This window comes from Procambarus clarkii, chromosome 17 (genome assembly GCF_040958095.1).
Source record: "Procambarus clarkii isolate CNS0578487 chromosome 17, FALCON_Pclarkii_2.0, whole genome shotgun sequence".
Taxonomy (NCBI): domain Eukaryota; kingdom Metazoa; phylum Arthropoda; class Malacostraca; order Decapoda; family Cambaridae; genus Procambarus; species Procambarus clarkii.
The window spans coordinates 44,452,585-44,596,763 of record NC_091166.1 but is presented as its reverse complement, the minus strand read 5'-3'; the positions used below and the strand labels follow the sequence as shown (position 1 = coordinate 44,596,763).

The following is a 144,179-nucleotide window of genomic DNA, read 5'->3' as shown; positions in this document are numbered from 1 at the left end:
AAAGGGACATAACTTTAAGAGGACGGGTTGCCCCAACACCTATGACCAAGTATTTCACCTCACGAATGCAAGTCATATTTACATAAATTATAAATCAGTATATATTTGTATTTTTTTGCTCCATAATACATGAATCATTGACGCATATAAAATTATAATTACCGCGGTATCCCAACGTTTTATCAGTACGCATAATAATGCCGCTACATTAATGTTTAAAGTAATAAGGATTGCTGATGTGCGTGTAATTTAAAGTTGTTATATCTGCTCATAACCGCTCATATAAATATTATTTAATGTAATGCTACAAAATCATTACAGGTCCATTGACCTCCCGGGGATAGAGCAGTGGGTCTGAACCAGTGTGGTATATATATATATATAATATATATATATATGTCGTACCTAGTAGCCAGAACGCACTTCTCAGCCTACTATGCAAGGACCGATTTGCCTAATAAGCCAAGTTTTCATGAATTAATTGTTTTTCGACCACCTAACCTACCTAACCTAACCTAACCTATAAAGATAGGTTAGGTTAGGTTAGGTAAGGTTGGTTAGGTTTGGTCATATATCTACGTTAATTTTAACTCCAATAAAAAAAAATAACCTCATACATAATGAAATTGGTAGCTTTATCATTTCATAAGAAAAAAATTAGAGAAAATATATTAATTCATGAAAACTTGGCTTATTAGGCAAATCGGGCCTTGCATAGTAGGCTGAGAAGTGCGTTCTGGCTACTAGGTACGACATATATATATATATATATATATATATATATATATATATATATATATATATATATATATTATATATATATATAATACATATATATATATATATATATATATATATATATATATATATATATATATATATATATATATAATATATGCGAACAAGCCTGAATGGTCCCCAGGACTATATGCGACTGAAAACTCACACCCCAAAAGTGACTCGAACCCATACTGCCAGGAGCAACGCAACTGGTATCTACAGGACGCCTTAATCCGCTTGACTATCACAACCGGACATAAGGAAGTGATGGCCGAAGCTATTTGAACCACATCCCCGCCGGCACTCGGATGGTAATCTTGGGCATAGCATTTTATTAAATCACCTCATTCTTTGGGGCACACGTGAGGAACATAAATGCGAACAAGCCTGAATGGTCCCCAGGAGTATATGCGACTGAAAACTCACACCCCAGAAGCGGTTCGAACCCATACTGCCAGGAGCAATGCAACTGGTATCTACAGGACACCTTAATCCTGTAGATTACCAAGATTACCATCCGAGTGCCGGTTGGGAAGTGGTTCAAATAGCTTCGGCTATCACTTCCTTATGTCCGGTCATGATGGTCAAGCGGATTAAGGCGTCCTGTAGATACCAGTTGCGTTGCTCCTGGCAGTATGGGTTCGAGTCACTTTTGGGGTGTGAGTTTTCAGTCGCATATAGTCCTGGGGACCATTCAGGCTTGTTCGCATTTATATATATATATATATATATATATATATATATATATATATATATATATATATATATGCCATGCGTTGCTGTGGCTCATCAACGCATGTGCGTTGATGAGCCACAGCAACCATCCCCTGTCCCTTTGTCCTCCTCACCATCCCCCACTCCAGCATCCCCTCGTCCTCCCAACCATTCCCCTCTCCAACGTTCCCTCGTCCTCTCCAACATCCCCCACTCCCCTGTCTCCTTGCCCTCCCCACCATTCTCCATTCCCCTGTCCCCTCGTCCCCACCATCCCCAACTCCCCCATTCCCCTGTCCTCCCCACCATTACCATTCCTCTGTCCCCCAGTCCTTCCCATCATCCTCCAATCCCGTCCCCTCGCCCTCCCCACCATTCCCCACTCCCTCATCCTATGTGGGAAAATCTGACTCATTAATCAAAATAATCATACATTCCATAACTGAGAAGGACCGCCCCTTTTTGTGAAAAAGGTGAAAACTGAAAAGAGCAAATATATTGAAATTAAATCTACAAACTAGTAGTTATGGATCTTAAGGATTAATAATATAATATGAAAACATTAACAAGACTGTGTATTGTAATTAAGAGTCAAACTAAGGCGCTAAGAAACATCTACGTCACTAGCACTATAATCCGGTGCTGGCTCTCATCAGAATAAATCATAGATATAAAATTATATTATTGCACAATGAAATATATGTCCAAGAACATCATTACGCCATTTGAGATATATGAAGAATATCTGTAAATATTAAATGGCTATAAAAGGTTATTAAATGAAAATGATCTCATTTGGAAGACCAATAATGCACTAATGGTTAGTACTACTAATAACAATTAAGACAGCTTAGCTGTATGGAGGAGATAGAGGCACGCATCAATGCTTCACTAGGCTTGTCGAGCCATGCGGTCCTGAGTCACGCGTGGTGGGAAAAGCTTATCTTCCCTTGTGTTGCTCTGACACAAGCTGAAATTATAATGGATTTGTAAAGACTGCCTACCTCGAGATTAATTTTCATCTATCTCTAAATATATAAGAGAGGGTAGTCCAGAATGAGACTTACTTTTTATTAAGAGGAGGCCTATGACAGAACAAGAAGCAAGTTTACACGTTTGTCAAATATAGAGATCTCAAAAAGTACAAAATTATGCAACTTAACCAGATGGTGCTCGCGAAACGACCGTTTGGCCGATGCTGGAGTCACTTCAGTACCCAGACACTCACTGCTGTATGAATGTCCTCTGTATGGTCCGTTAAATTACGTAAACTCCATGCACCACTTGGTCAGTAAGAAGGTCACTCTCGATCTCCGTGGATAAGGCGCTCATTTCCTCCCTCTTCCCAGTCTCACTCACGCATCTGGTAAAAATGGAGAATTATTTTCCTAATGATTACTCTGTTTTGTAAGACAATAAGGCTGGGTTTGATAATATAATGAGGTGATGTTATATATATCCTCGTCATATAATAATTATTATGAACAGAGTTCATAAAGACGAGAAGTGGAGGTAGAATTTCATTCCTCCATGTTAACTCTGGGATAACAGAGATTACTGTTATTTTGTGATTTCCAGCTAATAATGCAAATTGATTTGATCACTGGTTTATATAGTATCAGTCAATAATTCTTAGCAAGAAATACTGACACGTAGTGAGAATAGAAATTAATTCTCTGGAATGTCAATGTTACCCAATTTCTCTGCTAATTTGCTGGACACAACCGCCACATAGTAGGAAATATTTGGCGAAGTATTGCGTAGTAGGAAAAGCGTTATTAAGGTTAATCTACAAGTTAGTAATATTAGTAAAGTACTATGGTTAATACAAGAATCATTTATCAGAGTATTAAAATGAAAAAAAAGTGTTGGATATTTCCAAAATCCGATGCCTTCCCAAATGATCTGATGTTCAAATCAGAAAATGGGAACCTCAAATGATCTGATGTTCCCATCATTGAAATATAAGAAAAACAGTTAAAAATAAGAATTGAAAAAGAATGAAAAAAAAATTATACTCATGAAATGAACGGTATGGTAAACAACACAGCTCAGTTCCTATGCAATGTCACACAAAATAATTAAATCAAAATGAAAATAAATCGAAATCTACGAAAATCCAATTTATCAATGCAATCGGAAACATTGAAATGGAATCGTAACATATTTAGTATAGCATGTGTTGCTATTTCGTGCAACAGATAACACTGTTTTTGCAAGACAAGCATGTTTTTACCTGTCACAGATGAGGCATCTATATAGTAGGTATATAAAAATATGTGCGTATTCGAATAAAGCGTCGTGTCAAAATTTCAAGGCAATCGGCAAAGAACTTTCAGAGAATACAGCGTGTGTTGCTCTTACGTCCAACAGATGGGGCTGTAAAAAAAATAGTTTTTTCCTGTCACAGATGAGGCATGTATATAGTAGGTATATAAAAACACGCGCCTATTCAAATGCAACGTTGTGTCAAAATCTCAAAGCAATCGGTAAATAGGCTTCGAAGATTTCCCTCACATGAAAAACACATATTTAAAAAAAAATGTTTTTTTTTTCCCATCACAGACATGACATCTATATAGTATATATATATAAACCCGCTCGGATGTGAATGAAACGTTGTGTGAAAATTTCAAAGCATTCGGTAAAGAACTTTCGGAGATTAGCGATTTTGAACAAACGAAAATTTGCATTTATATATATATATATATATATATATATATATATATATATATATATATATATATATATATATATATATATATATATAAAGAGAGAGAGAGAGAGAGAGAGAGAGAGAGAGAGTGACAGATACTGTAGTGACAGGTGCTGGTGCTGGTGGTGACAGGTGCTGGTAGTGACAGGTGCTGGTAGTGACAGGTGCTGGTAGTGACAGGTGCTGGTAGTGACAGGTGCTGGTAGTGACAGGTGCTGGTAGTGACAGGTGCTGGTAGTGACAGGTGCTGGTAGTGACAGGTGCTGGTAGTGACAGGTGCTGGTAGTGACAGGTGCTGGTAGTGACAGGTGCTGGTGGTGACAGGTGCTGGTAGTGACAGGTGCTGGTGGTGACAGGTGCTGGTAGTGACAGGTGCTGGTAGTGACAGGTGCTGGTAGTGACAGGTGCTGGTAGTGACAGGTGCTGGTAGTGACAGATACTGTAGTGACAGGTGCTGGTAGTGACAGGTGCTGGTAGTGACAGGTGCTGGTAGTGACAGGTGCTGGTAGTGACAGGTGCTGGTGGTGACAGGTGCTGGTAGTGACAGGTGCTGGTGGTGACAGGTGCTGGTAGTGACAGGTGCTGGTAGTGACAGGTGCTGGTAGTGACAGGTGCTGGTGGTGACAGGTGCTGGTAGTGACAGGTGCTGGTAGTGACAGGTGCTGGTAGTGACAGGTGCTGGTAGTGACAGGTGCTGGTAGTGACAGCGGCTGGCAGTGCTCGTCTAAGTCAGTTACCGCGCCATAAACACCATTATAGCTTGTGTTGCACACGTTGCAACACTCACTTTTGTACAAAGAGCAGCGGTGTATTAAGTTACCTTTGATGTCCGGGTTGTCTCTTTTTGCTGTGATGCACTACGACATTCATGTTTAAATTCTTCAGTATGTAAACAGGAGTCACAACACCTGCACCTATACGCGGCCCTGGAGACCTCAGTGGTCAAGTCCTCTGGATTAGCATCAGTCAGTTCAGTGGGACGAGTGGTTGGGCTTCAGTTGGACGAGTGGTTGGGCTTCAGTTGAACGAGTGGTTGGGCTTCAGTTGGACGAGTGGTTGGGCTTCAGTTGGACGAGTGGTTGGGCTTAACTGGGACGAGTGGTTGGGCTTCAGTTGGACGAGTGGTTGGGCTTAAGTGGGACGAGTGGTTGGGCTTCAGTTGGACGAGTGGTTGGGCTTCAGTTGGACGAGTGGTTGGGCATCAGTTGGACGAGTGGTTGGGCTTCAGTGGGACGAGTGGTTGGGCTTCAGTGAGACGAGTGGTTGGGCTTCAGTGGGACGAGTGGTTGGGCTTCAGTGGGACGAGTGGTTGGGCTTTAGTGGGACGAGTGGTTGGGCTTCAGTGAGACGAGTGGTTGGGCTTCAGTGGGACGAGTGGTTGGGCTTCAGTTGGACGAGTGGTTGGGCTTCAGTTGGACGAGTGGTTGGGCTTCAGTGGGACGAGTGGTTGGGCTTTAGTGGGACGAGTGGTTGGGCTTCAGTGGGACGAGTGGTTGGGCTTCAGTGAGACGAGTGGTTGGGCTTTAGTGGGACGAGTGGTTGGGCTTCAGTGGGACGAGTGGTTGGGCTTCAGTTGGACGAGTGGTTGGGCTTTAGTGGGACGAGTGGTTGGGCTTCAGTGGGACGAGTGGTTGGGCTTCAGTGGGACGAGTGGTTGGGCTTCAGTTAGACGAGTGGTTGGGCTTCAGTTGGACGAGTGGTTGGGCTTCAGTTGGACGAGTGGTTGGGCTTCAGTGGGACGAGTGGTTGGGCTTCAGTTGGACGAGTGGTTGGGCTTCAGTTGGACGAGTGGTTGGGCTTCAGTTGGACGAGTGGTTGGGCTTCAGTGGGACGAGTGGTTAGGCTTCAGTTGGACGAGTGGTTGGGCTTCAGTTGAACGAGTGGTTGGGCTTCAGTTGGACGAGTGGTTGGGCTTCAGTTGGACGAGTGGTTGGGCTTCAGTGGGACGAGTGGTTAGGCTTCAGTTGGACGAGTGGTTGGGCTTCAGTGGGACGAGTGGTTGGGCTTTAGTGGGACGAGTGGTTGGGCTTCAGTGGGACGAGTGGTTGGGCTTCAGTGAGACGAGTGGTTGGGCTTCAGTGGGACGAGTGGTTGGGCTTCAGTGGGACGAGTAGTTGGGCGAGTGGTTGGGCTTCAGTGAGACGAGTGGTTGGGCTTCAGTGAGACGAGTGGTTGGGCTTCAGTGGGACGAGTAGTTGGGCTTCAGTGGACGAGTGGTGGAGCTTCGTAACTATCCCTAAATCGCCGAAAGCGGTTTCATGTGAGTCAGGGAGGATTAATCATGTTTCTTTACAGTGAGGCGAACTCCCATTAAGGGCAGTTTTATGCGCATCTCCTGATTTGCTGTGAGATTTTTGTTGCTGAAGCTCTTAGTGGAGATTACCTTGGGCCTTGATAAATTATATTATTAAATTTTCCATAATTGTTATTCCTGAGAGAGAGAGAGAGAGAGAGAGAGAGAGAGAGAGAGAGAGAGAGAGAGAGAGAGAGAGAGAGAGAGAGAGAATATGACATCCAAGAGACAGAAGACATCATCAGTCTCCCTAAAATGACACACATGTATATCTCAATGAATGTCAGTGGCAGCTGCCTGGCATGGGCCTCCACACCAACAACAGTTCTCTCTATCCATATTGTCTCGTGAATCCCCTGCATAACAGTGGAACTGCCTCTTCCCCTCACCGTCTATGTCATCACACTGGAAGTCCGCCTCAATGACAGTCAAGATGAGTCGTTTGACCTGCCACACGCTTCACTACCCTGTACCACCCAGTGCCTGGCACGGCTCGGCGGGAAGCAGAGTGCCTCTGCAAACCAGAAGTTAGTCTCCTCTACCAAGCAGTTTAACGCCTCTAACTAGCAGTTATACAGCCTCTACCCCAGCTGTTGTGTAGCCGCAAACAAGCAGTTAATGCCAGTCGCTTGTTACCGCTCACGTTGACACAGTCTGTTCTGGGAGGGCTTGGCTTGGGTCTAAAAATAACCACTCGACATGGTCCTGTATTTTCTCATAGACCATGTAGCTCTTGCTCTATTATAAAACCCTTAAATGTCTCCATTACATATATGCTATATTCCATTTTTGGTGCCCCATTGCTTATGGAACTCTGCAGAAACCCGTAATTATTGCCTTGGACGATGCTGTATACAATTTCATGGGTTCAAAATTGGTTATGAGGTATAACTAAACTATGCCAAAGACCAGTGGCGACAATTTATAACAAACAAGTAAATAACAATTTAACTTTCAAGCCCTTGTCCCACAAAGCTTTCTGTAATATTTAATTTGAAATTCTGCTGCGAAATTATCCTCGTGCTGTTATGTTCAATATTAATTTCGTAGTTATTAAATTGCTCAGATGTTTGGCCCATAAACACGTGCTTAAAAATCTTGTGTGTCGTTAATTAAAAATTATGCCACCAGAGCGCAAGGAATGTCCTTTTTACTCTAAACTGGGGTCAACAGATGGCAGCAGGAGTAACAGTAAACTGGGGTCAACAGATGGCAGCAGGAGTAACAGTAAACTGGGGTCAACAGATGGCAGCAGGAGTAACAGTTGTCGGAAAATCCGACACTATTTAATATCATACAGATAATAGCTGTATTGTATAAACAAGTTACCCATAGAAAACGTAACTTGTAGTGGAATTACCGTCTAAAGAAAACGGGATATCATCACCACATACCATTATAAATTGACCAGCTATTCTGCTGGGAATTATTCTTAAATACATTAGTCTTTGGACTTTACCATCATAAAAACATCTTATATAAATTAACTTAATTATCAATATTAAAGTAGAGTAAATGTGACCCTTCTATCACGTTCTGAAATCTGGACAATGTAAGCCAGGCGTCAGAGTGGAGGAAGGAGGGCAGCCATTGTTGTTTATATTGAGACCAGAGGCTCACACGGGAGCAAATTCGGCTCCTGTTAAATTTACTTGGACGTAGTGTTATGGAAACCAAAGGTGTACCATTGTCAACACGCTGTCTACAAATTCAAGTTAAGTGTCTATCCGAAACCCGTTTATCATTCATTTATGGCCATTAATGTCAGGATATAGGGTGGTCCGGTTAGATCACGTGGAAGCCTCAAACTAAAGGTAATTAAGCCAGGTCTTTATTGTTCCATGTACTGTATAGTGGTTTCTCTGATATAGCTTGTCATATATAGGATTCTGGCTTTACAGCTAGCGTACTTTTGACAGGTCAAGACGAGGAGGAAGATTTTGTGCACCAGTTACTGGGTGATGAAGCTACCTCAAAGAGGATAATTTGGTGTCTACACCCTAGTTATACCTGGTGGACTAACCTGCTGTACTATAAGATAAGGAACCTTTTCAATGTATGTAGTCTTTTCCTGTAGTTTGATTGGCTGCATATATTAATTTAATAAACCCCCCTAATGTGTAGAGGATCGATTTGTGAGATTATGAGATTATTGCAGAAATACAGTCCACTTATCATTATACAAATTGCTATCGAAGTATATAAATTAACGTAAATATAAATTCATATAAATTAAATAAATATAAATCTCACAGGTCGGTTCCCACAACAGTAAACTGGGGTCAACAGATGGCAGCAGGAGTAACAGTAAACTGGGGTCAACAGATGGCAGCAGGAGTAACAATAAACTGGGGTCAACAGATGGCAGCAGGAGTAACAATAAACTGGGGTCAACAGATGGCAGCAGGAGTAACAATAAACTGGGGTCAACAGATGGCAGCAGGAGTAACAATAAACTGGGGTCAACAGATGGCAGCAGGAGTAACAATAAACTGGGGTCAACAGATGGCAGCAGGAGTAACAATAAACTGGGGTCAACAGATGGCAGCAGGAGTAACAATAAACTGGGGTCAACAGATGGCAGCAGGAGTAACAATAAACTGGGGTCAACAGATGGCTGGAAATGACAGTGTCTCCAATATATTGATAGCAATGTTCCAACAGTGGAGCCTGCCATGGTGGCTGGTGTGGGACACCGGTAGGCAGCCTCGGGGCTCTTAGGGGCTTCAGTTGTATCACCGGTTGCATTGTTTTTGTTTCGTGTTGTGGTCTAGGGCGCTAGCTTGGGAGCACCCAGTAAGTGGGTCCAAATCCTCCTCAGGCTCCTACTGATTTTTTTCTATACATGTGTATATATATAATATATATATGTATATATATATATATATATATATATATATATATATATATATATATATATATATATATATATATATATATATATGCAAACAAGCCTGAATGGTCCCCAGGACTATATGCAACTGAAAACTCACACCCCAGAAGTGACTCGAACCCATACTGCCAGAAGCAACGCAACTGGTATGTACAGGATGCCTTAATCTGATTGACCATCACGACCGGACAATAAGGAGGTGATAGCCGAAGCTATTTGAACCCCCCCCCCCCGCCGGCATCCGGATGGTAATCTTAGGCATATTAATCTTATTAAAGGTTAACAATGAGTATTATTAACCCAACTTTAATAATGAGTATTATTTACAGACTTTTGGAATGGCAATGGGGAATCCTTTATCGCCATTGCTTTCAAACTTGTACATGGAATTCTTCGAAAAGAAATTTGTTTCAAAAATAGCTCCTGGAATCATTCCATGGTTTAGATATGTCGAAGATATTTTGTGTATATGGCCTTCAGATGTAAACACAGACGAATTTGTAGCCAAATTTAATGACCAAGTCACCTCTATAAAATTTACTATGGAGACTGAAATTGATAAATGTTTGCCATTCCTAGATGTACTTATTCATAGGGAAGATTCTTCACTAAAGTTTAGTGTCTACAGAAAACCTACGAATAATTTATCTTATGTTCATTATTTTTCAGGGCATAGATACAATGTGAAAAAGTCAAATTTTTCTTCAATGTATCTAAGAGCTCTTCGAGTCGTGTGTCCAGAATTCTTAGACGAAGAGTTTAAGAATATTGATTCGATTGGTCTCAAGTTTTGTTACCCACTGAGTTTTTTGGAAGTTTGCCGAGGCAAAGCACGTCGTACATGTTATAATAATATATGCAGTGAAAGAATTCGCCCAAAGAATGTGTTATGTTTACCATATTTCTCTGGGTTTGAGAATATTGTCAAGGCCTTGAAACTTTTTAATATACATGTATTGTTTAGCTACGAAAATACTGTTGGTAAGCTATTAGTTAGGAACAGCCCTCGTAGTGATAATTGTGTCATTTATAAAATACCTTGTAAAGACTGTAATAAGTTCTATGTTGGGCAAACATCTAAAGATTTGAAATGTAGAATTTCGCAACATAAATACTTTGCAAGACATGGCCAATTGTCTAATGCTTTGTTTGTTCATCTGTCAGAAGATGCTCACCAAATTGACTGGGAGATGACTTCTTCAATAACCAATTGTAAATCACTTATAACAGAAACATAATTGAATCTGCTTTGATACAGATTACAAAAGAAAGTAATTTGAACATTAGCATTGGTTTATAACTTAGATCCATTTTTAATAGATCAATTAAAGGGCGATTTAAGTAGGATCATTGGAACACATTTGTCTCACTAATTCATTGTAAATATTTACTAATTACTATTTATTATATATATATATATATATATATATATATATATATATATATATATATATATATATATATATATATATATATATATATATATATATATATATAAACCCATCACTAACAAACACACACACTTTATACATATTCAACCCAAGTAAATGTAAGGTAATGAAACTAGGGAGTGGAAACAGGAGGCCAGACACGGGATACCGAATGGGAAACGAAGTCCATCATGAAACGGACAGAGAGAAAGATCTGGGAGTTGATATTACGCCAAACCTGTCTCCTGAAGTCCACATCAGAAGAATAACATCGGGGGCGTATGCGAGGCTGGCTAACATCAGAATAGCCTTCAGAAACCTGTGTAAGGAATCTTTCAGAACCTTGTATACCACATATGTAAGACCAATCCTGGAGTATGCGCCCCCAGCATGGAGCCCGTACGTTGTCAAGCACAACACGAAGCTGGAAAAAGTTCAGAGGTATGCCACTAGGCTAGTCCCAGAACTAAGAGGCATGAGTTACGAGGAAAAACTGAGGGAACTGCACCTCACGTCGCTGGAAGACAGAAGAACTCGGGGAGACATGATCACCACATACAGGATTCTCAGGGGAATTGACAGGGTAGACAAGGATGGATTATTTAACATGGGTGGTACACGCACAAAGGGACACATGTGGAAGCTGAGTATCCAAATGGGCCACAGAGACGTTAGAAAGAACTTTGTCAGTGTCAGAGTAGTTAGTAAATGGAATACATTAGGCAGTGATGTGGTGGAGGCTGACTCCATACAGTTTCAAATGTAAATATGATAGAGCCCAGTAGGCTCAGGAATCTGTACATCAGTTGACGGCTGAGAGGCGGGACCAAAGAGCCAAAGGTCAACCCCCGCAAGCACAACTATGTGAGTATTGGAAATACACCATTAACACACACACACCCATCTTTAAAATATTTTCAGTCATGATATATCTTTAAAAAATCATTAGATAACAACATAGATAAAAAAAAATTCTACAAGTGTGAGAGAAGAATAATGTGGGAAGCTGGTAACTTTAGTGAGGTGAGGAGGTAAACTTAATAAAGCTGGGTTTACTAATTACTAACCTGGCGATAATGTCTTACAAGTTTATAAGATTATATATAGTTTAACGAGTTTGATCCCCTCCAACTTCCTGACCCTTTCTCTCTGTTCTTTTTTTTTTTTTAACTAGGACTAGGGTTCATTAGGGCTGTCGAGTGATGTACCTAGTGAAACTGCAAGCATGAGCTGTTATCCTACCTTAGCTCATCTGAAGCTTGCTCCAAGCGACTCATTTATTTCATGAGCCTATAATATGCATTATTGGGAATAAACTTGTTCGTTATGTAACAGTCATATAAGGATCAGTCTGAGTCTGTAGCCAACTGTGTGCCAGAGCCTTCATGTGATCGCTTGACCTGATCTTTCGTGTATCAACCTGTTGAGCGAACAAGTTCCAGACGCGCTCGTCTGCCTAGGAATGAATGATCGCTGATAGAGTGATGTTTTTGAGAAAGGCACTTCCAGCATGAGACTGTTGAAGGTTTATAGCCTAGTGCTATGGATGGCAACTATTGGTTGTCCACGGAGTTGGGCCAGGTGCGGAACTTTGAGAATGTTGGCCTTGTAAGACCACCAACGCCCCGACGGTGATGCAGGCTCTGATGTTCAGACCGTTACCACCAGACTTGGTCAAGACTAGAGATGAACCTCTCTCTTTCTCTCTCTTTCTCTCTCTCTCTCTCTCTCTCTCTCTCTCTCTCTCTCTCTCTCTCTCTCTCTCTCTCTCTCTCTCTCTCTCTCTCTCTCTCTCTCTCTCTCTCTCTGCTTTTAACATGCAATCGAATTATTCGAACATATTTCGGCAGGTGCAACATGTCGAGCAAGATTAAGAAAGAGAAGGGGAAGGGGATATGATGAGGAACTGATAGGAAAGGGGCCACACTAGCGAGGAGGGAAGATTTTGGAAACTGTTGTAAACCCAGTGACGGAAAATTCCAGCGGTGACTCTGAAACCCTGTGTCTGGCCTCCTGTTTCCACTGCCTAGTTTCATTACTTTGCATTTACTCGGGTTGAACTTCATCAGCCATTTGTTGGACCATTCACACAGTCTGTCTAGGTCATCTTGTAGCCTCTTACTATCATCCTCTGTTTTAATCCTCCTCATAATTTTTGCATCATCAGTAAACATTGAGAGAAACGAGTCTATACCCTCTGGGAGATCATTTACATATATCAGAAACAGTATAGGTCCAAGGACTGACCCCTGCGGGACTCCACTTGTGACGTCTCGCCAGTCAGAAACCTTACCCCCTCACACTGACTCGTTGTCTCCTCTCCTGTTGCTTAGGTACTCCTTTATCCAATGGAGTACCTTCCCTTTCACTCTAGCCTGCATCTCCAGCTTTTTCACTAGCCTCTTGTGGTGTACTGTATCAAAGGCTTTCTGGCAATCCAAAAATATGCAGTTTGCCCATCCTTCTCTTTCTTGCCTGATTTTTGTTGCCTGGTCATAGAATTCAAGTAAACCTGTGAGGCAGGACTTGCTATCCCTGTACCCATGTTGATGCTGTTACAAAGTTCTTTCGTTCCAGGTGCTCCACTAGCTTTTTTCGCACAATCTTCTCCATCAGCTTGCATGGTATGCAAGTTAGGGACTCTGGCCTGTAGTTCAGTGCCTCCTGTCTATCCCCTTTCTTGTATATCGGGACTACGTTAGCTGCTTTCCAAATTTCTGGCAGTTCCCCTGTTGCCAGTGATTTGTTATACACTATGGAGTGTGGCAGGCGCAGTTCTTCTGCTCCTTCCTTTAGTATCCAAGGGGAGATTCCATCTGGGCCTATAGCTTTCGTCACATCCAACTCTAGTAAACACTTCCTTACTTCCCTGCTGTAATCTCAAACTCTTCCAGTGGTTCCTGGGTTAGCTATTCCCTCTCTTGTCTGTGGAATTTCTCCTTCCTCTAAGTTGAAGACCTCCTGGAATTTCTTATTTAGTTCCTCACACACTTCCTTGTCATTTGTAGTGAATCCTTCCGCCCCTATCCTTAATCTCATAACCTGTTCCTTTACTGTTGTTTTTCTCCTGATGTGACTATGCAGCAGTTTAGGCTGAGTCTTTGCCTTGCTTGCGATGTCATTTTCGTATTGTCTTTCTGCCTCTCTTCTCATCCTGACATATTCATTCCTGGCACTCTGGTATCTTTCTCTGCTCTCAAGTGTCCTTATTCCTATAGTTTCTCCATGCCCTTTTACTTTGCTGCTTAGCTAGCCTACATCTCTGATTAAACCATGGGTTTCTCATCTTCATTTCACTGTTTTCCTTTTGGACTGGGACAAACTTGTTTGCTGCTTCCTTGCACTTCTGCGTGATGTAGTCCATCATGTCTTGGGCCGTCTTTCCCCTGAGCTCTGTTTCCCATGCTATATCTGTTAGGAATTTTCTTCTCTCCTCATAGTTTCCCTTTCGGAATGCCAACCTTTTGTTTTCAGTATCCCTCCTCGAGTTCAATAACCCTTTCTCAATCAGGTACTCAAACACCAGGACACTGTGGTCGATCATTCCTACTGGGGCCGGGCCTCAAAACCAAGAGTGTGTGTGTGTGTGTGTGTGTGTGTGTGTGTGTGTGTGTGTGTGTGTGTGTGTGTGTGTGTAAGTGAGTAAGAGAGAGCGAGAGAGAGAGAGAGAGAGAGAGAGAGAGAGAGAGAGAGAGAGAGAGAGAGAGAGAGAGAGAGAGAGAAACAGCCAATAGAGTGATTGTGAGAATGAGAATAAAAAAGAACAGACAAACAGATACTAAAGGAATCAGAAAGACAAGAAAAGAAAACGAACGGAGCAGAATGAAGCCAAAGAGCCACCCATGACAGTAGAAAAAACTTCCTTAATTGCAACTTGCAGCTTTGAGAGGCAAGTGTGCCAATATTGCCTCCCTCCGGCACGCGTTGACCCGTGCCTTAATTACCCTGCTCTCCGGACCACTGCCTCCTCTCGTTACCTGGCACGAGAGACCTTCATATAATGAAGGTCTCTCATATATTTATATATGAGAGACCTTCATATATTTTAACATCGACGTCGTACAGAGATGACTTGTTGGTCCTGAAGATGAGATCTGACTCAGTCTTGAGGCAGACGATGAGAGAGAGACATGATGGGGATCTGTACCCATGATGGGGCAGGCTATCTAAGAGACCAGTACCCATGATGGGGCAGGCTATCTAAGAGACCAGTACCCATGATGGGGCAGGCTATCCAGGAGACCAGTACCCATGATGGGGCAGGCTATCTAAGAGACCAGTACCCATGATGGGGCAGGCAATCTAAGAGACCAGTACCCATGATGGGGCAGGCTATCCAGGAGACCAGTACCCTTGATGGGGCAGGCTATCCAGGAGACCAGTACCCATGATGGGGCAGGCTATCTAGGAGACCTGTACCCATGATGGGGCAGGCTATCTAAGAGACCAGTACCCATGATGGGGCAGGCTATCTAAGAGACCAGTACCCATGATGGGGCAGGCTATCTAAGAGACCAGTACCCATGATGGGGCAGGCTATCTAAGAGACCAGTACCCATGATGGGGCAGGCTATCTAAGAGACCAGTACCCATGATGGGGCAGGCTATCTAAGAGACCAGTACCCATGATGGGGCAGGTTATCCAGGAGACCAGTACCCATGATGGGGCAGGCTATCCAGGAGACCAGTACCCATGATGGGGCAGGCTATCCAGGGGACCAGTACCCATGATGGGGCAGGCTATCTAAGAGACCAGTACCCATGATGGGGCAGGCTATCTAAGAGACCAGTACCCATGATGGGGCAGGCTATCCAGGAGACCTGTACCCATGATTGGGCAGGCTATCTAAGAGACCAGTATCCATGAAGGGGCAGGCTATCCAGGAGACCAGTACCCATGATGGGGCAGGCTATCCAGGGGACCAGTGCTCATGATGGGGCAGGCTATCCAGGGGACCAGTGCCCATGATGGGGCATGCTATCCAGGGGACCAGTACCCATGATGGGGCAGGCTATCCAGATGACCAGTACCCATGATAGGCAGGCTATCTAAGAGAGCAGTACCCATGATGGGCAGGCTATCCAGATGACCAGTACCCATGATGGGGCAGGCTATCCAGGAGACCAGTACCCATGATGGGGCAGGCTATCCAGGGGACCAGTGCCCATGATGGGGCAGGCTATCCAGGAGACCAGTACCCATAATGGGGCAGGCTATCCAGGGGACCAGTGCCCATAATGGGGCAGGCTATCCAGGAGAGCAGTGCCCATAATGGGGCAGGCTATCCAGGAGAGCAGTGCCCATAATGGGGTAGGCTATCCAGGAGAGCAGTGCCCATAATGGGGCAGGCTATCCAGGAGAGCAGTGCCCATAATGGGGCAGGCTATCCAGGAGAGCAGTGCCCATAATGGGGCAGGCTATCCAGGAGAGCAGTGCCCATAATGGGGCAGGCTATCCAGGAGAGCAGTGCCCATAATGGGGCAGGCTATCCAGGAGAGCAGTACCCACGATGGACCCAGCTTGTACCGAGCCTAACATGAAGCACAGGTATATACGCTCTCCTGGCTGGCCTGCCTTCATAATTATTTAACATAATTCTGTACTAGGTGGAGAATCTTGAGAGATGACTCGGCACTTGTTCTCGCCCGTTCTGATTGGACATATCAGCATATCAGAGCCTATAACACATGCGAGATGTTGGCGTGCTGATTGTTATGTACAGAGGCAACGTTCTCAGGGATCTCCATTTGGTCCAAGTTCGTGAACAATCAGAAACGTTTGCTATAACAACAGCAGGCGCCCTGCACTCAACGGCTCCATGCTGGCTCTGCCTCTCTCAAGCACTCCATCAGCGAGCGTTGATTCCTGGACTGACTCGCATGTGGAACATGTTCACTCAACGTGGAGATGCTCGGGACTGAACTGTCCATATGAACGGTACACAGCTGCCTTCTCTTTCATCCTGTACATTAGTACTTGCCCGAAACGCATTGCGTAATAGTGGCTTTAGGCATTGTATATACTAGCTCTATCTATATATCAATCCATTAATGTAACATCACTTGTATGTATGTACCTTACCTGAATAAACATATTTATTTATTTATTTTATTTAGTGTTACTTTGTATTGTATTTTGCTTATTTCTAATGGATACAAACACTTAGAGAACGAAATAAACGAGAGGGCAGTTATCTGGGAAGAGTGGTACGCTATTACGACTATATAACACTGGGAAGGGATAAGGATTTGGGATGGAACGGGGGAAAGGAATGGTACCCAACCATTTGCACGGTCGGGGATTGAACGCCGACCTACATGAAGCGAGACCGTCGCGCTACCGTCCAGTTCAAGTGGTTGGTACTGATAAATGGCAGGAGACAAGATGCTAAGAAGGAAAAGGAAAATAATAAGCAAGAATATTAAAAGAAAGACCGAAGTGGACAGAAACAAAGTTGGTTAACAAAATTAACAAAGTTGGACGGTAACATAATACAGATTGTGGGGAGGTAACGTGAAGGAGAGTCGACCCGTCCTCAGACCAAGTCTATTCCATCCAGCGGTCGACCCCAAAGACACATCCATCAATTTTAACATGCTGTTCATTCACAATAGGAATTTTCTCAAATATAAAATAATAATTTTTATTTGCATATTGGGGATATTTAGACATAGGTTAGGTTAGGTGTTTAGGTTCTGTTGGCGATTATTTGTATTTGTAGTACGTGGGTGAAGCATTTACAGCGTTGTGGTTCGAACAAAAGTCGTCAGTGAAGCACTTGTTCCGGATATGTTCGAACGTCAGCAGTTGTGAGTCGTGTGTAAACCGTTTTCATTCATAAACAGGGGTTTGGCGGGTGGATGGAATGGACATGGGGCTTTGTTTATGAGGACCGGTTGCGAGAGGACGCTGGGATGGCTGGCAGGCAGCCGGTAAAACATAAAACACGTCAACAGGAAGAAACAAAGGAAATAGGTAGAGACGCAAGAACGTAGAGAGGAAAGAACACTAAAGAACACAATTTTGATTTGTAAGGTTCTTCTTTCATTAACATATTTAATTACATAGTTCAGTTTATAAAGGTGGGTGAAGGGTAGGGAAGGTGGTGAAGGGTAGGGAAGGTGGTGAAGGGTAGGGAAGGTGGTGAAGGGTAGGGAAGGTGGTGAAGGGTAGGGAAGGTGGTGAAGGGCAGGGAAGGGGGTGAAGGGTAGGGAAGGTGGTGAAGGGTAGGGAAGGTGGTGAAGGGTAGGGAAGGTGGTGAAGGGTAGGGAAGGTGGTGAAGGGTAGGGAAGGTGGTGAAGGGTAGGGAAGGTGGTGAAGGGTAGGGAAGGTGGTGAAGGGCAGGGAAGGTGGTGAAGGGTAGGGAAGGTGGTGAAGGGTAGGGAAGGTGGTGAAGGGTAGGGAAGGTGGTGAAGGGTAGGGAAGGTGGTGAAGGGTAGGGAAGGTGGTGAAGGGTAGGGAAGGTGGTGAAGGGTAGGGAAGGTGGTGAAGGGTAGGGAAGGTGGTGAAGGGTAGGGAAGGTGGTGAAGGGTAGGGAAGGTGGTGAAGGGTAGGGAAGGTGGTGAAGGGTAGGGAAGGTGGTGAAGGGCAGGGAAGGTGGTGAAGGGTAGGGAAGGTGGTGAAGGGTAGGGAAGGTGGTGAAGGGCAGGGAAGGTGGTGAAGGGTAGGGAAGGTGGTGAAGGGTAGGGAAGGTGGTGAAGGGTAGGGAAGGTGGTGAAGGGTAGGGAAGGTGGTGAAGGGTAGGGAAGGTGGTGAAGGGCAGGGAAGGTGGTGAAGGGTAGGGAAGGTGGTGAAGGGTAGGGAAGGTGGTGAAGGGTAGGGAAGGTGGTGAAGGGTAGGGAAGGTGGTGAAGGGTAGGGAAGGTGGTGAAGGGTAGGGAAGGTGGTGAAGGGCAGGGAAGGTGGTGAAGGGTAGGGAAGGTGATGAAGGGTAGGGAAGGTGGTGAAGGGTAGGGAAGGTGGTGAAGGGTAGGGAAGGTGGTGAAGGGTAGGGAAGGTGGTGAAGGGTAGGGAAGGTGGTGAAGGGTAGGGAAGGTGGTGAAGGGTAGGGAAGGTGGTGAAGGGTACGGAAGGTGGTGAAGGGTAGGGAAGGTGGTGAAGGGTAGGGAAGGTGGTGAAGGGTAGGGAAGGTGGTGAAGGGTAGGGAAGGTGGTGAAGGGTAGGGAAGGTGGTGAAGGGTAGGGAAGGTGGTGAAGGGTAGGGAAGGTGGTGAAGGGCAGGGAAGGTGGTGAAGGGTAGGGAAGGTGATGAAGGGTAGGGAAGGTGGTGAAGGGTAGGGAAGGTGGTGAAGGGTAGGGAAGGTGGTGAAGGGTAGGGAAGGTGGTGAAGGGTAGGGAAGGTGGTGAAGGGTAAGGAAGGTGGTGAAGGTTAGGGAAGGTGGTGAAGGGTAGGGTAGGTGGTGAAGGGTAGGGAAGGTGGTGAAGGGTAGGGAAGGTGGTGGAGGGCAGGGAAGGTGGTGAAGGGTAGGGAAGGTGGTGGAGGGTAGGGAAGGTGGTGAAGGGTAGGGAAGGTGGTGAAGGGTAGGGAAGGTGGTGGAGGGTAGGGAAGGTGGTGAAGGGTAGGGAAGGTGGTGAAGGGTAGGGAAGGTGGTGAAGGGTAGGGAAGGTGGTGAAGGTTAGGGAAGGTGGTGGAGGGTAGGGAAGGTGGTGAAGGGTAGGGAAGGTGGTGAAGGGTAGGGAAGGTGGTGGAGGGTAGGGAAGGTGGTGAAGGTTAGGGAAGGTGGTGAAGGGTAGGGAAGGTGGTGAAGGGTTGGGAAGGTGGTGAAGGGTAGGGAAGGTGGTGGAGGGTAGGGAAGGTGGTGGAGGGTAGGGAAGGTGGTGAAGGGTAGGGAAGGTGGTGAAGGGTAGGGAAGGTGGTGAAGGGTAGGGAAGGTGGTGAAGGGTAGGGAAGGTGGTGGAGGGTAGGGAAGGTGGTGAAGGGTAGGGAAGGTGGTGAAGGGTAGGGAAGGTGGTGAAGGGTAGGGAAGGTGGTGAAGGGTAGGGAAGGTTGTGAAGGGTAGGGAAGGTGGTGAAGGGTAGGGAAGGTAGTGAAGGGTAGGGAAGGTGGTGAAGGGTAGGGAAGGGGGTGAAGGGTAGGGAAGGTGGCGAAGGGTAGGGAAAGTGGTGAAGGGTAGGGAAGGTGGTGAAGGGTAGGGAAGGTGGTGAAGGGTAGGGAAGGTGGTGAAGGGTAGGGAAGGTGGTGAAGGGTAGGGAAGGTGGTGATGGGTAGGGAAGGTGGTGAAGGGTAGGGAAGGTGGTGAAGGGTAGGGAAGGTGGTGAAGGGTAGGGAAGGTGGTGAAGGGTAGGGAAGGTGGTGAAGGGTAGGGAAGGTGGTGAAGGGTAGGGAAGGTGGTGAAGGGTAGGGAAGGTGGTGAAGGGTAGGGAAGGTAGTGAAGGGTAGGGAAGGCGGTGAAGGGTAGGGAAGGTGGTGAAGGGTAGGGAAGGTGGTGATGGGTAGGGAAGGTGGTGAAGGGTAGGGAAGGTGGTGAAGGGTAGGGAAGGTGGTGAAGGGTAGGGAAGGTGGTGAAGGGTAGGGAAGGAGGTGAAGGGTAGGGAAGGTGGTGAAGGGTAGGGAAGGTGGTGAAGGGTAGGGAAGGTGGTGAAGGGTAGGGAAGGTGATGAAGGGTAGGGAAGGTGGTGAAGGGTAGGGAAGGTGGTGAAGGGTAGGGAAGGTGGTGAAGGGCAGGGAAGGGGGTGAAGGGTAGGGAAGGTGGTGAAGGGTAGGGAAGGTGGTGAAGGGTAGGGAAGGTGGTGAAGGGTAGGGAAGGTGGTGAAGGGTAGGGAAGGTGGTGAAGGGTAGGGAAGGTGGTGAAGGGTAGGGAAGGTGGTGAAGGGCAGGGAAGGTGGTGAAGGGTAGGGAAGGTGGTGAAGGGTAGGGAAGGTGGTGAAGGGTAGGGAAGGTGGTGAAGGGTAGGGAAGGTGGTGAAGGGTAGGGAAGGTGGTGAAGGGTAGGGAAGGTGGTGAAGGGTAGGGAAGGTGGTGAAGGGTAGGGAAGGTGGTGAAGGGTAGGGAAGGTGGTGAAGGGTAGGGAAGGTGGTGAAGGGTAGGGAAGGTGGTGAAGGGTAGGGAAGGTGGTGAAGGGTAGGGAAGGTGGTGAAGGGCAGGGAAGGTGGTGAAGGGTAGGGAAGGTGGTGAAGGGTAGGGAAGGTGGTGAAGGGCAGGGAAGGTGGTGAAGGGTAGGGAAGGTGGTGAAGGGTAGGGAAGGTGGTGAAGGGTAGGGAAGGTGGTGAAGGGTAGGGAAGGTGGTGAAGGGTAGGGAAGGTGGTGAAGGGCAGGGAAGGTGGTGAAGGGTAGGGAAGGTGGTGAAGGGTAGGGAAGGTGGTGAAGGGTAGGGAAGGTGGTGAAGGGTAGGGAAGGTGGTAAAGGGTAGGGAAGGTGGTGAAGGGTAGGGAAGGTGGTGAAGGGCAGGGAAGGTGGTGAAGGGTAGGGAAGGTGATGAAGGGTAGGGAAGGTGGTGAAGGGTAGGGAAGGTGGTGAAGGGTAGGGAAGGTGGTGAAGGGTAGGGAAGGTGGTGAAGGGTAGGGAAGGTGGTGAAGGGTACGGAAGGTGGTGAAGGGTACGGAAGGTGGTGAAGGGTAGGGAAGGTGGTGAAGGGTAGGGAAGGTGGTGAAGGGTAGGGAAGGTGGTGAAGGGTAGGGAAGGTGGTGAAGGGTAGGGAAGGTGGTGAAGGGTAGGGAAGGTGGTGAAGGGTAGGGAAGGTGGTGAAGGGCAGGGAAGGTGGTGAAGGGTAGGGAAGGTGATGAAGGGTAGGGAAGGTGGTGAAGGGTAGGGAAGGTGGTGAAGGGTAGGGAAGGTGGTGAAGGGTAGGGAAGGTGGTGAAGGGTAGGGAAGGTGGTGAAGGGTAAGGAAGGTGGTGAAGGTTAGGGAAGGTGGTGAAGGGTAGGGTAGGTGGTGAAGGGTAGGGAAGGTGGTGAAGGGTAGGGAAGGTGGTGGAGGGCAGGGAAGGTGGTGAAGGGTAGGGAAGGTGGTGGAGGGTAGGGAAGGTGGTGAAGGGTAGGGAAGGTGGTGAAGGGTAGGGAAGGTGGTGAAGGGTAGGGAAGGTAGTGAAGGGTAGGGAAGGCGGTGAAGGGTAGGGAAGGTGGTGAAGGGTAGGGAAGGTGGTGATGGGTAGGGAAGGTGGTGAAGGGTAGGGAAGGTGGTGAAGGGTAGGGAAGGTGGTGAAGGGTAGGGAAGGTGGTGAAGGGTAGGGAAGGAGGTGAAGGGTAGGGAAGGTGGTGAAGGGTAGGGAAGGTGGTGAAGGGTAGGGAAGGTGGTGAAGGGTAGGGAAGGTGATGAAGGGTAGGGAAGGTGGTGAAGGGTAGGGAAGGTGGTGAAGGGTAGGGAAGGTGGTGAAGGGCAGGGAAGGGGGTGAAGGGTAGGGAAGGTGGTGAAGGGTAGGGAAGGTGGTGAAGGGTAGGGAAGGTGGTGAAGGGTAGGGAAGGTGGTGAAGGGTAGGGAAGGTGGTGAAGGGTAGGGAAGGTGGTGAAGGGTAGGGAAGGTGGTGAAGGGCAGGGAAGGTGGTGAAGGGTAGGGAAGGTGGTGAAGGGTAGGGAAGGTGGTGAAGGGTAGGGAAGGTGGTGAAGGGTAGGGAAGGTGGTGAAGGGTAGGGAAGGTGGTGAAGGGTAGGGAAGGTGGTGAAGGGTAGGGAAGGTGGTGAAGGGTAGGGAAGGTGGTGAAGGGTAGGGAAGGTGGTGAAGGGTAGGGAAGGTGGTGAAGGGTAGGGAAGGTGGTGAAGGGTAGGGAAGGTGGTGAAGGGTAGGGAAGGTGGTGAAGGGCAGGGAAGGTGGTGAAGGGTAGGGAAGGTGGTGAAGGGTAGGGAAGGTGGTGAAGGGCAGGGAAGGTGGTGAAGGGTAGGGAAGGTGGTGAAGGGTAGGGAAGGTGGTGAAGGGTAGGGAAGGTGGTGAAGGGTAGGGAAGGTGGTGAAGGGTAGGGAAGGTGGTGAAGGGCAGGGAAGGTGGTGAAGGGTAGGGAAGGTGGTGAAGGGTAGGGAAGGTGGTGAAGGGTAGGGAAGGTGGTGAAGGGTAGGGAAGGTGGTAAAGGGTAGGGAAGGTGGTGAAGGGTAGGGAAGGTGGTGAAGGGCAGGGAAGGTGGTGAAGGGTAGGGAAGGTGATGAAGGGTAGGGAAGGTGGTGAAGGGTAGGGAAGGTGGTGAAGGGTAGGGAAGGTGGTGAAGGGTAGGGAAGGTGGTGAAGGGTAGGGAAGGTGGTGAAGGGTACGGAAGGTGGTGAAGGGTACGGAAGGTGGTGAAGGGTAGGGAAGGTGGTGAAGGGTAGGGAAGGTGGTGAAGGGTAGGGAAGGTGGTGAAGGGTAGGGAAGGTGGTGAAGGGTAGGGAAGGTGGTGAAGGGTAGGGAAGGTGGTGAAGGGTAGGGAAGGTGGTGAAGGGCAGGGAAGGTGGTGAAGGGTAGGGAAGGTGATGAAGGGTAGGGAAGGTGGTGAAGGGTAGGGAAGGTGGTGAAGGGTAGGGAAGGTGGTGAAGGGTAGGGAAGGTGGTGAAGGGTAGGGAAGGTGGTGAAGGGTAAGGAAGGTGGTGAAGGTTAGGGAAGGTGGTGAAGGGTAGGGTAGGTGGTGAAGGGTAGGGAAGGTGGTGAAGGGTAGGGAAGGTGGTGGAGGGCAGGGAAGGTGGTGAAGGGTAGGGAAGGTGGTGGAGGGTAGGGAAGGTGGTGAAGGGTAGGGAAGGTGGTGAAGGGTAGGGAAGGTGGTGGAGGGTAGGGAAGGTGGTGAAGGGTAGGGAAGGTGGTGAAGGGTAGGGAAGGTGGTGAAGGGTAGGGAAGGTGGTGAAGGTTAGGGAAGGTGGTGGAGGGTAGGGAAGGTGGTGAAGGGTAGGGAAGGTGGTGAAGGGTAGGGAAGGTGGTGGAGGGTAGGGAAGGTGGTGAAGGTTAGGGAAGGTGGTGAAGGGTAGGGAAGGTGGTGAAGGGTAGGGAAGGTGGTGAAGGGTAGGGAAGGTGGTGGAGGGTAGGGAAGGTGGTGGAGGGTAGGGAAGGTGGTGAAGGGTAGGGAAGGTGGTGAAGGGTAGGGAAGGTGGTGAAGGGTAGGGAAGGTGGTGAAGGGTAGGGAAGGTGGTGGAGGGTAGGGAAGGTGGTGAAGGGTAGGGAAGGTGGTGAAGGGTAGGGAAGGTGGTGAAGGGTAGGGAAGGTGGTGAAGGGTAGGGAAGGTTGTGAAGGGTAGGGAAGGTGGTGAAGGGTAGGGAAGGTAGGGAAGGTAGTGAAGGGTAGGGAAGGTGGTGAAGGGTAGGGAAGGGGGTGAAGGGTAGGGAAGGTGGCGAAGGGTAGGGAAAGTGGTGAAGGGTAGGGAAGGTGGTGAAGGGTAGGGAAGGTGGTGAAGGGTAGGGAAGGTGGTGAAGGGTAGGGAAGGTGGTGAAGGGTAGGGAAGGTGGTGATGGGTAGGGAAGGTGGTGAAGGGTAGGGAAGGTGGTGAAGGGTAGGGAAGGTGGTGAAGGGTAGGGAAGGTGGTGAAGGGTAGGGAAGGTGGTGAAGGGTAGGGAAGGTGGTGAAGGGTAGGGAAGGTGGTGAAGGGTAGGGAAGGTGGTGAAGGGTAGGGAAGGTAGTGAAGGGTAGGGAAGGCGGTGAAGGGTAGGGAAGGTGGTGAAGGGTAGGGAAGGTGGTGATGGGTAGGGAAGGTGGTGAAGGGTAGGGAAGGTGGTGAAGGGTAGGGAAGGTGGTGAAGGGTAGGGAAGGTGGTGAAGGGTAGGGAAGGAGGTGAAGGGTAGGGAAGGTGGTGAAGGGTAGGGAAGGTGGTGAAGGGTAGGGAAGGTGGTGAAGGGTAGGGAAGGTGATGAAGGGTAGGGAAGGTGGTGAAGGGTAGGGAAGGTGGTGAAGGGTAGGGTAGGTGGTGAAGGGTAGGGAAGGTGGTGAAGGGTAGGGAAGGTGGTGAAGGGTAGGGAAGGTGGTGAAGGGTAGGGAAGGTGGTGAAGGGTAGGGAAGGTGGTGAAGGGTAGGGAAGGGGGTGAAGGGTAGGGAAGGTGGTGAAGGGTAGGGAAGGGGGTGAAGGGTAGGGAAGGGGGTGAAGGGTAGGGAAGGTGGTGAAGGGTAGGGAAGGGGGTGAAGGGTAGGGAAGGTGGTGAAGGGTAGGGAAGGGGGTGAAGGGTAGGGAAGGTGGTGAAGGGTAGGGAAGGGGGTGAAGGGTAGGGAAGGTGGTGAAGGGTAGGGAAGGGGGTGAAGGGTAGGGAAGGTGGGGAGGAGAGCGGGAGATACAGGAAAAGAGATCAGAGAAGTGATAAGGGTAAAGATAAACTCGGGCACAGCCAGGTGCCCCCACCCCCCCACCACCCTCTAGTCTATAACAGAATGTGTGTCCAGGGATGGAGGCCAGAGGCTTGGGGCTAGTCTCGCCCAGTTTTCACACATTAAGCATGTGAGGTGTGGGAGTGTTATTGGAAAGTTGATGTCGGCTCCAGTGCCAATCTAAACTCCCTCTCATCAAAGTTGTGCTACCATTAGAAATATTCAACAGTTTCAGTGCTTTGGTATATAATTATTTAGAGAGAGAGTTACGGTTATCTCCTGCATAGCAGTAGATTCTACCTGTTCCTTACCACCAACGTATCTGCATGTTCCAACATCAAGATTCAACATGAACAATATGTGCCACATGTATTGTCTATACATGCCTCTCCCCCCCCCTCCACCCTACCTTCCACCAGAGACATTCGAACAACCTGTCCTCTGAAAAAGAACGTCGCTTTTGGCCGTTTGCCCGTATGGCCGAATATGGACGTAATTTGAAAATGAAACAAAAATGAAAATAAATTTGGGATTTTTTTTTCAACAACAGTAAGTTAAGGGTCCTCTGATAGGTTAGGTGGGCAGGAAATTCTCATAAAGTTTCAAAACGGTATGAAAAACGTTAAAGAAAAGTTTCCTCTTTTAAGCTTGCCGAGTAAGCCGGACGACTCAAACAGAAAACGGAACAGCACGTCACTTTTGTGAGTCGATTTCATTTCAAATTACGTCCAAATTTGGCCATAGTGCGCATACGAGCGAAAAGTGACGTTATTTTTAGGAGGACGGGTTGGCGATTAGCCACTATCGCAATGGTAGTTATGGGAGAGGGGGGGGGGGGGGGGTAGAAATAACCTAAGCTACTATATCCCTTTGAGATGTATTTATTGCTTATCTCAATAAACATACTTGAACTTGAATCTCTCCGGCTTCTTTTCTACAGCTCCAGAATTCGCGCCAATATGATGTCATAGCCCGTATATAAAGGCTTGCCATCATCCAGCTCAGCAGATTACCCTTCTAGTACTCATTGCTTAAGCATCTATCCTTGCCCACGGGTGACGGTAGACGCACATAGCATTTTGTATAAAGGATTACCCTCACCTTTGTTATTAATTAACGTAAAATTCACATGTATAAATTATTCTTTTGATTGTGTTTAAGCCAAGTGGATAAGAGGATTTTGTTTTCATTATTTGTTACTTATCATTTTATGTAAATTAAATTAATTTTTTGTTATATTAAATGTTTAAAGTTTTTATTCTCTTTGTTTTTTGCCCGCAATTGATACACTGTAGAAGGACCCAAGCAGATTTATTTTATTTTGTTTTCTCTTTTTTTTATTAATGTGCGTTTGGCGCAACAGCCGCCAGAATAGTTGCTGCTCTATTCCAGATCACGCCACACAGTGCTTTGGTAGTTAATTATTTAGAGAGAGAAAGTGGAAGAGGGAGAGGAGAAGGGGGATGTTTGACGAGAGGAAGAGGAGAGAGGAGGGGGCGGAATGGTAGTGGAGACATGGGAGGTTGGGAAAGGTGAAGACGTGAGGAGAGGGGGGGGGGGGGTAGATGGGAATAGAGTGGTGATAGGGAAAGAGAGAGGGGAAGATTAGGGAGGAGGGGGAAGATTAGGAGGGAGGGGGAGATTTGGAGAGAGGAAGTTAGTGGGGAATAGGGAAGAGAAACCCAAGTGCAGACGGATACCCTAGAATATATTTACCTGAGGCCACCATCTCACTACTGGCCTCGACGAAGACAAGAGGCCAGTAATGGTGTCAGAGATCCCTCATTTGTCCTGATGATTTTATCCAGCTGGATCTCGAAGCAATGTTTTAGCAGTTATGACTTTAGCAGGTAGGCGGTTCTATGGGTTTAAAACCCTAATGATGAAAACGCATCTCCTGTTTTATGTCCTACATTTATAAAACCAGGATGTTATTGTAGAATGATTAAATTGTTGTTGACCGGGGATGGTCGAAGGTTACTTGATAGCGGGCAGGAATTGGAGAACCAAACGCCCACTGCTTTTCTTTGGTTTTATTTTAAAAATAGATGTCTTCTACACCGGGCCACGATCTAGCTAAGAGTGTGTGAGGGAGAGTGTGATCAGCTCCGTTGCCCAGGGCTGTCTCTGAAGGTCTGAAGGGCTGGAAGGTGCAGGGCTGAAGTGCGGCGACATACCAGGAAGTGGAACTCTGTATTCAGATCTGCTGACAAGGTTGTTGACACCTATTACTTGGTTTAGTGCCGGCAATAATCAGATGAGGGTATTAGGTCACCCCATGTGTGTGTCCAGGGCACGTCCACTGGCGCCCAACCGGCGTCCAACACATTGTGGCTATTGTGTGGCATTGTGGCCAACACATTATTGTATTAAGCTGAAGCTTGTATGCGTTGCGTCTAACCTTTTAAATAAATGGTCGGAATCAGTATCCTCCAAATTGTTCAGTAATTTAAAAGTTACGATGAGCTCAGCCCTGTCATGTTTAGTATGAAATGTTGTTAGTCCTGGGCATGGCTCTCAACATTCTTTGTACGGGAGTCTCAGATGACTGGCATGATTAAGAAGGATGATAAAGCTTTATGCATTTTCTGTTCTGACACAGTTGTTTGTAGAACTTCTTCTGTAAAGAGACATTTTGAAAATGTTCATAAGAACTTAAGCAATAAAACTGAGGAGGAACAAAAAGAATTAATTTCTCGTGAACTGAGCAAGACAAAAACACAAGCTGAAACTTTTATGAATTATATTTCAGGTAGGCCCAGTTCCAACTTAGTTGCTGCTAGTTTTGAAGTTTCAAAAGTTATTGCCCAACACGGAAAGCCTCTCTGTGATGGGGAGTATATTAAAGAAGCTTGGCTAGAATGTCCACCTTTTCTTTTTGACAACTTTTCAGAAAAGAAAAAGATTATTCAGCGCATTAAAGATTTGCCTGTGAGTAGGAAAACAGTTAAGGATAGGATACTTAAGTTGGAAAGAAATACAGCTGAACAATTGACAAAAGATTTGTCTTCATGCAAGTTTTTTCTATTTGTGTTGATGAAAGTACAGACATTACATCATCAGCTAGGCTAGCCATATATTCTAGATTTTGTAGGGGTGATGAAGTATGTGAAGAGATGGTTGCTCTTGCATCACTACCTGAGCGTACTACCGGGGCTGAAATATGTAAAACAGTTGTGAACGAATTCTCTACTCGGCAAAATGACATTTCAAAAGTAGTATCCGTCACAACAGATGGTGCCCCAAACATGACTGGTGAGAAGGCAGGATTTGTAAATCTGTTTGCAAAAAGTGTTGGTCATCCACTGATTGGCTTCCATTGCATCATACATGAGGAGGCTTTATGTGCAAAAGCTGGCCTAAAGCAACTGCAAGAAGTGATGCAAACAGTTACCAAGGTTGTTAATTACATTTGTGGTCGGCCTTTAAATAAAAGACAATTTCAAACTCTACTGGATGAGGGAGAATCTGTGTATAAAGGACTGAAAATGTACAACCATGTTCGTTGGCTTAGCAGAGGCTTGGTTCTGAAACGATTTATTGAATGCTTAGATGAGATAGATGAGATAAAGCTCTATTTGAACGACCAATAAGTGTCATACCAGGAATTGTCTGACATCGTGTGGGTTTGTAAACTGATGGTTTTTGCAGATTTTTTTGAACATTTAAATGAATTGAATATTAAGTTACAGGGCTCTGGTAAGACACTTGATGTTATGTTGGTTACATAAAAGCTTTTGAAATGAAGCTTAAAGTTTTTAAGAGGGATGTAGATAATGAGAGATTTAGATACTTTCCAAACCTAAAGAGGTACATCAGTGATCTAAAAGATGACAGAACAGACCACAAATGTCTTCAAAAGCTGTTTGTAAACATTATCGAGTCAACAGTTTGGCAGTTCTCTACAAGATTTGCCAAATTCAGAGAACTGGAAGACACAGTAAAGTTCATCAAGTTTCCAGACAGCATCAAACTGGATGAACTAAACTTGCAAATGTTTTCATGGATAGACATGGATGATTTAGAGATGCAATTGATTGAATTTCAGAGTAGCTCAATTTGGAAGCAGAAATTTGTTGACCTTAGAGTTGACTTGGAAAATATTGAAAGAGAGAGATTAGAGATGAAAGTAACAAAGAGAAATGTGGAAAACGAAGTATTAAGGACTTGGAATACTATTCCAGAAAATTATGTCTGTTTAAAAAACCTTGCAACAGCATTGCTAACCATGTTTTCGTCTACATATGCTTGCGAATCTTTGTTCTCAATTATGAACTTTGTTAAGTCTCGTAACAGGAGTAGCATGACAGATGAAACTAGCGCTGCATACATATCTCTCAATGTTACTAAATATAAATCCGATGTAAAATCTCTGTCATCAGTTATGCAGCAGCAGAAGTCTCACTGACAGTATATAAAAGGAGTCAACAAGTTTTTTATCTGTTGTATTCTATTAAAGTCACAAAAGCTTAAAGGCTGTTGAAATGTACTTCTGAAGGTTAAATAAAAAAAAAATCTGTTTTTTTTATACTATGTTTTACTGCACTGAGATAATTTATTATTTTTTCGTTTAAAAAGTTCTTAAGAGATACCAAATATGTTCTAAAAAAAATGGTTGGCACGTGGAAAAAAAGTTTGTGTCAGAGACTTGGCTGATTTTGGCGCGCACTCTCAACAAGGTTGCCCACCCCTGCTCTACACGCACTCTTGACAAGGTTGCCCACCCCTGCTCTACACGCACTCTTGAAAAGGTTGCCCACCCCTGCTCTACACGCACTCTTGAAAAGGTTGCCCACCCCTGCTCTACACGCACTCTTGAAAAGGTTGCCCACCCCTGCTCTACACGCACTCTTGAAAAGGTTGCCCACCCCTGCTCTACACGCACTCTTGAAAAGGTTGCCCACCCCTGCTCTACACGCACTCTTGAAAAGGTTGCCCACCCCTGCTCTACACGCACTCTTGAAAAGGTTGCCCACCCCTGCTCTACACGCACTCTTGAAAAGGTTGCCCACCCCTGCTCTACACGCACTCTTGAAAAGGTTGCCCACCCCTGCTCTACACGCACTCTTGAAAAGGTTGCCCACCCCTGCTCTACACGCACTCTTGAAAAGGTTGCCCACCCCTGCTCTACACGCACTCTTGAAAAGGTTGCCCACCCCTGCTCTACACGCACTCTTGAAAAGGTTGCCCACCCCTGCTCTACACGCACTCTTGAAAAGGTTGCCCACCCCTGCTCTACACGCACTCTTGAAAAGGTTGCCCACCCCTGCTCTACACGCACTCTTGAAAAGGTTGCCCACCCCTGCTCTACACGCACTCTTGAAAAGGTTGCCCACCCCTGCTCTACACGCACTCTTGAAAAGGTTGCCCACCCCTGCTCTACACGCACTCTTGAAAAGGTTGCCCACCCCTGCTCTACACGCACTCTTGAAAAGGTTGCCCACCCCTGCTCTACACGCACTCTTGAAAAGGTTGCCCACCCCTGCTCTACACGCACTCTTGAAAAGGTTGCCCACCCCTGCTCTACACGCACTCTTGAAAAGGTTGCCCACCCCTGCTCTACACGCACTCTTGAAAAGGTTGCCCACCCCTGCTCTACACGCACTCTTGAAAAGGTTGCCCACCCCTGCTCTACACGCACTCTTGAAAAAGTTGCCCACCCCTGCTCTACACGCACTCTTGAAAAGGTTGCCCACCCCTGCTCTACACGCACTCTTGAAAAGGTTGCCCACCCCTGCTCTACACGCACTCTTAAAAAGGTTGCCCACCCCTGCTCTAGCACGCACTCTTGAAAAGGTTGCCCACCCCTGCTCTACACGCACTCTCAACAAGGTTGCCCACCCCTGCTCTACACGCACTCTCAACAAGGTTGCCCACCCCTGCTCTACACGCACTCTTGAAAAGGTTGCCCACCCCTGCTCTACAGGGATCGTGCTGTTCCTCTGTGATCACCTCGTTACTCATCTTATCCCTTCAGCGGACGTGGCTTCCTCGTGAAATAGAGAAGGTTCTTGCATGTTCTGGCAGCTGGCTTAGACTCCTCGTCGACCATACATCTTCCACCTCCGGTCCTGCATCTGCCTTGGGTGATACAGCTAGGATGGGCGTGCTCCGATGACATTAGCAAGACAACGGCCCATCATAATTAAACGTTGACGTTTAGAACCAGCTCTGCAGATGACAGCAATACAGCGTACTGCCAACAATCTCATATGGGTGAGGCATCAACCAGGTGACTTAACATCGCCTTCTCCAGGACTGCTAGAGTAAGGTCCACTGGGCTGATAGGGAGGAGGAGGTTGTAGCGTATCCCTTCCTCTCTCCGGGGTCCAGACCATCTGGCACCCCTTACCTTACCTTGAGGTTACCTTGAGGTGCTTCCGGGGCTTAGCGTCCCCGCGGCCAGGTCGTCGACCAGGCCTCCTGGTTGCCGGCTGATCAACCAGGCTGTTGGACGCGGCTGCTCGCAGCCTGACGTATGAGTCACAGCCTGGTTGATCAGGTATCCTTTGGAGGTGCTTATCCAGTTCTCTCTTGAACACTGTGAGGGGTCGGCCAGGTATGCCCCTTATGTGTAGTACGTTCCCCTTATGTGTACGTTCCCTTGCCAGAAGGAACGGCATCAATACCGTTCCACTGTTCTCAGTTATTCACCGTGTGGCTGGCTGTGTGGGACAAGGAGGCTGGGTACAGTTAGACATGGGGGGTTGAAAGACATGACTACATGACTGGTGGAAGCATGGACCTCACCCTGGGGCTGGGAATGCACAGCTCCCAATCCCAGGGTGGTTAGGTACTCCTCCCAAAGTCCGAACACACAAGCATCTCTATTCATTGCCTTCTAAAAAAAATTAAACTAGTTCTAAAATAACTGAGCAAGACAGTAAGTTAGTTAGAGCCTGCCAGGTTTGCCCGTGACCTTGTCATCATAGAGTGACAAGATTTAACCTGACTACTAATGAGGGCTAACAGAAGGTCATCATCCTCCTGAACTGGGTACGGAATGGGAATTACTGAAGGTAATTCCAATTTCTCCCTGGCACTTTATGACTTGAGTTTGCTAATATGAATCGTTCTTTTTGTCTGGTCATGAAAGATGCCCTTAATTAAGTTGACCAGACCACACACTAGAAATTGAAGGGACGACGACGTTTCGGTCCGTCCTGGACCATTCTCAAGTCACAATCGACTTGAGAATGGTCCAGGACGGACCGAAACGTCGTCGTCCCTTCAATTTCTAGTGTGTGGTCTGGTCAACATACTTTAGCCACGTTATTGTGACTCATCGCCTGCATGCCCTTAATTACTAAATTGACCAGGCCTAATTTTCTAATAATCCTCTCCAAAGTTAACATTGTGCCTGTTAAGCAAGCCTGATGCAAAATTACATGAATGGCCAGTGAATAGTAAGAGTGGCTGTGTATTAATAGACTGATGCACAACTGTGTTCAATGCAAACTGTACATATGGTGGCTAAATCCACTCACGTGGCTGGATTTTTTTCTGCCAGAATAGGAAACATGTCATATACTGTGCGGTTAGTTAGTTCCACCATGCCGTTCGCCCGAGGGTGGTATGTGGTGGTGAGCGTGGTGGGGGTTTCTAAGATCTTACATACTTCTTGAAAAATCTTTCCCACAAACTCTTGTCCTTAGTCAGACACTAAAACTTTAGGAGGTCCAAACACAGTTACGAATCTACTTATAAATGCGTCAGCTACTGTCTGAGGGTCTTTACGTTGAAGTGCTACCAGGGTGGTATACCTGGACAAATGGTCCACTAACATCAGCGCATACCTATTGCCTAAGTAACAACTGTGCAAATCAATTAAATCAGCACCAAACTGAATTGGTATATGTGGACGCCATCTGTGAACGCTGCATTCTCATTGTCCCTCTCTGCTACAGGTATAGCCTAATAAGCTGATTTTGCATCAAATGTGGCGATGTACTTGGCTATTCCAAAATTATCAAGAATATCTTGAATCAACCGCCAGGGATATATATCACCTGTCGTTATCTCATTTATTCTTCGATAATCCACACAGAACCTATAGCTACCGTCTGGTTTACGTACAAGTACCACCGGAGACAACCAAGGTGACGTATTTGGTTCAATCATATCTTGCCTTAGCATCTTTCCACATTCGTCCAAATAATAGGGACACGAAATTTAATCGGTTTGCCTGCTCCGGAAATCGCCACTGCCACATATAAACAGGAAGGTGGTCACCTGTTGGGATTGTATGTTCTGTTTGAGGCAACAGTCCTATCTCATCGTCTGTTGTTGCAAACAATTTTGGAAACTTCCTCAGTACCTCTCGTACATGTTTCCTCTCAGCTGGTGATGTGTTGTAAATCAAGGGCCACAATCAACTTATCGATATCGCCCTTTTCTGGAAGAACAAATAGAGACTCTGTATTACTCTGGAATGGTTTTGCTATCTCCTTATGTTACCTATATGTCTTTATTTACCTATATGTTAAGCCGCTACACTGCGCTGCGGGGGTCGCTGTCTCAGGTGACCCAGACTGTATTATTTTCCTTTCTTCAATGATCACACTCTGAGACAGTTTGTCACCCACTCTGGTGATACCCGGAATAAGTGCACCTTTTTCATGAACAAATGTTAAATGGTGAGGTATAAACAATTTATCCAATCTGCCGGCCAATTGAAGAGTGCTTCCTGGTTGACTATTCCTCCCCACAGCCACACTTATGAATTAAGGTCACCGCGGTGGACATGTCTGCTTGTGCATGACATGGAGTGAACAGGTTTTCTTGTCTCGGTTGTGAAGAGACTCGAACAAGAGCTTAGGAAGATTTGCATTATTTTGGTCTTTCTTTGAATGGGAACAGGAGGGGAGGTCTGTCAATTTTACAGGATAAGACACTGTGTCCAACTGAAACTTACAATGTCTTGCTCCCTTTTCTGCTGACAAGCTGTATGTAAGTCGAGCTAAGAATTTTTTTCGGATAACCCCCGAGGATAATAGTGATGTTTCATGCATAATTGGGGTTTCAAGCTCACTATAGGACTAGGCCCCACATAGTCAGGTTCGTAAAAAAGCCGCTGGCCAGTCGCATATGTCAGGGACCTCAACGTCCGATTTCGTTGGCGATCCGAAGCCCTCTACCGGCTCAAACTGAGCCGTAAACATATTGACTGTGGCGCCGGCCAACTCTGCCATACCCTCAGAGTCGCTGTTATTAATCAACCTATTATGACACAGCGGCCACTGTGCGATAATTGAGCCCAAAGCCACCATAGGCGTCCTTACACACACCACCATCTTATGGATTACCCAGGAAGTGATCAACACTGGTGCGATCCGGAGTATTCTCAACTCTACCGCTCTTCGCTTGTTAAACCGCCCCCCCCCCCCTCACAGAGATGTCGCCAGTGTTGTCCACGCTGTCCTCACCAGTGTTGTGGTATACTACTACTAATAATAGCAATAATAATAATAATAATAATAATAATAATTTTTATTTGCAATAAGGTACAATGGGTTGGTGAGATTACATTAAGACTGTTATTTTTACATTCATACAGTCACTAACACGCATAGCGTTTCAGGCAGGTCTTTAATTTAACATCAGGTAAGGTGAAAAGGTACATAGTAGCAAGGTTTTATATCAACAAATAACTACAATGTAAAGTAACAGGAGTGATTACACTGGTGAGGATATATGCCTTATATTAAGTACTAATATTGGGGAAGTGAGTAGTGCAAGATACTGTGTGAGTTTGAAGAACAAAGTAACTATGAGGATGAAATTAAGTAATTTTAAGTTTTATTTTTGAACAGGGGATGAGTTGGACTTTTTTTAATTCATCAGGAAGTGAGTTCCAAAGACACTATGGCCCTTTTATTTGCATGGAGTGTTTGCACAGATTTAGGCTGACTCTGGGGATATCAAAGATATATTTATTTCTTGTAAGGTGCTTATGCACCTATCAAGGAAAAGTATCAGATCACGATTCGCATTTAGGAACACGGTTTTGTACATGTAGATAGCACATGAGAATGTGTGGAGTGAGTGTATGTTTAGCATGTTAAGGAACAAACAGAAGGGCTGTGTGCTGTTGTCTGAAGACAGAGTTTGTGATAGTTCTGAGAGCAGATTTTTTGCTGAGTGATACGGTTTTGCTGAGTTTTTGATTGAGGTAATTTACAGGTGCTTTAACCCCAAGCGCAGATACCATGTAAGATAGGATAGATTAGTGCATAATATAATAAGAGGAGAGCTGAGTGGGTGAACATAATATCTGATTTTAGAAAGTATACCGACCGATTTTTGAAACTTTTTTTTGGCTGTGTTGTATGTGGGTGCTGAAGTTCAGTCTCATGTCTATGAGAAGGAACTTTCCCACATTTTAATTGGTAATGTTAACATTGTCTATCTGAAGTTGAATCTGATTTGATGATTTACTCCCAAATAGAATGTAGAAGGTCTTTTCTATAGTTAGTTTATTCAGGTAAAGTACATACATACAGGGTGTGAGACAAATATTGATGAATTTATAGATAGAGCTAGTACATAGTGTAAGTGTAAGTTAGATGGATGACATCCATAAGTTGACTTTTTTAATTCACTGTTGACACTATTTAGTGTGTGGAGGTTGGGGTCAGAATAGATGAAGGTAGCATCGTCACCAAACAGCATAGGTTTAAGAATATTAGAAACATTTGGCAAATCAATGATGTATATAAGAAATAGGAGAGGTCTCAAGATGCTGCCCTGAGACACTCCTACGATTAATGGTAGAGTGGGGGAGGTTATGTTATTGATGGCTACATATTGGTGTCTGTCACTGAGATAGGAACGAATATAGTCCAGAGCAAGGCCTCGGATACCATAGTGGTGAAGTTTAAGTAAGAGGTAGTTATGGTTTACAGTATCGGTTTACAGTATCAAAGGCCTTTCTCAGGTCAATGAAGAGGCCAATTGGGAACTCAATTTTATCACGGGCTGTGTAGATAATATTAAACAGACTAATAAACCATCATTGGTTTTATATCATGGTAGCACAAGAGGAGGACAGATGACACTATCAGACCTCAGTGGGAGTTGTTTAGCATGACAGGTTTGGATGCCTGCTGTAATGTATACACATGCCATGCTGGTGACAGACCTTGAGGCACTTAATAATAGTCTATACCAACCCAAGTGCTAGACGGGCACGAAGTGAAGGTAGAGGAGCGAGTACGGATGAGCAGGGCTTAGCGGGCGTGAGTCAGGCGGCGGCAATGGGCGTGTCAGCAGGACGGGGCGTGGCGGGCGTGTCAGCAGGACGGGGCGTGGTGGGCGTGAGTCAGGCGGCGGCAGGGGGCGTGTCAGCAGGACGGAGCGTGAGTCAGGCGGCGGCAGGGGGCGTGTCAGCTTGACGGGGCGTGGTGGGCGTGAGTCAGGCGGCGATAATGGGCGTGTCAGCGGGACGGGACGCATGACCCCGGGGCGGCTCACACTCTCCTCACTGTTCAACACATGTTAGTCAACATTAACAACTCGCTAACAACTCTACAACAATCAATACTGCACACACCGTAATGTAAACCTTTTTTTTTTCAAACTGCGGGTCCTGACCCAGTAGTGGGTTGCATAATAAATAAAACAGGGCGCGACAAACGGAACACATCCACAAAAATTGGGACCCACCCTGAGTTAAGTGTTAAGGGGCCTGACACCTGAGGGTTAAGGGGACTGACGGCTGAGTGGACAGCGCTCGGGATTCATACTCCTAAGGTTCTGGGGTTCAAGCCCCGGCGGATGCGGAAACAAATGGGCAGAGTTTCTATCACCCGATGCACCTCTTCACCTAGCAGTTGTTACTACCCTGGGTTCTTAATTGAAAACCAGAGGTCAAATTGAGTTCCAAATAATCTTGTGAAAAGGATAATTAATTAACAATAACGTTTATATTCAAGGCTTCTCATACCTGATGCATATTTGTCTCAGTCTTCCTTGCCAGACGTAAGATGAACCTTGTTACTCACAGATTATTCAGACTCTGGGCTTGTTGACTATTAAATATAATATTGAACTAGTTACCAGCTATTCTTAGAACTGTTAAAGTAACTAGTAATGAATGTCGGTGAAGACTTGTAATGTTTATGGCTATACGATCAGCTAGGTATCTTCCCGGCAGCAGCTTGAGAGAGCTCGGTGGCTGGGCTCTCCCTAGTCCTTCTCTGTGGCGGCTTGGTGGTGTATACATCTTCCCTTGTGGGCTCCGTTCTCCTCCTTTCCCTTACATTATTCTACATATATTATCTAAGATAAGTAATAATACTGTGTTACCGTGTTCTGGCAAAGGGTGTAGTTAAGTTCTTGTGTAGCCTAAGCTAGTGTTTATATCCCAAAGATTACTCTAGGGTGTTTTAGTGACACCACGTGTGCTCAAGTTTTACCAGGCTACCTAGAGCCTTTACTAGTGTCCTTCTCCAAGTAGTCTTTACCCAAGTTGCAATTGTAAACCTTGCATCCTGCCTATGTGGACCAAGGTGTTTAACGTAAGGTAGAGTGGTAAAGAGATTTATTGTATTAATGTATATGGGTGTTATTCGAGGGTTTAATAAATAAGTTAGATTTTGAGAAGTATCAATTCATCCTGTTGAAGTGGTGTAGATGATTAGCCACTAGACTGCAGACCTGTAATTTAGAACATAGAATCATTACTAGGAACCTAGTTCCTAGGGGGCTGGGCCTATCTATCCCACTATTTTAGATACATCTTGACTCTAGCTATTGGCCCTTCTCAGTACAACCACATACTCCCATAACAGCAGCAAATATAGGTACCTGGGAGTTAGACAGCTGCTACAGGCTACTTCCTGGGGATATGTAACAAAAAGGAGGCCTGGTTTAGGACCGGGCCGCGAGGACGCTAAGCCCCAAAATCACCTCAAGATAGGCATACAATAAATAAAAGTTTGAAAAACACTAGTGTAGACAACATTACAAACTGGAGACGGATAGTGTAATGATAATTTTTTTTTTACTGAAATTAAAATATAAACCTCCAATACATTATTTGTTGATTTTACAGTTATGGTTGTTACGACCCTGAATTCTTAAATGGCACCTTAATTGGCACTGCCAAAAATCAATGTTCTTAATGGCTCTGTTTACATACTAACAGGGACCATTCACTTTAAGTATTTGTAGTGATAGGTCCTGACTGTTTGGGATTATGTGTGGGGTTTTGATTAAATAAATTATAGAATATTAATTGATAGGTTGGGTTATGTAGGAGGGAGTTTTTCTAAGTATTATACTTACGTTTAACAAGTCCTTAAGTGCTCAACTTGGATGATGGTTCCACTTCCCTGCCAGATGTAGGAATAACCTTGTTGCTCACAGAGCTGGTATACTCTGTATTAATTGAATATTAGTATAATGTAAAGCTAGATGTTAGTTATACTTAGAATTGATTAGTATCAAGTAAGTGTTTGTAGGGAAGATTTTTGTATGTTACGGTACGATCAGTTCTATGTTCAGGCAGCGGCCACAGGGAGGGTGAAGTTTTCTGGTTTAGGTCTCGGCGCTGGCTGGTTGTGGTAGCGGAGTGGCGGTTTTTATCCTTTCCCTTCCTTCCTCCCTCCTCCTCTCTCCTTATCTTTTCAATACCAAGTTAAGTACCATTGTTTAGTATTACCGTGCCATATTGTGTTCTCAGGGCATTCGTTTATGTCCTCTAAGCTAGTGTTTTAAGCTCGAAGCCATACTTTGGGTGGCTTAGGGTCACCTCGTGTGTGTTTTAAGTGCTCTGTGAAAGCCGTGACCTGGACATATTCCATCTACAGAATATGGTCCAAGACCACAATAAGGGGCAGACCACCTTAGTCCCAGGATCACCATATACTGGGTGCATAAGGGCCAATATAGTCTTGTTTAAGCGAACCACAGCCAGGATAGCTGGCAGCCAACTATCTAAGCAGAGTCGTCATCTGAAGTACCACTTCTCCGAATGGTTTCTCACAAGAGGGTGGATGACCTGGCCGGAGCCCACGAGTAGGTATGGCGGCGGCCGGAGGGACCCCCATGCACACACATGAACACCCTTCCGCTCCGGGACCTTGCTAGGAGCTTCCGCTTTGAATAGTTTTATCCTTGTATGCTGCTGTCAAGTCACCAAACTTGCCGCTTAGGCACCTTGTTGTTTTGCCTTCAGCTTTAGTTCTATTTTAATGATATACTGTGCACCTCTTCCTTTGTGTGCTGTGTCTCACATAAGAAAAAACAAAATACAAAAGAATTTTCAATTTTGTATGTTATTATCATCTTAACTCTTGTGGGTTGTGATGAGATCTGCCATTTATGTGTATTTTAGTTTGTGTTTGATAGGAAATTAGGTATGTTTAGGGGTGCCTTCTCGCCATGCCCTGTGGCTGGGGAGGATTGGTGCCCTGAAGCTACATCAACACCCTATACCCCCCGAAGTGGCAAGGGGAGTTAGGGGACAACAATAAGAGTGGTGTTCTGCCCTTCAGGAAAATAAACCTTAACCCAAGAACTGCTGTTTGTAACCCTCGTCTCCTGCCTACGTGGATTCAGTGAAATAACGTAAGATCGAGATGTTAAGGTATTTAATGTACTTAGGGGGGGGGGGGGGGTATTAGGGTTAATAAATTATATAGAACTGGTATCCCTGGGGGCCGGGCCTTACCTAACCTCACTAATTGGAACTCCGTTACCTAAAGCATTGACTCAAGGAGCAGTTACTAAGCTACACATTTGTAACAGTGGTCATATTTAAATTTGTAAGCACAGACCTGTAGAGGTGACCGAGACGTAGTTTGTGGAGCGGAGGAGCCAGGTCCTGGGTGAGGCCCGGAGGAGTCATGTCCTTGGTGAGGCCCAGAGGAGCCAGGTCCTGGGTGAGGCCCAGAGGAGCCATGTCCTGGGTGAGGCCCAGAGGAGCCAGGTCCTTGGTGAGGCCCGGAGGAGCCAGGTCCTTGGTGAGGCTTAGAGGAGCCAGATCCTGGGTGAGGCCCAGAGGAGCCATGTCCTGGGTGAGGCCCAGAGGAGCCAGGTCCTGGGTGAGGCCCAGAGGAGCCAGGTCCTGGGTGAGGCTCAGAGGAGCCAGGTCCTTGGTGAGGCGCAGAGGAGCCAGGTCCTTGGTGAGGCCCGGAGGAGCCAGGTCCTTGGTGAGGCCCGGAGGAGCCAGGTCCTGGGTGAGGCGCAGAGGCGGCCTGGAGCCTCCAGGAGCCACGAGTCCCAGCTGAGATGTTTCCACCCGCACCTGCCGACACCACAACCTGCTCATCATACACCTGAATAAATATTGGGGGTTCAGCTCATGAGCCCATTATGTGCCTCTGTAACCTTTTCCCCATTACCTCCACAAGATGGGTACAGGGTCCACTACCTCCACAAGATGGGTATGGGGTCCACTACCTCCACAAGATGGGTACAGGGTCCACTACCTCCACAAGATGGGTACAGGGTCCACTGCCTCCACAAGATGGGTACAGGGTCCACTACCTCCACAAGATGGGTATGGGGTCCACTACCTCCACAAGATGGGTACAGGGTCCACTACCTCCACAAGATGGGTACAGGGTCCACTACCTCCACAAGATGGGTACAGGGTCCACTACCTCCACAAGATGGGTACAGGGTCCAGTACCTCCACAAGATGGGTATTGGGTCCACTACCTCCACAAGATGGGTACAGGGTCCACTACCTCCACAAGATGGGTACAGGGTCCAGTACCTCCACAAGATGGGTACAGGGTCCACTACCTCCACAAGATGGGTATTGGGTCCACTACCTCCACAAAATGGGTATGGGGTCCACTACCTCCACAAGATGGGTATGGGGTCCAATACCCTGTACCCGTAAGGCACTAAGGTGCTCGTACACCGGTGTTTCTAGTGGTGCAAGGCCGTGAAGCACCTCTAGCCCTCTAATCGTGAAATGCTGTCAAGAATAGTTGAATCTGGGAGATGTAGGGGAAGTTATACACGAGAGTTGTATAGGAAAAGGGTTTGCTTAATAGCGTAGGGTTCCCGGTAGTACATTTAGGATCATTCTCGATTCACAATCGAGAATTCCGGGTTCGAATCTAGGGCGAGACAGAAATGCTTGGGTGAATTTTGTATCACCTAATGCACCTGTTCACCAACCAGTAAATAGGTACTCAGGAGTCAGCTTGTGTGCGGGTTGCATCCTGGGCGGGGTCAGTAATTCGACCTTGAGAGGGAGGGTGATCGATAAAAAGCATAACGTGTATGAATACACTCTGGCTTCCTGTCCCCCGACACAATTATTATTAATATTAAAGTACACATGTCATTAATCACATTGTTTATGTCATTATATCATTAATTAATCGTTTATGCCAGTACATTATATGTTAATAATCACAATTCCTGTAAAAGATAACACAGTAACATAGGATAACAGTGGGTCACCAAGACTGTAATACGACAACAATGGGTCACCAAGACTGTAATACGACAACAATGGGTCACCAAGACTGTAATATGACAACAATCAGTCACCAAGACTGTAATATGACAACAATCAGTCACCAAGACAGTAATACGACAACAATGGGTCACCAAGACTGTAATACGACAACAATGGGTCACCAAGACTGTAATACGACAACAATGGGTCACCAAGACTGTAACACGACAACAATGGGTCACCAAGACTGTAACACGACAACAATGGGTCACCAAGACTGTAATACGACAACAATGGGTCACCAAGACTGTAATGCGACAACAATGGGTCACCAAGACTGTAACACGACAACAATGGGTCACCAAGACTGTAATACGACAACAATGGGTCACCAAGACTGTAATGCGACAACAATGGGTCACCAAGACTGTAATGCGACAACAATGGGTCACCAAGACTGTAATACGACAACAATGGGTCACCAAGACTGTAATGCGACAACAATGGGTCACCAAGACTGTAATGCGACAACAATGGGTCACCAAGACTGTAATACGACAACAATGGGTCACCAAGACTGTAATGCGACAACAATGGGTCACCAAGACTGTAACACAACAACAATGGGTCACCAAGACTGTAATACGACAACAATGGGTCACCAAGACTGTAATGCGACAACAATAGGTCACCAAGACTGTAACACGACAACAATGGGTCACCAAGACTGTAATACGACAACAATGGGTCACCAAGACTGTAATGCGACAACAATGGGTCACCAAGACTGTAATGCGACAACAATGGGTCACCAAGACTGTAATACGACAACAATGGGTCACCAAGACTGTAATGCGACAACAATGGGTCACCAAGACTGTAATACGACAACAATGGGTCACCAAGACTGTAATGCGACAACAATGGGTCACCAAGACTGTAATACGACAACAATGGGTCACCAAGACTGTAATGCGACAACAATGGGTCACCAAGACTGTAATACGACAACAATGGGTCACCAAGACTGTAACACGACAACAATGGGTCACCAAGACTGTAATACGACAACAATGGGTCACCAAGACTGTAATGCGACAACAATGGGTCACCAAGACTGTAATGCGACAACAATGGGTCACCAAGACTGTAATACGACAACAATGGGTCACCAAGACTGTAATGCGACAACAATGGGTCACCAAGACTGTAATACGACAACAATGGGTCACCAAGACTGTAACACGACAACAATGGGTCACCAAGACTGTAATGCGACAACAATGGGTCACCAAGACTGTAATACGACAACAATGGGTCACCAAGACTGTAATGCGACAACAATGGGTCACCAAGACTGTAACACGACAACAATGGGTCACCAAGACTGTAATAATCAATGTTATGCATTTAATTATTTTTGTCTATTTGTTGATAGAAGGGTGGGAGGAAATTATCAGAGGAAAAGGGCAAGCCAGGACGACTATATAGCACTGGGAAGGGGTCAGGATAAGGATTTGGGATGGGACGGGGGATAGGAATGGTGCCCAACCACTAGGACGGTCGGGGATTAAACGCCGACCTGCATGAAGTAAGACCGTCGCTTTACCGTACAGTCCAAGTTGATGCAGCTAGTCCACTGTCGACGTACTAATCATGTACAAATTCTACTGGAACATTATCTAACACAGTGCACAGTTACAAACCCATTAAGATTTCAACTTAAATTCAACAGAGCAGAACAAGTTGTAAAACACATATGGCAAAATCTTCCTGAAGCGACCATACGAGTCATAAATACTCATACTCCGCCCAAATAAAACAGAAACAAGCAACACTTAGTGAGCCAGCCAGAGGCTTAGGGCCCGCGCAGGAATATCCCTGCAAAAAAAGGTACAAATTAAATCTGTAACATCAATACTGAGTTACAAAGTCTCAGTTCAATATCATGACCAAACCACACACCAGAAAATGAAGAGACGGCGACGTTTCGGTCCGTCCTGAACCATTATCAAGTCGACTGTGATAATGGACGGACTGAAACGTCGCCGTCTCCCCATCTTCTGGTGTGGGGTTTGGTCAACATATCTTCAGCCACGTTATTGTGACTCATCGTCTGTTCCCTGATAAATAAACACTTAACGCTCAAGCAATATAACACTGAACACAATGGTCACAAACGAGCCTAAATGTGTGATCAGACAACGCAGGTGACTGGACGTTGCCACTCAGTGCTAACGGCATCACGTCACCTCGGCTGACAGACGTCCGACCGTCGCAGACGCCAGACGAAGTCTCACTCGAGCCAGACGATAGACACTAGGTAAGAAATATGGACATGATAGAAAAAACTGTTACAGTGATCATGGAACAGTTACAATAATCATAGAACAAGTACAGTGATCATGGAACAGTTACAGTGATCATGGAACAGTTACAGTGATCATGGAACAGTTACAGTGATCATGGAACAGTTACAGTGATCATGGAACAGTTACAGTGATCATGGAACAGTTACAATAATCATAGAACAAGTACAGTGATCATGGAACAGTTACAGTGATCATGGAACAGTTACAATAATCATAGAACAGGTACAGTGATCATGGAACAGTTACAATAATCATAGAACAAGTACAGTGATCATGGAACAGTTACAGTGATCATGGAACAGTTACAATAATCATAGAACAGGTACAGTGATCATGGAACAGTTACAATAATCATAGAACAGGTACAGTGATCATGGAACAGTTACAGTGATCATAGAACAGGTACAGTGTGGGCCGTCCATCAATCATGGGAACATGTTCACACCTGGGTAACCAGGCGATGACCTTCCCTTGACGCGCGTCAACTCACCACAGGCGTCGAGTCATATTGCCTCACCTGTGTCAGCGCCTCACGCCTCGTTGCCAGCACCACCCGTAACAGTGTCACGGCACCTCACTTGTAACGGTGTCAGCACCTCACCTGTATCGGCGTCAGAATATTACCCATAACAGCGTCAGCACTTTATACCTGTAGAAGCGTCAGTGTCTCACCTGTAACAGTGTCAGGACCAACCCGGCACACAGCAACATGTCAGGCTGTTGTCCTCAGCCCAGACGGGTGGCCGTGACTGGGGGCTCAGCACCAGGTCAGGTCACCAGGGAGCACCAGGGAGCACCAGGTCAAGTCACCAGGTCAGGTCACCAGGGAGCACCAGGTCAGGTCACCAGGGAGCACCAGGTCAAGTCACCAGGTCAGGTCACCAGGGAGCACCAGGTCAGGTCACCAGGGAGCACCAGGTCAGGTCACCAGGGAGCACCAGGTCAGGTCACCAGGAAGCACCAGGTCAGGTCACCAGGGAGCACCAGGTCAGGTCACCAGGAAGCACCAGGTCAGGTCACCAGGGAGCACCAGGTCAGGTCACCAGGAAGCACCAGGTCAGGTCACCAGGGAGCACACTGTTCACAACGCTACGGGCGCAAGGCCGGCATACTACTGGCCCTCACGCCGCTACTCTGTATGTACGCGGGAGCTGGCGAGGGCGTGTCACTGTACGCGGGTGTAGGTGGGCGGTGGTGGTGGGCTGTGTTGTGTGAGTTATGGGTGGTGGGCGGGGTATGGGTGGAGGTGGTGGGTGGGACACCCATTGAACAATATATTTACAGCCGGAAGTGAAGGCTACGAGTCAAGGTCCTCGTGGCAGCGACCCCTGACGGGCTGTACCACCTGGCGGGCTGTACCACCTGGGGGCTGTACCACCTGGCGGGCTGTACCACCTGGGAGCTGTACCACCTGGGAGCTGTACCACCTGGGAGCTGTACCACCTGGCGGGCTGTACCACCTGGCGGGCTGTACCACCTGGCGGGCTGTACCACCTGGCGGGCTGTACCACCTGACGGGCGGTACCACCTGGCGGGCTGTACCACCTGGCGGGCTGTACCACCTGGCGGGCTGTACCACCTGACGGGCGGTACCACCTGGCGGGTTGTACCACCTGACGGGCTGTACCACCTGGCGGGTTGTACCACCTGACGGGCGGTACCACCTGGCGGGCTGTACCACCTGGCGGGCTGTACCACCTGGCGGGCTGTACCACCTAACGGGCGGTACCACCTGGTAGCTGTACCACCTGGCGGGCTGTACCACCTGGGAGCTGTACCACCTGGGGGGCTGTACCACCTGGTAGCTGTACCACCTGGCGGGCTGTACCACCTGGCGGGCTGAACCACCTGGCGGGCGGTACCACCTGGGAGCTGTACCACCTGGCGGGCTGTACCACCTGGGAGCTGTACCACCTGGAGGGCTGTACCACCTGGCGGGCTGTACCACCTGGCGGGCTGTACCACCTGGCGGGCTGTACCACCTGGCGGGCTGTACCACCTGGCGGGCTGTACCACCTGGTAGCTGTTCCACCTGGCGGGCTGTACCACCTGGGAGGTGTACCACCTGGGGGGCTGTACCACCTGGGAGCTGTACCACCTGGCGGGCTGTACCACCTGGGGGGCTGTACCACCTGGCGGGCTGTACCACCTGGAGGGCTGTACCACCTGGGAGCTGTACCACCTGGCGGGCTGTACCACCTGGTAGCTGTACCACCTGGCGGGCTGTACCACCTGGCGGGCTGTACCACCTGGCGGGCTGTACCACCTGGCGGGCTGTACCACCTAGCGGGCTGTACCACCTGGCGGGCTGTACCACCTGGTAGCTGTACCACCTGGCGGGCTGTGCCACCTGGGAGGTGTACCACCTGGGGGGCTGTACCACCTGGCGGGCTGTACCACCTGGGAGCTGTACCACCTGGCGGGCTCTACCACCTGGGAGGTGTACCACCTGGGGGGCTGTACCACCTGGGGGGCTGTACCACCTGGGAGCAGTACCACCTGGCGGGCTGTACCACCTGGGAGCTGTACCACCTGGGGGGCTGTACCACCTGGGGGGCTGTACCACCTGGAGGGCTGTACCACCTGGGGGGCTGTACCACCTGGGAGCTGTACCACCTGGCGGGCTGTACCACCTGGGAGCTGTACCACCTGGGGGGCTGTACCACCTGGCGGGCTGTACCACCTGGGAGCTGTACCACCTGGCGGGCTGTACCCCCTGGGAGCTGTACCACCTGGGGGGCTGTACCACCTGGGGGGCTGTACCACCTGGGAGCTGTACCACCTGGTAGCTGTACCACCTGGAAGCTCGGAAATTTGACTCCAGAGCGTGAATTTTTATCCGAATTCTGACTCTCTGCACCTATTTTCAGTTTCAAATTACGACGTTTCATACCGAAAATATGCCAATTACTGAAAACGGCGATGGGTCATATTTTGCCCAAACCCTTCTGCAGTTTTCAAAATGTCGGAAATTTGACTCCTGAGCGTGATTTTTTTGCCCAAATTCTGACTCTCTGCACCTATTTTCAGTTTCAAATTACGAATTTTTATACCGAAAATATGCCAATTACTGAAAACTGCGATGGGTCATATTTTGCCCAAACCCCCCTGCAGTTTTCAAAATGTCTGAAATGTCGGAAATTTGACTCCTGAGCGTGATTTTTGAGCCGAATTCTGACTCTCTGCACCTATTTTCAGTTTCAAATTACGACGTTTCATACCGAAAATATGCCAATTACTGTAAACGGCGATGGGTCATATTTTGCCCAAACCCCCCTGCAGTTTTCAAAATGTCTGAAATGTCGGAAATTTGACTCCTGAACGTGATTTTTGAGCCGAATTCTGACTCTCTGCACCTATTTTCAGTTTCAAATTACGACTTTTTATACCGAAAATATGCCAATTACTGAAAACGGCGATGGGTCATATTTTGCCCAAACCCCCCTGCAGTTTTCAAAATGTCTGAAATGTCGGAAATTTGACTCCTGAGCGTGATTTTTGAGCCGAATTCTGACTCTCTGCACCTATTTTCAGTTTCAAATTACGACGTTTCATACCGAAAATATGCCAATTACTGAAAACGGCGATGGGTCATATTTTGCCCAAACCCCCCTGCAGTTTTCAAAATGTCTGAAATGTCGGAAATTTGACTCCTGAGCGTGATTTTTTATCCGAATTCTGACTCTCTGCACCTATTTTCAGTTTCAAATTACGACTTTTCATACCGAAAATATGCCAATTACTGAAAACGGCGATGGGTCATATTTTGCCCAACCCCCCTGCAGTTTTTAAAATGTCTGAAATGTCGGAAATTTGACTCCTGAGCGTGATTTTTGAACCGAATTCTGACTCTCTGCACCTATTTTCAGTTTCAAATTACGACGTTTCATACCGAAAATATGCCAATTACTGTAAACCGCGATGGGTCATATTTTGCCCAAACCTCCCTGCAGTTTTCAAAATGTCTGAAATGTCGGAAATTTGACTCCTGAGCGTGATTTTTTATCCGAATGCTGAGTCTCTGCACCTATTTTCAGTTTCAAATTACGACTTTTCATACCGAAAATATGCCAATTACTGAAAACGGCGATGGGTCATATTTTGCCCAAACCCCCCTGCTGTTTTCAAAATGTCTGAAATGTCGGAAATTTGACTCCTGAGCGTGATTTTTGAGCCGAATTCTGGCTCTCTGCACCTATTTTCAGTTTCAAATTACGACGTTTCATACCGAAAATATGCCAATTACTGTAAACGGCGATGGGTCATATTTTGCCCAAACCCCCGTGCAGTTTTCAAAATGTCTGAAATGTCGGAAATTTGACTCCTGAGTGGGATTTGTGAGCCGAATTCTGACTCTCTGCACCTATTTTCAGTTTCAAATTACGACGTTTCATACCGAAAATAGGCCAATTATTGAAAACAACGATGGGTCATATTTTGCCCAAACCCCCCTGCAGTTTTCAAAATGTCTGAAATATCGGAAATTTGACTCCTGAGCGTGATTTTTTATCCGAATTCTGGCTCTCTGCACCTATTTTCAGTTTCAAATTACGACTTTTTATACCGAAAATATGCCAATTACTGAAAACGGCGATGGGTCATATTTTGCCCAAACCCTTCTGCAGTTTTCAAAATGTCGGAAATTTGACTCCTGAGCGTGATTTTTTTGCCCAAATTCTGACTCTCTGCACCTATTTTCAGTTTCAAATTACGAATTTTTATACCGAAAATATGCCAATTACTGAAAACTGCGATGGGTCATATTTTGCCCAAACCCCCCTGCAGTTTTCAAAATGTCTGAAATGTCGGAAATTTGACTCCTGAGCGTGATTTTTGAGCCGAATTCTGACTCTCTGCACCTATTTTCAGTTTCAAATTACGACGTTTCATACCGAAAATATGCCAATTACTGTAAACGGCGATGGGTCATATTTTGCCCAAACCCCCCTGCAGTTTTCAAAATGTCTGAAATGTCGGAAATTTGACTCCTGAACGTGATTTTTGAGCCGAATTCTGACTCTCTGCACCTATTTTCAGTTTCAAATTACGACTTTTTATACCGAAAATATGCCAATTACTGAAAACGGCGATGGGTCATATTTTGCCCAAACCCCCCTGCAGTTTTCAAAATGTCTGAAATGTCGGAAATTTGACTCCTGAGCGTGATTTTTGAGCCGAATTCTGACTCTCTGCACCTATTTTCAGTTTCAAATTACGACGTTTCATACCGAAAATATGCCAATTACTGAAAACGGCGATGGGTCATATTTTGCCCAAACCCCCCTGCAGTTTTCAAAATGTCTGAAATGTCGGAAATTTGACTCCTGAGCGTGATTTTTTATCCGAATTCTGACTCTCTGCACCTATTTTCAGTTTCAAATTACGACTTTTCATACCGAAAATATGCCAATTACTGAAAACGGCGATGGGTCATATTTTGCCCAAACCCCCCTGCAGTTTTTAAAATGTCTGAAATGTCGGAAATTTGACTCCTGAGCGTGATTTTTGAACCGAATTCTGACTCTCTGCACCTATTTTCAGTTTCAAATTACGACGTTTCATACCGAAAATATGCCAATTACTGTAAACCGCGATGGGTCATATTTTGCCCAAACCTCCCTGCAGTTTTCAAAATGTCTGAAATGTCGGAAATTTGACTCCTGAACGTGATTTTTGAGCCGAATTCTGACTCTCTGCACCTATTTTCAGTTTCAAATTACGACTTTTCATACCGAAAATATGCCAATTACTGAAAACGGCGATGGGTCATATTTTGCCCAAACCCCCCTGCAGTTTTCAAAATGTCTGAAATGTCGGAAATTTGACTCCTGAGCGTGATTTTTGAGCCGAATTCTGACTCTCTGCACCTATTTTCAGTTTCAAATTACGACGTTTCATACCGAAAATATGCCAATTACTGAAAACGGCGATGGGTCATATTTTGCCTAAACCCCCCTGCAGTTTTCGAAATGTCTGAAATGTCGGAAATTTGACTCCTGAGCGTGATTTTTTATCCGAATTCTGACTCTCTGCACCTATTTTCAGTTTCAAATTACGACTTTTTATACCGAAAATATGCCTATTACTGAAAACGGCGATGGGTCATATTTTGCCCAAACCCCCCTGCAGTTTTCAAAATGTCTGAAATGTCGGAAATTTGACTCCTGAGCGTGATTTTTGAGCCCAATTCTGACTCTCTGCACCTATTTTCAGTTTCAAATTACGACTTTTTATACCGAAAATATGCCAATTACTGAAAACGGCGATGGGTCATATTTTGCCCAAACCCCCTTGCAGTTTTCAAAATGTCTGAAATGTCGGAAATTTGACTCCTGAGCGTGATTTTTGAGCCGAATTCAGACTCTCTGCACCTATTTTCAGTTTCAAATTACGACGTTTCATACCGAAAATATGCCAATTACTGTAAACGGCGATGGGTCATATTTTGCCCAAACACCCTGCAGTTTTCAAAATGTCTGAAATGTCGGAAATTTGACTCCTGAGCGTGATTTTTGAGCCGAATTCTGACTCTCTGCACCTATTTTCAGTTTCAAATTACGACTTTTTATACCGAAAATATGCCAATTACTGAAAACGGCGATGGGTCATATTTTGCCTAATCCCCCTTGCAGTTTTCAAAATGTCGGAAATGTCGGAAATTTGACTCCTGAGCGTGATTTTTTGAGCCGAATTCTGACTCTCTGCACCTATTTTCAGTTTCAAATTACGACGTTTCATACCGAAAATATGCCAATTACTGTAAACGGCGATGGGTCATATTTTGCCCAAACCCCCCTGCAGTTTTCAAAATGTCTGAAATGTCGGAAATTTGACTCCTGAGCGTGATTTTTTATCCGAATTCTGACTCTTTGCACCTATTTTCAGTTTCAAATTACGAATTTTTATATCGAAAATATGCCAATTACTAAAAACGGCGATGGGTCATATTTTGCCCAAACCCCCCTGCAGTTTTCAAAATATCTGAAATGTCGGAAACTTGACTCCTGAGCGTGATTTTTTATCCGAATTCTGACTCTCTGCACCTATTTTCAATTTCAAATTACGACTTTTTATACCGAAAATATGCCAATTACTGAAAACGGCGATGGGTCATATTTTGCCCAAACCCCCCTGCAGTTTTCAAAATGTCTGAAATGTCGGAAATTTGACTCCTGAGCGTGATTTTTTATCCGAAATCTGACTCTCTGCACCTATTTTCAGTTTCAAATTACGACGTTTCATACCGATAATATGCCAATTACTAAAAACGGCGATGGGTCATATATTGACCAAACCCCCTTGCTGTTTTTAAAATGTCTGAAATGTCGGAAATTTGACTCATGAGCGTGATTTTTTATCCGAATTCTGACTCTCTGCACCTATTTTCAGTTTCATATTACGACTTTTTATACCGAAAATATGCCAATTACTGAAAATGGACACGGGTCATATTTTGCCCAAACCCCCCTGCAGTTTTCAAAATGTCTGAAATGTCGGAAATTTGACTCCTGAGCGTGATTTTTTATCCGAATTCTGACTCTCTGCACCTATTTTCAGTTTCATATTACGACTTTTTATACCGAAAATATGCCAATTACTGAAAATGGACACGGGTCATATTTTGCCCAAACCCCCCTGCAGTTTTCAAAATGTCTGAAATGTCGGAAATTTGACTCCTGAGCGTGATTTTTTATCCGAATTCTGACTCTCTGCACCTATTTTCAGTTTCAAATTACAACTTTTTATACCGAAAATATGCCAATTACTGAAAACGGCGATGGGTCATATTTTGCCCAAACCCCCCTGCAGTTTTTAAAATGTCTGAAATGTCGGAAATTTGACTCTTGAGCGTGATTTTTGAGCCGAATTCTGACTCTCTGGATCTATTTTCATTTTCAAATTACGAAGTTTCATACCGAAAAAATGCCAATTACTGTAAACGGCGATGGGTCATATTTTTCCCAAACCCCCCTGCAGTTTTCAAAATGTCTGAAATGTCGGAAATTTGACTCCTGAGCGTGATTTTTGAGCCGAATTCTGACTCTCTGCATCTATTTTCAGTTTCAAATTACGACTTTTTATACCGAAAATATGCCAATTTCTGAAAACGGCGATGGGTCATATTTTGCCTAAACCCCCCTGCAGTTTTCAAAATGTCTGAAATGTCGGAAATTTGACTCCTGAGCGTGATTTTTGAGCCGAATTCTGACTCTCTGCACCTATTTTCAGTTTCAAATTACGACGTTTCATACCGAAAATCTGCCAATTACTGAAAACGGCGATGGGTCATATTTTGCCCAAACCCCCCTGCAGTTTTCAAAATGTCTGAAATGTCGGAAATTTGATTCCTGAGCGTGATTTTTGAGCCGAATTCTGACTCTCTGCACCTATTTTCAGTTTCAAATTACGACGTTTCATACCGAAAATATGCCAATTACTGTTAACCGCGATGGGTCATATTTTGCCCAAACCCCCCTGCAGTTTTCAAAATGTTTGAAATGTCGGAAATTTGACTCCTGAGCGTGATTTTTTATCCGAATGCTGAGTCTCTGCACCTATTTTCAGTTTCAAATTACGACTTTTTATACCGAAAATATGCCAATTACTGAAAACGGCGATGGGTCATATTTTGCCAAAACCCCCCTGCAGTTTTCAAAATGTCTGAAATGTCGGAAACTTGACTCCTGAGCGTGATTTTTGAGCCGAATTCTGACTCTCTGCACCTATTTTCAGTTTCAAATTACGACTTTTCATACCGAAAATATGCCAATTACTGAAAACGGCGATGGGTCATATTTTGCCCAAACCCCCCTGCTGTTTTCAAAATGTCTGAAATGTCGGAAATTTGACTCCTGAGCATGATTTTTGAGCCGAATTCTGGCTCTCTGCACCTATTTTCAGTTTCAAATTACGACATTTCATACTGAAAATATGCCAATTACTGTAAACGGCGATGGGTCATATTTTGCCCAAACCCCCGTGCAGTTTTCAAAATGTCTGAAATGTCGGAAATTTGACTCCTGAGTGGGATTTGTGAGCCGAATTCTGACTCTCTGCAAATATTTTCAGTTTCAAATTACGACTTTTTATACCGAAAATATGCCAATTACTGAAAACGGCGATGGGTTATATTTTGCCCAAACCCCCCTGCAGTTTTCAAAATATCTGAAATGTCGGAAATTTGACTCCTGAGCGTGATTTTTGAGCCGAATTCTGACTCTCTGCACCTATTTTTAGTTTCAAATTACGAGGTTTCATACCAAAAATATGCCAATTACTGAAAACGGCGATGGGTCATATTTTGCCCAAACCCCCCTGCAGTTCTTAAAATGTCTGAAATGTCGGAAATTTGACTCCTGAGCGTGATTTTTGAGCCGAATTCTGACTCTCTGCACCTATTTTCAGTTTCAAATTACGAATTTTTATATCGAAAATATGCCAATTACTAAAAACGGCGATGGGTCATATTTTGCCCAAACCCCCCTGCAGTTTTCAAAATATCTGAAATGTCGGAAACTTGACTCCTGAGCGTGATTTTTTATCCGAATTCTGACTCTCTGCACCTATTTTCAATTTCAAATTACGACTTTTTATACCGAAAATATGCCAATTACTGAAAACGGCGATGGGTCATATTTTGCCCAAACCCCCCTGCAGTTTTCAAAATGTCTGAAATGTCGGAAATTTGACTCCTGAGCGTGATTTTTTATCCGAAATCTGACTCTCTGCACCTATTTTCAGTTTCAAATTACGACGTTTCATACCGATAATATGCCAATTACTAAAAACGGCGATGGGTCATATATTGACCAAACCCCCTTGCTGTTTTTAAAATGTCTGAAATGTCGGAAATTTGACTCATGAGCGTGATTTTTTATCCGAATTCTGACTCTCTGCACCTATTTTCAGTTTCATATTACGACTTTTTATACCGAAAATATGCCAATTACTGAAAATGGACACGGGTCATATTTTGCCCAAACCCCCCTGCAGTTTTCAAAATGTCTGAAATGTCGGAAATTTGACTCCTGAGCGTGATTTTTTATCCGAATTCTGACTCTCTGCACCTATTTTCAGTTTCATATTACGACTTTTTATACCGAAAATATGCCAATTACTGAAAATGGACACGGGTCATATTTTGCCCAAACCCCCCTGCAGTTTTCAAAATGTCTGAAATGTCGGAAATTTGACTCCTGAGCGTGATTTTTTATCCGAATTCTGACTCTCTGCACCTATTTTCAGTTTCAAATTACAACTTTTTATACCGAAAATATGCCAATTACTGAAAACGGCGATGGGTCATATTTTGCCCAAACCCCCCTGCAGTTTTTAAAATGTCTGAAATGTCGGAAATTTGACTCTTGAGCGTGATTTTTGAGCCGAATTCTGACTCTCTGGATCTATTTTCATTTTCAAATTACGAAGTTTCATACCGAAAAAATGCCAATTACTGTAAACGGCGATGGGTCATATTTTTCCCAAACCCCCCTGCAGTTTTCAAAATGTCTGAAATGTCGGAAATTTGACTCCTGAGCGTGATTTTTGAGCCGAATTCTGACTCTCTGCATCTATTTTCAGTTTCAAATTACGACTTTTTATACCGAAAATATGCCAATTTCTGAAAACGGCGATGGGTCATATTTTGCCTAAACCCCCCTGCAGTTTTCAAAATGTCTGAAATGTCGGAAATTTGACTCCTGAGCGTGATTTTTGAGCCGAATTCTGACTCTCTGCACCTATTTTCAGTTTCAAATTACGACGTTTCATACCGAAAATCTGCCAATTACTGAAAACGGCGATGGGTCATATTTTGCCCAAACCCCCCTGCAGTTTTCAAAATGTCTGAAATGTCGGAAATTTGATTCCTGAGCGTGATTTTTGAGCCGAATTCTGACTCTCTGCACCTATTTTCAGTTTCAAATTACGACGTTTCATACCGAAAATATGCCAATTACTGTTAACCGCGATGGGTCATATTTTGCCCAAACCCCCCTGCAGTTTTCAAAATGTTTGAAATGTCGGAAATTTGACTCCTGAGCGTGATTTTTTATCCGAATGCTGAGTCTCTGCACCTATTTTCAGTTTCAAATTACGACTTTTTATACCGAAAATATGCCAATTACTGAAAACGGCGATGGGTCATATTTTGCCAAAACCCCCCTGCAGTTTTCAAAATGTCTGAAATGTCGGAAACTTGACTCCTGAGCGTGATTTTTGAGCCGAATTCTGACTCTCTGCACCTATTTTCAGTTTCAAATTACGACTTTTCATACCGAAAATATGCCAATTACTGAAAACGGCGATGGGTCATATTTTGCCCAAACCCCCCTGCTGTTTTCAAAATGTCTGAAATGTCGGAAATTTGACTCCTGAGCATGATTTTTGAGCCGAATTCTGGCTCTCTGCACCTATTTTCAGTTTCAAATTACGACATTTCATACTGAAAATATGCCAATTACTGTAAACGGCGATGGGTCATATTTTGCCCAAACCCCCGTGCAGTTTTCAAAATGTCTGAAATGTCGGAAATTTGACTCCTGAGTGGGATTTGTGAGCCGAATTCTGACTCTCTGCAAATATTTTCAGTTTCAAATTACGACTTTTTATACCGAAAATATGCCAATTACTGAAAACGGCGATGGGTTATATTTTGCCCAAACCCCCCTGCAGTTTTCAAAATATCTGAAATGTCGGAAATTTGACTCCTGAGCGTGATTTTTGAGCCGAATTCTGACTCTCTGCACCTATTTTTAGTTTCAAATTACGAGGTTTCATACCAAAAATATGCCAATTACTGAAAACGGCGATGGGTCATATTTTGCCCAAACCCCCCTGCAGTTCTTAAAATGTCTGAAATGTCGGAAATTTGACTCCTGAGCGTGATTTTTGAGCCGAATTCTGACTCTCTGCACCTATTTTCAGTTTCAAATTACGACGTTTCATACCGAAAATAGGCCAATTATTGAAAACAACGATGGGTCATATTTTGCCCCACCCCCCTGCAGTTTTCAAAATGTCTGAAATATCGGAAATTTGACTCCTGAGCGTGATTTTTTATCCGAATTCTGACTCTCTGCACCTATTTTCAGTTTCAAATTACGAATTTTTATACCGAAAATATGCCAATTTCTGAAAACGGCGATGGGTCATATTTTGCCCAAACCTCCCTGCAGTTTTCAAAATGTCTGAAATGTCGGAAATCTGACTCCTGAACCTGATTTTTGAGCTGAATTCTGACTCTCTGCACCTATTTTCAGTTTCAAATTACGACGTTTCATACCGAAAATATGCCAATTACTGAAAACAGCGATGGGTCATATTTTGCCCAAACCCCCCTGCAGTTTTCGAAATGTCTGAAATGTCGGAATTTGACACCTGAGCGTGATTTTTGAGCCGAAATCTGACTCTCTGCAACTATTTTCAGTTTCAAATTACGACGTTTCATTCCGAAAATATGCCAATTACTGAAAACGGCGATGGGTCATATTTTGCCTAAACCCCCCTTCAGTTTTCGAAATGTCTGAAATGTCGGAAATTTGACTCCTGAGCGTGATTTTTTATCCGAATTCTGACTCTCTGCACCTATTTTCAGTTTCAAATTACGACGTTTCATACCGAAAATAGGCCAATTATTGAAAACAATGATGGGTCATATTTTGCCCAAACCCCCCTGCAGTTTTCAAAATGTCTGAAATATCGGAAATTTGACTCCTGAGAGTGATTTTTTATCCGAATTCTGACTCTCTGCACCTATTTTCAGTTTCAAATTACGACTTTTTATACCGAAAATATGCCAATTTCTGAAAACGGCGATGGGTCATATTTTGCCCAAACCCCCCTGCAGTTTTCAAAATGTCTGAAATGTCGGAAATTTGACTCCTGAACCTGATTTTTGAGCCGAATTCTGACTCTCTGCACCTATTTTCAGTTTCAAATTCCGACGTTTCATACCGAAAATATGCCAATTACTGAAAACGGCGATGGGTCATATTTTGCCCAAACCCCCCTGCAGTTTTCGAAATGTCTGAAATGTCGGAAATTTGACTCCTGAGCGTGATTTTTGAGCCGAATTCTGACTCTCTGCACCTATTTTCAGTTTCAAATTACGACGTTTCATACCAAAAAATATGCCAATTACTGTAAACGGCGATGGATCATATTTTGCCTAAACCCCCCTGCAGTTTTCGAAATGTCTGAAATGTCGGAAATTTGACTCCTGAACGTGATTTTTTATCCGAATTCTGACTCTCTGCACCTATTTTCAGTTTCAAATTACGACTTTTTATACCGAAAATATGCCAATTACTGAAAACGGCGATGGGTCATATTTTGCCCAAACCCCCCTGCAGTTTTCAAAATGTCTGAAATGTCGGAAATTTGACACCTGAACGTGATTTTTGAGCCGAATTCTGACTCTCTGCACCTATTTTCAATTTCAAATTACTACTTTTTATAGCGAAAATATGCCAATTACTGAAAACAGCGATGGGTCATATTTTACCCAAACCCCCCTGCAGTTTTTAAAATGTCTGAAATGTTGGAAATTTGACTCCTGAGCGTAATTTTTGAGCCGAATTCTGACTCTTTGCACCTATTTTCAGTTTCAAATTACGACGTTTCATACCGAAAATATGCCAATTTCTGTAAACGGCGATGGGTCATATTTTGCCCAAACCCCCCTGCAGTTTTCAAAATGTCTGAAATGTCGGAAATTTGACTCCTGAGCCTGATTTTTTAGCCGAATTCTGAATCTCTGCACCTATTTTCAGTTTCAAATTACGAATTTTATACCGAAAATATGCCAATTACTGAAAACGGCGATGGGTCATATTTTGCCCAAACCCCCCAGCAGTTTTCAAAATGTCTGAAATGTCGGAAATTTGACTCCTGAGCGTGATTTTCTATCCGAATTCTGACTCTCTGCACCTATTTTCAGTTTCAAATTACGACTTTTTATACCGAAAATATGCCAATTACTGAAAACGGCGATGGGTCATATTTTGCCCAAACCCCCCTGCAGTTTTCAAAATGTCTGAAATGTCGGAAATTTCACTCCTGAACGTGATTTTTGAGCCGAATTCTGACTCTCTGCACCTATTTTCAGTTTCAAATTACGACGTTTCATACCGAAAATATGCCAATTACTGAAAACGGCGATGGGTCATATTTTGCCCAAACCCCCCTGAAGTTTTCAAAATGTCTGAAATGTCGGAAATTTGACTCCTGAGCATGATTTTTGAGCCGATTTCTGACTCTCTGCACCTACTTTCAGTTTCAAATTACGACGTTTCATACTGAAATTATGCCAATTACTGAAAACGGCGATGGGTCATATTTTGCCCAAACCCCCCTGCATTTTTCAAAATATCTGAAATGTCGGAAATTTGACTCCTGCACGTGATTTTTGAGCCGAATTCTGACTCTCTTAACCTATTTTCAGTTTCAAATTACGACGTTTCATACCGAAAATATGCCAATTACTGAAAACGGCGATGGGTCGTATTTTGCCCAAACCCCCCTGAAGTTTTCAAAATGTCTGAAATGTCGAAAATTTGACACCTGACCATGATTTTTGAGCCGATTTCTGACTCTCTGCACCTATTTTCAGTTTCAAATTACGACGTTTCATACCGAAAATATGCCAATTACTGAAAACGGCGTTGGGTCATATTTTGCCCAAACCCCCCAGCAGTTTTCAAAATGTCTGAAATGTCGGAAATTTGACTCCTGAGCGGGATTTTTGAGCCAAATTCTGACTCGCTGCACCTATTTTCAGTTTCAAATTACGACGTTTCATACCGAAAATATGCCAATTACTGTAAACGGCGATGGGTCATATTTTGCCCAAACCCCCCTGCAGTTTTCAAAATGTCTGAAATGTCGGAAATTTGACTCCTGAGCGTGATTTTTTATCCGAATTCTGACTCTCTGCATCTATTTTCATTTTCAAATTACGACTTTTCATACCGAAAATATGCCAATTACTGAAAACGGCGACGGGTCATATTTTGCCCAAACCCCCCTGCAGTTTTTAAAATGTCTGAAATGTCGGAAATTTGACTCCTGAGCGTAATTTTTGAGCCGAATTCTGACTCTCTGCACCTATTTTCAGTTTCAAATTACGACGTTTCATACCGAAAATATGCCAATTACTGTAAACGGCGATGGGTCGTATTTTGCCCAAAACCCCCTGCAGTTTTCAAAATGTCTGAAATGTCGGAAATTTGATTCCTGAGCGTGATTTTTTATCCGAAATCTGACTCTCAGCACCTATTTTCATTTTCAATATACGATTTTTATACCGAAAATATGCAAATTACTGAAAACGGCGATGGGTCATATTTTGCCCAAACCCCCCAGCAGTTTTCAAAATGTCTGAAATGTCGGAAATTTGACTCCTGAGCGTGATTTTTTATCCGAATTCTGACTCTCTGCACCTATTTTCAATTTCAAATTACGACTTTTTATAGCGAAAATATGCCAATTACTGAAAACAGCGATGGGTCGTATTTTGCCCAAACCCCCCTGCAGATTTCAAAATGTCAGAAATGTCGGAAATTTGACTCCTGAGCGTGATTTTTGAGCCGAATTCTGTCTCTCTGCACCTATTTTCAGTTTCAAATTAGGAAGTTTCATACCGAAAATATGCCAATTACTGTAAACGGCGATGGGTCATATTTTGCACAAACCCCCCTGCAGTTTTCAAAATGTCACAAATGTCGGAAATTTGACTCCTGAGCGTGATTTTTTATCCGAATTCTGACTCTCTGCACCTATTTTCAGTTTCAAATTACGACTTTTTATACCGAAAATATGCCAATTACTGAAAACGGCGATGGGTCATATTTTGCCCAAACCCCCCTGCAGTTTTCAAAATGTCTGAAATGTCGGAAATTTGACTCCTGAGCGTGATTTTTGAGCCGAATTCTGACTCTCTGCACCTATTTTCAGTTTCAAATTACGACGTTTCATACCGAAAATATGCCAATTACTGAAAACGGCGATGGGTCATATTTTGCCCAAACCCCCCTGCATTTTTTAAAATGTCTGAAATGTCGGAAATTTGACTCCTGAGCGTGATTTTTGAGCCGAATGCTGACTCTCTGCACCTATTTTCAGTTTCAAATTACGACGTTTCATACCGAAAATATGCCAATTACTGAAAACGGCGATGGGTCATATTTTGCCCAAACCCCCCTGCAGTTTTTAAAATGTCTGAAATGTCGGAAATTTGACTCCTGAGCGTGATTTTTGAGCCGAATTCTGACTCTCTGCACCTATTTTCAGTTTCAAATTACGACGTTTCATACCGAAAATATGCCAATTACTGTAAACGGCGATGGGTCATATTTTGCCCAAACCCCCCTGCAGTTTTCAAAATGTCTGAAATGTCGGAAATTTGACTCCTGAGCGTGATTTTTGAGCCGAATTCTGACTCTCTGCACCTATTTTCAGTTTCAAATTACGACTTTTTATACCGAAAATATCCCAATTACTGAAAACGGCGATGGGTCATATTTTGCCCAAACCCCCCTGCAGTTTTCAAAATGTTTGAAATGTCGGAAATTTGACTCCTAAGCGTGATTTTTTATCCGAATTCTGACTCTCTGCTCCTATTTTCAGTTTCAAATTACGACTTTTTATACCGAAAATATGCCAATTACTGAAAACGGCGATAGGTCATATTTTGCTCAAACCCCCCTGCAGTTTTCAAAATGTCTGAAATGTCGGAAATTTGACTCCTGAACGTGATTTTTGAGCCGAATTCTGACTCTCTGCATCTATTTTCAGTTTCAAATTACGACGTTTCATACCGAAAATATGCCAATTACTGAAAACATCGATGGGTCATATTTTGCCCAAACCCCCCTGAAGTTTTCAAAATGTCTGAAATGTCGGAAATTTGACTCCTGAGTATGATTTTTGAGCCGATTTCTGACTCTCTGCACCTATTTTCAGTTTCAAATTACGACGTTTCATACCGAAAATATGCCAATTACTGAAAACGGCGATGGGTCATATTTTGCCCAAACCCCCTTCAGTTTTTAAAATGTCTGAAATGTCGGAAATTTGACTTCTGAGCGTGATTTTTGAGCCTTATTCTGACTCTCTGCACCTATTTTTAGTTTCAAATTACGACGATTCATACCGAAAATATGCCAATTACTGTAAACGGTGATGGGTCATATTTTGCCCAAACTCCCCTGCAGTTTTCAAAATGTCTGGAATGTCGGAAATTTTACTCCTGAGCGTGATTTTTGAGCCGAATTCTGACTCTCTGCACCTATTTTCAGTTTCAAATTACGACTTTTTATACCGAAAATATGCCAATTACTGAAAACAGCGATGCGTCATATTTAGCCCAAACCCCCCTGCAGTTTTCAAAATGTCTGAAATGTCGGAAATTTGACTCCTGAACGTGATTTTTGAGCCGATTTCTGACTCTCTGCACCTATTTTCAGTGTCAAATTACGACGTTTCATACCGAAAATATGCCAATTACTGAAAACGGCGATGGGTCATATTTTGCCCAAACCCCCCTGCAGTTTTTAAAATGTCTGAAATGTCGGAAATTTGAATCCTGAGCGTGATTTTTGAGCCGAATTCTGACTCTCTGCACCTATTTTCAGTTTCAAATTACGACGTTTCATACCGAAAATATGCCAATTACTGTAAACGGCGATGAGTCATATTTTGCACAAACCCCCCTGCAGTTTTCAAAATGTCTGAAATGTCGGAAATTTGACTCCTGAGCGTGATTTTTTATCCGAATTCTGACTCTCTGCACCTATTTTCAGTTTCAAATTACGACTTTTTATACCGAAAATATGCCAATTACTGAAAACGGCGATGGGTCATATTTTGCCCAAACCCCCCTGCAGTTTTCAAAATGTCTGAAATGTCGGAAATTTGACTCCTGAGCGTGATTTTTGAGCCGAATTCTGACTCTCTGCACCTATTTTCAGTTTCAAATTACGGCGTTTCATACCGAAAATATGCCAATTACTGTAAACGGCGATGGGTCATATTTTGCCCAAACCCCCCTGCAGTTTTCAAAATGTCCGAAATGTCGGAAATTTGACTCCTGAGCGTGATTTTTGAGCCGAATTCTGACTCTTTGCACCTATTTTCAGTTTCAAATTACGACGTTTCAAACCGAAAATATGCCAATTGCTGAAAACGGCGATGGGTCATATTTTGCCTAAACCCCCCTGCAGTTTTTAAAATGTCTGAAATGTCGGAAATTTGAATCCTGAGCGTGATTTTTGAGCCGAATTCTGACTCTCTGCACCTATTTTCAGTTTCAAATTACGACTTTTTATACCGAAAATATGCCAATTACTGAAAACGGCGATGGGTCATATTTTGCCCAAACCCCCCTGCAGTTTTCAAAATGTCTGAAATGTCGGAAATTTGACTCCTGAGCGTGATTTTCTATCCGAATTCTGACTCTCTGCACCTATTTTCAGTTTCAAATTACGACTTTTTATACCGAAAATATGCCAATTACTGAAAACGGCGATGGGTCATATTTTGCCCAAACCCCCCTGCAGTTTTCAAAATGTCTGAAATGTCGGAAACTTGACTCCTGACCGTGATTTTTGAGCCGAATTCTGACTCTCTGCACCTATTTTCAGTTTCAAATTACGACGTTTCATACCGAAAATATGCCAATTACTGAAAACGGCGATGGGTCATATTTTGCCCAAACCCCCCTGCAGTTTTTAAAATGTCTGAAATGTCGGAAATTTGACTCCTGAGCGTGATTTTTGAGCCTAATTCTGACTCTCTGCACCTATTTTCAGTTTCAAATTACGACGTTTCATACCGAAAATATGCCAATTACTGTAAACGGCGATGGGTCATATTTTGCCCAAACCCCCCTGCAGTTTTCAAAATGTCTGAAATGTCGGAAATTTGACTCCTGAGCGTGATTTTTGAGCCGAATTCTGACTCTCTGCACCTATTTTCAGTTTCAAATTACTTCGTTTCAAACCGAAAATATGCCAATTGCTGAAAACGGCGATGGGTCATATTTTGCCCAAACCCCCCTGCAGTTTTTAAAATGTCTGAAATGTCGGAAATTTGACTCCTGAGCGTGATTTTTTAGCCGAATTCTGACTCTCTGCACCTATTTTCAGTTTCAAATTACGACTTTTTATACCGAAAATATCCCAATTACTGAAAACGGCGATGGGTCATATTTTGCCCAACCCCCCTGCAGTTTTCAAAATGTCTGAAATGTCGGAAATTTGACTCCTGAGCGTGATTTTTTATCCGAATTCTGACTCTCTACACCTATTTTCAGTTTCAAATTACGACTTTTTATACCGAAAATATGCCAATTACTGAAAACGGCGATGGGTCATATTTTGCTCAAACCCCCCTGCAGTTTTCAAAATGTCTGAAATGTCGGAAATTTGACTCCTAAGCGTGATTTTTGAGCCTTATTCTGACTCTCTGCACATATTTTTAGTTTCAAATTACGACGTTTCATACCGAAAATATGCCAATTACTGGACACGGTGATGGGTCATATTTTGCCCAAACCCCCCTGCAGTTTTCAAAATGTCTGAAATGTCGGAAATTTTACTCCTGAGCGTGATTTTTGAGCCAAATTCTGACTCTCTGCACCTATTTTCAGTTTCAAATTACGAATTTTTATACCGAAAATATGCCAATTACTGAAAACGGCGATGCGTCATATTTTGCCCAAACCCCCCTGCAATTTTCAAAATGTCTGAAATGTCGGAAATTTGACTCCTGAACGTGATTTTTTAGCCGATTTCTGACTCTCTGCACCTATTTTCAGTTTCAAATTACGACGTTTCATACCGAAAATATGCCAATTACTGAAAACGGCGACGGGTCATATTTTGCCCAAACCCCCCTGCAGTTTTTAAAATGTCTGAAATGTCGGAAATTTGACTCCTGAGCGTGATTTTTGAGCCGAATTCTGACTCTCTGCACCTATTTTCAGTTTCAAATTACGACGTTTCATACCGAAAATTTGCCAATTACTGTAAACGGCGATGGGTCATATTTTGCCCAAACCCCCGTGCAGTTTTCAAAATGTCTGAAATGTCGGAAATTTGACTCCTGAGCGTGATTTTTGAGCCGAATTCTGACTCTCTGCACCTATTTTCAGTTTCAAATTACGACTTTTTATACCGAAAATATGCCAATTACTGAAAACGGCGACGGGTCATATATTGCCCAAAACCCCCTGCAGTTTTTAAAATGTCTGAAATGTCGGAAATTTGACTCCTGAGCGTAATTTTTGAGCCAAATTCTGACTCTCTGCACCTATTTTCAGTTTCAAATTACGACGTTTCATACCGAAAATATGCCAATTACTGAAAACGGCGATGCGTCATATTTTTCCCAAACCCCCCTGCAATTTTCAAAATGTCTGAAATGTCGGAAATTTGACTCCTGAACGTGATTTTTGAGCCGATTTCTGACTCTCTGCCCCTATTTTCAGTTTCAAATTACGACGTTTCATACCGAAAATATGCCAATTACTGAAAACGGCGATGGGTCATATTTTGCCCAAACCCCCCTGCAGTTTTTAAAATGTCTGAAATGTCGGAAATTTGACTCCTGAGCGTGATTTTTGAGCCGAATTCTGACTCTCTGCACCTATTTTCAGTTTCAAATTACGACTTTTTATACCGAAAATATCCCAATTACTGAAAACGGCGATGGGTCATATTTTGCCCAACCTCCCTGCAGTTTTCAAAATGTCTGAAATGTCGGAAATTTGACTCCTGAGCGTGATTTTTTATCCGAATTCTGACTCTCTGCACCTATTTTCAGTTTCAAATTACGACTTTTTATACCGAAAATATGCCAATTACTGAAAACGGCGATGGGTCATATTTTGCTCAAACCCCCCAGCAGTTTTCAAAATGTCTGAAATGTCGGAAATTTGACTCCTAAGCGTGATTTTTGAGCCTTATTCTGACTCTCTGCACCTATTTTTAGTTTCAAATTACGACGTTTCATACCGAAAATATGCCAATTACTGTAAACGGTGATGGGTCATATTTTGCCCAAACCCCCCTGCAGTTTTCAAAATGTCTGAAATGTCGGAAATTTGACTCCTGAGCGTGATTTTTGAGCCGAATTCTGACTCTCTGCACCTATTTTCAGTTTCAAATTACGACTTTTTATACCGAAAATATGCCAATTACTGAAAACGGCGATGCGTCATATTTTGCCCAAACCCCCCTGCAATTTTCAAAATGTCTGAAATGTCGGAAATTTGACTCCTGAACGTGATTTTTGAGCCGATTTCTGACTCTCTGCACCTATTTTCAGTTTCAAATTACGACGTTTCATACCGAAAATATGTCAATTACTGAAAACGGCGATGGGTCATATTTTGCCCAAACCCCCCTGCAGTTTTTAAAATGTCTGAAATGTCGGAAATTTGACTCCTGAGCGTGATTTTTGAGCCGAATTCTGACTCTCTGCACCTATTTTCAGTTTCAAATTACGACGTTTCATACCGAAAATTTGCCAATTACTGAAAACGGCGATGGGTCATATTTTGCCCAAACCCCCCTGCAGTTTTCAAAATGTCTGAAATGTCGGAAATTTGACTCCTGAGCGTGATTTTTGAGCCGAATTCTGACTCTCTGCACCTATTTTCAATTTCAAATTACGACTTTTTATACCGAAAATATGCCACTTACTGAAAACGGCGACGGGTCATATATTGCCCAAAACCCCCTGCAGTTTTTAAAATGTCTGAAATGTCGGAAATTTGACTCCTGAGCGTAATTTTTGAGCCAAATTCTGACTCTCTGCACCTATTTTCAGTTTCAAATTACGACGTTTCATACCGAAAATATTCCAATTACTGATAACGGCGATGGGTCATATTTTGCCCAAACCCCCCTGCAATTTTCAAAATGTCTGAAATGTCGGAAATTTGACTCCTGAACGTGATTTTTGAGCCGATTTCTGACTCTCTGCACCTATTTTCAGTTTCAAATTACGACGTTTCATACCGAAAATATGCCAATTACTGAAAACGGAGATGGGTCATATTTTGCCCAAACCCCCCTGCAGTTTTTAAAATGTCTGAAATGTCGGAAATTTGACTCCTGAGCGTGATTTTTGAGCCGAATTCTGACTCTCTGCACCTATTTTCAGTTTCAAATTACTACTTTTCATACCGAAAATATGCCAATTACTGAAAACGGCAACGGGTCATATTTTGCCCAAAACCCCCTGCAGTTTTCAAAATGTCTGAAATGTCGGAAATTTGACTCCTGAGCGTGATTTTTGAGCCGAATTCTGACTCTCTGCACCTATTTTCAGTTTCAAATTACGACTTTTTATACCGAAAATATGCCAATTACTGAAAACGGCGACGGGTCATATATTGCCCAAAACCCCCTGCAGTTTTTAAAATGTCTGAAATGTCGGAAATTTGACTCCTGAGCGTAATTTTTGAGCCAAATTCTGACTCTCTGCACCTTTTTTCAGTTTAAAATTACGACGTTTCATGCCGAAAATATGCCAATTACTGAAAACGGCGATGGGTCATATTTTGCCGAAACCCCCCTGCAGTTTTTAAAATGTCTGAAATGTTGGAAATTTGACTCCTGAGCGTGATTTTTGAGCCTTATTCTGACTCTCTCTGCACCTATTTTCAGTTTCAAATTACGACGTTTCATACCGAAAATATGCCAATTACTGAAAACGGCGATGGGTCATATTTTGCCCAAACCCCCCTGCAGTTTTTAAAATGTCTGAAATGTCGGAAATTTGACTCCTGAGCGTGATTTTTGAGCCGAATTCTGACTCTCTGCACCTATTTTCAGTTTCAAATTACGACGTTTCATACCGAAAATATGCCAATTACTGTAAACGGCGATGGGTCATATTTTGGCCAAACCCCACTGCAGTTTTCAAAATGTCTGAAATGTCGGAAATTTGACTCCTGAGCGTGATTTTTTATCCGAATTCTGACTCTCTGCACCTATTTTCAGTTTCAAATTACAACTTTTTATACCGAAAATATGCCAATTACTGAAAACGGAGATGGGTCATATTTTGCCCAAACCCCCCTGCAGTTTTCAAAATGTCTGAAATGTCGGAAATTTGACTCCTGAGCGTGATTTTTTATCCGAATTCTGACTCTCTGCACCTATTTTCAGTTTCAAATTACGACTTTTTATACCGAAAATTTGCCAATTACTGAAAACGGCGATGGGTCATATTTTGACCAAACCCCACTGCAGTTTTCAAAATGTCTGAAATGTCGGAAATTTGACTCCTGAGCGTGATTTTTGAGCCGAATTCTGACTCTCTGCACCTATTTTCAGTTTCAAATTACGACTTTTTATACCGAAAATATGCCAATTACTGAAAACGGCGATGCGTCATATTTTGCCCAAACCCCCCTGCAATTTTCAAAATGTCTGAAATGTCGGAAATTTGACTCCTGAACGTGATTTTTGAGCCGATTTCTGGCTCTCTGCACCTATTTTCAGTTTCAAATTACGACGTTTCATACCGAAAATATGCCAATTACTGAAAACGGCGACGGGTCATATTTTGCCCAAACCCCCCTGCAGTTTTTAAAATGTCTGAAATGTCGGAAATTTGACTCCTGAGCGTGATTTTTGAGCCGAATTCTGACTCTCTGCACCTATTTTCAGTTTCAAATTACGACGTTTCATACCGAAAATTTGCCAATTACTGTAAACGGCGATGGGTCATATTTTGCCCAAACCCCCCTGCAGTTTTCAAAATGTCTGAAATGTCGGAAATTTGACTCCTGAGCGTGATTTTTGAGCCGAATTCTGACTCTCTGCACCTATTTTCAGTTTCAAATTACGACTTTTTATACCGAAAATATGCCAATTACTGAAAACGGCGACGGGTCATATATTGCCCAAAACCCCCTGCAGTTTTTAAAATGTCTGAAATGTCGGAAATTTGACTCCTGAGCGTAATTTTTGAGCCAAATTCTGACTCTCTGCACCTATTTTCAGTTTCAAATTACGACGTTTCATACCGAAAATATGCCAATTACTGAAAACGGCGATGCGTCATATTTTTCCCAAACCCCCCTGCAATTTTCAAAATGTCTGAAATGTCGGAAATTTGACTCCTGAACGTGATTTTTGAGCCGATTTCTGACTCTCTGCACCTATTTTCAGTTTCAAATTACGACGTTTCATACCGAAAATTTGCCAATTACTGTAAACGGCGATGGGTCATATTTTGCCCAAACCCCCCTGCAGTTTTTAAAATGTCTGAAATGTCGGAAATTTGACTCCTGAGCGTGATTTTTGAGCCGAATTCTGACTCTCTGCACCTATTTTCAGTTTCAAATTACGACTTTTTATACCGAAAATATCCCAATTACTGAAAACGGCGATGGGTCATATTTTGCCCAACCCCCCTGCAGTTTTCAAAATGTCTGAAATGTCGGAAATTTGACTCCTGAGCGTGATTTTTTATCCGAATTCTGACTCTCTGCACCTATTTTTAGTTTCAAATTACGACGTTTCATACCGAAAATATGCCAATTACTGTAAACGGTGATGGGTCATATTTTGCCCAAACCCCCCTGCAGTTTTCAAAATGTCTGAAATGTCGGAAATTTTACTCCTGAGCGTGATTTTTGAGCCGAATTCTGACTCTCTGCACCTATTTTCAGTTTCAAATTACGACTTTTTATACCGAAAATATGCCAATTACTGAAAACGGCGATGCGTCATATTTTGCCCAAACCCCCCTGCAATTTTCAAAATGTCTGAAATGTCGGAAATTTGACTCCTGAACGTGATTTTTGAGCCGATTTCTGACTCTCTGCACCTATTTTCAGTTTCAAATTACGACGTTTCATACCGAAAATATGTCAATTACTGAAAACGGCGATGGGTCATATTTTGCCCAAACCCCCCTGCAGTTTTCAAAATGTCTGAAATGTCGGAAATTTGACTCCTGAGCTTGATTTTTTATCCGAATTCTGACTCTCTGCACCTATTTTCAGTTTCAAATTACTACTTTTCATACCGAAAATATGCCAATTACTGAAAACGGCGACGGGTCATATTTTGCCCAAAACCCCCTGCAGTTTTTAAAATGTCTGAAATGTCGGAAATTTGACTCCTGAGCGTAATTTTTGAGCCGAATTCTGACTCTCTGCACCTATTTTCAGTTTCAAATTACGACGTTTCATACCGAAAATATGCCAATTACTGTAAACGGCGATGGGTCATATTTTGGCCAAACCCCACTGCAGTTTTCAAAATGTCTGAAATGTCGGAAATTTGACTCCTGAGCGTGATTTTTTATTCGAATTCTGACTCTCTGCACCTATTTTCATTTTCAAATTACAACTTTTTATACCGAAAATATGCCAATTACTGAAAACGGAGATGGGTCATATTTTGCCCAAACCCCCCTGCAGTTTTCAAAATGTCTGAAATGTCGGAAATTTGACTCCTGAGCGTGATTTTTGAGCCGAATTCTGACTCTCTGCACCTATTTTCAGTTTCAAATTACGACTTTTTATACCGAAAATATGCCAATTACTGAAAACGGCGATGGGTCATATTTTGCCCAAACCCCACTGCAGTTTTCAAAATGTCTGAAATGTCGGAAATTTGACTCCTGAGCGTGATTTTTGAGCCGAATTCTGACTCTCTGCACCTTTTTTCAGTTTAAAATTACGACGTTTCATGCCGAAAATATGCCAATTACTGAAAACGGCGATGGGTCATATTTTGCCGAAACCCCCCTGCAGTTTTTAAAATGTCTGAAATGTTGGAAATTTGACTCCTGAGCGTGATTTTTGAGCCTTATTCTGACTCTGCACCTTTTTTCAGTTTCAAATTACGACGTTTCATACCGAAAATATGCCAATTACTGTAAACGATGATGGATCATATTTTGCCCAAACCCCCCTGCAGTTTTCAAAATGTCTGAAATGTCGGAAATTTGACTCCTGAGCGTGATTTTTGAGCCGAATTCTGACTCTCTGCACCTATTTTCAGTTTCAAATTACGACTTTTTATACCGAAAATATGCCAATTACTGAAAACGGCGATGGGTCATATTTTGCCCAAACCCCCCTGCAGTTTTCAAAATGTCTGAAATGTCGGAAATTTGACTCCTGAGCGTGATTTTTGAGCCGAATTCTGACTCTCTGCACCTATTTTCAGTTTCAAATTACGACGTTTCATACCGAAAATTTGCCAATTACTGTAATCGGCGATGGGTCATATTTTGCCCAAACCCCCCTGCAGTTTTCAAAATGTCTGAAATGTCGGAAATTTGACTCCTGAGCGTGATTTTTGAGCCGAATTCTGACTCTCTGCACCTATTTTCAGTTTCAAATTACGACTTTTTATACCGAAAATATGCCAATTACTGAAAACGGCGACGGGTCATATATTGCCCAAAACCCCCTGCAGTTTTTAAAATTTCTGAAATGTCGGAAATTTGACTCCTGAGCGTAATTTTTGAGCCAAATTCTGACTCTCTGCACCTATTTTCAGTTTCAAATTACGACGTTTCATACCGAAAATATGCCAATTACTGAAAACGGCAATGCATCATATTTTTCCCAAACCCCCCTGCAATTTTCAAAATGTCTGAAATGTCGGAAATTTGACTCCTGAACGTGATTTTTGAGCCGATTTCTGACTCTCTGCCCCTATTTTCAGTTTCAAATTACGACGTTTCATACCGAAAATATGCCAATTACTGAAAACGGCGATGGGTCATATTTTGCCCAAACCCCTCTGCAGTTTTTAAAATGTCTGAAATGTCGGAAATTTGACTCCTGAGCGTGATTTTTGAGCCGAATTCTGACTCTCTGCACCTATTTCCAGTTTCAAATTACGACGTTTCATACCGAAAATTTGCCAATTACTGTAAACGGCGATGGGTCATATTTTGCCCAAACCCCCCTGCAGTTTTTAAAATGTCTGAAATGTCGGAAATTTGACTCCTGAGCGTGATTTTTGAGCCGAATTCTGACTCTCTGCACCTATTTTCAGTTTCAAATTACGACTTTTTATACCGAAAATATCCCAATTACTGAAAACGGCGATGGGTCATATTTTGCCCAACCCCCCTGCAGTTTTCAAAATGTCTGAAATGTCGGAAATTTGACTCCTGAGCGTGATTTTTTATCCGAATTCTGACTCTCTGCACCTATTTTCAGTTTCAAATTACGACTTTTTATACCGAAAATATGCCAATTACTGAAAACGGCGATGGGTCATATTTTGCTCAAACCCCCCAGCAGTTTTCAAAATGTCTGAAATGTCGGAAATTTGACTCCTGAGCGTGATTTTTGAGCCGAATTCTGACTCTCTGCCCCTATTTTCAGTTTCAAATTACGACTTTTTATACCGAAAATATGCCAATTACTGAAAACGGCGATGGGTCATATTTTGCTCAAACCCCCCAGCAGTTTTCAAAATGTCTGAAATGTCAGAAATTTGACTCCTAAGCGTGATTTTTGAGCCTTATTCTGACTCTCTGCACCTATTTTTAGTTTCAAATTACGACGTTTCATACCAAAAATATGCCAATTACTGTAAACGGTGATGGGTCATATTTTGCCCAAACCCCCCTGCAGTTTTCAAAATGTCTGAAATGTCGGAAATTTTACTCCTGAGCGTGATTTTTGAGCCGAATTCTGACTCTCTGCACCTATTTTCAGTTTCAAATTACGACTTTTTATACCGAAAATATGCCAATTACTGAAAACGGCGATGCGTCATATTTTGCCCAAACCCCCCTGCAATTTTCAAAATGTCTGAAATGTCGGAAATTTGACTCCTGAACGTGATTTTTGAGCCGATTTCTGACTCTCTGCACCTATTTTCAGTTTCAAATTACGATGTTTCATACCGAAAATATGTCAATTACTGAAAACGGCGATGGGTCATATTTTGCCCAAACCCCCCTGCAGTTTTTAAAATGTCTGAAATGTCGGAAATTTGACTCCTGAGCGTGATTTTTGAGCCGAATTCTGACTCTCTGCACCTATTTTCAGTTTCAAATTACGACGTTTCATACCGAAAATTTGCCAATTACTGTAAACGGCGATGGGTCATATTTTGCCCAAACCCCCCTGCAGTTTTCAAAATGTCTGAAATGTCGGAAATTTGACTCCTGAGCGTGATTTTTGAGCCGAATTCTGACTCTCTGCACCTATTTTCAATTTCAAATTACGACTTTTTATACCGAAAATATGCCACTTACTGAAAACGGCGACGGGTCATATATTGCCCAAAACCCCCTGCAGTTTTTAAAATGTCTGAAATGTCGGAAATTTGACTCCTGAGCGTAATTTTTGAGCCGAATTCTGACTCTCTGCACCTATTTTCAGTTTCAAATTACGACGTTTCATACCGAAAATATTCCAATTACTGATAACGGCGATGCGTCATATTTTGCCCAAACCCCCCTGCAATTTTCAAAATGTCTGAAATGTCGGAAATTTGACTCCTGAACGTGATTTTTGAGCCGATTTCTGACTCTCTGCACCTATTTTCAGTTTCAAATTACGACGTTTCATACCGAAAATATGCCAATTACTGAAAACGGCGATGGGTCATATTTTGCCCAAACCCCCCTGCAGTTTTTAAAATGTCTGAAATGTCGGAAATTTGACTCCTGAGCGTGATTTTTGAGCCGAATTCTGACTCTCTGCACCTATTTTCAGTTTCAAATTACTACTTTTCATACCGAAAATATGCCAATTACTGAAAACGGCAACGGGTCATATTTTGCCCAAAACCCCCTGCAGTTTTTAAAATGTCTGAAATGTCGGAAATTTGACTCCTGAGCGTGATTTTTGAGCCGAATTCTGACTCTCTGCACCTATTTTCAGTTTCAAATTACGACTTTTTATACCGAAAATATGCCAATTACTGAAAACGGCGACGGGTCATATATTGCCCAAAACCCCCTGCAGTTTTTAAAATGTCTGAAATGTCGGAAATTTGACTCCTGAGCGTAATTTTTGAGCCAAATTCTGACTCTCTGCACCTATTTTCAGTTTCAAATTACGACGTTTCATACCGAAAATATGCCAATTACTGAAAACGGCGATGCGTCATATTTTTCCCAAACCCCCCTGCAATTTTCAAAATGTCTGAAATGTCGGAAATTTGACTCCTGAACGTGATTTTTGAGCCGATTTCTGACTCTCTGCCCCTATTTTCAGTTTCAAATTACGACGTTTCATACCGAAAATATGCCAATTACTGAAAACGGCGATGGGTCATATTTTGCCCAAACCCCCCTGCAGTTTTTAAAATGTCTGAAATGTCGGAAATTTGACTCCTGAGCGTGATTTTTGAGCCGAATTCTGACTCTCTGCACCTATTTTCAGTTTCAAATTACGACGTTTCATACCGAAAATTTGCCAATTACTGTAAACGGCGATGGGTCATATTTTGCCCAAACCCCCCTGCAGTTTTTAAAATGTCTGAAATGTCGGAAATTTGACTCCTGAGCGTGATTTTTTATCCGAATTCTGACTCTCTGCACCTATTTTCATTTTCAAATTACAACTTTTTATACCGAAAATATGCCAATTACTGAAAACGGAGATGGGTCATATTTTGCCCAAACCCCCCTGCAGTTTTCAAAATGTCTGAAATGTCGGAAATTTGACTCCTGAGCGTGATTTTTTATCCGAATTCTGACTCTCTGCACCTATTTTCAGTTTCAAATTACGACTTTTTATACCGAAAATATGCCAATTACTGAAAACGGCGATGGGTCATATTTTGCCCAAACCCCACTGCAGTTTTCAGAATGTCTGAAATGTCGGAAATTTGACTCCTGAGCGTGATTTTTGAGCCGAATTCTGACTCTCTGCACCTTTTTTCAGTTTAAAATTACGACGTTTCATGCCGAAAATATGCCAATTACTGAAAACGGCGATGGGTCATATTTTGCCGAAACCCCCCTGCAGTTTTTAAAATGTCTGAAATGTTGGAAATTTGACTCCTGAGCGTGATTTTTGAGCCTTATTCTGACTCTCTCTGCACCTATTTTCAGTTTCAAATTACGACTTTTTATACCGAAAATATGCCAATTACTGAAAATGGCGATGGGTCATATTTTGCCCAAACCCCCATGCAGTTTTCAAAATGTCTGAAATGTCGGAAATTTGACTCCTGAGCGTGATTTTTTATCCGAATTCTGACTCTCTGCACCTATTTTCAGTTTCAAATTACTACTTTTCATACCGAAAATATGCCAATTACTGAAAACGGCGACGGGTCATATTTTGCCCAAAACCCCCTGCAGTTTTTAAAATGTCTGAAATGTCGGAAATTTGACTCCTGAGCGTAATTTTTGAGCCGAATTCTGACTCTCTGCACCTATTTTCAGTTTCAAATTACGACGTTTCATACCGAAAATATGCCAATTACTGTAAACGGCGATGGGTCATATTTTGGCTAAACCCCACTGCAGTTTTCAAAATGTCTGAAATGTCGGAAATTTGACTCCTGAGCGTGATTTTTTATCCGAATTCTGACTCTCTGCACCTATTTTCATTTTCAAATTACAACTTTTTATACCGAAAATATGCCAATTACTGAAAACGGAGATGGGTCATATTTTGCCCAAACCCCCCTGCAGTTTTCAAAATGTCTGAAATGTCGGAAATTTGACTCCTGAGCGTGATTTTTTATCCGAATTCTGACTCTCTGCACCTATTTTCAGTTTCAAATTACGACTTTTTATACCGAAAATATGCCAATTACTGAAAACGGCGATGGGTCATATTTTGCCCAAACCCCACTGCAGTTTTCAAAATGTCTGAAATGTCGGAAATTTGACTCCTGAGCGTGATTTTTGAGCCGAATTCTGACTCTCTGCACCTATTTTCTGTTTCAAATTACGACTTTTTATACCGAAAATATGCCAATTACTGAAAACGGCGATGGGTCATATTTTGCCCAAACCCCCCTGCAGTTTTCAAAATGTCTGAAATGTCGGAAATTTGACTCCTGAGCGTGATTTTTGAGCCGAATTCTGACTCTCTGCACCTATTTTCAGTTTCAAATTACGACTTTTTATACCGAAAATATGCCAATTACTGAAAACGGCGACGGGTCATATATTGCCCAAAACCCCCTGCAGTTTTTAAAATGTCTGAAATGTCGGAAATTTGACTCCTGAGCGTAATTTTTGAGCCAAATTCTGACTCTCTGCACCTATTTTCAGTTTCAAATTACGACGTTTCATACCGAAAATATGCCAATTACTGAAAACGGCGATGCGTCATATATTGCCCAAAACCCCCTGCAGTTTTTAAAATGTCTGAAATGTCGGAAATTTGACTCCTGAGCGTAATTTTTGAGCCAAATTCTGACTCTCTGCACCTATTTTCAGTTTCAAATTACGACGTTTCATACCGAAAATATGCCAATTACTGAAAACGGCGATGCGTCATATTTTTCCCAAACCCCCCTGCAATTTTCAAAATGTCGGAAATGTCGGAAATTTGACTCCTGAACGTGATTTTTGAGCCGATTTCTGACTCTCTGCCCCTATTTTCAGTTTCAAATTACGACGTTTCATACCGAAAATATGCCAATTACTGAAAACGGCGATGGGTCATATTTTGCCCAAACCCCCCTGCAGTTTTTAAAATGTCTGAAATGTCGGAAATTTGACTCCTGAGCGTGATTTTTGAGCCGAATTCTGACTCTCTGCACCTATTTTCAGTTTCAAATTACGACTTTTTATACCGAAAATATCCCAATTACTGAAAACGGCGATGGGTCATATTTTGCCCAACCCCCCTGCAGTTTTCAAAATGTCTGAAATGTCGGAAATTTGACTCCTGAGCGTGATTTTTTATCCGAATTCTGACTCTCTGCACCTATTTTCAGTTTCAAATTACGACTTTTTATACCGAAAATATGCCAATTACTAAAAACGGCGATGGGTCATATTTTGCTCAAACCCCCCAGCAGTTTTCAAAATGTCTGAAATGTCGGAAATTTGACTCCTAAGCGTGATTTTTGAGCCTTATTCTGACTCTCTGCACCTATTTTTAGTTTCAAATTACGACGTTTCATACCGAAAATATGCCAATTACTGTAAACGGTGATGGGTCATATTTTGCCCAAACCCCCCTGCAGTTTTCAAAATGTCTGAAATGTCGGAAATTTTACTCCTGAGCGTGATTTTTGAGCCGAATTCTGACTCTCTGCACCTATTTTCAGTTTCAAATTACGACTTTTTATACCGAAAATATGCCAATTACTGAAAACGGCGATGCGTCATATTTTGCCCAAACCCCCCTGCAATTTTCAAAATGTCTGAAATGTCGGAAATTTGACTCCTGAACGTGATTTTTGAGCCGATTTCTGACTCTCTGCACCTAATTTCAGTTTCAAATTACGACGTTTCATACCGAAAATATGTCAATTACTGAAAACGGCGATGGGTCATATTTTGCCCAAACCCCCCTGCAGTTTTCAAAATGTCTGAAATGTCGGAAATTTGACTCCTGAGCGTGATTTTTTATCCGAATTCTGACTCTCTACACCTATTTTCAGTTTCAAATTACTACTTTTCATACCGAAAATATGCCAATTACTGAAAACGGCGACGGGTCATATTTTGCCCAAAACCCCCTGCAGTTTTTAAAATGTCTGAAATGTCGGAAATTTGACTCCTGAGCGTAATTTTTTAGCCGAATTCTGACTCTCTGCACCTATTTTCAGTTTCAAATTACGACTTTTTATACCGAAAATATGCCAATTACTGAAAACAGCGATGGGTCATATTTTGCCCAAACCCCACTGCAGTTTTCAAAATGTCTGAAATGTCGGAAATTTGACTCCTGAGCGTGATTTTTGAGCCGAATTCTGACTCTCTGCACCTTTTTTCAGTTTAAAATTACGACGTTTCATGCCGAAAATATGCCAATTACTGAAAACGGCGATGGGTCATATTTTGCCGAAACCCCCCTGCAGTTTTTAAAATGTCTGAAATGTTGGAAATTTGACTCCTGAGCGTGATTTTTGAGCCTTATTCTGACTCTGCACCTTTTTTCAGTTTCAAATTACGACGTTTCATACCGAAAATATGCCAATTACTGTAAACGATGATGGATCATATTTTGCCCAAACCCCCCTGCAGTTTTCAAAATGTCTGAAATGTCGGAAATTTGACTCCTGAGCGTGATTTTTGAGCCGAATTCTGACTCTCTGCACCTATTTTCAGTTTCAAATTACGACTTTTTATACCGAAAATATGCCAATTACTGAAAACGGCGATGTGTCATATTTTGCCCAAACCCCCCTGCAGTTTTCAAAATGTCTGAAATGTCGGAAATTTGACTCCTGAGCGTGATTTTTGAGCCGAATTCTGACTCTCTGCACCTATTTTCAGTTTCAAATTACGACGTTTCATACCGAAAATTTGCCAATTACTGTAATCGGCGATGGGTCATATTTTGCCCAAACCCCCCTGCAGTTTTCAAAATGTCTGAAATGTCGGAAATTTGACTCCTGAGCGTGATTTTTGAGCCGAATTCTGACTCTCTGCACCTATTTTCAGTTTCAAATTACGACTTTTTATACCGAAAATATGCCAATTACTGAAAACGGCGACGGGTCATATATTGCCCAAAACCCCCTGCAGTTTTTAAAATGTCTGAAATGTCGGAAATTTGACTCCTGAGCGTAATTTTTGAGCCAAATTCTGACTCTCTGCACCTATTTTCAGATTCAAATTACGACGTTTCATACCGAAAATATGCCAATTACTGAAAACGGCGATGCGTCATATTTTTCCCAAACCCCCCTGCAATTTTCAAAATGTCTGAAATGTCGGAAATTTGACTCCTGAACGTGATTTTTGAGCCGATTTCTGACTCTCTGCCCCTATTTTCAGTTTCAAATTACGACGTTTCATACCGAAAATATGCCAATTACTGAAAACGGCGATGGGTCATATTTTGCCCAAACCCCCCTGCAGTTTTTAAAATGTCTGAAATGTCGGAAATTTGACTCCTGAGCGTGATTTTTGAGCCGAATTCTGACTCTCTGCACCTATTTTCAGTTTCAAATTACGACTTTTTATACCGAAAATATCCCAATTACTGAAAACGGCGATGGGTCATATTTTGCCCAACCCCCCTGCAGTTTTCAAAATGTCTGAAATGTCGGAAATTTGACTCCTGAGCGTGATTTTTTATCCGAATTCTGACTCTCTGCACCTATTTTCAGTTTCAAATTACGACTTTTTATACCGAAAATATGCCAATTACTGAAAACGGCGATGGGTCATATTTTGCTCAAACCCCCCAGCAGTTTTCAAAATGTCTGAAATGTCGGAAATTTGACTCCTGAGCGTGATTTTTGAGCCGAATTCTGACTCTCTGCACCTATTTTCAGTTTCAAATTACGACTTTTTATACCGAAAATATCCCAATTACTGAAAACGGCGATGGGTCATATTTTGCTCAAACCCCCCAGCAGTTTTCAAAATGTCTGAAATGTCGGAAATTTGACTCCTAAGCGTGATTTTTTAGCCTTATTCTGACTCTCTGCACCTATTTTTAGTTTCAAATTACGACGTTTCATACCGAAAATATGCCAATTACTGTAAACGGTGATGGGTCATATTTTGCCCAAACCCCCCTGCAGTTTTCAAAATGTCTGAAATGTCGGAAATTTTACTCCTGAGCGTGATTTTTGAGCCGAATTCTGACTCTCTGCACCTATTTTCAGTTTCAAATTACGACTTTTTATACCGAAAATATGCCAATTACTGAAAACGGCGATGCGTCATATTTTGCCCAAACCCCCCTGCAATTTTCAAAATGTCTGAAATGTCGGAAATTTGACTCCTGAACGTGATTTTTGAGCCGATTTCTGACTCTCTGCACCTTTTTTCAGTTTCAAATTACGACGTTTCATACCGAAAATATGTCAATTACTGAAAACGGCGATGGGTCATATTTTGCCCAAACCCCCCTGCAGTTTTCAAAATGTCTGAAATGTCGGAAATTTGACTCCTGAGCGTGATTTTTTATCCGAATTCTGACTCTCTGCACCTATTTTCAGTTTCAAATTACTACTTTTCATACCGAAAATATGCCAATTACTGAAAACGGCGACGGGTCATATTTTGCCCAAAACCCCCTGCAGTTTTTAAAATGTCTGAAATGTCGGAAATTTGACTCCTGAGCGTAATTTTTGAGCCGAATTCTGACTCTCTGCACCTATTTTCAGTTTCAAATTACGACGTTTCATACCGAAAATATGCCAATTACTGTAAACGGCGATGGGTCATATTTTGGCCAAACCCCACTGCAGTTTTCAAAATGTCTGAAATGTCGGAAATTTGACCCCTGAGCGTGATTTTTGAGCCGAATTCTGACTCTCTGCACCTATTTTCAGTTTCAAATTACGACTTTTTATACCGAAAATATGCCAATTACTGAAAACGGCGATGGGTCATATTTTGCCCAAACCCCACTGCAGTTTTCAAAATGTCTGAAATGTCGGAAATTTGACTCCTGAGCGTGATTTTTGAGCCGAATTCTGACTCTCTGCACCTTTTTTCAGTTTAAAATTACGACGTTTCATGCCGAAAATATGCCAATTACTGAAAACGGCGATGGGTCATATTTTGCCGAAACCCCCCTGCAGTTTTTAAAATGTCTGAAATGTTGGAAATTTGACTCCTGAGCGTGATTTTTGAGCCTTATTCTGACTCTGCACCTTTTTTCAGTTTCAAATTACGACGTTTCATACCGAAAATATGCCAATTACTGTAAACGATGATGGATCATATTTTGCCCAAACCCCCCTGCAGTTTTCAAAATGTCTGAAATGTCGGAAATTTGACTCCTGAGCGTGATTTTTGAGCCGAATTCTGACTCTCTGCACCTATTTTCAGTTTCAAATTACGACTTTTTATACCGAAAATATGCCAATTACTGAAAACGGCGATGGGTCATATTTTGCCCAAACCCCCCTGCAGTTTTCAAAATGTTTGAAATGTCGGAAATTTGACTCCTGAACGTGATTTTTGAGCCGATTTCTGACTCTCTGCACCTATTTTCAGTTTCAAATTACGACGTTTCATACCGAAAATATGCCAATTACTGAAAACGGCGATGGGTCATATTTTGCCCAAACCCCCCTGCAGTTTTCAAAATGTCTGAAATGTCGGAAATTTGACTCCTGAGCGTGATTTTTGAGCCGAATTCTGACTCTCTGCACCTATTTTCAGTTTCAAATTACGACGTTTCATACCGAAAATTTGCCAATTACTGTAATCGGCGATGGGTCATATTTTGCCCAAACCCCCCTGCAGTTTTCAAAATGTCTGAAATGTCGGAAATTTGACTCCTGAGCGTGATTTTTGAGCCGAATTCTGACTCTGCACCTATTTTCAGTTTCAAATTACGACTTTTTATACCGAAAATATGCCAATTACTGAAAACGGCGACGGGTCATATATTGCCCAAAACCCTCTGCAGTTTTTAAAATGTCTGAAATGTCGGAAATTTGACTCCTGAGCGTAATTTTTGAGCCAAATTCTGACTCTCTGCACCTATTTTCAGTTTCAAATTACGACGTTTCATACCGAAAATATGCCAATTACTGAAAACGGCGATGCGTCATATTTTTCCCAAACCCCCCTGCAATTTTCAAAATGTCTGAAATGTCGGAAATTTGACTCCTGAACGTGATTTTTGAGCCGATTTCTGACTCTCTGCCCCTATTTTCAGTTTCAAATTACGACGTTTCATACCGAAAATATGCCAATTACTGAAAACGGCGATGGGTCATATTTTGCCCAAACCCCCCTGCAGTTTTTAAAATGTCTGAAATGTCGGAAATTTGACTCCTGAGCGTGATTTTTGAGCCGAATTCTGACTCTCTGCACCTATTTTCAGTTTCAAATTACGACGTTTCATACCGAAAATTTGCCAATTACTGTAAACGGCGATGGGTCATATTTTGCCCAAACCCCCCTGCAGTTTTTAAAATGTCTGAAATGTCGGAAATTTGACTCCTGAGCGTGATTTTTGAGCCGAATTCTGACTCTCTGCACCTATTTTCAGTTTCAAATTACGACTTTTTATACCGAAAATATGCCAATTACTGAAAACGGCGATGGGTCATATTTTGCTCAAACCCCCCAGCAGTTTTCAAAATGTCTGAAATGTCGGAAATTTGACTCCTGAGCGTGATTTTTGAGCCGAATTCTGACTCTCTGCACCTATTTTCAGTTTCAAATTACGACTTTTTATACCGAAAATATCCCAATTACTGAAAACGGCGATGGGTCATATTTTGCTCAAACCCCCCAGCAGTTTTCAAAATGTCTGAAATGTCGGAAATTTGACTCCTAAGCGTGATTTTTTAGCCTTATTCTAACTCTCTGCACCTATTTTTAGTTTCAAATTACGACGTTTCATACCGAAAATATGCCAATTACTGTAAACGGTGATGGGTCATATTTTGCCCAAACCCCCCTGCAGTTTTCAAAATGTCTGAAATGTCGGAAATTTTACTCCTGAGCGTGATTTTTGAGCCGAATTCTGACTCTCTGCACCTATTTTCAGTTTCAAATTACGACTTTTTATACCGAAAATATGCCAATTACTGAAAACGGCGATGCGTCATATTTTGCCCAAACCCCCCTGCAATTTTCAAAATGTCTGAAATGTCAAAAATTTGACTCCTGAACGTGATTTTTGAGCCGATTTCTGACTCTCTGCACCTATTTTCAGTTTCAAATTACGACGTTTCATACCGAAAATATGTCAATTACTGAAAACGGCGATGGGTCATATTTTGCCCAAACCCCCCTGCAGTTTTCAAAATGTCTGAAATGTCGGAAATTTGACTCCTGAGCGTGATTTTTTATCCGAATTCTGACTCTCTGCACCTATTTTCAGTTTCAAATTACTACTTTTCATACCGAAAATATGCCAATTACTGAAAACGGCGACGGGTCATATTTTGCCCAAAACCCCCTGCAGTTTTTAAAATGTCTGAAATGTCGGAAATTTGACTCCTGAGCGTAATTTTTGAGCCGAATTCTGACTCTCTGCACCTATTTTCAGTTTCAAATTACGACGTTTCATACCGAAAATATGCCAATTACTGTAAACGGCGATGGGTCATATTTTGGCCAAACCCCACTGCAGTTTTCAAAATGTCTGAAATGTCGGAAATTTGACTCCTGAGCGTGATTTTTTATCCGAATTCTGACTCTCTGCACCTATTTTCAGTTTCAAATTACAACTTTTTATACCGAAAATATGCCAATTACTGAAAACGGCGATGGGTCATATTTTGCCCAAACCCCACTGCAGTTTTCAAAATGTCTGAAATGTCGGAAATTTGACTCCTGAGCGTGATTTTTGAGCCGAATTCTGACTCTCTGCACCTTTTTTCAGTTTAAAATTACGACGTTTCATGCCGAAAATATGCCAATTACTGAAAACGGCGATGGGTCATATTTTGCCGAAACCCCCCTGCAGTTTTTAAAATGTCTGAAATGTTGGAAATTTGACTCCTGAGCGTTATTTTTGAGCCTTATTCTGACTCTGCACCTTTTTTCAGTTTCAAATTACGACGTTTCATACCGAAAATATGCCAATTACTGTAAACGGTGATGGATCATATTTTGCCCAAACCCCCCTGCAGTTTTCAAAATGTCTGAAATGTCGGAAATTTGACTCCTGAGCGTGATTTTTGAGCCGAATTCTGACTCTCTGCACCTATTTTCAGTTTCAAATTACGACTTTTTATACCGAAAACATGCCAATTACTGAAAACGGCGATGGGTCATATTTTGCCCAAACCCCCCTGCAGTTTTCAAAATGTTTGAAATGTCGGAAATTTGACTCCTGAACGTGATTTTTGAGCCGATTTCTGACTCTCTGCACCTATTTTCAGTTTCAAATTACGACGTTTCATACCGAAAATATGCCAATTACTGAAAACGGCGATGGGTCATACTTTGCCCAAACCCCCCTGCAGTTTTCAAAATGTCTGAAATGTCGGAAATTTGACTCCTGAGCGTGATTTTTTTATCCGAATTCTGACTCTCTGCACCTATTTTCAGTTTCAAATTACGACTTTTTATACCGAAAATATGCCAATTACTGAAAACGGCGACGGGTCAAATATTGCCCAAAACCCCCTGCAGTTTTTAAAATGTCTGAAATGTCGGAAATTTGACTCCTGAGCGTAATTTTTGAGCCAAATTCTGACTCTCTGCACCTATTTTCAGTTTCAAATTACGACGTTTCATACCGGAAATATGCCAATTACTGAAAACGGCGATGCGTCATATTTTTCCCAAACCCCCCTGCAATTTTCAAAATGTCTGAAATGTCGGAAATTTGACTCCTGAATGTGATTTTTGAGCCGATTTCTGACTCCCTGCCCCTATTTTCAGTTTCAAATTACGACGTTTCATACCGAAAATATGCCAATTACTGAAAACGGCGATGGGTCATATTTTGCCCAAACCCCCCTGCAGTTTTTAAAATGTCTGAAATGTCGGAAATTTGACTCCTGAGCGTGATTTTTAAGCCGAATTCTGACTCTCTGCACCTATTTTCAGTTTCAAATTACGACTTTTTATACCGAAAATATGCCAATTACTGAAAACGGCGATGGGTCATATTTTGCCCAAACCCCCCTGCAGTTTTCAAAATGTCTGAAATGTCGGAAATTTGACTCCTGAGCGTAATTTTTGAGCCGAATTCTGACTCTCTGCACCTATTTTCAGTTTCAAATTACGACGTTTCATACCGAAAATATGCCAATTACTGTAAACGGCGATGGGTCATATTTTGGCCAAACCCCACTGCAGTTTTCAAAATGTCTGAAATGTCGGAAATTTGACTCCTGAGCGTGATTTTTTATCCGAATTCTGACTCTCTGCACCTATTTTCAGTTTCAAATTACAACTTTTTATACCGAAAATATGCCAATTACTGAAAACGGAGATGGGTCATATTTTGCCCAAACCCCCCTGCAGTTTTCAAAATGTCTGAAATGTCGGAAATTTGACTCTTGAGCGTGATTTTTTATCCGAATTCTGACTCTCTGCACCTATTTTCAGTTTCAAATTACGACTTTTTATACCGAAAATATGCCAATTACTGAAAACGGCGATGGGTCATATTTTGCCCAAACCCCACTGCAGTTTTCAAAATGTCTGAAATGTCGGAAATTTGACTCCTGAGCGTGATTTTTGAGCCGAATTCTGACTCTCTGCACCTTTTTTCAGTTTAAAATTACGACGTTTCATGCCGAAAATATGCCAATTACTGAAAACGGCGATGGGTCATATTTTGCCGAAACCCCCCTGCAGTTTTTAAAATGTCTGAAATGTTGGAAATTTGACTCCTGAGCGTGATTTTTGAGCCTTATTCTGACTCTGCACCTTTTTTCAGTTTCAAATTACGACGTTTCATACCGAAAATATGCCAATTACTGTAAACGGTGATGGATCATATTTTGCCCAAACCGCCCTGCAGTTTTCAAAATGTCTGAAATGTCGGAAATTTGACTAATGAGCGTGATTTTTGAGCCGAATTCTGACTCTCTGCACCTATTTTCAGTTTCAAATTACGACTTTTTATACCGAAAATATGCCAATTACTGAAAACGGCGATGGGTCATATTTTGCCCAAACCCCCCTGCAGTTTTCAAAATGTTTGAAATGTCGGAAATTTGACTCCTGAACGTGATTTTTGAGCCGAATTCTGACTCTCTGCACCTATTTTCAGTTTCAAATTACAACTTTTTATACCGAAAATATGCCAATTACTGAAAACGGAGATGGGTCATATTTTGCCCAAACCCCCCTGCAGTTTTCAAAATGTCTGAAATGTCGGAAATTTGACTCCTGAGCGTGATTTTTTATCCGAATTCTGACTCTCTGCACCTATTTTCAGTTTCAAATTACGACTTTTTATACCGAAAATATGCCAATTACTGAAAACGGCGATGGGTCATATTTTGCCCAAACCCCACTGCAGTTTTCAAAATGTCTGAAATGTCGGAAATTTGACTCCTGAGCGTGATTTTTGAGCCGAATTCTGACTCTCTGCACCTTTTTTCAGTTTAAAATTACGACGTTTCATGCCGAAAATATGCCAATTACTGAAAACGGCGATGGGTCATATTTTGCCGAAACCCCCCTGCAGTTTTTAAAATGTCTGAAATGTTGGAAATTTGACTCCTGAGCGTGATTTTTGAGCCTTATTCTGACTCTGCACCTTTTTTCAGTTTCAAATTACGACGTTTCATACCGAAAATATGCCAATTACTGTAAACGGTGATGGATCATATTTTGCCCAAACCCCCCTGCAGTTTTCAAAATGTCTGAAATGTCGGAAATTTGACTCCTGAGCGTGATTTTTGAGCCGAATTCTGACTCTCTGCACCTATTTTCAGTTTCAAATTACGACTTTTTATACCGAAAATATCCCAATTACTGAAAACGGCGATGGGTCATATTTTGCCCAACCCCCCTGCAGTTTTCAAAATGTCTGAAATGTCGGAAATTTGACTCCTGAGCGTGATTTTTTATCCGAATTCTGACTCTCTGCACCTATTTTCAGTTTCAAATTACGACTTTTTATACCGAAAATATGCCAATTACTGAAAACGGCGATGGGTCATATTTTGCTCAAACCCCCCAGCAGTTTTCAAAATGTCTGAAATGTCGGAAATTTGACTCCTAAGCGTGATTTTTGAGCCTTATTCTGACTCTCTGCACCTATTTTTAGTTTCAAATTACGACGTTTCATACCGAAAATATGCCAATTACTGTAAACGGTGATGGGTCATATTTTGCCCAAACCCCCCTGCAGTTTTCAAAATGTCTGAAATGTCGGAAATTTTACTCCTGAGCGTGATTTTTGAGCCGAATTCTGACTCTCTGCACCTATTTTCAGTTTCAAATTACGACTTTTTATACCGAAAATATGCCAATTACTGAAAACGGCGATGCGTCATATTTTGCCCAAACCCCCCTGCAATTTTCAAAATGTCTGAAATGTCGGAAATTTGACTCCTGAGCGTGATTTTTGAGCCGAATTCTGACTCTCTGCACCTTTTTTCAGTTTCAAATTACGACGTTTCATACCGAAAATATTCCAATTACTGATAACGGCGATGCGTCATATTTTGCCCAAACCCCCCTGCAATTTTCAAAATGTCTGAAATGTCGGAAATTTGACTCCTGAACGTGATTTTTGAGCCGATTTCTGACTCTCTGCACCTATTTTCAGTTTCAAATTACGACGTTTCATACCGAAAATATGCCAATTACTGAAAACGGCGATGGGTCATATTTTGCCCAAACCCCCCTGCAGTTTTTAAAATGTCTGAAATGTCGGAAATTTGACTCCTGAGCGTGATTTTTGAGCCGAATTCTGACTCTCTGCACCTATTTTCAGTTTCAAATTACTACTTTTCATACCGAAAATATGCCAATTACTGAAAACGGCGACGGGTCATATTTTGCCCAAAACCCCCTGCAGTTTTTAAAATGTCTGAAATGTCGGAAATTTGACTCCTGAGCGTAATTTTTGAGCCGAATTCTGACTCTCTGCACCTATTTTCAGTTTCAAATTACGACGTTTCATACCGAAAATATGCCAATTACTGTAAACGGCGATGGGTCATATTTTGGCCAAACCCCACTGCAGTTTTCAAAATGTCTGAAATGTCGGAAATTTGACTCCTGAGCGTGATTTTTTATCCGAATTCTGACTCTCTGCACCTATTTTCATTTTCAAATTACAACTTTTTATACCGAAAATATGCCAATTACTGAAAACGGCGATGGGTCATATTTTGCTCAAACCCCCCAGCAGTTTTCAAAATGTCTGAAATGTCGGAAATTTGACTCCTGAGCGTGATTTTTGAGCCGAATTCTGACTCTCTGCACCTATTTTCAGTTTCAAATTACGACTTTTTATACCGAAAATATCCCAATTACTGAAAACGGCGATGGGTCATATTTTGCTCAAACCCCCCAGCAGTTTTCAAAATGTCTGAAATGTCGGAAATTTGACTCCTAAGCGTGATTTTTTAGCCTTATTCTAACTCTCTGCACCTATTTTTAGTTTCAAATTACGACGTTTCATACCGAAAATATGCCAATTACTGTAAACGGTGATGGGTCATATTTTGCCCAAACCCCCCTGCAGTTTTCAAAATGTCTGAAATGTCGGAAATTTTACTCCTGAGCGTGATTTTTGAGCCGAATTCTGACTCTCTGCACCTATTTTCAGTTTCAAATTACGACTTTTTATACCGAAAATATGCCAATTACTGAAAACGGCGATGCGTCATATTTTGCCCAAACCCCCCTGCAATTTTCAAAATGTCTGAAATGTCAAAAATTTGACTCCTGAACGTGATTTTTGAGCCGATTTCTGACTCTCTGCACCTATTTTCAGTTTCAAATTACGACGTTTCATACCGAAAATATGTCAATTACTGAAAACGGCGATGGGTCATATTTTGCCCAAACCCCCCTGCAGTTTTCAAAATGTCTGAAATGTCGGAAATTTGACTCCTGAGCGTGATTTTTTATCCGAATTCTGACTCTCTGCACCTATTTTCAGTTTCAAATTACTACTTTTCATACCGAAAATATGCCAATTACTGAAAACGGCGACGGGTCATATTTTGCCCAAAACCCCCTGCAGTTTTTAAAATGTCTGAAATGTCGGAAATTTGACTCCTGAGCGTAATTTTTGAGCCGAATTCTGACTCTCTGCACCTATTTTCAGTTTCAAATTACGACGTTTCATACCGAAAATATGCCAATTACTGTAAACGGCGATGGGTCATATTTTGGCCAAACCCCACTGCAGTTTTCAAAATGTCTGAAATGTCGGAAATTTGACTCCTGAGCGTGATTTTTTATCCGAATTCTGACTCTCTGCACCTATTTTCAGTTTCAAATTACAACTTTTTATACCGAAAATATGCCAATTACTGAAAACGGCGATGGGTCATATTTTGCCCAAACCCCACTGCAGTTTTCAAAATGTCTGAAATGTCGGAAATTTGACTCCTGAGCGTGATTTTTGAGCCGAATTCTGACTCTCTGCACCTTTTTTCAGTTTAAAATTACGACGTTTCATGCCGAAAATATGCCAATTACTGAAAACGGCGATGGGTCATATTTTGCCGAAACCCCCCTGCAGTTTTTAAAATGTCTGAAATGTTGGAAATTTGACTCCTGAGCGTTATTTTTGAGCCTTATTCTGACTCTGCACCTTTTTTCAGTTTCAAATTACGACGTTTCATACCGAAAATATGCCAATTACTGTAAACGGTGATGGATCATATTTTGCCCAAACCCCCCTGCAGTTTTCAAAATGTCTGAAATGTCGGAAATTTGACTCCTGAGCGTGATTTTTGAGCCGAATTCTGACTCTCTGCACCTATTTTCAGTTTCAAATTACGACTTTTTATACCGAAAACATGCCAATTACTGAAAACGGCGATGGGTCATATTTTGCCCAAACCCCCCTGCAGTTTTCAAAATGTTTGAAATGTCGGAAATTTGACTCCTGAACGTGATTTTTGAGCCGATTTCTGACTCTCTGCACCTATTTTCAGTTTCAAATTACGACGTTTCATACCGAAAATATGCCAATTACTGAAAACGGCGATGGGTCATACTTTGCCCAAACCCCCCTGCAGTTTTCAAAATGTCTGAAATGTCGGAAATTTGACTCCTGAGCGTGATTTTTTTATCCGAATTCTGACTCTCTGCACCTATTTTCAGTTTCAAATTACGACTTTTTATACCGAAAATATGCCAATTACTGAAAACGGCGACGGGTCAAATATTGCCCAAAACCCCCTGCAGTTTTTAAAATGTCTGAAATGTCGGAAATTTGACTCCTGAGCGTAATTTTTGAGCCAAATTCTGACTCTCTGCACCTATTTTCAGTTTCAAATTACGACGTTTCATACCGGAAATATGCCAATTACTGAAAACGGCGATGCGTCATATTTTTCCCAAACCCCCCTGCAATTTTCAAAATGTCTGAAATGTCGGAAATTTGACTCCTGAATGTGATTTTTGAGCCGATTTCTGACTCCCTGCCCCTATTTTCAGTTTCAAATTACGACGTTTCATACCGAAAATATGCCAATTACTGAAAACGGCGATGGGTCATATTTTGCCCAAACCCCCCTGCAGTTTTTAAAATGTCTGAAATGTCGGAAATTTGACTCCTGAGCGTGATTTTTAAGCCGAATTCTGACTCTCTGCACCTATTTTCAGTTTCAAATTACGACTTTTTATACCGAAAATATGCCAATTACTGAAAACGGCGATGGGTCATATTTTGCCCAAACCCCCCTGCAGTTTTCAAAATGTCTGAAATGTCGGAAATTTGACTCCTGAGCGTAATTTTTGAGCCGAATTCTGACTCTCTGCACCTATTTTCAGTTTCAAATTACGACGTTTCATGCCGAAAATATGCCAATTACTGAAAACGGCGATGGGTCATATTTTGCCGAAACCCCCCTGCAGTTTTTAAAATGTCTGAAATGTTGGAAATTTGACTCCTGAGCGTTATTTTTGAGCCTTATTCTGACTCTGCACCTTTTTTCAGTTTCAAATTACGACGTTTCATACCGAAAATATGCCAATTACTGTAAACGGTGATGGATCATATTTTGCCCAAACCCCCCTGCAGTTTTCAAAATGTCTGAAATGTCGGAAATTTGACTCCTGAGCGTGATTTTTGAGCCGAATTCTGACTCTCTGCACCTATTTTCAGTTTCAAATTACGACTTTTTATACCGAAAACATGCCAATTACTGAAAACGGCGATGGGTCATATTTTGCCCAAACCCCCCTGCAGTTTTCAAAATGTTTGAAATGTCGGAAATTTGACTCCTGAACGTGATTTTTGAGCCGATTTCTGACTCTCTGCACCTATTTTCAGTTTCAAATTACGACGTTTCATACCGAAAATATGCCAATTACTGAAAACGGCGATGGGTCATACTTTGCCCAAACCCCCCTGCAGTTTTCAAAATGTCTGAAATGTCGGAAATTTGACTCCTGAGCGTGATTTTTTTATCCGAATTCTGACTCTCTGCACCTATTTTCAGTTTCAAATTACGACTTTTTATACCGAAAATATGCCAATTACTGAAAACGGCGACGGGTCAAATATTGCCCAAAACCCCCTGCAGTTTTTAAAATGTCTGAAATGTCGGAAATTTGACTCCTGAGCGTAATTTTTGAGCCAAATTCTGACTCTCTGCACCTATTTTCAGTTTCAAATTACGACGTTTCATACCGGAAATATGCCAATTACTGAAAACGGCGATGCGTCATATTTTTCCCAAACCCCCCTGCAATTTTCAAAATGTCTGAAATGTCGGAAATTTGACTCCTGAATGTGATTTTTGAGCCGATTTCTGACTCCCTGCCCCTATTTTCAGTTTCAAATTACGACGTTTCATACCGAAAATATGCCAATTACTGAAAACGGCGATGGGTCATATTTTGCCCAAACCCCCCTGCAGTTTTTAAAATGTCTGAAATGTCGGAAATTTGACTCCTGAGCGTGATTTTTAAGCCGAATTCTGACTCTCTGCACCTATTTTCAGTTTCAAATTACGACTTTTTATACCGAAAATATGCCAATTACTGAAAACGGCGATGGGTCATATTTTGCCCAAACCCCCCTGCAGTTTTCAAAATGTCTGAAATGTCGGAAATTTGACTCCTGAGCGTAATTTTTGAGCCGAATTCTGACTCTCTGCACCTATTTTCAGTTTCAAATTACGACGTTTCATACCGAAAATATGCCAATTACTGTAAACGGCGATGGGTCATATTTTGGCCAAACCCCACTGCAGTTTTCAAAATGTCTGAAATGTCGGAAATTTGACTCCTGAGCGTGATTTTTTATCCGAATTCTGACTCTCTGCACCTATTTTCAGTTTCAAATTACAACTTTTTATACCGAAAATATGCCAATTACTGAAAACGGAGATGGGTCATATTTTGCCCAAACCCCCCTGCAGTTTTCAAAATGTCTGAAATGTCGGAAATTTGACTCTTGAGCGTGATTTTTTATCCGAATTCTGACTCTCTGCACCTATTTTCAGTTTCAAATTACGACTTTTTATACCGAAAATATGCCAATTACTGAAAACGGCGATGGGTCATATTTTGCCCAAACCCCACTGCAGTTTTCAAAATGTCTGAAATGTCGGAAATTTGACTCCTGAGCGTGATTTTTGAGCCGAATTCTGACTCTCTGCACCTTTTTTCAGTTTAAAATTACGACGTTTCATGCCGAAAATATGCCAATTACTGAAAACGGCGATGGGTCATATTTTGCCGAAACCCCCCTGCAGTTTTTAAAATGTCTGAAATGTCGGAAATTTGACTCCTGAGCGTGATTTTTGAGCCTTATTCTGACTCTGCACCTTTTTTCAGTTTCAAATTACGACGTTTCATACCGAAAATATGCCAATTACTGTAAACGGTGATGGATCATATTTTGCCCAAACCGCCCTGCAGTTTTCAAAATGTCTGAAATGTCGGAAATTTGACTAATGAGCGTGATTTTTGAGCCGAATTCTGACTCTCTGCACCTATTTTCATTTTCAAATTACGACTTTTTATACCGAAAATATGCCAATTACTGAAAACGGCGATGGGTCATATTTTGCCCAAACCCCCCTGCAGTTTTCAAAATGTTTGAAATGTCGGAAATTTGACTCCTGAACGTGATTTTTGAGCCGAATTCTGACTCTCTGCACCTATTTTCAGTTTCAAATTACAACTTTTTATACCGAAAATATGCCAATTACTGAAAACGGAGATGGGTCATATTTTGCCCAAACCCCCCTGCAGTTTTCAAAATGTCTGAAATGTCGGAAATTTGACTCCTGAGCGTGATTTTTTATCCGAATTCTGACTCTCTGCACCTATTTTCAGTTTCAAATTACGACTTTTTATACCGAAAATATGCCAATTACTGAAAACGGCGATGGGTCATATTTTGCCCAAACCCCACTGCAGTTTTCAAAATGTCTGAAATGTCGGAAATTTGACTCCTGAGCGTGATTTTTGAGCCGAATTCTGACTCTCTGCACCTTTTTTCAGTTTAAAATTACGACGTTTCATGCCGAAAATATGCCAATTACTGAAAACGGCGATGGGTCATATTTTGCCGAAACCCCCCTGCAGTTTTTAAAATGTCTGAAATGTTGGAAATTTGACTCCTGAGCGTGATTTTTGAGCCTTATTCTGACTCTGCACCTTTTTTCAGTTTCAAATTACGACGTTTCATACCGAAAATATGCCAATTACTGTAAACGGTGATGGATCATATTTTGCCCAAACCCCCCTGCAGTTTTCAAAATGTCTGAAATGTCGGAAATTTGACTCCTGAGCGTGATTTTTGAGCCGAATTCTGACTCTCTGCACCTATTTTCAGTTTCAAATTACGACTTTTTATACCGAAAATATCCCAATTACTGAAAACGGCGATGGGTCAAATTTTGCCCAACCCCCCTGCAGTTTTCAAAATGTCTGAAATGTCGGAAATTTGACTCCTGAGCGTGATTTTTTATCCGAATTCTGACTCTCTGCACCTATTTTCAGTTTCAAATTACGACTTTTTATACCGAAAATATGCCAATTACTGAAAACGGCGATGGGTCATATTTTGCTCAAACCCCCCAGCAGTTTTCAAAATGTCTGAAATGTCGGAAATTTGACTCCTAAGCGTGATTTTTGAGCCTTATTCTGACTCTCTGCACCTATTTTTAGTTTCAAATTACGACGTTTCATACCGAAAATATGCCAATTACTGTAAACGGTGATGGGTCATATTTTGCCCAAACCCCCCTGCAGTTTTCAAAATGTCTGAAATGTCGGAAATTTTACTCCTGAGCGTGATTTTTGAGCCGAATTCTGACTCTCTGCACCTATTTTCAGTTTCAAATTACGACTTTTTATACCGAAAATATGCCAATTACTGAAAACGGCGATGCGTCATATTTTGCCCAAACCCCCCTGCAATTTTCAAAATGTCTGAAATGTCGGAAATTTGACTCCTGAGCGTGATTTTTGAGCCGAATTCTGACTCTCTGCACCTTTTTTCAGTTTCAAATTACGACGTTTCATACCGAAAATATTCCAATTACTGATAACGGCGATGCGTCATATTTTGCCCAAACCCCCCTGCAATTTTCAAAATGTCTGAAATGTCGGAAATTTGACTCCTGAACGTGATTTTTGAGCCGATTTCTGACTCTCTGCACCTATTTTCAGTTTCAAATTACGACGTTTCATACCGAAAATATGCCAATTACTGAAAACGGCGATGGGTCATATTTTGCCCAAACCCCCCTGCAGTTTTTAAAATGTCTGAAATGTCGGAAATTTGACTCCTGAGCGTGATTTTTGAGCCGAATTCTGACTCTCTGCACCTATTTTCAGTTTCAAATTACTACTTTTCATACCGAAAATATGCCAATTACTGAAAACGGCGACGGGTCATATTTTGCCCAAAACCCCCTGCAGTTTTTAAAATGTCTGAAATGTCGGAAATTTGACTCCTGAGCGTAATTTTTGAGCCGAATTCTGACTCTCTGCACCTATTTTCAGTTTCAAATTACGACGTTTCATACCGAAAATATGCCAATTACTGTAAACGGCGATGGGTCATATTTTGGCCAAACCCCACTGCAGTTTTCAAAATGTCTGAAATGTCGGAAATTTGACTCCTGAGCGTGATTTTTTATCCGAATTCTGACTCTCTGCACCTATTTTCATTTTCAAATTACAACTTTTTATACCGAAAATATGACAATTACTGAAAACGGAGATGGGTCATATTTTGCCCAAACCCCCCTGCAGTTTTCAAAATGTCTGAAATGTCGGAAATTTGACTCCTGAGCGTGATTTTTTATCCTAATTCTGACTCTCTGCACCTATTTTCAGTTTCAAATTACGACTTTTTATACCGAAAATATGCCAATTACTGAAAACGGCGATGGGTCATATTTTGCCCAAACCCCACTGCAGTTTTCAAAATGTCTGAAATGTCGAAAATTTGACTCCTGAGCGTGATTTTTGAGCCGAATTCTGACTCTCTGCACCTTTTTTCAGTTTAAAATTACGACGTTTCATGCCGAAAATATGCCAATTACTGAAAACGGCGATGGGTCATATTTTGCCGAAACCCCCCTGCAGTTTTTAAAATGTCTGAAATGTTGGAAATTTGACTCCTGAGCGTGATTTTTGAGCCTTATTCTGACTCTCTCTGCACCTATTTTCAGTTTCAAATTACGACTTTTTATACCGAAAATATGCCAATTACTGAAAATGGGGATGGGTCATATTTTGCCCAAACCCCCATGCAGTTTTCAAAATGTCTGAAATGTCGGAAATTTGACTCCTGAGCGTGATTTTTTATCCGAATTCTGACTCTCTGCGCCTATTTTCAGTTTCAAATTACTACTTTTCATACCGAAAATATGCCAATTACTGAAAACGGCGACGGGTCATATTTTGCCCAAAACCCCCTGCAGTTTTTAAAATGTCTGAAATGTCGGAAATTTGACTCCTGAGCGTAATTTTTGAGCCGAATTCTGACTCTCTGCACCTATTTTCAGTTTCAAATTACGACGTTTCATACCGAAAATATGCCAATTACTGTAAACGGCGATGGGTCATATTTTGGCCAAACCCCACTGCAGTTTTCAAAATGTCTGAAATGTCGGAAATTTGACTCCTGAGCGTGATTTTTTATCCGAATTCTGACTCTCTGCACCTATTTTCATTTTCAAATTACAACTTTTTATACCGAAAATATGCCAATTACTGAAAACGGAGATGGGTCATATTTTGCCCAAACCCCCCTGCAGTTTTCAAAATGTCTGAAATGTCGGAAATTTGACTCCTGAGCGTGATTTTTTATCCGAATTCTGACTCTCTGTACCTATTTTCAGTTTCAAATTACGACTTTTTATACCGAAAATATGCCAATTACTGAAAACGGCGATGGGTCATATTTTGCCCAAACCCCACTGCAGTTTTCAAAATGTCTGAAATGTCGGAAATTTGACTCCTGAGCGTGATTTTTTATCCGAATTCTGACTCTCTGCACCTATTTTCAGTTTCAAATTACGACTTTTTATACCGAAAATATGCCAATTACTGAAAACGGCGATGCGTCATATTTTGCCCAAACCCCCCTGCAATTTTCAAAATGTCTGAAATGTCGGAAATTTGACTCCTGAACGTGATTTTTGAGCCGATTTCTGACTCTCTGCACCTATTTTCAGTTTCAAATTACGACGTTTCATACCGAAAATATGCCAATTACTGAAAACGGCGACGGGTCATATTTTGCCCAAACCCCCCTGCAGTTTTTAAAATGTCTGAAATGTCGGAAATTTGACTCCTGAGCGTGATTTTTGAGCCGAATTCTGACTCTCTGCACCTATTTTCAGTTTCAAATTACGACGTTTCATACCGAAAATTTGCCAATTACTGTAAACGGCGATGGGTCATATTTTGCCCAAACCCCCCTGCAGTTTTCAAAATGTCTGAAATGTCGGAAATTTGACTCCTGAGCGTGATTTTTGAGCCGAATTCTGACTCTCTGCACCTATTTTCAGTTTCAAATTACGACTTTTTATACCGAAAATATGCCAATTACTGAAAACGGCGACGGGTCATATATTGCCCAAAACCCCCTGCAGTTTTTAAAATGTCTGAAATGTCGGAAATTTGACTCCTGAGCGTAATTTTTGAGCCAAATTCTGACTCTCTGCACCTATTTTCAGTTTCAAATTACGACGTTTCATACCGAAAATATGCCAATTACTGAAAACGGCGATGCGTCATATTTTTCCCAAACCCCCCTGCAATTTTCAAAATGTCTGAAATGTCGGAAATTTGACTCCTGAACGTGATTTTTGAGCCGATTTCTGACTCTCTGCCCCGATTTTCTGTTTCAAATCACGACGTTTCATACCGAAAATATGCCAATTACTGAAAACGGCGATGGGTCATATTTTGCCCAAACCCCCCTGCAGTTTTTAAAATGTCTGAAATGTCGGAAATTTGACTCCTGAGCGTGATTTTTGAGCCGAATTCTGACTCTCTGCACCTATTTTCAGTTTCAAATTACGACGTTTCATACCGAAAATTTGCCAATTACTGTAAACGGCGATGGGTCATATTTTGCCCAAACCCCCCTGCAGTTTTTAAAATGTCTGAAATGTCGGAAATTTGACTCCTGAGCGTGATTTTTGAGCCGAATTCTGACTCTCTGCACCTATTTTCAGTTTCAAATTACGACTTTTTATACCGAAAATATCCCAATTACTGAAAACGGCGATGGGTCATATTATGCCCAACCCCCCTGCAGTTTTCAAAATGTCTGAAATGTCGGAAATTTGACTCCTGAGCGTGATTTTTTATCCGAATTCTGACTCTCTGCACCTATTTTCAGTTTCAAATTACGACTTTTTATACCGAAAATATGCCAATTACTGAAAACGGCGATGGGTCATATTTTGCTCAAACCCCCCAGCAGTTTTCAAAATGTCTGAAATGTCGGAAATTTGACTCCTAAGCGTGATTTTTGAGCCTTATTCTGACTCTCTGCACCTATTTTTAGTTTCAAATTACGACGTTTCATACCGAAAATATGCCAATTACTGTAAACGGTGATGGGTCATATTTTGCCCAAACCCCCCTGCAGTTTTCAAAATGTCTGAAATGTCGGAAATTTGACTCCTGAGCGTGATTTTTGAGCCGAATTCTGACTCTCTGCACCTATTTTCAATTTCAAATTACGACTTTTTATACCGAAAATATGCCAATTACTGAAAACGGCGACGGGTCATATATTGCCCAAAACCCCCTGCAGTTTTTAAAATGTCTGAAATGTCGGAAATTTGACTCCTGAGCGTAATTTTTGAGCCAAATTCTGACTCTCTGCACCTATTTTCAGTTTCAAATTACGACGTTTCATACCGAAAATATGCCAATTACTGAAAACGGCGATGCGTCATATTTTTCCCAAACCCCCCTGCAATTTTCAAAATGTCTGAAATGTCGGAAATTTGACTCCTGAACGTGATTTTTGAGCCGATTTCTGACTCCCTGCCCCTATTTTCAGTTTCAAATTACGACGTTTCATACCGAAAATATGCCAATTACTGAAAACGGCGATGGGTCATATTTTACCCAAACCCCCCTGCAGTTTTTAAAATGTCTGAAATGTCGGAAATTTGACTCCTGAGCGTGATTTTTAAGCCGAATTCTGACTCTCTGCACCTATTTTCAGTTTCAAATTACGACGTTTCATACCGAAAATTTGCCAATTACTGTAAACGGCGATGGGTCATATTTTGCCCAAACCCCCCTGCAGTTTTTAAAATATCTGAAATGTCGGAAATTTGACTCCTGAGCGTGATTTTTGAGCCGAATTCTGACTCTCTGCACCTATTTTCAGTTTCAAATTACGACTTTTTATACCGAAAATATCCCAATTACTGAAAACGGCGATGGGTCATATTTTGCCCAACCCCCCTGCAGTTTTCAAAATGTTTGAAATGTCGGAAATTTGACTCCTGAGCGTGATTTTTTATCCGAATTCTGACTCTCTGCACCTATTTTCAGTTTCAAATTACGACTTTTTATACCGAAAATATGCCAATTACTGAAAACGGCGATGGGTCATATTTTGCTCAAACCCCCCAGCAGTTTTCAAAATGTCTGAAATGTCGGAAATTTGACTCCTAAGCGTGATGTTTGAGCCTTATTCTGACTCTCTGCACCTATTTTTAGTTTCAAATTACGACGTTTCATACCGAAAATATGCCAATTACTGTAAACGGTGATGGGTCATATTTTGCCCAAACCCCCCTGCAGTTTTCAAAATGTCTGAAATGTCGGAAATTTTACTCCTGAGCGTGATTTTTGAGCCGAATTCTGACACTCTGCACCTATTTTCAGTTTCAAATTCCGACTTTTTATACCGAAAATATGCCAATTACTGAAAACGGCGATGCGTCATATTTTGCCCAAACCCCCCTGCAATTTTCAAAATGTCTGAAATGTCGGAAATTTGACTCCTGAGCGTGATTTTTGAGCCGAATTCTGACTCTCTGCACCTATTTTCAGTTTCAAATTACGACGTTTCATACCGAAAATTTGCCAATTACTGTAAACGGCGATGGGTCATATTTTGCCCAAACCCCCCTGCAGTTTTCAAAATGTCTGAAATGTCGGAAATTTGACTCCTGAGCGTGATTTTTGAGCCGAATTCTGACTCTCTGCACCTATTTTCAATTTCAAATTACGACTTTTTATACCGAAAATATGCCAATTACTGAAAACAGCGACGGGTCATATATTGCCCAAAACCCCCTGCAGTTTTTAAAATGTCTGAAATGTCGGAAATTTGACTCCTGAGCGTAATTTTTGAGCCAAATTCTGACTCTCTGCACCTATTTTCAGTTTCAAATTACGACGTTTCATACCGAAAATATTCCAATTACTGATAACGGCGATGCGTCATATTTTGCCCAAACCCCCCTGCAATTTTCAAAATGTCTGAAATGTCGGAAATTTGACTCCTGAACGTGATTTTTGAGCCGATTTCTGACTCTCTGCACCTATTTTCAGTTTCAAATTACGACGTTTCATACCGAAAATATGCCAATTACTGAAAACGGCGATGGGTCATATTTTGCCCAAACCCCCCTGCAGTTTTTAAAATGTCTGAAATGTCGAAATTTGACTCCTGAGCGTGATTTTTGAGCCGAATTCTGACTCTCTGCACCTATTTTCAGTTTCAAATTACTACTTTTCATACCGAAAATATGCCAATTACTGAAAACGGCGACGGGTCATATTTTGCCCAAAACCCCCTGCAGTTTTAAAATGTCTGAAATGTCGGAAATTTGACTCCTGAGCGTAATTTTTGAGCCGAATTCTGACTCTCTGCACCTATTTTCAGTTTCAAATTACGACGTTTCATACCGAAAATATGCCAATTACTGTAAACGGCGATGGGTCATATTTTGGCCAAACCCCACTGCAGTTTTCAAAATGTCTGAAATGTCGGAAATTTGACTCCTAAGCGTGATTTTTTATCCGAATTCTGACTCTCTGCACCTATTTTCATTTTCAAATTACAACTTTTTATACCGAAAATATGACAATTACTGAAAACGGAGATGGGTCATATTTTGCCCAAACCCACCTGCAGTTTTCAAAATGTCTGAAATGTCGGAAATTTGACTCCTGAGCGTGATTTTTTATCCGAATTCTGACTCTCTGCACCTTTTTTCAGTTTCAAATTACGACTTTTTATACCGAAAATATGCCAATTACTGAAAACGGCGATGGGTCATATTTTGCCCAAACCCCACTGCAGTTTTCAAAATGTCTGAAATGTCGGAAATTTGACTCCTGAGCGTGATTTTTGAGCCGAATTCTGACTCTCTGCACCTTTTTTCAGTTTAAAATTACGACGTTTCATGCCGAAAATATGCCAATTACTGAAAACGGCGATGGGTCATATTTTGCCGAAACCCCCCTGCAGTTTTTAAAATGTCTGAAATGTTGGAAATTTGACTCCTGAGCGTGATTTTTGAGCCTTATTCTGACTCTCTCTGCACCTATTTTCAGTTTCAAATTACGACTTTTTATACCGAAAATATGCCAATTACTGAAAATGGCGATGGGTCATATTTTGCCCAAACCCCCATGCAGTTTTCAAAATGTCTGAAATGTCGGAAATTTGACTCCTGAGCGTGATTTTTTATCCGAATTCTGACTCTCTGCACCTATTTTCAGTTTCAAATTACTACTTTTCATACCGAAAATATGCCAATTACTGAAAACGGCGACGGGTCATATTTTGCCCAAAACCCCCTGCAGTTTTTAAAATGTCTGAAATGTCGGAAATTTGACTCCTGAGCGTAATTTTTGAGCCGAATTCTGACTCTCTGCACCTATTTTCAGTTTCAAATTACGACGTTTCATACCGAAAATATGCCAATTACTGTAAACGGCGATGGGTCATATTTTGGCCAAACCCCACTGCAGTTTTCAAAATGTCTGAAATGTCGGAAATTTGACTCCTGAGCGTGATTTTTTATCCGAATTCTGACTCTCTGCACCTATTTTCATTTTCAAATTACGACTTTTTATACCGAAAATATGCCAATTACTGAAAACGGAGATGGGTCATATTTTGCCCAAACCCCCCTGCAGTTTTCAAAATGTCTGAAATGTCGGAAATTTGACTCCTGAGCGTGATTTTTTATCCGAATTCTGACTCTCTGTACCTATTTTCAGTTTCAAATTACGACTTTTTATACCGAAAATATGCCAATTACTGAAAACGGCGATGGGTCATATTTTGCCCAAACCCCACTGCAGTTTTCAAAATGTCTGAAATGTCGGAAATTTGACTCCTGAACGTGATTTTTGAGCCGAATTCTGACTCTCTGCACCTATTTTCAGTTTCAAATTACGACTTTTTATACCGAAAATATGCCAATTACTGAAAACGGCGATGCGTCATATTTTGCCCAAACCCCCCTGCAATTTTCAAAATGTCTGAAATGTCGGAAATTTGACTCCTGAACGTGATTTTTGAGCCGATTTCTGACTCTCTGCACCTATTTTCAGTTTCAAATTACGACGTTTCATACCGAAAATATGCCAATTACTGAAAACGGCGACGGGTCATATTTTGCCCAAACCCCCCTGCAGTTTTTAAAATGTCTGAAATGTCGGAAATTTGACTCCTGAGCGTGATTTTTGAGCCGAATTCTGACTCTCTGCACCTATTTTCAGTTTCAAATTACGACGTTTCATACCGAAAATTTGCCAATTACTGTAAACGGCGATGGGTCATATTTTGCCCAAACCCCCCTGCAGTTTTCAAAATGTCTGAAATGTCGGAAATTTGACTCCTGAGCGTGATTTCTGAGCCGAATTCTGACTCTCTGCACCTATTTTCAGTTTCAAATTACGACTTTTTATACCGAAAATATGCCAATTACTGAAAACGGCGACGGGTCATATATTGCCCAAAACCCCCTGCAGTTTTTAAAATGTCTGAAATGTCGGAAATTTGACTCCTGAGCGTAATTTTTGAGCCAAATTCTGACTCTCTGCACCTATTTTCAGTTTGAAATTACGACGTTTCATACCGAAAATATGCCAATTACTGAAAACGGCGATGCGTCATATTTTTCCCAAACCCCCCTGCAATTTTCAAAATGTCTGAAATGTCGGAAATTTGACTCCTGAACGTGATTTTTGAGCCGATTTCTGACTCTCTGCCCCGATTTTCAGTTTCAAATTACGACGTTTCATACCGAAAATATGCCAATTACTGAAAACGGCGATGGGTCATATTTTGCCCAAACCCCCCTGCAGTTTTTAAAATGTCTGAAATGTCGGAAATTTGACTCCTGAGCGTGATTTTTGAGCCGAATTCTGACTCTCTGCACCTATTTTCAGTTTCAAATTACGACGTTTCATACCGAAAATTTGCCAATTACTGTAAACGGCGATGGGTCATATTTTGCCCAAACCCCCCTGCAGTTTTTAAAATGTCTGAAATGTCGGAAATTTGACTCCTGAGCGTGATTTTTGAGCCGAATTCTGACTCTCTGCACCTATTTTCAGTTTCAAGTTACGACTTTTTATACCGAAAATATCCCAATTACTGAAAACGGCGATGGGTCATATTTTGCCCAACCCCCCTGCAGTTTTCAAAATGTCTGAAATGTCGGAAATTTGACTCCTGAGCGTGATTTCTTATCCGAATTCTGACTCTCTGCACCTATTTTCAGTTTCAAATTACGACTTTTTATACCGAAAATATGCCAATTACTGAAAACGGCGATGGGTCATATTTTGCTCAAACCCCCCAGCAGTTTTCAAAATGTCTGAAATGTCGGAAATTTGACTCCTAAGCGTGATTTTTGAGCCTTATTCTGACTCTCTGCACCTATTTTTAGTTTCAAATTACGACGTTTCATACCGAAAATATGCCAATTACTGTAAACGGTGATGGGTCATATTTTGCCCAAACCCCCCTGCAGTTTTCAAAATGTCTGAAATGTCGGAAATTTGACTCCTGAGCGTGATTTTTGAGCCGAATTCTGACTCTCTGCACCTATTTTCAATTTCAAATTACGACTTTTTATACCGAAAATATGCCAATTACTGAAAACGGCGACGGGTCATATATTGCCCAAAACCCCCTGCAGTTTTTAAAATGTCTGAAATGTCGGAAATTTGACTCCTGAGCGTAATTTTTGAGCCAAATTACTCTCTGCACCTATTTTCAGTTTCAAATTACGACGTTTCATACCGAAAATATTCCAATTACTGATAACGGCGATGCGTCATATTTTGGCCAAACCCCCCTGCAATTTTCAAAATGTCTGAAATGTCGGAAATTTGACTCCTGAACGTGATTTTTGAGCCGATTTCTGACTCTCTGCACCTATTTTCAGTTTCAAATTACGACGTTTCATACCGAAAATATGCCAATTACTGAAAACGGCGATGGGTCATATTTTGCCCAAACCCCCCTGCAGTTTTTAAAATGTCTGAAATGTCGGAAATTTGACTCCTGAGCGTGATTTTTGAGCCGAATTCTGACTCTCTGCACCTATTTTCAGTTTCAAATTACTACTTTTCATACCGAAAATATGCCAATTACTGAAAACGGCGACGGGTCATATTTTGCCCAAAACCCCCTGCAGTTTTTAAAATGTCTGAAATGTCGGAAATTTGACTCCTGAGCGTAATTTTTGAGCCGAATTCTGACTCTCTGCACCTATTTTCAGTTTCAAATTACGACGTTTCATACCGAAAATATGCCAATTACTGTAAACGGCGATGGGTCATATTTTGGCCAAACCCCACTGCAGTTTTCAAAATGTCTGAAATGTCGGAAATTTGACTCCTGAGCGTGATTTTTTATCCGAATTCTGACTCTCTGCACCTATTTTCATTTTCAAATTACAACTTTTTATACCGAAAATATGCCAATTACTGAAAACGGAGATGGGTCATATTTTGCCCAAACCCCCCTGCAGTTTTCAAAATGTCTGAAATGTCGGAAATTTGACTCCTGAGCGTGATTTTTTATCCGAATTCTGACTCTCTGCACCTATTTTCAGTTTCAAATTACGACTTTTTATACCGAAAATATGCCAATTACTGAAAACGGCGATGGGTCATATTTTGCCCAAACCCCACTGCAGTTTTCAAAATGTCTGAAATGTCGGAAATTTGACTCCTGAGCGTGATTTTTGAGCCGAATTCTGACTCTCTGCACCTTTTTTCAGTTTAAAATTACGACGTTTCATGCCGAAAATATGCCAATTACTGAAAACGGCGATGGGTCATATTTTGCCGAAACCCCCCTGCAGTTTTTAAAATGTCTGAAATGTTGGAAATTTGACTCCTGAGCGTGATTTTTGAGCCTTATTCTGACTCTCTCTGCACCTATTTTCAGTTTCAAATTACGACTTTTTATACCGAAAATATGCCAATTACTGAAAATGGCGATGGGTCATATTTTGCCCAAACCCCCATGCAGTTTTCAAAATGTCTGAAATGTCGGAAATTTGACTCCTGAGCGTGATTTTTTATCCGAATTCTGACTCTCTGCACCTATTTTCAGTTTCAAATTACTACTTTTCATACCGAAAATATGCCAATTACTGAAAACGGCGACGGGTCATATTTTGCCCAAAACCCCCTGCAGTTTTTAAAATGTCTGAAATGTCGGAAATTTGACTCCTGAGCGTAATTTTTGAGCCGAATTCTGACTCTCTGCACCTATTTTCAGTTTCAAATTACGACGTTTCATACCGAAAATATGCCAATTACTGTAAACGGCGATGGGTCATATTTTGGCCAAACCCCACTGCAGTTTTCAAAATGTCTGAAATGTCGGAAATTTGACTCCTGAGCGTGATTTTTTATCCGAATTCTGACTCTCTGCACCTATTTTCATTTTCAAATTACAACTTTTTATACCGAAAATATGCCAATTACTGAAAACGGAGATGGGTCATATTTTGCCCAAACCCCACTGCAGTTTTCAAAATGTCTGAAATGTCGGAAATTTGACTCCTGAGCGTGATTTTTGAGCCGAATTCTGACTCTCTGCACCTATTTTCAGTTTCAAATTACGACTTTTTATACCGAAAATATGCCAATTACTGAAAACGGCGATGCATCATATTTTGCCCAAACCCCCCTGCAATTTTCAAAATGTCTGAAATGTCGGAAATTTGACTCCTGAACGTGATTTTTGAGCCGATTTCTGACTCTCTGCACCTATTTTCAGTTTCAAATTACGACGTTTCATACCGAAAATATGCCAATTACTGAAAACGGCGACGGGTCATATTTTGCCCAAACCCCCCTGCAGTTTTTAAAATGTCTGAAATGTCGGAAATTTGACTCCTGAGCGTGATTTTTGAGCCTAATTCTGACTCTCTGCACCTATTTTCAGTTTCAAATTACGACGTTTCATACCGAAAATTTGCCAATTACTGTAAACGGCGATGGGTCATATTTTGCCCAAACCCCCCTGCAGTTTTCAAAATGTCTGAAATGTCGGAAATTTGACTCCTGAGCGTGATTTTTGAGCCGAATTCTGACTCTCTGCACCTATTTTCAGTTTCAAATTACGACTTTTTATACCGAAAATATGCCAATTACTGAAAACGGCGACGGGTCATATATTGCCCAAAACCCCCTGCAGTTTTTAAAATGTCTGAAATGTCGGAAATTTGACTCCTGAGCGTAATTTTTGAGCCAAATTCTGACTCTCTGCACCTATTTTCAGTTTCAAATTACGACGTTTCATACCGAAAATATGCCAATTACTGAAAACGGCGATGCGTCATATTTTTCCCAAACCCCCCTGCAATTTTAAAAATGTCTGAAATGTCGGAAATTTGACTCCTGAACGTGATTTTTGAGCCGATTTCTGACTCTCTGCCCCGATTTTCAGTTTCAAATTACGACGTTTCATACCGAAAATATGCCAATTACTGAAAACGGCGATGGGTCATATTTTGCCCAAACCCCCCTGCAGTTTTTAAAATGTCTGAAATGTCGGAAATTTGACTCCTGAGCGTGATTTTTGAGCCGAATTCTGACTCTCTGCACCTATTTTCAGTTTCAAATTACGACGTTTCATACCGAAAATATGCCAATTACTGTAAACGGCGATGGGTCATATTTTGCCCAAACCCCCCTGCAGTTTTTAAAATGTCTGAAATGTCGGAAATTTGACTCCTGAGCGTGATTTTTGAGCCGAATTCTGACTCTCTGCACCTATTTTCAGTTTCAAATTACGACTTTTCATACCGAAAATATCCCAATTACTGAAAACGGCGATGGGTCATATTTTGCCCAACCCCCCTGCAGTTTTCAAAATGTCTGAAATGTCGGAAATTTGACTCCTGAGCGTGATTTTTTATCCGAATTCTGACTCTCTGCACCTATTTTCAGTTTCAAATTACGACTTTTTATACCGAAAATATGCCAATTACTGAAAACGGCGATGGGTCATATTTTGCTCAAACCCCCCAGCAGTTTTCAAAATGTCTGAAATGTCGGAAATTTGACTCCTAGGCGTGATTTTTGAGCCTTATTCTGACTCTCTGCACCTATTTTTAGTTTCAAATTACGACGTTTCATACCGAAAATATGCCAATTACTGTAAACGGTGATGGGTCATATTTTGCCCAAACCCCCCTGCAGTTTTCAAAATGTCTGAAATGTCGGAAATTTTACTCCTGAGCGTGATTTTTGAGCCGAATTCTGACTCTCTGCACCTATTTTCAGTTTCAAATTACGAATTTTTATACCGAAAATATGCCAATTACTGAAAACGGCGATGCGTCATATTTTGCCCAAACCCCCCTGCAATTTTCAAAATGTCTGAAATGTCGGAAATTTGACTCCTGAACGTGATTTTTGAGCCGATTTCTGACTCTCTGCACCTATTTTCAGTTTCAAATTACGACGTTTCATACCGTAAATATGTCAATTACTGAAAACGGCGATGGGTCATATTTTGCCCAAACCCCCCTGCAGTTTTCAAAATGTCTGAAATGTCGGAAATTTGACTCCTGAGCGTGATTTTTTATCCGAATTCTGACTCTCTGCACCTATTTTCAGTTTCAAATTACTACTTTTCATACCGAAAATATGCCAATTACTGAAAACGGCGACGGGTCATATTTTGCCCAAAACCTCCTGCAGTTTTTAAAATGTCTGAAATGTCGGAAATTTGACTCCTGAGCGTAATTTTTGAGCCAAATTCTGACTCTCTGCACCTATTTTCAGTTTCAAATTACGACGTTTCATACCGAAAATATGCCAATTACTGTAAACGGCGATGGGTCATATTTTGGCCAAACCCCACTGCAGTTTTCAAAATGTCTGAAATGTCGGAAATTTGACTCCTGAGCGTGATTTCTGAGCCGAATTCTGACTCTCTGCACCTATTTTCATTTTCAAATTACAACTTTTTATACCGAAAATATGCCAATTACTGAAAACGGAGATGGGTCATATTTTGCCCAAACCCCCCTGCAGTTTTCAAAATGTCTGAAATGTCGGAAATTTGACTCCTGAGCGTGATTTTTTATCCGAATTCTGACTCTCTGCACCTATTTTCAGTTTCAAATTACGACTTTTTATACCGAAAATATGCCAATTACTGAAAACGGCGATGGGTCATATTTTGCCCAAACCCCACTGCAGTTTTCAAAATGTCTGAAATGTCGGAAATTTGACTCCTGAGCGTGATTTTTGAGCCGAATTCTGACTCTCTGCACCTTTTTTCAGTTTAAAATTACGACGTTTCATGCCGAAAATATGCCAATTACTGAAAACGGCGATGGGTCATATTTTGCCGAAACCCCCCTGCAGTTTTTAAAATGTCTGAAATGTTGGAAATTTGACTCCTGAGCGTGATTTTTGAGCCTTATTCTGACTGCACCTTTTTTCAGTTTCAAATTACGACGTTTCATACCGAAAATATGCCAATTACTGTAAACGGTGATGGATCATATTTTGCCCAAACCCCCCTGCAGTTTTCAAAATGTCTGAAATGTCGGAAATTTGACTCCTGAGCGTGATTTTTGAGCCGAATTCTGACTCTCTGCACCTATTTTCAGTTTCAAATTACGACTTTTTATACCGAAAATATGCCAATTACTGAAAACGGCGATGGGTCATATTTTGCCCAAACCCCCCTGCAGTTTTCAAAATGTTTGAAATGTCGGAAATTTGACTCCTGAACGTGATTTTTGAGCCGATTTCTGACTCTCTGCACCTATTTTCAGTTTCAAATTACGACGTTTCATACCGAAAATATGCCAATTACTGAAAACGGCGATGGGTCATACTTTGCCCAAACCCCCCTGCAGTTTTCAAAATGTCTGAAATGTCGGAAATTTGACTCCTGAGCGTGATTTTTTTATCCGAATTCTGACTCTCTGCACCTATTTTCAGTTTCAAATTACGACTTTTTATACCGAAAATATGCCAATTACTGAAAACGGCGATGGGTCATATTTTGCCCAAACCCCCCTGCAGTTTTCAAAATGTCTGAAATGTCGGAAATTTGACTCCTGAGCGTGATTTTTGAGCCGAATTCTGACTCTCTGCACCTATTTTCATTTTTAAATTACGACTTTTCATACCGAAAATATGCCAATTGTTGAAAACGGCGACGTGTCATATTTTGCCCAAACCCCCTGCAAAAATCGACCGATTTTCGCCGCTAGCGGCCAAAAATGGGGCTATTTTCGCCGCTAGCGGCCAAAAATCGTGCAAATTTCGCCGCTAGCGGCCAAAAATCGTGCGAATTTCGCCGCTAGCGGATAAAAATCGCGCGATTTTCGCCGCTAGCGGCCAGAAACTATGCGATTTTTGCAACTGGCGGGCAAAAAGAGGCGCGATTTTCGTCGCTAGCGGCCAAAAACCGTATAATTTTCACAGCTGGCGGGCAAAAATCGCGCGATTTAAGCCGCTACCGGCCAAAAACCGCGTGATTTTCGCAGCTAGCGGCCAAAAACCGTGCGATTTTTACAGCTCGCGGGCAAAAATCGCGCGATTTTCGCCGCTGCAGGCCAAAAACCGCGCGATTTTCGCCGCTACCGGCCAAAAACCGTGCGATTTTCGCCGCTAGCGGCCAATAACCATGCGATTTTCGCAGCTGGCGGGCAAAAATCGCGATTTTTGCCGCTAGCCGCCAAAAATCGGGCGATTTTTGCCGCTAACGATCGAAAATGCGCTATTTTCGACGCTAGCGGCCAGAAACCATGCGATTTTTGCAGCTGGCGGGCAAATATCGTGCGAATTTCGCCGCTACCTGCCAAAAATCGACCGATTTTCGCCGCTAGCGGCCAAAAATCGACCGATTTTCGCCGCTAGCGGCCAAAAAAGGGGCGATTTTCGCCGCTAGCTGCCAAAAATCGTGCGAATTTCGCCGCTAACGGCCAAAAATGCGCTATTTTCGACGCTAGCGGCCAAAAATGCGCTATTTTCGACGCTAGCGGCCAGAAACCATGCGATTTTTGCAGCTAGCGCGCAAAAATCCCGCGAATTTCGCCGCTATCTGCCAAAAACCGCGCGATTTTCGCCGCTAGCGGCCAAAAACCATGCGATTTTCGTAGCTGGCGGGCAAAAATCGCGTGATTTTCGCCGCTACCGGCCAAAAATCGCGCGATTTTCACCGCTAGCGGCCAAAAACCATGCGATTGTCGCAGCTGGCAGGCAAAAATCAAGATTTTCGCCGCTACCGGCCAAAAATAGCGCGATTTTCGCCGCTAGCGGCCAAAAATAGCGCGATTTTCGCCGCTAGCGGCCAAAAACCGTGCGATTTTCGCCGCTAGCGGCCAAAAAATCGGGCGATTTTTGCCGCTAGCGGCCAAAAATAGCGCAATTTATGCCGCTACCGGCCAAAAACCGCGCGATTTTCGCCGCTAGCGGCCAAAAATCATGCGATTTTCGCAGCTGGCGGGCAAAAATCGCGCGATTTAAGCCGCTAGCGGCCAAAAATCGTGCGAATTTCGCCGCTAGCGGCCAAAAATCGCGCGATTTTCGCCGCTAGCGGCCAGAAACTATGCGATTTTTGCAACTGGCGGGCAAAAATAGCGTGATTTTTGCCGCTACCGGCCAAAAACCGCGTGATTTTCGCTGCTAGCGCCCAAAAACCGTGCGATTTTCACAGCTGGCGGGCAAAAATCGCGCGATATAAGCCGCTACCGGCAAAAAATCGCGCGATTTAAGCCGCCAGCGGCCAAAAACCATGCGGTTTTCGCCGCTAGCGGCCAAAAATCGGGCGATTTTTGCCGCTAACGGTCGAAAACCGCGCTATTTTCGACGCTAGCGGCCAGAAACCATGCGATTTTTGCAGCTGGCGGGCAAAAATCGCGCGAATTTCACCGCTACCAGCCAAAAATCGACCGATTTTCGCCGCTAGCGGCCAAAAAAGAGGCTTTTTTCGCCGTTAGCGGCCAAAAATGGGGCTATTTTCGCCGCTAGCGGCCAAAAATCGTGCGAATTTCGCCGCTAGCGGCCAAAAATTGCGCGATTTTCGCCGCTAGCGGCCAGAAACTATGCGAGTTTTGCAGCTGGCGGGCAAAAATCGCGCGAATTTCGCCGCTACCTGCCAAAAATCGACCGATTTTCGCCGCTAGCGGCCAAAAAAGAGGCTTTTTTCGCCGCTAGCGGCCAAAAATGGGGCTATTTTCGCCGCTAGCGGCCAAAAATCGTGCAAATTTCGCCGCTAGTTGCCAAAAATCGTGCGAATTTCGCCGCCAGCGGCCAAAAATCGCGCGATTTTCGCCGCTAGCGGCCAGAAACTATGCGATTTTTGCAGCTCCCGGGCAAAAATAGCGCGATTTTCGCCACTACCGGCCAAAAATAGCGCGATTTTCGCTGCTACCGGCCAAAATTCGGGCGCTAACGGCCGAAAACCGCACTATTTTCGACGCTAGCGGCCAGAAACCATGCGATTTTTCCAGCTGGCGGGCAAAAATCGCGCGAATTTCGCCGCTACCTGCCAAAAATCGACCGATTTTCGCCGCTAGCGGCCAAAAAAGAGGCTTTTTTCGCCGCTAGCGGCCTAAAATGGGGCTATTTTCGCCGCTCGCGGCCAAAAATCGTGCGAATTTCGCCGCTAGCGGCCAAAAATCGCGCGATTTTCGCCGCTAGCGGCCAGAAACTGCGATTTTTGCAGCTGGCGGGCAAAAATAACGCGATTTTCGCCGCTACCGGCCAAAAACCGCGCGATTTTCGCCGCTAGCGGCCAAAAACCATGCGATTTTTGCAGCTGGCGGGCAAAAATCGCGTGATTTTCGCAGCTAGCGGCCAAAAACCGTGCGATTTTTACAGCTGGCGGGCAAAAATCGCGTGATTTTCGCAGCTAGCGGCCAAAAACCGTGCGATTTTTACAGCTGGTGGGCAAAAATCGCGCGATTTTCGCCGCTGCCGGCCAAAAACCGCGCGATTTTCGCCGCTACCGGCCAAAAACCGCGCGATTTTCGCCGCTAGCGGCCAAAAACCATGCGATTTTCGCAGCTGGCGGGCGATTTTTGCCTCTAGCCGCCAAAAATCGGGCGATTTTTGCCGCTAAAGGCCGAAAATGCGCTATTTTCGCCGCTAGCGGCCAGAAACTGCGATTTTTGCAGCTGGCGGGCAAAAATCGTGCGAATTTCGCCGCTACCTGCCAAAAATCGACCGATTTTCGCCGCTAGCGGCCAAAAAAGGGGCGATTTTCGCCGCTAGCGGCCAAAAATCGTGCGAATTTCGCCGATAGCGGCCAAAAATCGCGCGAAAAGTAGCGAAAGTAGCGAAATTTTGGGCTAAAAAGTAGGGAAAGTAGGCCAATTTTGGGCTAAAAAGTAGCGAAAGTATATAAATAATATAATTTTATATTAATATTAATATAAAATATTAATGAGATATATACATCTCAAAACAAAATTTATATATAATTTTTTTTAAATATATACAAGAGTTTTTACATTCTTGTACATTTAGATATATATATATATATATATATATATATATATATATATATATATATATATATATATATATATATATATATATATATATTTATATATATATATATATATATATTTTATTTATATATAAATATATTATTTATATCTATAATATATATATTATATTTATATATATAATATCTTATATATGTATAATATATAGATTTATATATATCATATCTATATATAGATATGAACGTTCATATCTATATATAGGTATGAACGTTGTACTCGGGCCGATTTGCCATGTTTTTCGACTACCTTACCAATCAAGATGGCTTCGGCCATATATCTACGTTAATCTGAACTCCAATAAACAAAATGGACCTCGTACATTTTCATTATGTACGAGGTCCATTTCTGTTTATTGCAGTTAAAATTAACGTAGATATATTAGGTGGACATAATTTATGAAACCGTGCCGTATTAGGCAAATAGAGAAATGCGTACTAGGTACGGAATATTGAACATGTGGTTCTCAGTGTCACAGCATATGGACAATCCTGTCATTTTTTCTCCCTCACACTGTCTCGTGATATACACAATTGATTATAATTATTTATGTTTCTATGTACATTAACGTGTTTTTATTATTATATTGTACTTTCAAACAACGTACAGGTATTCACTGTACATATAACATCATACACGAATTAACTTCTTTGCATATACTACAGTTTTTCTCAAACTAGATATCTATACATTTTACGTCAGACATAAAACTGGGATATTTTATTGCCCTATGATGTAATTATCAATACAACAAACCAAACACGGAAAACTATATTATATTTACATATCTCTAACTAAAAATAACATTGATGCAACTGTGCCAAATATCACGAAGGTTACAATAAACTATCAGTCGCCATTATCTCATTTATACATTTTATTTTGTCATCGACAGCTACATAAAATGCACCTCAGTTTATATATGCCTCAATAATTTTTTTGCCATACATTATTAGCACATGACATACATCACATTATATTTGTACATACATTTATGTAGAACAAGTCAATAAACAGTATGTAAATAACTGCAACATTTCCTTCCCTATGCCTAATATTCATTTAACCCTCTTGGAGGGAGCGATGTGCACCGCCCACAGTACCTCACGCCTATCATTTACATTCAGCTGTCGCCACTTCTTATTCACCCACAAAATCCTTCGACAATTTTACCAATATTCATCCAATTACAAAAAACGTGTATTTACTGTCCAGCTTTCACGTGCGTGCGTCAACCCTGTCTAGTCAAACATTTTCTCAGCCATTTTAGTAACTTCTATGTAGTATATATCCAAAACTCATCTAATTTCTTACATCTCATTGTATTAACTCATCTATGAAAATACATGTTGCATAAATACACGTCTTAAACATTTCACCTACATTTTTATATATACAACTATTCAATACCTAATGCATATCTATTAACCAATATATATCATTTACCCTACCACTACAACGAACTTTTACTCAACTCCTAGGCACAACAGATCGACATCAAACCATAGTGACAACATCTACGCTACGATTTATCTATGCAAGCGCCCTGTCCTTGCTTACTACAGGCTATGCGTCTTGCCAGCAAACCTTATCTCTGCTCACTCACATGTATTTCTCCAGCTTTACTAGCACTACAATAAAGTAAACAAATTCCATTTCGCCTTTTTATTAGTCAATGTGTAACTTTTTCAGCATACAAACAATTCTGCCATCTTCACTTGGATGTACGGCCGATTTATTTAAGCCCTTGTCGGATCACGACGTACATTTACGGTCCGTGTTATAGTGGGTATATACTACTAGATCGACTTGGGGTTTGTATGAATATGTTTGCCATTAAATTTCCGTTTTCTCTAATTGCCACAGTCCCTATTTGAGAAAACGGCAATGTATTCTAACTTAGACGAGACACTATTGAGTTGGTGACAACGAGGGTAGTCACACTTGTGTTGGCCGCGATCATGATTCTATATTTATATGCATATGTCTGTACAGATTTTTATTACAAACAAAACGGTGTGAACAAGTATAAACTGGAAAAACATGAACAAAGTACAAACTTTTTACAAACGCGTAAAATTTTATTTGACGCTCTCTTGGCCAATTCTACCCATGTTCTTATACAACTTTATATTGCGAACACATTGCTATAAAAATGAAATACGTAGCTCGAAATATAATGTCAGGACACTTATGTAAGTATAAACTTTCAAAGCGCTGCATCACAACTGTGTCGTCGCTGCTTATTTCAAGGCTAACGCTTCGCCCAGTTCCCACTCATGCGGGTCACCCACTACCATAATTAGACATTGATAGCCATATGTCTGGGTGGGGAAGTTTATTGCGAGTTCAGTGATATCAAAATAAGCGCTATAGGATGACTGAGGCTGGCAACAAACGAAAGAGTATGAACATTTACTTCCCGTTTGGGTGTCACAGCGAGTCATCTTCGTGTTTATTTACTTCGTGGTGGGATAGCAAATCCTTTGCTGACATTTTATGCATATGATCTTGTACAGATTTTTATTGCCAACGCAATAAATATACAAAAATGAAAAACGTAGCTCGAGAATTGATGTTAGCAGCGTGAAAAGATTATACGCTTGAGGGCCCAGAACGCCGCGCGCACTAAAGTGTTTTAACAATGTCAAACTGCCATATTTTATGTACAGCTTGTATGACACTTAATACAATGACAACTCATTTACCTACTTACTGTCCATTATCGTTTCTATCACTTACGACTTATTATTTTTTACTTGACCAACTATAAGAGTTTAAGCTTAATGGTACTCAAATGCATTTATCAGAACAATGCCTCCTTTACTTAATTACCTAACGTAATCTACAATTTATCAACATCAACGATTAACTTTTTTTTTTACTTATTAAATAAAACACTAACGTTAGTTTGCTTTCAAATTATAAATTATAACTATTTTCTACCAAAATGCAATCACACATTTGCTATAACATAAATAACGGCCAACAATTTCCATGTCAAAAGTACTTTTTCAATTAACATTATGCCTACCTTTATATCAATTTTTTACTATACCTTTCCATATTTATTGTTGGGATAACGACAAAAGCGATTTCTCACAAAACGCAAACTACACTGGCCCTTAAATCTATGCGACTAAAATATCTGCCATATTTAACTTCAACATTAGTAACACCATCTCGGAAACCCTTAATGCTCAAACTAAACCATTCCTACATAAATGATAATTGTGCCACACATTCTAATGATCTTTTGTTTCACGATTATTTCTTTCAACTTTAAATGGGGATATCACACTCTCCTTATGACTTTATCCTCCATGTCACTTTCTACTCTGGCCTTGCTCGTCATCTTCACTCATGGTTAGTGAGTGTTTCTTCACCTTCATCTTCACTGTTTCAGCCGCCTCGCACCTCTCCACACCAACCTTCTGGAAACGTTGCATCAAGTTAAAGTTTAAAACCATCTTTCATTTTCTTAATGATTACGATCTCTATTACATTCTGGTATGTCTACCAATTTATAACACCTTTCAGGAAAACTACATTACATGTCTTGCAGCTCTCACTAGTCAATTTTTTCCATTCATGCAATGCCCACCCAATACAAAACTGATATATACACAGTTGCAAACACATGAATGTCATTACTACTTGTGTGTAATGGTCTCCCAACCCTCACCATCCACTTACGTCTGGCTAACCACCAACTGCCAACAATTTTTATACCACCAGTAGACTTTCAGACTATGGAATGACCTTGCTCTCAAACTATTTATCAAAACAAGCCACCAAAGCTATGTAGCCCGTCCGTCCTCCAACCAAATATTAAATGGACCCGCCAACCCATCTGTCTTATATTTGGTTTACACTAACAGTTCCAACACTTCCTAAACAACTTCACTGACGAAACTGCGGCTTACAATTCTATATTTTGTATTAATTATGACAATCTCATAAGCCAATCAGGTCGGCGCGAACCTAACATCTATGCATTCCCACCCACAGTTCTTGTTTATTATGATGGCTGCATAACTGCAGTACCCTATAATTACGGTGTTCTGAAACCACTTCAATCATGTCTACCTGCTGTAGGAACACTGATCTCAGATTGTTTAGGTAGGAACCTTACTTGTATACAACGTATGACTTCTACTGCCACAACAACTACCTACCACATTACAAAACACGGATAATATTGTGATTTGCATCTTAACTTTCACCACGCATCACTAAATTCCCGAATACAACAACACTTAATCACTTTAATACTTGTCCCTGCAACACCCAATTTGACTACATGCCACTATTAACAATGATTTCCCTACATTAATTCAATTTCAAACCTATCTACGCCCTAAACTATTATATTCTTACTAAATGGGAACTATTTAGTAATGGCCATCAAGTCCTCAGAAATTTTTGGTAACAAATGCTTTACTTTAATAAACCTCATGACAAGAGGCGTCATGATAAACTGTTTACACGTAACTGATGTTCAAACACTTGTTTCTCTTACTATTTTATTTCAACAAGGCTGCAAATGCTTCACCCACGTACTACAAATATTACCCAACAGATCTTAAACACCTAGCCACACACAATATCCCACTATAATTCTTAAAATGTAGCATGTTCACTAGATTCGTGTTATTATTCTGTCACAGTTCGACCGATGAATGCAATGCCCTTTAGTAGAGGACGGGTTGCACACTGGCCGAAACATCCTAACTTCCTTACCCATATTACTAACCAAAAAGGGTAACCGTTTAATACCTTTCAAATTTTACTACGTTAACATTTACGTATATACCCGTTTACTGCCTCAACTTTGATAACACGAACATTTGCCCAATTCAAGCTCTAACTGCACGGGGGGGGGGGGGGGGGGTGACCAAACTACATTGTTACGTGGACCCGCCACACCTAGCTGGACATATTTAACATCCTCACCTTAACTGTGTAGTAGTAAGGTACGAACGTACAACATTCCAGGCTTCGTACGTAGCCCAGTTAACACATCCTCCACTGACTGCCTTCAGGAATACAACTGATCAAACTCGCGTTCTCGTTCAGCCGGCGACGAACTGCAGCCAATCACGTCGGGTATAACCTGAAAAAATATGAAAGTTATCACCAGTACCTCCCTCTTCAATTAACTACGACTATAATCTCAACACTAATTACAATTTGCATTAGATCCTTTTTAATAACACTAGTTATTTATATTTACGTCTAAACTATTCTACGTTGCACCTTCAGACAAGTTGTTGACGGCTACTTATTTACAACCCATGGATTCCCCCACCTTCGAGAGACGGGGGGGGGGGGGCTTTAAAACATGTGTAGCCCTTACCTGACCTTTATACACTTAAACTAGACTACATACTAACCTTTACCTACCTATTTTCAGACTACAGAAACCCTGCAAATGACACCAAAAGTAATTCCTTCCCTTAACTGCAGATTTAACCACCCACTTTCATACGGAAAAGGACCTACAGCCTTGATTTGACTCAACTATTGACAATTAAACCTTAACTTCATTTAATACCTATTCAAATTCTTTCCTTCTGCAGCAAGGAATAATAGCACCAGCCGCCTATGGTAATCCTATTCAGTTTTTACACCATAATTCAGTCAAATAACATGCCTACATCTCTCTGCTAGGAATATTACAAATACTCACCTGCGCAATGCAGACATTTCAGCCACCTGCTTCTGGTCGACAACTTCAGTTTCACTTATTCCATTGTTCATCATACCGTTAGTGTCTCCGCGAGTATGCCATGTCAACCAATAAGAGGAGGGTCTTCACGGTCTCAATATCCACATCTTAACACGTAATACCCGACGCTGGTTCCAGCAGCCTCATTACATTACTGAAGGGAAAATTAGTCACATTAGTTATTTCAAAAACATACGATCTAAATTTCATTTTAGTCCCGATTACACTTCACAACTAAAATAATATCAATATACGCACAAGAACACGGTGGTACCGTCTACTTGGGCGTATATACGCACACATATAGCTTTCAAATTTAAATATTTTGCCCCCAACATAATCCTGCTTTGACGGTCTCGTGTTTTCGACTATACACTAGGGGGTCTGTGGTCCCCAGTGACCCTTATTTCACAGCAACAGGGTTTACAGCCACAGACCACCAACACCAACTAAAGTTCACGACCGTAGTGCTCAACTTCTAGGGGCAAAATGACGCGGCGCTGCTCCTCTACCAGCAGGTGCACTCAACAGCCAATCACGTCTCCCGTTTTCAATTGACGTCACATTCTCGCTACCTGTACTCTCGATTCTCATTGGTCGCCTCGACATAGTTGGATACCCTAGTAATTCTTATAACATTTCTTTCATGTAACTTTGACATATGTACACATAAAACAATTTTAACACCTTTTTCCGTGTATACATACTGAGTTTACTTTAGTCATGCACTATTTTTACGGCTACAAGTATCCCTCCCGCTTGGTAAACTATTGTAGTGACGTTAATAGCCATGAACACGCTGGTCGATTAAGCCCAACACACTTTTTGGAACTTCGGACAATATCTTCACTGTATTACACTGTCCGTCATTATAAATAAATGACAAAGTACTATTAGTCCTTTGATACTGTTCATCACAACTACCTCTTACGTTAACTCCATCATTATGGAATCCGAGGCCTTCCCATGGACTATATCCAATCCTATCTTAGTGATAAACACCAATGTGTAGCAACCAATGATATCACCTCTCCCACTCTACCAATAACCGTTGGAGTGCCACACACCAGCATCTTCGGACCTTTCCTATTTCTTATATACATCAATGATCTCCTTAATGTCTCTAACATTCTTAAACCTATATTGTTTCTTGACGATCCTACCCTCATCTACTCAAACCACAACCTACATACACTAAATAATGCTGTAAATAATTAAGTAAAAAAAGGTCCACTTATATATGTCAAACAATGAACATAGAAAACACCTACTACATCTTATTTGCAAGCAAATCAATAAGTGCAATTCCACTTCACATAGACAATGTTAACATTACTAACAAAAATGATGGCAACTTTCTTGCCCTATTCCTAGACAAGATACTCAACTTCAGCACCCACATACAACACGGAACTAAGAAAATCTATAAAACAGTAGGTCTACTCTCCAAAATCAGATATTATGTACCAAACCCTGCTCTCATCTCACTATATTATGCACTAATCTATCCCTATCTTAATTATGGTATCTGTGCATCGGGTTCAACCACCTCAAGTCCATCATCACCCAGCAAAAATCTGCTATCACAATAATAACACATTCTGCTTTCAGACAACACTCAGCCCCCTTCTTTAAACCCCTAAACATAAACTCCGTTCACACATTCTCTTGTGTCAACTACATTTACAAAACCCTGTTCTTAAATGCAAACCCTGCTCTGAAATTCTCCCTGGACAGATGTAATAGGACCCATAATCACCACACCAGAAATAATTATCTCTGATATCCAGAGTGAAACTTAATCTGTGTAAACACTATGCAAATAAAGGGACCTACTCTATGGAACTCACTCCCTAATGATTTGAAAACCTGTCCAACTTTTCCGTCATTCAAAAACTAAACTAAAAAGTACCTAATTTCATCTTCATGGTTTCCTACCATGTTCCTTTAAAATTGCACTGTATCTAGTGATACCAATTCTCCCAATCTTTATGTACCTAATCCTAACAACTTTACCATTGTGATCATTGCTGTCTTCTTATAGGCGCTATAAATTGGCTCTATGGCGCCTATTAACCTTGTCTAAATTACCAATCAAGCTGTCAATGCAATCAACCACAGCTACCAATGTCCTTTAATAGACCTACTAATCTCTCCCATCTCATTTTTCTGTTTTCTTGTAATGTACCTGTAATCATTTAATTAATTCTGCTTGAATTTATCTACTTCAATATTTCTGTTACTTTAAGGACTTGCCAGAAACGCTGCGCGTATTAGTGGCTTTACAAATTTCTAAATACCAAACTATGTATCCTCACACACCCAATATACGTTCTTGTATATAAATAAATACATAAATAACATATGCTCATTAAGCTAGCCGAAAAACCCACATTTTTTTAACACAAACATTTTACATTCGGCTCACAACTGATGATGTTCGAACAGTGCTTCGCTCACGACCTCGGTTCGAGTCGCAATGCTGTTAACGTTTCACCCACCTACTTCAAATACATATTATTGCCAACTGAACCTAAACGCCTAACCTAACCTATGCCTTCAACTTTAATATATATATTATTATTATTATTTTATACTAACAACATAAGTATTTGCAATACCCATTACTGTATTACGTATGAGGGGAGGGAGACGATGATTGGGGCCAATACAACAAGAACACTTAATTTGATCTAATTTAGGCCTTCTTATGCACCAAATAATAACATAAAATAATTACAACGCCTCCCTTGCTTCCATCCCAATCGACATGATAATTGTTTTATTTTTATGGGGTAAAAACATAAAGACAACCATAACAGAACAAAATCTACGTCAATATTATCAGTAACAAGGAAAGAAACACAAGAATAGTATAACATCACATACAAACAGAAACTGTACAATACATAAAATGAAAACATTAACAATAAATATCTGCTGCACTTAATTTTTGTATATATTTACATGCAAACTATGCTACAGAAAAGACAATAAATACAACAAAACCGTGTTTTAACATCCTTTTACCCAAGGGCCACAACGGCTTCAGAATTAGGCGAGATACCCTTATAAATTCTCCATGAACCACATTTTCTATAAACGTCCTGAAATATTTTCTCTTCAGAAAACGACGAAATGCTAACTGCAACAGTAACTCGCTAATTTAATATATTAATACGTATAGAAATACTTAATATTAATTCATTGTGTCGGGGGACATGCTGCCAGGATATTAGGATATACATACAGTACATGTGAGGCTTATATCGCGGTACTTATATCGACCCTTCCATATCGACAGCCGAGCGATATTGATCATTGTGTTTATTGCAACACTTGCCACCTTTACGATGAGTTTACCACAAACAGCAACGAGGCTTATTGCCCAAAGTACACCGTTGTGTCTTGATAACGCAATCATAAGTGCTCCAATTCGAGTTCTTTCCATATTGATAACATCTTTGCAAGCATAGTACAAACTAAACAATCACGGTTGTGATTGCAATATGCTTCCTCATACCCTTAATCACTAGACCTACTAGAATCACTGATAGCACTGCCACGACGCTCGATCACATCTGGACAAACATAACCTCTCCGCTTACTTCAGGTATAATCACCGATAGCACTACAGATCATTACCCCACATTTCTCTTAACTAACATTAGCAAACCACCTCTTGAGTCAAGAGTGATACGTTTTAGACTGCACAATGAAACTGCTATAGACAATTTTATAACTGCTGCTGATAATGTCAACTGGGAGTCCGAGTTAGGTAACATAGTGGACATCAACCTTGCAGTACAATCTTTTCTTCAAAAAACTCTTAGCCTTTATAATACCCACTGTCCTATGCTTACAAAACAAGTCACAACCAAAAGGCTTAACAATCCCTGGCTTACAAAGGGAATACTTAAATCTATTAATAAAAAACATGACCTTGAGAAGAAGTATAGGTTAGGAATTGTCTCCAAAGAATTCTCAAAGAATTACTCATTATTGCTGTCTAAGATAATTAGACGAGCCAAAACTAAATACTACGAAGATAAATTTACCCAAATAAAGAGCAACATTAAACAAACTTGGAGAACAATTTCTCAAATATTGGGATCAAAGAAGTCTTTAAATAACAAACCGACTCTCCTGTCTAATAACGATGGTCAGCTTTCAGCCTCTGATTCTGCTACTGAGTTCAATAGGTTCTTCTCTTCCATTGGTTCATGCCTTGCAAATGATATTCCATCTTCCAGTACAGACATTAATGACTATCTTTCAGGTAACTATCCACAGTCTCTGTACCTAAAGCCTATTAATTCCACTGACGTCAATGAGATAATCCTTTCCCTTAAAACCAAGTCTGATGCCCTTGAGGAGATACCAACTTTAATTTACAAAAAAGCCTCCAGATCTTTAGCCCCTGCTATTGCTTTGCTCTTCAACAAGTCACTTGAACTCCAAACCTTCCCAGATATTCTAAAAAAAGCGAGAGTAACGCCTGTCCACAAATGTGGTAATCTCACAGATGTTAACAACTACAGACCTATATCTTTCCTGCCAAACTTGTCAAAAAATTTTGAAAAACTAATCTATAAGCAGCTTTACTCATATCTAGCCAAACTCAATATACTTAGCCCTTGCCAATATGGCTTCAGACCCAAAAAAAGCACTAACGATGCACTTATTAGTATGCTTAACTCGATTCATACAGCTCTTGATAAAAATGAGTTCTCTGTTGGGTTGTTTGTGGACCTGCGTAAAGCTTTTGACACTGTCAACCACCAAAACCTTCTTCTTAAATTACATCATTATGGAGTCAGAGGACACTCCCTACAATACCTCAAATCCTACCTTACTGACAGGCTCCAATATGTTTCTGTGAATAATACAATTTCTCCCACCCTACCCATCAACATTGGTGTTCCCCAGGGCAGCATACTTGGCCCTCTCCTCTTTCTCATCTACATTAATGACCTTCCAAATGCCTCCCAACACCTCAAACCAATTCTATTTGCTGACGACACAACCTTCATTTACTCCAGTCCTGATCCCCTTGCTCTAAATGCCACAGTAAATACTGAGCTAAATAAAGTCCATCTGTGGCTAACTGCCAACAAACTCACCCTTAACATTGACAAAACTTTCTATATTCTGTTTGGCAATAAATCCTCTAATCAAATAAATCTCAAAATAAACAATACCCAAATTTGTAACAAATTAGATGGCAAATTCCTTGGCGTTCTCATTGACCACAAGCTTAATTTCCAGGGACACATTCTAAACATATCAAAAAAAGTTTCAAAAACTGTGGGCATTCTTTCTAAGATCAGATATTATGTACCACGCCCTGCCCTGGTGACTCTCTATTACTCCCTTATCTATCCATATCTCAACTATGGTATTTGTGCTTGGGGCTCTACTACCCAAAATCACTTACGTCCTCTAATTACTCAACACAAAGCTGCTATTAGGACAATATCCAATTCTGGCCCCAGACACCACTCGGTACCCCTACTTAAATCTCTGAATATGTTAGACATTAAGTCACTGCACATTCTCTCATGTGTATTATACATATATAAAACGCTAAACTATAATGCCAATCCTGATCTCAAAAGCTTCATAGAAGGTTGTATCAGAACCCATGAGCATCACACCAGAAATAAATACAGTTTTGATATTCCTAGAGTACGACTTAATCAAACTAGAAATGCTCTACAAATCAAGGGACCCAGAATGTGGAATGACCTTCCCAACCATGTTAAAGACTGTACCTCTCTCAACCAGTTTAAGTTAAAAGCGAAGCTATACCTAATAAATTCCCTGTAACCTACCTTACCCTTCTATTGTCAACCAATGTCTGTTTTTTTCTTTAAAGAGCGCTGTTTGTCGACATAATTGTATTTGTGCTGCTTTTTCATCTATGTTTTCATTTCTTGTTTTCATTCTACTCATTATGCTCAATTAGTATTAAGCTTGTCATTTAAGTTTATCATGCCCGAAACGCTCTGCGTAATAGTGGCTTTAGGCATTGTATGTACTAGCTATACCTATAAGTTAAACAATCCTTGTAAATATTTATTGTATGTATGTACCTTACCTAAATAAAATTGTATTGTATTGTATTGTATGGTTCTCCACCATCCACGGGGAGAATTAACTCGCTTCTTCACTCTCCCATACATCTGGATCTTCCATGCTCTTGACACTCACATTCAAGGGGGTTCTGCCCTCACCTCCCGGAATGTGACCAGCCGCTGGCTCCACCACTACCACAACACTCCTACTCCCTACCTCTCCTGCTCAACCACTTGGGCTGGACGGTAGAGCGACGGTCGACGCTTCATGCAGTTCGCCGTTCAATCCCCGACCATCCAAGTGGTTGGCCACCACTCCTTCCCTCCCCCCGTCCCATCCCAAAATCCTTATCCTGACCCCTTCCCAGTGCTATATAGTCGTAATGACTTGGCGCTTTCCCCCTGATAATTCCCTTCCGTTCTTATGACTCCTGCAGCACAGTGGACTACGTGCTCGGCTCACAATCGACCCGGGTTCAATCCCCCGTGTAGGCCAGAACCGGTTGCCCAAGTTTACTTACACCTGATGCCTATGTTCACCTTACCGTATATAGGTAACCAGGAGGTATAGGCAACTGTTGTGGGTGGCTTCCTGGGGAAGGTCACTAGTTGGCCTAGTGGCGATCTCGACAAGCATATATACAGTCTTCCTGTCCCCGCAAGACAGGGAATTAGTAAATTAATTTAAGGCTCTCCGCCTTCCTCACCCTGTATTCAAACACCGTTTTCCTGACGTAACTCATTACTGTTATTCCTCGTTCACCCTGGTACCTAATACCATTCTTACATTACTCTTCTCATATTCTCAACTGCACATGTTCAATTCATAGCCTTTTGCAGCTTCTGGAGTTATCGGTTCCACTCTCTACTGTGTAGTGATATTTCGACCGACCGACCGACCGACATGTCTGAAATGTCGGAAATTTGACTCCTGAGCGTAATTTTGAGCCGAATTCTGACTCTCTGCACCTATTTTCAGTTTAAAATTACGACGTTTCATACCGAAAATATGCCAATTACTGAAAACGGCGATGGGTCATATTTTGCCCAAACCCCCCTGCAGTTTTCAAAATGTCGGAAATGTCGGAAATTTGACTCCTGAGCGTGATTTTTTATCCGAATTCTGACTCTCTGCACCTATTTTCAGTTTCAAATTACGACGTTTCATACCGAAAATATGCCAATTACTGAAAACGGTGATGGGTCATATTTTGCCCAAACCCCCCTGCAGTTTTTAAAATGTCTGAAATGTCGAAAATTTGACTCCTGGGCGTGATTTTTGAGCCGAATTCTGACTCTCAGCACCTATTTTCATTTTCAAATTACAACTTTTTATACCGAAAATATGCCAATTACTGAAAACGGAGATGGGTCATATTTTGCCCAAACCCCCCCTGCAGTTTTCAAAATGTCTGAAATGTCGGAAATTTGACTCCTAAGCGTGATTTTTTATCCGAATTCTGTCTCTCTGCACCTATTTTCAGTTTCAAATTACGACGTTTCATACCGAAAATATGCCAATTACTGTAAACGGCGATGGGTCATATTTTGCCCAAACCCCCCTGCAGTTTTCAAAATGTCTGAAATGTCGGAAATTTGACTCCTGAGCGTGATTTTTGAGCCGAATTCTGACTCTCTGCACCTATTTTCAGTTTCAAATTACGACGTTTCATACCGAAAATATGCCAATTACTGAAAACGGTGATGGGTCATATTTTGCCCAAACCCCCCTGCAGTTTTTAAAATGTCTGAAATGTCGGAAATTTGACTCCTGAGCGTGATTTTTGAGCCGAATTCTGACTCTCTGCACCTATTTTCAGTTTCAAATTACGACGTTTCATACCGAAAATATGCCAATTACTGTAAACGGCGATGAGTCATATTTTGCCCAAACCCCCCTGCAGTTTTCAAAATGTCTAAAATGTCGGAAATTTGACTCCTGAGCGTGATTTTTGAGCCAAATTCTGACTCTCTGCACCTATTTTCATTTTCAAATTACAACTTTTTATACCGAAAATATGCCAATTACTGAAAACGGAGATGGGTCATATTTTGCCCAAACCCCCCTGCAGTTTTCAAAATGTCTGAAATGTCGGAAATTTGACTCCTGAGCGTGATTTTTTATCCAAATTCTGACTCTCTGCACCTATTTTCAGTTTCAAATTACGACTTTTTATACAGAAAATATGCCAATTACTGAAAACGGCGATGGGTCATATTTTGCCCAAACCCCACTGCAGTTTTCAAATTGTCTGAAATGTCGGAAATTTGACTCCTGAGCGTGATTTTTGAGCCGAATTCTGACTCTCTGCACCTATTTTCAGTTTCAAATTACGACTTTTTATACCGAAAATATGCCAATTACTGAAAACGGCGATGGGTCATATTTTGCCCAAACCCCCCTGCAGTTTTCAAAATGTTTGAAATGTCGGAAATTTGACTCCTGAACGTGATTTTTGAGCCGATTTCTGACTCTCTGCACCTATTTTCAGTTTCAAATTACGACGTTTCATACCGAAAATATGCCAATTACTGAAAACGGCGATGGGTCATACTTTGCCCAAACCCCCCTGCAGTTTTCAAAATGTCTGAAATGTCGGAAATTTGACTCCTGAACGTGATTTTTTATCCGAATTCTGACTCTCTGCACCTATTTTCAGTTTCAAATTACGACTTTTTATACCGAAAATATGCCAATTACTGAAAACGGCGATGGGTCATATTTTGCCCAAACCCCCTGCAGTTTTCAAAATGTCTGAAATGTCGGAAATTTGAATCCTGAGCGTAATTTTTGAGCCGAATTCTGACTCTCTGCACCTATTTTCATTTTCAAATTACGACTTTTCATACCGAAAATATGCCAATTATTGAAAACGGCGACGTGTCATATTTTGCCCAAACCCCCTGCAGTTTTTAAAATGTCTGAAATGTCGGAAATTTGACTCCTGAGCGTAATTTTGAGCCGAATTCTGACTCTCTGCACCTATTTTCAGTTTCAAATTACGACGTTTCATACCGAAAATATGCCAATTACTGTAAACGGCGATGGGTCATATTTTGCCCAAACCCCCCTGCAGTTTTCAAAATGTCTGAAATGTCGGAAATTTGACTCCTGAGCGTGATTTTTGAGCCGAATTCTGACTCTCTGCACCTATTTTCAGTTTCAAATTACGACGTTTCATACCGAAAATATGCCAATTACTGAAAACGGCGATGGGTCATATTTTGCCCAAACCCCCCTGCAGTTTTTAAAATGTCTGAAATGTCGGAAATTTGACTCGTGAGCATGATGTTTGAGCCGAATTCTGACTCTCTGCACCTATTTTCAGTTTCAAATTACGACGTTTCATACCGAAAATATGCCAATTACTGTAAACGGCGATGGGTCATATTTTGCCCAAACCCCCCTGCAGTTTTCAAAATGTCTGAAATGTCGGAAATTTGACTCCTGAGCGTGATTTTTGAGCCGAATTCTGAATCTGCACCTATTTTCAGTTTCAAATTACGACGTTTCATACCGAAAATATGCCATTTACTGAAAACGGTGATGGGCCATATTTTGCCCAAACCCCCCTGCAGTTTTTAAAATGTCTGAAATGTCGGAAATTTGACTCCTGAGCGTAATTTTTGAGCCGAATTCTGAATCTCTGCACCTATTTTCAGTTTCAAATTACGACGTTTCATACCGAAAATATGCCAATTACTGTAAACAGCGATAAGTCATATTTTGCCCAAACCCCCCTGCAGTTTTCAAAATGTCTGAAATGTCGGAAATTTGACTCCTGAGCGTGATTTTTTATCCGAATTCTGACTCTCTGCACCTATTTTCAGTTTCAAATTACGCTTTTTATACCGAAAATATGCCAATTACTGAAAACGGACACGGGTCATATTTTGCCCAAACCCCCCTGCAGATTTCAAAATGTCAGAAATGTCGGAATTTTGACTCCTGAGCGTGATTTTTGAGCCGAATTCTGACTCTCTGCACCTATTTTCAGTTTCAAATTACGACGTTTCATACCGAAAATATGCCAATTACTGACAACGGCGATGGGTCATATTTTGCCGAAACCCCCCTGCAGTTTTCAAAATGTCTGAAATGTCGGAAATTTGACTCCTGAGCGTGATTTTTGAGCCGAATGCTGACTCTCTGCACCTATTTTCAGTTTCAAATTACGAATTTTTATACCGAAAATATGCCAATTACTGAAAACGGCGATGGGTCATATTTTGCCCAAACCCCCCTGCAGTTTTCAAAATGTCTGAAATGTCGGAAATTTAACTCCTGAGCGTGATTTCTGAGCCGAATTCTGACTCTCTGCACCTATTTTCAGTTTAAAATTACGACGTTTCATACCGAAAATATGCCAATTACTGTAAACAGCGATTGGTCATATTTTGCCCAAACCCCCTGCAGTTTTCAAAATGTCTGAAATGTCGGAAATTTGACTCCTGAGCGTGATTTTTTATCCGAATTCTGACTCTCTGCACCTATTTTAAGTTTCAAATTACGACTTTTTATACCGAAAATATGCCAATTACTGAAAACGGCGATGGGTCATATTTTGCCCAAACCCCCCTGAAGTTTTCAAAATGTCTGAAATGTCGGAAATTTGACTCCTGAGCATGATTTTTGAGCCGAATTCTGACTCTCTGCACCTATTTTAAGTTTCAAATTACGACTTTTTATACCGAAAATATGCCAATTACTGAAAACGGCGATGGGTCATATTTTGCCCAAACCCCCCTGCAGTTTTCAAAATGTCTGAAATGTCGGAAATTTGACTCCTGTGCGTGATTTTTGAGCCGAATTCTAACTCTCTGCACCTATTTTCAGTTTCAAATTACGACTTTTCATACCGAAAATATGCCAATTACTGAAAACGGACACGGGTCATATTTTGCCCAAACCCCCCTGCAGTTTTTAAAATGTCTGAAATGTCGGAAATTTGACTCCTGAGCGTAATTTTTGAGTCGAATTCTGACTCTCTGCACCTATTTTCAGTTTCAAATTACAACGTTTCATACCGAAAATATGCCAATTACTGAAAACGGACACGGGTCATATTTTGCCCAAACCCCCTTGCAGTTTTCAAAATGACTGAAATGTCTGAAATTTGACTCCTGAGCGTGATTTTTTTATCCGAATTCTGACTCTCTGCACCTATTTTCAGTTTCAAATTACGACTTTTTATACCGAAAATATGCCAATTACTGAAAACGGCGATGGGTCATATTTTGCCCAAACCCCCCTGCAGTTTTTAAAATGTCTGAAATCTCGGAAATTTGACTCCTGAGCGTGATTTTTGAGCCGAATTCTGACTCTCTGCACCTATTTTCAGTTTCAAATTACGACGTTTCATACCGAAAATATGCCAATTACTGTAAACGGCGATGAGTATTATTTTGCCCAAACCCCCCTGCAGTTTTCAAAATGTCTGAAATGTCGGAAATTTGACTCGTGAGCGTGATTTTTGAGCCGAATTCTGACTCTCTGCACCTATTTTCAGTTTCAAATTACGACGTTTCATACCGAAAATATGCCAATTACTGTAAACGGCGATGGGTCATATTTTGCCCAAACCCCCCTGCAGTTTTCAAAATGTCTGAAATGTCGGAAATTTGACTCCTGAGCGTGATTTTTGAGCCGAATTCTGACTCTCTGCACCTATTTTCAGTTTCAAATTACGACGTTTCATACCGAAAATATGCCAATTACTGAAAACGGTGATGGATCATATTTTTCCCAAACCCCCCTGCAGTTTTTAAAATGTCTGAATTGTCGGAAATTTGACTCGTGAGCGTGATTTTTGAGCCGAATTCTGACTCTCTGCACCTATTTTCAGTTTCAAATTACGACGTTTCATACCGAAAATATGCCAATTACTGACAACGGCGATGGGTCATATTTTGCCGAAACCCCCCTGCAGTTTTCAAAATGTCTGAAATGTCGGAAATTTGACTCCTGAGCGTGATTTTTTAGCCGAATGCTGACTCTCTGCACCTATTTTCAGTTTCAAATTACGAATTTTTATACCGAAAATATGCCAATTACTGAAAACGGCGATGGGTCATATTTTGCCCAAACCCCCCTGCAGTTTTCAAAATGTCTGAAATGTCGGAAATTTAACTCCTGAGCGTGATTTCTGAGCCGAATTCTGACTCTCTGCACCTATTTTCAGTTTAAAATTACGACGTTTCATACCGAAAATATGCCAATTACTGTAAACAGCGATGGGTCATATTTTGCCCAAACCCCCTGCAGTTTTCAAAATGTCTGAAATGTCGGAAATTTGACTCCTGAGCGTGATTTTTTATCCGAATTCTGACTCTCTGCGCCTATTTTCAGTTTCAAATTACAACGTTTCATACCGAAAATATGCCAATTACTGAAAACAGCGATGGGTCATATTTTGCCCAAACCCCCCTGAAGTTTTCAAAATGTCTGAAATGTCGGAAATTTGACTCCTGAGCATGATTTTTGAGCCGAATTCTGACTCTCTGCACCTATTTTAAGTTTCAAATTACGACTTTTTATACCGAAAATATGCCAATTACTGAAAACGGCGATGGGTCATATTTTGCCCAAACCCCCCTGCAGTTTTCAAAATGTCTGAAATGTCGGAAATTTGACTCCTGTGCGTGATTTTTGAGCCGAATTCTAACTCTCTGCACCTATTTTCAGTTTCAAATTACGACTTTTCATACCGAAAATATGCCAATTACTGAAAACGGACACGGGTCATATTTTGCCCAAACCCCCCTGGAGTTTTTAAAATGTCTGAAATGTCGTTAATTTGACTCCTGAGCGTAATTTTTGAGCCGAATTCTGACTCTCTGCACCTATTTTCAGTTTCAAATTACAACGTTTCATACCGAAAATATGCCAATTACTGAAAACAGCGATGGGTCATATTTTGCCCAAACCCCCCTGCAGTTTTCAAAATGTCTGAAATGTCGGAAATTTGACTCCTGAGCGTGATTTTTGAGCCGAATTCTGACTCTCTGCACCTACTTTCAGTTTCAAATTACGACTTTTCATACCGAAAATATGCCAATTACTGAAAATGGACACGGGTCATATTTTGCCCAAACCCCCCTGCAGTTTTTAAAATGTCTGAAATGTCGGAAATTTGACTCCTGAGCGTAATTTTTGAGCCGAATTCTGACTCTCTGCACCTATTTTCAGTTTCAAATTACGACGTTTCATACCGAAAATATGCCAATTACTGTAAACGGCGATGAGTATTATTTTGCCCAAACCCCCCTGCAGTTTTCAAAATGTCTGAAATGTCGGAAATTTGACTCCTGAGCGTTATTTTTTATCCGAATTCTGACTCTCTGCACCTTTTTTCAGTTTCAAATTACGACTTTTTATACCGAAAATATGCCAATTACTGAAAACGGCGATGGGTCATATTTTGCCCAAACCCCCCTGCAGTTTTGAAAATGTCTGAAATGTCGGAAATTTGACTCCTGAACGTGATTTTTGAGCCGAATTTTGACTCTCTGCACTTATTTTCAGTTTCAAATTACAACGTTTCATACCGAAAATATGCCAATTACTGAAAACGGACACGGGTCATATTTTGCCGAAACCCCCCCTGCAGTTTTTAAAATGTCTGAAATGTCGGAAATTTGACTCCTGAGCGTAATTTTTGAGCCGAATCTGACTCTCTGCACCTATTTTCAGTTTCAAATTACGACATTTTATACCGAAAATATGCCAATTACTGAAAACGGCGATGGGTCATATTTTGCCCAAACCCCCCTGCAGTTTTGAAAATGTCGGAAATGTCGGAAATTTGACTCCTGAGCGTAATTTTTGAGCCGAATTCTGACTCTCTGCACCTATTTTCAGTTTCAAATTACGACTTTTCATACCGAAAATATGCCAATTACAGAAAACGGACACGGGTCATATTTTGCCCAAACCCCCCTGCAGTTTTTAAAATGTTTGAAATGTCGGAAATTTGACTCCTGAGCGTAATTTTTGAGCCGAATTCTGACTCTCTGCACCTGTTTTCAGTTTCAAATTACGACGTTTCATACCGAAAATATGCCACTTACTGTAAACGGCGATGGGTCATATTTTGCCCAAACCCCCCTGCAGTTTTCAAAATGTCTGAAATGTCGGAAATTTGACTCCTGAGCGTGATTTTTTATCCGAATTCTGACTCTCTGCACCTATTTTCAGTTTCAAATTACGATTTTTTATACCGAAAATATGCCAATTACTGAAAACGGCGATGGGTCATATTTTGCCCAAACCCCCCTGCAGATTTCAAAATGTCTGAAATGTCGGAAATTTGACTCCTGAGCGTGATTTTTGAGCCGAATTCTGACTCTCTGCACCTATTTTCAGTTTCAAATTACGACGTTTCATACCGAAAATATGCCAATTACTGACAACGGCGATGGGTCATATTTTGCCCAAACCCCCCTACAGTTTTCAAAATATCTGAAATGTCGGAAATTTGACTCCTGAGCGTGATTTTTTAGCCGAATGCTGACTCTCTGCACCTATTTTCAGTTTCAAATTACGACTTTTTACACCGAAAATATGCCAATTACTGAAAACGGCGATGGGTCATATTTTGCCCAAACCCCCCTGCAGTTTTGAAAATGTCTGAAATGTCGGAAATTTGACTCCTGAACGTGATTTTTGAGCCGAATTTTGACTCTCTGCACTTATTTTCAGTTTCAAATTACAACGTTTCATACCGAAAATATGCCAATTACTGAAAACGGACACGGGTCATATTTTGCCGAAACCCCCCCTGCAGTTTTTAAAATGTCTGAAATGTCGGAAATTTGACTCCTGAGCGTAATTTTTGAGCCGAATCTGACTCTCTGCACCTATTTTCAGTTTCAAATTACGACATTTTATACCGAAAATATGCCAATTACTGAAAACGGCGATGGGTCATATTTTGCCCAAACCCCCCTGCAGTTTTGAAAATGTCGGAAATGTCGGAAATTTGACTCCTGAGCGTAATTTTTGAGCCGAATTCTGACTCTCTGCACCTATTTTCAGTTTCAAATTACGACTTTTCATACCGAAAATATGCCAATTACAGAAAACGGACACGGGTCATATTTTGCCCAAACCCCCCTGCAGTTTTTAAAATGTTTGAAATGTCGGAAATTTGACTCCTGAGCGTAATTTTTGAGCCGAATTCTGACTCTCTGCACCTATTTTCAGTTTCATATTACGACGTTTCATACCGAAAATATGCCACTTACTGTAAACGGCGATGGGTCATATTTTGCCCAAACCCCCCTGCAGTTTTCAAAATGTCTGAAATGTCGGAAATTTGACTCCTGAGCGTGATTTTTTATCCGAATTCTGACTCTCTGCACCTATTTTCAGTTTCAAATTACGATTTTTTATACCGAAAATATGCCAATTACTGAAAACGGCGATGGGTCATATTTTGCCCAAACCCCCCTGCAGATTTCAAAATGTCTGAAATGTCGGAAATTTGACTCCTGAGCGTGATTTTTGAGCCGAATTCTGACTCTCTGCACCTATTTTCAGTTTCAAATTACGACGTTTCATACCGAAAATATGCCAATTACTGACAACGGCGATGGGTCATATTTTGCCCAAACCCCCCTGCAGTTTTCAAAATGTCTGAAATGTCGGAAATTTGACTCCTGAGCGTGATTTTTTAGCCGAATGCTGACTCTCTGCACCTATTTTCAGTTTCAAATTACGACTTTTTACACCGAAAATATGCCAATTACTGAAAACGGCGATGGGTCATATTTTGCCCAAACCCCCCTGCAGTTTTCAAAATGTCTGAAATGTCGGAAATTTGACTCCTGAGCGTGATTTTTGAGCCGAATTCTGACTCTTTGATATTTTCAGTTTCAAATTACGAAGTTTCATACCGAAAATATGCCAATTACTGTAAATTGCGATGGGTCATATTTTGCCCAAACCCCCCTGCAGTTTTCAAAATGTCTGAAATGTCGGAAATTTGACTCCTGAGCGTGATTTTTGAGCCGAATTCTGACTCTCTGCACCTATTTTCAGTTTCAAATTACGAATTTTTATACCGAAAATATGCCAATTACTGAAAACGGCGATGGGTCATATTTTGCCCAAACCCCCCTGCAGTTTTCAAAATGTCTGAAATGTCGGAAATTTGACTCCTGAGCGTGATTTTTGAGCCGAATTCTGACTCTCTGCACCTATTTTCAGTTTCAAATTACGACGTTTCATACCGAAAATATGCCAATTACTTTAAACAGCGATGGGTCATATTTTGCCCAAACCCCCTGCAGTTTTCAAAATGTCTGAAATGTCGGAAATTTGACTCCTGAGCATGATTTTTTATCCGAATTCTGACTCTCTGCACCTATTTTCAGTTTCAAATTACAACGTTTCATACCGAAAATATGCCAATTACTGAAAACGGCGATGGCTCATATTTTGCCCAAACCCCCCTGCAGTTTTCAAAATGTCTGAAATGTCGGAAATTTGACTCCTGAGCGTGATTTTTGAGCCGAATTCTGACTCTCTGCACCTATTTTCAGTTTCAAATTACGACTTTTCATACCGAAAATATGCCAATTACTGAAAACGGACACGGGTCATATTTTGCCCAAACCCCCCTGCAGTTTTTAAAATGTCTGAAATATCGGAAATTTGACTCCTGAGCGTAATTTTTGAGCCGAATTCTGACTCTCTGCACCTATTTTCAGTTTCAAATTACAACGTTTCATACCGAAAATATGCCAATTACTGAAAACGGCGATGGGTCATATTTTGCCCAAACCCCCCTGAAGTTTTCAAAATGTCTGAAATGTCGGAAATTTGACTCCTGAGCGTAATTTTTGAGCCGAATTCTGACTCTCTGCACCTATTTTAAGTTTCAAATTACGACTTTTTATACCGAAAATATGCCAATTACTGAAAACGGCGATGGGTCATATTTTGCCCAAACCCCCCTGCAGTTTTCAAAATGTCTGAAATGTCGGAAATTTGACTCCTGAGCGTGATTTTTGAGCCGAATTCTGACTCTCTGCACCTATTTTCAGTTTCAAATTACGACTTTTCATACCGAAAATATGCCAATTACTGAAAACGGACACGGGTCATATTTTGACCAAACCCCCCTGCAGTTTTTAAAATGTCTGAAATGTCGGAAATTTGACTCCTGAGCGTAATTTTTGAGCCGAATTCTGACTCTCTGCACCTATTTTCAGTTTCAAATTACGACGTTTCATACCGAAAATATGCCAATTACTGTAAACGGCGATAGGTCATATTTTGCCCAAACCCCCCTGCAGTTTTCAAAATGTCTGAAATGTCGGAAATTTGACTCCTGAGCGTGATTTTTTATCCGAATTCTGACTCTCTGCACCTATTTTCAGTTTCAAATTACGAATTTTTTTACCGAAAATATGCCAATTACTGAAAACGGCGATGGGTCATATTTTGCCCAAACCCCCCTGCAGTTTTCAAAATGTCTGAAATGTCGGAAATTTGACTCCTGAGCGTGATTTTTGAGCCGAATTCTGACTCTCTGCACCTATTTTCAGTTTCAAATTACGACGTTTCATACCGAAAATATGCCAATTACTGTAAACGGCGATGAGTCATATTTTGCCCAAACCCCCCTGCAGTTTTCAAAATGTCTGAAATGTCAGAAATTTGACTCCTGAACGTGATTTTTGAGCCGAATTCTGACTCTCTGCACCTATTTTCAGTTTCAAATTACAACGTTTCATACCGAAAATATGCCAATTACTGAAAACGGACACGGGTCATATTTTGCCCAAACCCCCCCTGCAGTTTTTAAAATGTCTTTAATGTCGGAAATTTGACTCCTGAGCGTAATTTTTGAGCCGAATCTGACTCTCTGCACCTATTTTCAGTTTCAAATTTCGACATTTTATACCGAAAATATGCCAATTACTGAAAACGGCGATGGGTCATATTTTGCCCAAACCCCCCTGCAGTTTTGAAAATGTCGGAAATGTCGGAAATTTGACTCCTGAGCGTAATTTTTGAGCCGAATTCTGACTCTCTGCACCTATTTTCAGTTTCAAATTACGACTTTTCATACCGAAAATATGCCAATTACAGAAAACGGACATGGGTCATATTTTGCCCAAACCCCCCTGCAGTTTTTAAAATGTTTGAAATGTCGGAAATTTGACTCCTGAGCGTAATTTTTGAGCCGAATTCTGACTCTCTGCACCTATTTTCAGTTCCAAATTACGACGTTTCATACCGAAAATATGCCAATTACTGTAAACGGCGATGGGTCATATTTTGCCCAAACCCCCCTGCAGATTTCAAAATGTCTGAAATGTCGGAAATTTAACTCCTGAGCCTGATTTTTGAGCCGAATTCTGACTCTCTGCACCTATTTTCAGTTTCAAATTACGACGTTTCATACCGAAAATATGCCAATTACTGACAACGGCGATGGGTCATATTTTGCCCAAACCCCCCTGCAGTTTTCAAAATGTCTGAAATGTCGGAAATTTGACTCCTGAGCGTGATTTTTGAGCCGAATTCTGACTCTTTGATATTTTCAGTTTCAAATTACGAAGTTTCATACCGAAAATATGCCAATTACTGTAAATTGCGATGGGTCATATTTTGCCCAAACCCCCCTGCAGTTTTCAAAATGTCTGAAATGTCGGAAATTTGACTCCTGAGCGTGATTTTTGAGCCGAATTCTGACTCTCTGCACCTATTTTCAGTTTCAAATTACGAATTTTTATACCGAAAATATGCCAATTACTGAAAACGGCGATGGGTCATATTTTGCCCAAACCCCCCTGCAGTTTTCAAAATGTCTGAAATGTCGGAAATTTGACTCCTGAGCGTGATTTTTGAGCCGAATTCTGACTCTCTGCACCTATTTTCAGTTTAAAATTACGACGTTTCATACCGAAAATATGCCAATTACTTTAAACAGCGATGGGTCATATTTTGCCCAAACCCCCTGCAGTTTTCAAAATGTCTGAAATGTCGGAAATTTGACTCCTGAGCGTGATTTTTTATCCGAATTCTGACTCTCTGCACCTATTTTCAGTTTCAAATTACAACGTTTCATACCGAAAATATGCCAATTACTGAAAACGGCGATGGGTCATATTTTGCCCAAACCCCCCTGCAGTTTTCAAAATGTCTGAAATGTCGAAAATTTGACTCCTGAGCGTGATTTTTGAGCCGAATTCTGATTCTCTGCACCTATTTTCAGTTTCAAATTACGACTTTTCATACCGAAAATATGCCAATTACTGAAAACGGACACGGGTCATATTTTGCCCAAACCCCCCTGCAGTTTTTAAAATGTCTGAAATGTCGGAAATTTGACTCCTGAGCGTAATTTTTGAGCCGAATTCTGACTCTCTGCACCTATTTTCAGTTTCAAATTACAACGTTTCATACCGAAAATATGCCAATTACTGAAAACGGCGATGGGTCATATTTTGCCCAAACCCCCCTGAAGTTTTCAAAATGTCTGAAATGTCGGAAATTTGACTCCTGAGCGTAATTTTTGAGCCGAATTCTGACTCTCTGCACCTATTTTAAGTTTCAAATTACGACTTTTTATACCGAAAATATGCCAATTACTGAAAACGGCGATGGGTCATATTTTGCCCAAACCCCCCTGCAGTTTTTAAAATGTCTGAAATGTCGGAAATTTGACTCCTGAGCGTGATTTTTGAGCCGAATTCTGACTCTCTGCACCTATTTTCAGTTTCAAATTACGACTTTTCATACCGAAAATATGCCAATTACTGAAAACGGACACGGGTCATATTTTGACCAAACCCCCTGCAGTTTTTAAAATGTCTGAAATGTCGGAAATTTGAGTCCTGAGCGTAATTTTTGAGCCGAATTCTGACTCTCTGCACCTATTTTCAGTTTCAAATTACGACGTTTCATACCCAAAATATGCCAATTACTGTAAACGGCGATAGGTCATATTTTGCCCAAACCCCCCTGCAGTTTTCAAAATGTCTGAAATGTCGGAAATTTGACTCCTGAGCGTGATTTTTTATCCGAATTCTGACTCTCTGCACCTATTTTCAGTTTCAAATTACGAATTTTTTTACCGAAAATATGCCAATTACTGAAAACGGCGATGGGTCATATTTTGCCCAAACCCCCCTGCAGTTTTCAAAATGTCTGAAATGTCTGAAATTTGACTCCTGAGCGTGATTTTTGAGCCGAATTCTGACTCTCTGCACCTGTTTTCAGTTTCAAATTACGACGTTTCATACCGAAAATATGCCAATTACTGAAAACGGCGATGGGTCATATTTTGCCCAAACCCCCCTGCAGTTTTCAAAATGTCTGAAATGTCGGAAATTTGACTCCTGAGCGTGATTTTTTAGCCGAATGCTGACTCTCTGCACCTATTTTCAGTTTCAAATTACGACTTTTTATACCGAAAATATGCCAATTACTGAAAACGGCGATGGGTCATATTTTGCCCAAACCCCCCTGCAGTTTTCAAAATGTCTGAAATGTCGGAAATTTGACTCCTGAGCGTGATTTTTGAGCCGAATTCTGACTCTTTGCTCCTATTTTCAGTTTCAAATTACGACGTTTCATACCGAAAATATGCCAATTACTGTAAACTGCGATGGGTCATATTTTGCCCAAACCCCCCTGCAGTTTTCAAAATGTCTGAAATGTCGGAAATTTGACTCCTGAGCGTGATTTTTGAGCCGAATTCTGACTCTCTGCACCTATTTTCAGTTTCAAATTACGACGTTTCATACCGAAAATATGCCAATTACTGAAAACGGCGATGGGTCATATTTTGCCCAAACCCCCCCTGCAGTTTTCAAAATGTCGGAAATGTCGGAAATTTGACTCCTGAGCGTGATTTTTGAGCCGAATTCTGACTCTCTGCACCTATTTTCAGTTTCAAATTACGACGTTTCATACCGAAAATATGCCAATTACTGAAAACGGTGATGGGTCATATTTTGCCCAAACCCCCCTGCAGTTTTTAAAATGTCTGAAATGTCTGAAATTTGACTCCTGAGCGTGATTTTTGAGCCGAATTCTGACTCTCTGCACCTATTTTCAGTTTCAAATTACGACGTTTCATACCGAAAATATGCCAATTACTGTAAACGGCGATGAGTCATATTTTGCCCACACCCCCCTGCAGTTTTCAAAATGTCTGAAATGTCGGAAATTTGACTCTTGAGCGTGATTTTCTATCCGAATTCTGACTCTCTGCACCTATTTTCAGTTTCAAATTACGACTTTTTATACCGAAAATATGCCAATTACTGAAAACGGCGATGGGTCATATTTTGCCCAAACCCCCCTGCAGTTTTCAAAATGTCTGAAATGTCGGAAATTTGACTCCTGAGCGTGATTTTTGAGCCGAATTCTGACTCTCTGCACCTATTTTCAGTTTCAAATTACAACGTTTCATACCGAAAATATGCCAATTACTGTAAACAGCGAAGGGTCATATTTTGCCCAAACCCCCCCTGCAGTTTTCAAAATGTCTGAAATGTCAGAAATTTGACTCCTGAGCGTGATTTTTGAGCCGAATTGACTCTCTGCACCTATTTTCAGTAACAAATTACGACGTTTCATACCGAAAATATGCCAATTACTGTAAACGGCGATGAGTCATATTTTGCCCAAACCCCCCTGCAGTTTTCAAAATGTCTTAAATGTTGGAAATTTGACTCCTGAGCGTGATTTTTTATCCGAATTCTGACTCTCTGCACCTATTTTCAGTTTCAAATTACAACGTTTCATACCGAAAATATGCCAATTACTGAAAACGGCGATGGGGTCATATTTTGCCCAAACCCCCCCTGAAGTTTTCAAAATGTCTGAAATGTCGGAAATTTGACTCCTGAGCATGATTTTTGAGCCGAATTCTGACTCTCTGCACCTATTTTAAGTTTCAAATTACGACTTTTTATACCGAAAATATGCCAATTACTGAAAACGGCGATGGGTCATATTTTGCCCAAACCCCCCTGCAGTTTTCAAAATGTCTGAAATGTCGGAAATTTGACTCCTGAGCGTGATTTTTGAGCCGAATTCTGACTCTCTGCACCTATTTTCAGTTTCAAATTACGACTTTTCATACCGAAAATATGCCAATTACTGAAAACGGACACGGGTCATATTTTGCCCAAACCCCCCTGCAGTTTTTAAAATGTCTGAAATGTCGGAAATTTGACTCCTGAGCGTGATTTTTTATCCGAAATCTGACTCTCTGCACCTATTTTCAGTTTCAAATTACGACTTTTTATACCGAAAATATGCCAATTACTAAAAATGGCGATGGGCCATATTTTGCCCAAACCCCCCTGCAGATTTCAAAATGTCAGAAATGTCGGAAATTTGACTCCTGAGCGTGATTTTTGAGCCGAATTCTGACTCTCTGCACCTATTTTCAGTTTCAAATTACGACGTTTCATACCGAAAATATGCCAATTACTGAAAACGGTGATGGGTCATATTTTGCCCAAACCCCCCTGCAGTTTTCAAAATGTCTGAAATGTCGGAAATTTGACTCCTGAGCGTGATTTTTGAGCCGAATTCTGACTCTCTGCACCTATTTTCAGTTTAAAATTACGAAGTTTCATACCGAAAATATGCCAATTACTGTAAACAGCGATGGGTCATATTTTGCCCAAACCCCCCTGCAGTTTTGAAAATGTCTGAAATGTCGGAAATTTGACTCCTGAGCGTGATTTTTTATCCGAATTCTGACTCTCTGCACCTATTTTCAGTTTCAAATTACGACTTTTTATACCGAAAATATGCCAATTACTGAAAACGGCGATAGGTCATATTTTGCCCAAACCCCCCTGCAGATTTCAAAATGTCTGAAATGTCGGAAATTTGACTCCTGAGCCTGATTTTTGAGCCGAATTCTGACTCTCTGCACCTATTTTCAGTTTCAAATTACGACGTTTCATACCGAAAATATGCCAATTACTGACAACGGCGATGGGTCATATTTTGCCCAAACCCCCCTGCAGTTTTCAAAATGTCTGAAATGTCGGAAATTTGACTCCTGAGCGTGATTTTTTAGCCGAATTCTGACTCTCTGCACCTATTTTCAGTTTCAAATTACGAACGTTTCATACCGAAAATATGCCAATTACTGAAAACGGCGATGGGTCATATTTTGCCCAAACCCCCCTGCAGTTTTCAAAATGTCTGAAATGTCGGAAATTTGACTCCTGAGCATGATTTTTGAGCCGAATTCTGACTCTCTGCACCTATTTTAAGTTTCAAATTACGACTTTTTATACCGAAAATATGCCAATTACTGAAAACGGACACGGGTCATATTTTGCCCAAACCCCCCTGCAGTTTTTAAAATGTCTGAAATGTCGGAAATTTGACTCCTGAGCGTAATTTTTGAGCCGAATTCTGACTCTCTGCACCTATTTTCAGTTTCAAATTACAACGTTTCATACCGAAAATATGCCAATTACTGAAAACGGCGATGGGTCATATTTTGCCCAAACCCCCCTGAAGTTTTCAAAATGTCTGAAATGTCGGAAATTTGACTCCTGAGCGTAATTTTTGAGCCGAATTCTGACTCTCTGCACCTATTTTAAGTTTCAAATTACGACTTTTTATACCGAAAATATGCCAATAACTGAAAACGGCGATGGGTCATATTTTGCCCAAACCCCCCTGCAGTTTTCAAAATGTCTGAAATGTCGGAAATTTGACTCCTGAGCGTGATTTTTGAGCCGAATTCTGACTCTCTGCACCTATTTTCAGTTTCAAATTACGACTTTTCATACCGAAAATATGCCAATTACTGAAAACGGACACGGGTCATATTTTGCCCAAACCCCCCTGCAGTTTTCAAAATGTCTGAAATGTCGGAAATTTGACTCCTAAGCGTAATTTTTGAGCCGAATTCTGACTCTCTGCACCTATTTTCAGTTTCAAATTACGACGTTTCATACCGAAAATATGCCAATTACTGTAAACGGCGATGGGTCATATTTTACCCAAACCCCCCTGCAGTTTTCAAAATGTCTGAAATGTCGGAAATTTGACTCCTGAGCGTGATTTTTTATCCGAATTCTGACTCTCTGCACCTATTTTCAGTTTCAAATTACGACTTTTTATACCGAAAATATGCCAATTACTAAAACTGGCGATGGGTCATATTTTGCCCAAACCCCCCTGCAGATTTCAAAATGTCATGAAATGTCGGAAATTTGACTCCTGAGCGTGATTTTTGAGCCGAATTCTGACTCTCTGCACCTATTTTCAGTTTCAAATTACGACGTTTTCATACCGAAAATATGCCAATTACTGAAAACGGTGATGGGTCATATTTTGCCCAAACCCCCCTGCAGTTTTCAAAATGTCTGAAATGTCGGAAATTTGACTCCTGAGCGTGATTTTTGAGCCGAATTCTGACTCTCTGCACCTATTTTCAGTTTAAAATTACGAAGTTTCATACCGAAAATATGCCAATTACTGTAAACAGCGATGGGTCATATTTTGCCCAAACCCCCTGCAGTTTTCAAAATGTCTGAAATGTCTGAAATTTGACTCCTGAGCGTGATTTTTTATCCGAATTCTGACTCTCCGCACCTATTTTCAGTTTCAAATTACGACTTTTTATACCGAATATATGCCAATTACTGAAAACGGCGATGGGTCTTATTTTGCCCCATTCCCCCTGCAGTTTTCAAAATGTCTGAAATGTCGGAAATTTGACTCCTGAGCGGGATTTTTGAGCTGAATTCTGACTCTCTGCACCTATTTTCAGTTTCAAATTACGACGTTTCATACCGAAAATATGCCAATTAATGAAAACGGCGATGGGTCATATTTTGCCCAAACCCCCCCTGCAGTTTTCAAAATGTCTGAAATGTCGGAAATTTGACTCCTGAGCGTGATTTTTGAGCCGAATTCTGACTCTCTGCCCCTATTTTCAGTTTCAAATTACGACGTTTCATACCGAAAATATGCCAATTACTGTAAACGGCGATGGGTCATATTTTGCCCAAACCCCCCTGCAGTTTTCAAAATGTCTGAAATGTCGGAATTTTGACTCCTGAGCGTGATTTTTCATCCGAATTCTGACTCTCTGCACCTATTTTCAGTTTCAAATTACGACTTTTTTTACCGAAAATATGCCAATTACTGAAAACGGCGATGGGTCATATTTTGCCCAAACCCCCCTGCAGTTTTCAAAATGTCTGAAATGTCGGAAATTTGACTCCTGAGCGTGATTTTTCATCCGAATTCTGACTCTCTGCACCTATTTTCAGTTTCAAATTACGACTTTTTTACCGAAAATATGCCAATTACTGAAAACGGCGATGGGTCATATTTTGCCCAAACCCCCCTGCAGTTTTCAAAATGTCTGTAATGTCGGAAATTTGACTCCTGAGCGTGATTTTTTAGCCGAATGCTGACTCTCTGCACCTATTTTCAGTTTCAAATTACGACTTTTTATACCGAAAATATGCCAAATACTGAAAACGGCGATGGGTCATATTTTGCCCAAACCCCCTGCAGTTTTCAAAATGTCTGAAATGTCGGAAATTTGACTCCCGAGCGTGATTTTTGAGCCGAATTCTGACTCTTTGCTCCTATTTTCAGTTTCAAATTACGAAGTTTCATACCGAAAATATGCCAATTACTGTAAACGGAGATGGGTCATATTTTGCCCAAACCCCCCTGCAGATTTCAAAATGTCTGAAATGTCGGAAATTTGACTCCTGAGCGTGATTTTTTATCCGAATTCTGACTCTCTGCACCTATTTTCAGTTTCAAATTACGACTTTTTATACCGAAAATATGCCAATTACTGAAAACGGCGATGGGTCATATTTGCCCAAACTCCCCTGCAGTTTTCAAAATGTCTGAAATGTCGGAAATTTGACTCCTGAGCGTGATTTTTGAGCCGAATTCTGACTCTCTGCACCTATTTTCAGTTTAAAATTACGACGTTTCATACCGAAAATATGCCAATTACTGTAAACGGCGATGGGTCATATTTTGCCCAAACCCCCCTGCAGTTTTCAAAATGTCTGAAATGTCGGAAATTTGACTCCTGAGCGTGATTTTTTATCCAAATTCTGACTCTCTGCACCTATTTTCAGTTTCAAATTACGACTTTTTATACCGAAAATATGCCAATTACTGAAAACGGTGATGGGTCATATTTTGCCCCAACCCCCCTGCAGTTTTCAAAATGTCTGAAATGTCGGAAATTTGATTCCTGAGCGTGATATTTGTGCCGAATTCTGACTCTCTGCACCTATTTTCAGTTTCAAATTACGACGTTTCATACCGAAAATATGCCAATTTCTGAAAACGACGATGGGTCATATTTTGCCCCAACCCCCCTGCAGGACCCATCAACCTGGTTGATACCTGGTTGATACCTGGTTGATGGGGTTCTGGGAGTTTTTCTACTCCCCAAGCCCGGCCCGAGGCCAGGCTTGACTTGTGAGAGTTTGGTCCACTAGGCTGTTGCTTGGAGCGGCCTGCAGGCCCATATACCCACCACAGCCTGGTTGGTCCGGCACTCCTTGGAGGAATAAATCTAGTTTCCTCTTGAAGATGTCCACGGTTGTTCCGGCAATATTTCTTATGCTCGCTGGGAGGGTGTTGAACAACTGTGGACCTCTGATGTTTATACAGTGTTCTCTGATTGTGCCTATAGCACCTCTGATCTTCGAGGGGGCAAGGGGTAATTTACACAATTTACACAACATTACCTTCGAGGGGTAACAAATCAGAAGATTTTCCTGTTCTGCCAGGTGGTGCCTCCCGGACATGGACCTCCCAGCTACCTCATTGGGGACCCAACGTCCAATCAGCAGCCCAGTCTCATCCTACTTCAGGCACTGGTATGATACCTTCTCTGCTGCACCTTACTGAGAGGATTGCTGGGGCTGACAATAGTTTGTCACAACTCTCAATGCAGCTGTTTGCTGCAAATGGCTTAACAACCTTCAGAGTTCCTGAGACAGTGCTTCCTATAGAGCAGGCACCTTCATCATCAATTATAACTGCCTTGGCAGCTGCACAGCCTGTAACACCTGCTGTTAACCCTCCATCTGACTCAGCAGAGGAAGACGACCCTCCAGCTGTTCCTACCACTTCCACGAAGATTACTATCGACGTTCAAGGAATCACAGATACGCCCACCGAAGCCTTCTACTCCAGCTGTAGTTGCAGCAACCACTCGGCCACCTTCTCCATGACATGCTACTACTCAAGCTTCAATTAACACCGCCTCAGCTTTTGATTCAACTGATTCATCAGATGAAGATGCCTCAGTGGAAACACCATCCCCTCCTCGGTGGAAGGTTCATTATACACCTGATGATTTCCTACTG

General features: G+C 41.9%; 5 protein-coding genes and 1 long non-coding RNA gene across 7 annotated transcripts in view; 3 read left to right on the top strand and 3 right to left on the bottom strand.

Moving 5' to 3' along the window:
- Positions 1 to 9,130, top strand: part of LOC123772576 (uncharacterized) — a 13,320-nt gene extending 4,190 nt beyond the window's left edge. The window contains exon 2 of the mRNA XM_045765816.1: positions 8,759 to 9,130. Coding sequence (XP_045621772.1) covers positions 8,759 to 9,130 — 372 coding nt within the window. The remainder of the gene's footprint in view (positions 1 to 8,758) is intronic.
- A 27,050-nt stretch (positions 9,131 to 36,180) lies between these two features.
- LOC138365687 (coagulation factor V-like) lies at positions 36,181 to 40,276 on the bottom strand. Its single transcript, XM_069326179.1, has 2 exons — positions 39,783 to 40,276; positions 36,181 to 36,484 (listed from the first exon to the last, which is right to left on the bottom strand). Exons 1-2 carry the CDS (start codon positions 40,274 to 40,276, stop codon positions 36,181 to 36,183), a joined length of 798 nt encoding a protein of 265 aa, XP_069182280.1.
- A 1,461-nt stretch (positions 40,277 to 41,737) lies between these two features.
- Positions 41,738 to 42,112, top strand: LOC138365686 (uncharacterized). The gene has a single exon (XM_069326178.1). The coding sequence runs from the start codon at positions 41,738 to 41,740 to the stop codon at positions 42,110 to 42,112; it is 375 nt and encodes a 124-aa protein (XP_069182279.1).
- A 75-nt stretch (positions 42,113 to 42,187) lies between these two features.
- On the top strand, positions 42,188 to 43,245 carry LOC138365685 (PAX-interacting protein 1-like). The gene is made up of 2 exons (XM_069326176.1): positions 42,188 to 42,814; positions 43,117 to 43,245. The coding sequence occupies exons 1-2, from the start codon at positions 42,188 to 42,190 to the stop codon at positions 43,243 to 43,245; spliced, it is 756 nt and encodes a 251-aa protein (XP_069182277.1).
- A 1,849-nt stretch (positions 43,246 to 45,094) lies between these two features.
- LOC138365684 (uncharacterized) lies at positions 45,095 to 111,284 on the bottom strand. The gene is made up of 2 exons (XM_069326175.1): positions 111,263 to 111,284; positions 45,095 to 46,602 (listed from the first exon to the last, which is right to left on the bottom strand). The coding sequence occupies exons 1-2, from the start codon at positions 111,282 to 111,284 to the stop codon at positions 45,095 to 45,097; spliced, it is 1,530 nt and encodes a 509-aa protein (XP_069182276.1).
- Positions 111,285 to 111,861: 577 nt separating this feature from the next.
- On the bottom strand, positions 111,862 to 117,239 carry LOC138365534 (uncharacterized). 2 transcript variants are annotated; one of them, XR_011228908.1, is made up of 4 exons: positions 116,998 to 117,239; positions 116,701 to 116,893; positions 115,965 to 116,124; positions 111,862 to 114,442 (listed from the first exon to the last, which is right to left on the bottom strand). It is a non-coding gene; the product is annotated as an uncharacterized lncRNA (long non-coding RNA). The 2 variants fall into 2 exon arrangements; XR_011228907.1 differs by having other exon boundaries at positions 117,039 to 117,239.
- Positions 117,240 to 144,179: the final 26,940 nt, after the last annotated feature.

Coding starts and splice junctions, on each gene's coding strand:
- LOC138365687 (XM_069326179.1), bottom strand. CDS start 40,276: ATGAGCAGGTTGTGGTGTCGGCAGGTGCGGGTGGAAACATCTCAGCTG. Junction 36,485..39,782: donor CGTCTCGGTCACCTCTACAG/GTCTGTGCTTAC, acceptor TGTGTTGAACAG/TGAGGAGAGTGTGAGCCGCC.
- LOC138365686 (XM_069326178.1), top strand. CDS start 41,738: ATGCGACAACAATGGGTCACCAAGACTGTAACACGACAACAATGGGTC.
- LOC138365685 (XM_069326176.1), top strand. CDS start 42,188: ATGCGACAACAATGGGTCACCAAGACTGTAATGCGACAACAATGGGTC. Junction 42,815..43,116: donor AACAATGGGTCACCAAGACT/GTAATAATCAAT, acceptor TATCTAACACAG/TGCACAGTTACAAACCCATT.
- LOC138365684 (XM_069326175.1), bottom strand. CDS start 111,284: ATGGCCGAAGCCATCTTGATTG. Junction 46,603..111,262: donor GGCCGAAGCCATCTTGATTG/GTAAGGTAGTCG, acceptor CAAATTTCCGAG/CTTCCAGGTGGTACAGCTAC.